Source organism: Vitis riparia, chromosome 7 (assembly GCF_004353265.1).
Source record: "Vitis riparia cultivar Riparia Gloire de Montpellier isolate 1030 chromosome 7, EGFV_Vit.rip_1.0, whole genome shotgun sequence".
Classification (NCBI taxonomy): Eukaryota; Viridiplantae; Streptophyta; class Magnoliopsida; order Vitales; family Vitaceae; genus Vitis; species Vitis riparia.
In genome coordinates, this window is record NC_048437.1 from 22,461,622 (window position 1) to 22,605,800 (window position 144,179).

Sequence of the window (144,179 nt, forward strand, 5' to 3'; positions counted from 1 at the left end):
ATTCAAAACACACTTGGCTACAAACCTCGACCTATAAGCAAAGTCTTAATCTTCAAAGGTCAAGTAGTCCGAAGAAGAATTGGAAAACTGAATTAGGGGACACTTAGGAATTCTGTCCAAAATTGTCAACTTAGCTAAACACTCACAATTTGTAATTCTTTCATCAATTCTAGTAATGACTAGATCATCCTATTCATTAAATAGTTCAACTTAAATTGACTAAAGGATGCTGGTAAGGTCTCAAGTACCATGTCAATATTAGTTTCACCATTATTCTCTACTCTAAGGATCTCCATCTCATTAAAGAGATTGGTCATCTTGATCATATGCTCTTTAACAAGGGTTCCTTTAGACATTTTGGTGTTCATTATGGACCTTAGGGTTGCTTGTCTAGCAAATCACCCCCTGTCACTAAACATCTCCTACATGTTGAAAAGGATATCATATGCAAAAGAAAATGATTGATGTTGTTGTTGTAGCATATTGTCAAGTGACCTAAGGATGCAACACCTTGTTATCTCATCATTCTTTTTCCACTTTGGGTTTGCTTCATTTTCATCATATGATTTTCATTCTATGTGAAGGATTCAAAAGGAGTAATTGATGCAAGTTGTTGAGTCATCCAAAGAAGTTGCTCTACGGTAAGGATTGTGATTAAAATCCTCCCTTAGCTTGATTTAATTAATTTGTTTTGGGGTGAGAATGATTGTAAGTGGCCTAAAAGACATGATTATCTATAGAAAATGTAAATTAAATGTGCATTAAAATAATGAATACTTAAAACGGAAAATGAATTAATATTCATTAGTTTTTCAATAATTTTAAATATTTTATAGTACTCTCTAAAACTATAAAATTAATTACTATGGTATCCCAATTTCATAAGAGTTTTCTATCCTACATTGGGCAAGCCTAGATTCTTACAATTAGCTAGAGCAGTTATCTGATCAATTTCACCAACTATGATCAATCACAAGATAAGACTAACATACCATATATTCGGCCACCCAAAAAGAATGGAAGGGATTACTTTAAGTAGTTGTACCATCCAAATTAAATTAAGTGTATAACCACTACCATTGACATCAATGTTACTGAGTGAAAAAGTTTTATCATAGGATTATCCATTTTTCACTACAAACATATCTAGTTTATCCATAAAGGAAGTTTAATATCTAATATGGCACCATAAGCATGCCCATCTTTACGAGGCTTGTACCTATTGCCAAATTGAACTCAGTAGTGGGAGCTTGTGGATTTGTCAAGACCCTCTCCCACTTGAGTTTTTGAAAAATAATGAGAGTTTCCAACTTCTTATTTATGGAAAATTTATTTTTCATGAAACATTAATTTTCTCCAAAAATTTTCTAATTATAGAAAGCACCAAGTTTTCTTTTATCGAAAACTTGCCAAATTGGACCCATCAGTACTTTAAAAAAAGTCCACTTTCTATTTTTTGCATAAAAAAAAATTAGAAAGTGACTTAGGCCCTTTGACAATTGTTTTTAAGAACAATTTTCTATTTTTTAGAATAAAAAAAAATTGAAAAACACGTTTGACAATAAAAAACTATCTTCTATTTTTTTTTTCTATTTTCTATTATCAAAAAAACAGAAAATAAGGTGTTTTCATAGAATTTCTTTTAGTTATTTTGAGTTATTTTTTTTAGAGTTGTTTTAAAGAATAATTATATAAACATATATAATGATTAAAAATAAAGCTATGAACATAAAAATTATTTTAAAAACATATTTTAAAATATTAAAACCAAATTAAAATTAATTTTAGGTTCCCAAATAGACTTTTATTTTACAAAACATCATAAAATAGTTTTCAAAAACTGTTCTTAAAAACTATTTTTTCAGAACTGTTTTAAAAAACAGTTACCAAACAAGACCTTAGACTTTATCATCTTTACTAATCCAATTTAAAATTTCAAAATAGTTTTCAAAATCAACTTTATTTTTCATAATTATTTCCATAATCTAATAATTAATCAATTAATTTCTAAAATTTTATGCACATCCAAAATTGAATCCAATTTTTTTTCATGCATTAAATTTTAAATAATTAATTTTACTTATTTAATTTATAATTACCCATTAAATTGAATTTCATACTTTTTTAAAAAAAGTTATGAAATTTAAATGTTGGATAATTAACTAATTATGACCTCCAAATTAAAATTTCTTAATTATCCTAATTTTGCATTTAAAAAATTCATGGAATTTTTATGCACAAATATTTGCACAATTAAAATCTTAATTTTACCAATTTAAAATTTCCTCATTAATATCAATTTTGCATTTCCAAAATTATAAAGGATTTTTCTTAATCAGAAAATTAATTGCATTAAACTTGTATTATCTAACATTTTGATGCATCTCTAAAATTATTCAGGCTTCTCAATCCAATAATTTTATGCATCAAAATATTTTTCTAGGATAGATTTTATTATTATTATTCAACTAATACATGCAATCAAAATAATAATAATAATAATAATAATAATAAGCAGTGTAATTTTTAAAATTGTATCCTGGTCCACATAAATTTCCGAATTGAGCTTATGACCCATAAATTTAAAGCTTGTGACAGCTCATTTAACTTCATTAATGTTAGCAATTAGAGTCATTTATTTCAATTGCATAATCAATGCAATTCAGCAACTCCACAATAAATTCTACTGATTCATACTATGGCAATAAAACTTCTAATTGCATGAAAGTGGTTCTTAGGAACCTTACAAACCCAAGAAAACAAAATCAACCCATAAATTAAAAACGTAGGCTTGTTGGGTTGTTGTTTCTAAAAACTGTTCTGGGAAGCAGTTTTTGAGAACAATTTTTGGTGCTTTAAAAAAAAATAAAAATATTTAGTTGAGTTAATAAAAAAAGTTTTTTAAAAATGATTTTTTTCAATTAATGAAGTGTTTTTTTAATTAACATGATGTTATAAATATATAAATAATTTTTATATGTACAATTCATTTAAATTTAAAAAATTATTCAATTTTGAAATTTTTATATCAGTTATAATTTTCTTAAACAAAGAGCATTTTGAACATTGAAAAAATATGGAGAAAAGAATAATCTATTTTTTAAACAATAAAAAATAATAATAAAAACACACCTATACCTAAACATGTTTTTTATTTTTAAGAACAAAAAATAATTCTTAAAAACAGCAATCAAATAGACTCATTCATTCTAGTCGGACTATGGGATATCAAAAGTTGCACAACAAAAATTAACTTCGGTTAAAAATAGTAACCAAACAGACCCATTCATTCCGATTGGACTATGGGATACCAAAAGTTGCACAACAAAAGTTAGCTTGTGTTTGAAATCGGGTATCAAACCAATCACTCTTATACCATTTGTTGGATGTGAACCTCTTGCCCGCTTGCCATACCGAAAGACATATATACTCAAGGTAATAAAGTTTTCTATCCTACCATGCTTTTCCAACAAAGTAATAATAGAATTTGTATGGTCAAAAAGTGAGTATCATTTTTTCCAATTAGAAATTATATTTTATTACTTTAATCAAATATCCCCTTCATGCATCATCCGAAACGAAAAAAAAAAAAAGAGGGGAAAAAAGGAAAAACGGCACCGTTTTATCTTTTTCAAAACTGAAGAAACGACGTCGTTTGAGCGACTTGCACAGTAAAAAACAAAGAAACAACATCGATTGACTACTCAAAAGCAAGGAAAACGACGTCGCATCAAAGAGTTGCCCGTACAGCTCGCGGTTTCCGTGCTTCTTCTTCCGTTCCAATTGAACTCTGATCTCCTCCCGCAGTTCATTTCAAAGCTCCCTTCCCCCACTCACATTAACAATCGATTATTCGATCATCTCAGTCAACATATGCAGCCCCTTGTTTCAGTTAATATTTCCATCGGCTCTTTTTGCTTTTTGCAGGCTTTATATCATCTTATTAGGAATTTAGGTTAGCATTTGCTTTGGTTCCTTTTCTGCCTATTTCAATCTTCATTTTGTAATTTTGAGTAGAGGAACCATACGGGTATGTGAAATTTTTGCGTTTTTGCGTTTGTTTTTTCAAAATTTTATATTCACTGTAGGAAGATGGGTCGATGTGATTTTGCTTTTCTTGTTACGTTTGTTTTTTCTGGTTATTACCATCATTATTTTGACATTTTGGGTATTAGGAAATGTTTGGTTTGTTGGAATTTTGGGTCTCTGGTGCTGAGTTTTGACACCACCTTTTAGGTATCTGGGCAAGTGTTGTTTCGGGTTCTTTGGGGTCCTTTTTTTTTTTACTTTGATAATTTATTTGATTATTTTTTGAGGTTCTGGCTACTTGGAAATTGGCATTATGCAAAGGTTTCGTATCAGTCATTCGATATTTGGATTAGGACTGCTTTTGGTTCTCTTGTGTCCTAATATTTCTGCCTCCTTCTATTAATCATTTTGAGGTTTTTGAGTATTTTAGATTTTGGGAATCTGGCCTAAGTTTTTCCTGGAAAATTAGATTTTGATTTTGGAAAATTTCCTATTTTTGATTACTCCCTTAACATTGGGACTTATGGCCAATGGAAGAGAAGAAATGGGAATTCTCAAATATGAAACAGGAGGAAGTTCACCAAAACATCATAAGAATCAGAGAGATCCCACATCAATGGAGAATGCGACTGCAATGCTTGGCCCAAAGCGCCTAATAAAGAAGCATGAATTTGTGCGGATTATAATTCAATGTCTGCATTCACTAGGCTACAAAAATTCTGCATCCTGTTTGGAGTCTGAATCCGGTATTTCACACAAATCCCCGGAGTCTAAGTTGCTTGAGATGCAAGTTCTTAATGCAAATTGGGAGGACAGCATTGGTATACTTAATGGAATTGAAGATTTGACTGATGAAACACGAGCTTCAGCTTTGTTTCTAGTACTTCAGCAGTGTTTATTGGAGTGTTTGAGTCGTGGGGATGACTCTTCTGCTTTGGCCATTTTACGGAAACGGGTTTCACCATTAAAGGTGGGCAGGGAGAAAGTCCATAACCTTGCAGCAGGTATGCTCTCGTTAAAGGAGATGGGAATGGGTAAGATAGATGATAGCAGTATTTGTGAATTAAGAAGGAAATCGTTGGTAGAGTTGGAAAAATTGCTACCACCACCAATTACATTGCCAGAAGGACGGTTGGAACATTTAGTTGAAACTGCTATTACTGCTCAGATGGATTCTTGTATCTATCACAATTCATTCAGAGAAATTTCACTCTATGAGGATCATTATTGTGGTAGAGATCAGATCCCTACTCAAACAGTTCAGGTGTGCTTTTTACCTTGGTTAAATTTTTATTACCTTGAAAATTCAAAGACTTTAATTAGCAAGTTAATTGATTCTCTAAAGAAAAATTGTTCAAGTTCAGAGAGATATTTCTTCATTTGATTTACTTCACTAGAATTTGAATCTAGGGACCTAAACATCTCATATGCAACTTAGTTCGGGTTGTTGAATGCTGAGACTTTAAGCTATTATTTTGGCATTTTTTCATTTGTTATTATGACTTATTTGAACAAGTCAAGGATTGAATTAAGTGTCACAAGCATGTAGGTCAGCAGTACCACTTCGTGTTGATTCACTAAATTAGTGAAGGCAATGGATTTAGCCCTTTGGTTCTTATAAGATAACATTGTCACTGGTTAATCCTTCAAAAAAAAATTTAGGATAAGATCATGGAAGTGTAAGTTTGTGATATATTTCACCAATACCTGAATTTTATCCTCTACCGAAAGGAAGCAGGAATTGATCTGGATTTACTTTTCGTGATGCTTGTCTGGTGATGAGTAGTCTGATCTCTAGAATCATCTGCACTTAGCATGGAGGAAATCTCCTAAATTCTGGTTGTTCACCCAGTTTGACACAGCTAAATAATGAGCTTTGTTGAACTTTCTTGATAATGTCCTCCAAAATGGTCTATAAGCTTGAAATCTTGATTCAACTCAATAGATTTTGGAACTTGAAGCAGTTGATATACTGTCTATATAGAAAATCCAATTAGCAGAAGAGAAGCATCAACTGTATCCATCTTAGGGTGAAATTTGGTGTCTTTGAAGATTAAACCCCAACTATCACAATTGAATCAATTTTTTTATGCGAAATGGCATACATGTGATTAAAAAATAACAAATATTTGCAGAAGGAAGGTTAAGATGCCCTTTAGAAAGAAATGATTAAGCTCTACGATAGACTATGGGTAGTAAACAGGAGTCAACCAAGGTTAAGGTGCTGATGTAGGACAACCTAGGATGGTTGCCTACAATAAAATAAGTGGACTTTTTACTTTTTAGGGTTTAAGGTGAGGAACAAGTGATAAAGTTTATGGTAGATAAAAAAATAAAATAAAAAAAATATAGAGAAAGAAGATACGATGAGAAGAGATAAAAACCTTAGAGTCTCACTAAGTCCTTCTAGGAGTCTCACCTATAAGAAAATCAATGGAGTCTAACATCGAGGATTGCAACACTTGCAAAGAAAACATAATATTATTAACATCAATCAATCGATTTGATTTACATCGATTAACCTTATTTATAGGCTTTTCTAAGAAATCCAAAATCTACTAGGATTCTAATAACTCATTATGCCTCTAATTCTAATTGTTTTATAACCTAATTAGCTAATCCTAATTTAACTCTAACAAATACTAATCCTAATTTAATTCCAAGTAACACTAATCCTACTTTAATTACAACTAATAGTAATTCCTTTTCTTGATGTATATCTTAGAAATTCATCCTCATTAGGTGCCCTTTAAAAAGAAATGATTAAGCTACACGATAGACTATGGAAACGTGTGGCTTCACTATGGCTATAGTTCAAAGTTAAAAGCTCTTTCAGAACGACCTGAGAGGGTGTTTGTAAATGACCTTTGGAGGCTTCTAAGACTGATCTTCGCCTTTTAGGTAGAAAATCAGATTCTTGATTAGAATACCTCCAATCCCGCTGAACTTCACTTACAGTTTTCTTAAATCATCTGACGTCTGCCTCATAAATAGGCATAGCATATCTCCAAGAGCCGCTCTATCTCTTGCTCATTGAATAAGTACTGTATTGCCCCTCTCAATCAGAAACCACATCATGCCTAATGCTCTACTAGCTCTCAAGTCCTCAGGAACGGCTAGGATCACTAAGTGCCTCCTACATTTAACTAGGATTCCCATATCCATCAAATTTCAACTTGAGAGTTCCTAGGAAAGATACCTTACTCCTAAAATCACATACATGTCAATCAAGCAATATGCTTCTCAATAGTACCCTAGCAAACCCTTTGGTTATTAACATCCACAAAGAAGTAGGAAAATACACCTACCCCATTGATATGGTTAGGAAGTCATCCTTCTCCTTTTGTCTATGGAAAATGTTTGGGATTCCTTCTATTTATAAAAACAAAGAATGATTAGGAAGTTCATGTTTTCAAGAAAATTTCTTGTACATTTTTATGTCCATCTAATCCACACTAGCCAATATTGCACTAGATCACTAGATCCTAGTTCTTTCTTTTGTAGCCAAATCTTCAAAAGAATTTTCAATCATGTTGCAAGTCCTATGAGGAGTCACCCAAGACATGTGACAATTGAAACCATTTCTACCATAAATAGATAATCCACTATCTCTCCAATGGCTGTACACATCACACAATGAGAAAGTCTTACTAAGGACTTTTGGCTTAAGGTTTCTATGGGGATTAACTTTTCAATGAGGTTTTTATTGCCAAAAGATGACACACCAAAGTACATGGGACTTATACAAATAGCGCCTAAAAAGCACATCGAACATGAGAGAACACAAAAACAACTCCCTCTCTTAATAAGAACCCAACCATTCTACAAAATCGAATAAAGACATAAAACCTATATTTATCTATATCTTCACCCATGAAAACAAATTTTTAAGAAAAGAGTTCTTCAAATGTTGATCCGAATGCTCCTCATTATTAAATGACCTTTAATTCATTTCTTTCCATACACTCTAAAAGATATGCAAAGGGGTTACTCTCCAAACCTTCTTGCGTCTTTTACCCATAATGGAACCATGCCACCCTATGAGAGTCTCTTTAACAATAGTAGCTTGCAGCCGATGAATATTGAAAAGAGCAAACAGTAACTGCCTGAGGACCCTGACTTTGACACAGTGGAGAAGGATGTGATTTGTCGATTCTTCCTCGTATTTACAAAAAAAACATTTATTGACCAAAGGCCACTCTCTTTTCTGAAGTTGATCCATTGTCAACACCTTTCCCAAACTAGCCTCCCATGCAAAAAAACTAGCTTTAGAAAGCACCCAAGAGTTCCAAGTTATTCTTGTAACTCGTTGGAAAGGAAATCAATTGCCTCGGTTCCAATTCAGCATTTTCAATGGCTATTGATCACTCCAAATCTTTGAACTAAAAAGGAACTTTGTGGTCTTCCATATCATTTTGGAATGGATAAAGAACAGTTGACCATGGTTTTTAGGCAACAATTGGGAAAGATTTTGAAGAAAACACTGTACTCTTGCAAGGTCACATCCTGAGAAAAATTAAGAAATACAGACTCCATTTAGAAATAAAAAAGGCATAATAAATTCTTCAATTCTGATAAAAAAAAATAATAATAATAAATTCTTCAATCTATAGACATCTGAAATTTCTGAGAAACTGAAATTTGAAGTGAAAGATCCATCAGAATTAACTGGGAGGTTTACAATATCAGCTCAGGTTTGCTTTTGAATGCAAGAAAAGAGATGAACAAAACGAATTTAAATGTTTGGTTCCCCCACCACTAGTCCTCCCAAAATTGAATCTTAGGCACATCCAAAAATAGATCTAACATGAGTGGGGAATTCTGAAAAATTGATTGAAGGTCTGCCTGGTTGTCTTAGTTGGGGAGTTTTTACTTCCCTGGACTCAGTTGTTTTGTGTCTTGAATGCCCTTTCCCTCTGGTGTTTTGGTTGTATTTGGTGATCTTGATTTTCTTAGTTGAAGGACTACTTGTCCTTCATGTTCTATTTGATGATTATTTGAGATAAAAAAAAAGTAAAAAAAAGATTCCATACACAGGAATTTTTGGAAAAATACACTTTTATTTACAATGGATGATGTAAAGAATCTAAGGAGCAAATATGGTCCTGTGTATGAAGTGAGGAATCTAAGGAGGAACAAATATGGCACTGCACATATGTGTGATACATGTATCAAACTGCCAACAAGATTTGAATCATGATTATAGAATAGCACAAGTTGCTTCTTTTGATTATACCATTTGCAAATGATTTATTTGTATTGCTACTCTGTCATTTTAAGATACATGCTACACTTGTTTCTCATTTTCACAGATTTTGACTGAGCATAAGCATGAGGTTTGGTTCGTACAGTTTTCTCATAATGGGGAATACTTAGCCTCATCATCAAGGGACTGTGCAGCCATCATTTGGAAGGTACTGTTTGTGTTATCCTTTAGCATGTTAATTAGGAAGCAGAATTTTGAATTTTGCTTTTGTGTGCATATCTCAGTTGGTGGATAAAGGTATATATCTGCAAGGGTCAACCCTTAGTTCAAGTCACGTTCCCCTAACCTATATGAGCAGTCATTTTTTAATTATCTCACTTTCACAATTAAAGGTTAGTGGGAGTTATCAAACGAGTGGCAGATTGGTCAGAAAAATTTCCCTTAGGAAGTCTTGGAGGACCTTTTGAGTGGAAAAGTTCATTTTTCATAGTTCTTTAGTAGGTTGATTCTGTTTGCTCCTGGATTACTTATCTCTTAAAAGTGTGGTACTACAGTGAAGTCTTTTTGTTTTTTCTCCTCAAGGACTGACTGATGTTCTAATTTCAATCAATTCTCTCCTATACTTTGTTAGCCAAATGGAAAACTAAATATGAACAAAATGATGAAAAAAATGATTGATGGAAGAAAAGGATAAGGCTCCTTCCATGATCCAGGGGTAAAAAAAAAAAGAATGACACATGACATTGAAAAAATGGAGTTGAGAAGCTATAATGCATGATTGCATGTATAATAAACTCTACCAAATTCTCTCATTAAAAAAAAAAAAAAAAAAAAAAAAAACTCCACAAAATTCATAGTTGGGGTGTCCCCTTGAAGAACTTTTTCTCAACTAGTGGATTTGAGAGCACAAAATAGCATGAAGATCACAAGGCAATAGACCAACTATTTCTTTGACAATGTAGTGCACCTTCATGGTTGCTAAGTTACATCTCCACTTGATCAGGGTAGAGGAGAGAAAGAGGATGATAGGTTTATGGAGTTAAACAGAAAATACAGTAGTCCAGGGATTTAGAGAAAAGTAAAAGAAGGATTAGAAGGAAGAAAAAGAAACTACACAACCATGCATTTAAATCAGCTAGAACTTTCAAATTTTCATTAATCAAGCCCTGGCTACTATTTAAGTCTCCTGGGGAAAGGAATGTAGAAACTTTGAGAACAAACAAGATTCGCAACCTGTCCCTCATTAATTTTTGGGACTCCAAAGATTGAGTTGCTCCTCTTTCCCTTGAGGAAGTTAAGGCTAGAAGGTTGGCCTAGGAGGAGTTCAAAAAGTGGGATTTATTGGAAGAAACTTCTTGGAGACAAAAGCCTAGAGAAATCTGGTTAAGGGAAGGAGATAAGAACACCGGGTTCTTTCACAAAATGGCTAATGCTCATAGTAGAAGCAACCTGTTGACCAAAGTGAGAGTTAATGGTGCTCTTTTGGCTGAGGTTGACGACATAAAGGATAGGGTTTGTAGAGCTTTTCATACTCTTCTTGCCAAGTTAAGGGATTGGAGGCTGACCATTAGGGTTTGTGCTTTAAAGTTTTGGGGAGAGAATCCTCCAGCATCCTAGAGGGGCTTTCTTGGAGGAGGAAGTTTTGGATGCTCTCAATAGCCTTTGTGGGGAAAAGGCTCCAAGCTCAGATGGTTTTACTTTGGCATTCTAGCAATTTTGTTGGGATTCTGTTAGGTCCAAGATCATGGATTGTTTTAGGGAGTTCTTCACCCATGGCACTTTTCAAAGAAGCTTAAACACCAGTTTCGTGGTGTTGGTCCCAAAAAAGGGGGTGTTGAAGATTTGAAAGACTTTAAACCCATTAGCCTTGTAGGGGTCATGTTCAAGCTGCTAGCTAAAGTTTTGGTAAATAGACTCAAGAAAGTTGTGGGAGAGGTTATTTCAGATTTTCAACATGCTTTTATAGAAGAAAGATAAATTCTTGATGCAGTGCTCATTGCCTGTGAAGCCATTGACTCTAGGTTAAAGAGCAACACTTTGGGTCTTATCTTAAAGATGGACATTGAAAAGGCTTAGGATCATGTCAATTGAGACTTTTTATTGGCATTCTTGTCTAAAATGGGGTTTGGCCAAAAGTGTATAAGATGGATTGATTGGTGTATTTTTTTTGATAAGTAAAAAGGAAGTATATTAATCGAAAAGAGGAAACACTAAAAACCAGTGCCCTCGAAGTATACAGGGAGTATACACACCACCTTTCTTGACTAGGAGCCTATCCAATCTACAAAACTTACAAGAGAAGAATGACTCTCTACTAGGGAGCCTCTCACCCAAGACCAAAGATTACATACAAAAGAATATTTCAACCTTTGAAGCGAGATATCCTCATTCCCGAACGCTAGTCTATTTCTCTCCTTCCAAACTGACCAAAAAATACATAAAGGGGCCATTTGCCAAGCCCTCTTGCGCCTTTTCCCCACAAACCCTCCATTCCATCCAAGAAGGGTTGCCTTCACTGTACACGAAAGAGTCCAAGATACACCAAAAAGGGAGAAAAAAAGGTTCCACAGGACCCGCGTCTTGACACAATGAAGTAAGAGATGATCTACCGTTTCTTCTTTGGAAAGACAAAGAAAGCACCTATTTGCCAAAAAGAATCCCCTCATTTGAAGTTGCTCCTGAGTTAATACTTTACCCCAAGAAGCCTCCCAAGCAAAGAAAGCTACCTTTGGAGGCACTCTTGCCCTCCAAATTCTTTCGCTAGGGAACATAGAAGAGCCCCCGCTCTCCAACAAAGAATAAAGAGACTTAACTGAGAAAGCACCATCATTTGAAGCTGTCCAGATCACTCTATCTTCCTCCTCCCTTTGAACCCTGAAGGCATGGATCTTCTGCAACAAATGCTCCACCAAATCAATCTCCCAATCATTAAACACCCTTGCAAAAAGGAGAGTCCAACCATTCCCATCTCCAACGGGGTTCCAAACCTCCGAAACACAAGCATTCTTCGACATGGACATGGAGAAAAGAGAGGAGAATGACTCACAAAGTGGCCTATCTCTGCACCACTTGTCTTTCCAAAATCTCACTCTTTGCCCATTACCCACATGGTAAGCTAACCTGCCATCTAACAACCCCCACTTCTTCCTAATTGCTTTCCAAAGCCTAACTCCGTTTCTCCCCATCACATCCCGAGTATGCCATCCCCCCTCCTCTTCGTTATACTTGCGGCTAATTACACGCCTCCACAACGCCTCTCTCTCATTAGCAAACCTCCAATTCCACTTACACAAAAGGGCACTATTCATCAAAGCTAAATTTCTCACCCCTAGCCCACCTTTACTTTTCTCCAAGCAAACTAAGCTCCATCTGACAAGGTGAGGTTTTTGGGCGAGAGCTCCCCCACCCCACAGAAGATCCCTCTGAATTTTCTCCAATCTCAACCTCACTTTTCTTGGCAAATAGAAGATAGACATAAAATAAATAGACATACTGGAGAGAGTACTTCTGATTAGGGTGAGTCTCCTCCCTTTAGATATATACTGCCTCTTCCACATAGCAAGCCTTCTGCGAAAACGCTCTTCAACACCATCCCACACAACCAATGAATTGAAGGCTGCCCCTAAAGGCATTCCCAAATAACAAGAGGGAAGCCCACCCACTTTACAACCCAACTCCAAGGACAATCCCTCTATATTATGCACCCTCCCCATCAGGATCATCTCACTCTTCTCTAAGTTGATCCTCAAACTCGAACACGCCTCAAACCACATGAGGAGCCAACTTAAATAAGTCATCTGATTTGAAGACTCCTCACAAAAAACCAACGTATTGTCCGTAAATAACAAATGCAAGATTTGCAACCCCTCACCCCTCCTACCACTCACCCTCCACCCAGATAAATAACCCCCACTAATAGCCCTTCTCAGCATACTACTGAGCACTTTCATGGCAATCACAAACAAGTAAAGGGAGAGGGGATCTCCTTGTCTCAACTCCCTCGAGCTTAAAAAAAAACCAGACGGAGAACCATTAATTAAAACGGAGAACTTCACTATGGAGATGCACCAATTTATCCACTTTATCCATCTCTCTCCAAAACCCATCTTTTTAAGAACTGCCAATAAAAAGCTCCAACTAATGTGGTCGTAAGCCTTCTCTATGTCCAACTTGCATAACACCCCTCCAACATTGTCTTTCAACCTTGAGTCCATAGCCTCGTTTGCAATCAAAACTACATCCAAAATCTGTCTACTCTCCACAAAGGCATTTTGGGACTCTGAAATCACTTTCTCCATCACCTTTTTAATTCTATTGACCAACACCTTGGCCAACAACTTGTAGAGGTTGCCTACAATGCTGATAGGTCTGAAATCTTTCAAATCTTCTACACCTCCCTTCTTTGGAACTAAGACCAGGAAAGTTGCATTCAGAGATTTAACAAATCTGCCCCTCTCATGAAATTCCTTAAAAAAACCCATTATCTCAACCTTTACTAAATCCCAACAAAACAGCCAAAAAGTCATGGTGAAGCCATCCGGAGTGGGGGCTTTATCCTTGCCTAGATCTGAAAGTGCCGCGAACACCTCTCTTTCCGCAAAAGGAACCTCCAGCCACTCAGCCTCAATGCTAGCTAATCTCATGAAAGGCAACCCCTCAACTCTAGGACGCCACCCCCCTTCTTCGGTATATAGCTTTTTAAATGCCCCCACCACACTATTTTTTAAGTCAATCTCCTTCGTATGCCAACAATCATCCACTTTCAACTTGGACAGCCAGTTCCTTCTGCTATGCACATTCGCCATCCTATGAAAAAATCTGGTATTATTGTCCTCCTCCTTCAACCACAGTTCCCTCGACCTCTGTTTCCAAGAAATTTCTTCCCTTAACACCCATGTCTTATAAGCCTCCTTAGCCTCCTTCCTTGCTTCACAATCCTCCAGACTCAGAGTTGAATGTTTCTCCAATTCATCCCAGTACTCCACCTAACTAAGAGCTTCTCTTTTCTTAGTATCAATAACACCAAAAACTTCTTTATTCCAAGTCTTTAAAAACACTTTTAAGGCTCTTAGTTTTGCATCCAAAACAAAGCTAAAAGACCCAGTAAAAGTTAAACTGCCCCACCACCTCTTCATCTAATCCATGAACCCCTTTTCCTCCAGCCACATGTTCTCAAATCTGAACGGTGAAGGCCCCCTCTTCAAACCTCCACCTTCTAGAAGGATGGGAAGATGATCAGAGACTGGTCTAGCAAGAATCCCGTGCACGGCTCCATCGAACATCCTGTCCCAATCATCTGTCACTAAGAACCTGTTGAGCCTAGACCGTGACTGGTTATTTAACCCTCCTCGCCATGTAAAAGGACTCCCCTGTAAAGGATAGTCCCTTAGCTCCAAATCCTCCACTACTTCTGTAAATCTCCTCATTGATGCAGAAAGCCCACCCCCCCTTCTACGCTCTTCTGGGTATTTGATCATATTGAAGTCTCCCCCCACACACCAGGGATTTCTCCATAACCCTTTTATTGACCCAAGCTCCTCCCAAAAAACCTCTCTATCCCTTCTGCACACCGGCCCATAAACTCCAGTGAACACCCACCTCAACCCATCCACACTGTTCTTGAACTGGCATGACACTGTAAACATCCTTTCTTCCACCTCCAACAACTCAACCACTCTGTTGTCCCAAAACACCAAAACACCTCCAGCTAACCCCCTAGAGTTGATTGCTCTCTAGTCAATATGTCTTCCCACCCCAAGACTGCGCACAATCCCCGTGCTCATATCCTTGATTTTAGTTTCCTACAAGCACACCACATCCACTTTATTGGATTTTATGACAAACTTAATGACTTTTCTCTTATCACTATCATTTGCCCCTCTAACATTCCATGATAAAATCCTTATCTTCATTTATACCCCGATCCAGAAGCCCCTCCAAGCTTGCCTTCATTGGAAGCCACTCTAGCTCTTTTATAGCTTACTGTCCATTCCAACTTCTTTAATTCCCTGCTGGATTTTGAAGCCGAAGACTTTGTTTTTTTATACTCCCTATCCTGGCTCTTTTTTTCAATTCTCCTCCTCATTCTCCTCAAAAGGGATAGAATTTCCTCCTCAAACCCAACTGTCGGCATTCCCAGACAGCGACTGAACTTCGCGAGGCAGCTGGAACTCCATCCTTCCTCTCGTCCCCCTCTTCCACCTGAAGGGCCAACGCCTCCGCTAATGGGCTTTCTAAACCCACTCCAAAAGGAACTATAGCTAGCTCAGACCCACTTGCATCGCCACCCGTCGCCCTCGGAGACAGGTTCCCTCCTTCGTGGGCTGAGAAAACTTCTAGCCTCTCTTCACGCAGAGAATCCCTCCTCCTTGCTCCTTCCATTGCCCCCAACATCCCACTGGAAACCCCCACCTTCCCCATCACAACACCATCGGGCCCCAAGAAAGGAGTAGAAAGAGAAGAAACCCCAAACCCTAAGGAGAAAATAGGGAGTTTGCGGCGAAGGGGATACCTGGACGCTTCGTCCAAAAGAGCTTCATCGGTGGGCTTTAGACGGTCGAGGGACGACACCTTGGGCGTTTCCCACAGCCAGGAGCTCCTGCTCCAGCGCCGTGAAGATCCCGACAGACTCAGAGGGAGCCCTAGAAGGAACGGGCTCCCTTAAAGGACCCAGATGGGCCTCAGTCTTAAAAGGCCCATTAGGCTCCTCTGGTTCCTTGGCCCGGCCCAAAACCTTAGGGCTAAGTGAATAAAGGCCCTTAGCCTAGCCCAATACATCTTTTAAAGACGGCCCACTAGCGCCTTTTAAAAACTCCTAGCTACCAGCCTTAGGCCCAGGCCCACTCATTGAGGAGCCCATTGCATGAATTTCTGCCGTTCTACCCCTTACACCTTCAGTCGTCCTTCTACCACTGCCACACGCAACCTTCACATTTGACCCCCTTTTTTGAATTTCAACTTGAGGCTCCCGTACTCTAGCTTCAGCGCGTGAGACTCCCCCACCTTCATCCCTAACCTCACACTCACTACTCATCTGCAACCAGGAGCAAGACTCAACCTGCAACACCCTCGATAGGGCTTCCCACCACAGGCAAAGCTCCCACCTAGAGTTACTAGCCTCCACCTGCAGCGACCCTGGCCATTTCTTACCCATAACATTGACCAAAATCCGAGCCCACTGCAGCTAGGAGAAAAAGGCAGTTTCCTTATCCACAGCTACAAACCCCCCACAACACTCTCCAATGCTCTTGAAAACCTCCCTACTCCAAAGATGAAGAGGAAGTCCTATAACCCTCACCCAAACTTCCTTAACAAAGCTCTCTTTCCAGGTGCACCCCACTTCCGGTCCCCACCTTTGCAATAGAAAATCTCTATCCTTGAAACGTCTGTTCCCTCTTAAAAGCACCATATCAACTTCCAATTTATTTTGAAACTCAAATAGCACTAGGGCCCTACCCAGCCTGGATATTCTTAACTCCCCCTTTAGCAACCAACTTTCATACGCCTATCTCTTTAAAGAAGGCAGTAGAGGGATGGACTCAGGACTACCACCAAAACAACCCACCAAGCAACGCCCTAGCTGCTCCTCCCTGCACATCATTTCCCTTTCCCCTAGGTGCACCCTCAAAGAATCCCCTGACTCACCTCTCTTCCCTTTCACTACTTCTGCGTACAAACCTGACTCATTCTCTAAAGCATTGACACTACTCTACACCTTGCCAGCAGATGAATCACACTGGAAGCTATTCCTCACAACTGGAAAGGAGACCCCAAGAGCCCTCAATTTCTTAGCCAACAGAAACCAACCCCCCACTAAGCCATTTCCTTTTGGAAAAACTAGACAAAACTTCTTTCCTTCCACATCTCTGACCGAACAGAGTAAAAATCTCCCAGCCACATTAGAACGACATTCTAGCCTAAATTTTCTTCCTCCTTCATCCCAAACTCTTAAACGCCTCAAATTTGACTCTCCTCTACACCAAGCTTCCACACCTTCCAACAGAAGACTTAAACTTTTTTCTCCAAATCTTATACAAGAGGAGAAGCCTTTACTCCTTTCCAAAATAGTTCCTCTCAATTTACCTCGGACCACTTCAATGGAGATTTCGAATGCTTTAGATTCAACGGCAAACCAACACTTACCTCCTTTCGAGACTCCACTAGAGTCCATTCTTTCTAGGAGATTCAAGTTATGTATCAATTCTGCATGATTGGTGTATTTCCACAACTAGTTTTTCTATTCTTATTAATGGAAGTCCTTTGGGCTTCTTTTAAAGTTTTAGGGGTTTGAGGCAAAGTGACCCTTTATCTCCTTATCTTTTCATTATGGCTATGGAAGCTCTTAATCAGATGTTGAGCAAATCTAAGAGTGGTGGTTTAATTTCTGGTTTTAAGGCGAGAAGAAGGGGTGGAAGGGGGATGTTTGTGTCTCACCTCTTGTTCGCTGACAACACCTTGATTTGTTGTGAGGTTAACAGTGATTGGTTGAGATATTTGAGTTGGGTGTTTATGTAGTTCGAGGCAATCTTGGGCTAAAAATTAATTTGGATAAGGTTGACATTATTCCTATAGGGGAGGTTCTTAAAGTGAAGAATTTAGCTTCGCTGTTGGGTTGTAGAATAGGGAAGTTGCCCACTTCCTATTTAGGTCTACCTTTGGGAGTCTTGTTTAAATCATCTAGGGTTTGGGATGCAGTAGAAGAGAGATTCATAAAAAGATTAGCGATGTGGAAGAGACAATACCTTTTCTAGGGGGGAAGACTTACTTTGATCAAAAGCACTTTATCAAGTCTTCCGATTTATTTCATGTCTTTATTCGTTATCTCAAGAAAGGTTAGCTCAAGGCTTGAAAAGATCCAAAGAGATTTCCTATGGGGAGATGGTGCTCTAGAGAAAAAACGTCATCTAGTGAATTAGAATCTAATTCAGTTAGGCAAGAAGGAAGGGGGCTAGGTATTTGTAACCTTGTAATTCTCAACAAAGCTTTTGCTTGGGAAGTGTTGGTATGTCGCTTTTAAGGACAAGAATCATAGAAAGGTTTGGCGGGCAGCTCCTCTCTGTTTATTTTGGACAATTTGGAAGGAAAGAAATAGGATAGTCTTCGATAACGAGGCTTTGTCGACTCAAAGATTGAAAAACTCATTTGTTTGTAATCTCTTATCCTGGGCTAATTCTTCTATAGTTGTAGGCCCTTTATCTTTGTTTAACTTTGTGGATTGGTTGGGTTCGTGTTGAGGGCCGGTGAGTGCTTGTGTTTTTGTTGCTTGTTTTAGGTGTCTCTTGTATACTCCCTGTATGCTCTGGGTTGCCTTTCAAGCTCCCTTTCTCTAATATATCTTTGTGCTTTTGCCTATCAAAAAAAAAAAAAGCTTTGCTTGGGAAGTGTGGTGTTGGAGATTTGCCATAGAAAATGGGCCCTTTTAGAAACAAATCATAATAGGGAAGTACGGAGCAAAGGAAGGGGGGTGGTGTTTGAGAGAAGTGAGGGAAAGTTATGGAGTTAGGGTGTGGAAGACCATTAGAAATGAATGGGAGGGTATAAGAAGTAGATCTCACTTTAGTTGGGAATGAGAGAAGGATTAAATTTGGAAAGACTTGTGGTATGGGCACCAAGCTTTGGAAGAAGCATTCCCAAGTTTATTCTCTTGTGTGGTCAACAAAGATGAATGGGTGGTGGAGGCTTGGGAGTAGGATGGGGACGGGGGCAGTCAGGGCAGTTGAGACCTTCATTTCTTAAGACATTTTAATGATTGGGAGTTGGGTGATGTGGAAACTTTGTTTCAGAAATTACATCCTTTAGTAGTTAAGAGAGATGTGGAGGACACTCCAAGTTGGAACGATTCCAAGAATGACAATTTCTCAGTTAGATCTTTATATTGCTCCTTTTCTAAAGGACCTAGAGATCCTTTTATGTTCAATATCATGTGGAAGAGTTGGGCTCCAATAAAGGTCAGCTTCTTTGCCTCGGAATCGGCATGGGTTCGAATTGTAACTTTAGATCAACTTAAGAGGAGGGGTTGGAATCTCCTGAATAGGTGTTTTTGTGCAAAATTGAGGAGGAAACCATAGATCACTTGCTTCTTTTTTACCCCAAAGCAAGAATGTTGTGGAGTTTGATTTACTCCCTTTTAGGTGTGGAGTGAGTTTTGCATTCCTCAATTAGAAGGAATTTGTTGGGTTGGCATGACTCTTTCATGGGTAACAAACGGAAGAAAGCATGGAGGACCACTCCCTTTGTGCTTGTGGTGGACTATTTGGAAGGAAAGAAACAGAAGGGCTTTCAATGATGTGGAGCAATCTGATCAGGCCATTAAATTTGCATTTTTGTATACTTTTGTGAATTGGGCTAGTTGTATATAGAGGACCACACTCTTTATATGTAGATTTTGTAGATTTGTTGGGTTCCAAGTAAGGAGAAGGTTTCCTTACCTTCTCGTCTTTACTAGGTTTTGTTTATATTCTTCGTGTGTACTTGTTTTGCCTGTTTAAAGTTGCCTTTAATACATGTCCTCTTTTTGCCTATCAAAAAAATAAACAAGATTCACAACATAATTTGTGGGTAGAATTTTGTTTTCTGACTACTTTTTGGATTTCACTTTCTAATGAATGTTCTGATATTGCAGTTAGCATCACTGTTTGCAACCGAGGCTACTAGGTTAGTAAAAGTAAGTCAAGGAGTAAACTTTAGTGGATTCCTCTTGTAGGATTTTTCAAGCTTAATAAGGATGGATCCATATCTAGTTTAACCTCTCCAGATGGGCATTGGAGGGCTATTTGGAACAATAGAGGTCTCTTTGTTTTTGTATCTTGTCCTGAGCCTGCTGGTTTTGCAACCCTGTGGTTGTCATTGGTTGGGATTATTCTCCACATTCAATCAAATCTCTGCTTTTACTTTTGCTTATTGTTTATGAATGAAAAAAAAAAAAAGAATTCTTTAAACCAAAATATTTTACTTGCCCAAGGAAAATGGCCAGCATTGTCTTGGTTATGAGTTGGGTATTTCCTCTCTTTAAGGGATCTTATAGTGGGGTAATGCTAGGAGACTAAGGGTGTTATGATGGCTTTCCATTTGGAATTCCTTTAAGCTTTTTGGAGGGATAGAAATGGGAGAAAATTCCAAAGTATCTCCATGAACTTCTGCATACTTTGGTGTAAACAGCAGGCATTCCTTTGCTATTGATTTTTATTTTTTTTTAATGTGAGAACATTGGTTATTTTTTCCCTTGTTTCTTCGTAGGAATCATTGACTGATAACAAAGACTGAAATGTTTATGTCATGTCATATGTGATATAATATTTCAATATGTTTTAGGAGACAAAACAATCATTTTTATGCCCTAAGAATAGTGTGCTTGTGTAGTTCAGGCCAGTCCTTTATTGTGAAAGGCTAAGTCACTCGAATTGGGGGCTGTTGTTCTAAAACCGATTGACTTGGCTAGAAATTCAGCCTAATTTGACTTGCTGACTCTTTGAGCTGACTAAAAGGAATTCTTAGGATAACGTAAATGAGTTTCTGGTTGCTCAAGTGGTAAGGGGCTGCCTAATATTTTCTGCTTTCTTTCTTCAACTGCAAAATGAGGAAATTGAATGGTTTAAAAATGCTTCAGCTTCTGATTCTATTTTTGAAATTTTTGTTTCAGGTGTTGGAAAATGGGGTACTGATATTGAGACACATGCTACAAAGCCACCAAAACCCTGTATCCTTTGTAGCATGGAGTCCCGATGACACAATGTTGCTCACATGTGGAAATGGGGAAGTTCTCAAGCTATGGGATGTGGAAACAGGTACTTGCAAGCACACATTTGGAGATCATGGGTTCATTGTCAGCTCATGCGCTTGGTTTCCTGACTCGAAGCGAATTGTGTGTGGAAGCTCTGACCCTGAAAAGGGTATCTACATGTGGGACTGTGATGGCAACGAGATAAAGGCATGGAAAGGGATGAGGATGCCCAAGGTTTTAGATCTTGCTGTGACACCTGATGGGGAAAATCTTATCAGCATATTTTCTGAAAAAGAAATCCGGATATTGAATGTAGGAACAAATGCTGAGCATGTCATTTCAGAGGACTATTCAATCACATCCCTTTCAGTTTCCAGGGATAGTAAGTTCCTAATAGTCAACCTAAACAGTGAAGAGATCCATATGTGGGATGTTGCTGGGAAGTGGGAGAAGCCACTGAAGTATACGGGCCACAAGCAAAATAAATATGTGATAAGATCCTGCTTTGGTGGGTTCCATTGCACATTCATCGCTAGTGGAAGTGAAAATTCACTGGTATGTCCTTCTTTTACTAAGTTTATGTGAGCTTTTTCTTTCATTTTTTTTGTTCAGCCTTACATATTTGTTGTTATGGCTGCCAAATTATTTGCTTTAGCTTTTCATTGATATATGTGTAAGAGAAAAAATTATTAGTTATTGTAATACTCATGTATGGTATGTCCTAGTTCAATGAAATTTCTCATGCATTCATTGAAGATGAAAAACAAAGGATAAACTTGTTCTTTAATAATATAAACCAAGTTGTTGCTTGGGGTAAGCTAACTATCTTAGTTAGGAATAGGGCAACATATTTTTTTTATCACAAAATAAACTTTTATTGATAAAGAAAAACTAAAACTTATCAAAAAGGAATAAGAAATGGTATATAGCACAAACTAAAACTTGAGAATAGAAGTGCCCTCTAAATACCTCAATAATTACACTGCTCCTATGGATGAAATTGTCTTTTTCGTTATTATAAAGCAATATCCACTTAAAGTTGATCCATTCTCAAAGCAGTATAATTATGGGATCCATCCTGAAAGCAATACACTAAACCTCTCTCATGAGATGGATGATGTTGAAAATGGATAATCTCCCGTATATTCCATTGCATATATATATGTGTGTGTGTGTGTGTGTGTGTGTGTGTGTTGTGTGTAAAAGATGGGTTGACAAGATCCCTTTAAATTAAGCAACCTGATTTTTAGGCTCCTATTATGGATTTTACTTAGATTGCTTGATATAAAAATCTTAGGTCAACTTCTACAAGAAAGGAGAAAATGTGGCAGTAAAAATAATAGCAATACATATGGATCTTCATACCACAATCCACCCAAAAGAATTTGCAAATATTTAGGCTATTCTTCTAACACTCCTCTCAAGCTGGTTCAAAGATATTTTGCATCCCTAACTTGTCTAGGATTGCATTAAATGTGGAACTTGGTAGACCCTTTGTTAACATGCCTACCAACCATTTAGAAGAGATGACATATGAAGTGCAAATCAGCCCAGTGTCAAGATTTTCTTTGATGAAATGCCAATCTATCTCCACATGCTTGGTTTGATCATGATGAAGGGGTTATAAGCTATATTTATAACAGCTTGGTTATCACAATATAGCTTTATGTGTCTTTTAAACTGATGCCAAGGTCTATAAGAATGATCTTTATCTAAAGTAGTTCACAAATCTCTTCAGTCATGGCTCTAAACTTGCTTTTGCACTAGATCCAACTACTACTAGTTGCTTTTTACTCCTCCGAGTAACTAGATTTCCTCCCAAGAAGGTATAATATCTAGTTGTTGACCTTTTATTGACATTTGATCCAGCCTAATCAGCATCACTATAAACTTCCAATTCCATGTTTCCTTTCTTCTAAAATAAGATTCACTTGCTTGGTGTGAACTTTAGGTAACGTAGGATTTTGTATATTCCCTCCATGTAAATTTTATGTGGTGAATGCATGAATTAGCTTACCACATTTACAGTGTACACAATGTCTGGTGGGGTGTGAGACAAATAAATTAATCTCCACTAATCTTTGATAGAGGCTATGGGCTACCAAGTTATCATCCATTTTTTTCTCCTAGTTTATGATTTTGCTCAATTGGAGTGTTGCTGATTTACATCTTAACATCCCTATCTCCCTTAGCAAATCAAGATATATTTTGTTAGGAAATAAATATTCATCCTTTGAGCATGGCACTTTAATCCTAAAGAAATACCTTACTAGTGGAGAAATTGCTAAAGAACTCAGAACAAGTGTTCATGAAGTGAGTGGTCTTACATGCAGCGCCAGAGTGGCACCAAACCGCTTACTTGCTAAGGTGGGTTCAATTCCCATTCCACAACATATTTGGAGAAGGTATGATTTTCCTTACTTCTCCAGCTTATCTAATGGAGAATGGAGAGCTCTGTAACAGGATCTGGAATTACTGTAATTTCCTGTTCCTATTGCTGTAATTTCTATAGACAATGGTGATGGTTTTGTCTAGAGGAGGTAGAAGACGGTTTACTGTGGAATCCAAAGCTTTTGAACTTGTGATCAATGAAGTAGGAGGAAAGCTGAGAGGTTGTATATGGGAGAGATGCAAAGGGTTATCATCTTGGATCAGATTTGGAGATGCAATTCTCAGTAGTTTGTTGGTAGGAGTGGAGATCTGCTGTAGAGATAGAGATGAGAGTAATTGGTCCCTTGCATGGGTGGAGGAGGGAAGGAAGTATAGATTGGAGCGGCGTACAAATGAGGCAGGTAGATTCATTCTTTGTTCTGTTCGTGATTTGGAGGCTAAAAGGTTTTGCTTAATTTTTCCAGAAGGAAAGAGGCTATCTGGGGGATGGAATACCTTGGCTGAGATGCTGAGAGAGGTTGGGGTAGCTCCATCTAAAGGAGTAAAGGATCCTCTTCCTCTTGAGGTGTTGAAGAAGGAAAAGGAGCCTGATCAAAGGACATATGCGGATGTAGCAAAACTGAGAGTGGGGAGACTTGGGGATAAGGTTTGGCTGGAAGCGGGAAGGAGGGTGAAGCCTGGTAGATTAGAGCAGCTGGGTCGTTGCTTAGTGGGTAGATGGGATAAGGTGGAGAACCATCCCCCTGCGTTGGATGTTCTGAAAAACTGGGTTGTCCACGCTTGGCTCCTCAAAGGCAAGCTGGACTTAGCTGTAATGGGAGGTGGGCTAATACTCTTTGAGTTCGAATTGATTAGTGAGGCCGAGCGGGTTCTTGCTAGAGGGAAGAGAAAGGTTCTAGGCAGTGTATTATTGATGGAAAGATGGCACCCGGAGGTGGGGTGCTTTAGCAATGGAGCTTTTGCTAGCGAGGTATGGGTGAGAGTGGTAGGTCTGCCCCTTCATTTATGGAATTGAGAGGTGTTTAAGTTGATAGGAGATGGTTGTGGTGGGTTCATTGCTGTGGATAACAAGACGGATTCAATGGCAGAGCTGCAATGGGCTAGAATGTTGGTGAAATCGGCGGGCAGGGACTCTCCTTCCTCTGTCCAGATTGTGGATGAGATGGGGTGCTTCTCAGTCCAGTGTGGTGGGAATCACCACCTTGGTTCTCTCAGGTGGTGCCGGCGGGAAGTGGCCTCGGGATAGGGGATGCAGTGGTTGTTGAAGTTACAGGGAGTAGGTCTTGTGATGAGTGTAGAGGAGGCGTGCTGGTGAAGGTTGGACAACCGAAGGAGCAGAGGGGAGCAATTGAGCCGCCTTGTGGTAGTTCTTCAAAAGGGGTTTCAGATTGTCCAGTTGAGCTGGCTGAAAGGGGGCCTGGAGAGGAGGTGACTGATGGAGAAGACAGCTGCGGGATCAGAGCTCGAGGTGGAGGGAAATTAGCAAAAATGGGAGGTTTTAAATCTGGGCCAGCAGATTGCGTGTTTGGGCCTGATTGGGAGGCCCAAGTCAGGAGCGGGCTTGGAGAGGATGGTAATAAGTCAGATTTTGTGGGAACCCAGATTTTTGGGCCAGATTGTGAGCCCAGGCCCATCACGTTAAAAGGATGGGTAATGGGCTGCGAGGAGAGGCCTTTCCTCATAAAGGGGGCGATTGCGGGCTGCGAAGGGAGGGCCGACATGGGTCTTGAGCCTGAGTTGGGAGGGATAAGAGGATTTAGGGCTCCTCCTCGTGCCGAGGCTGGGGGGATGGAACTTAGGGCTTCGATGGAAGAGTCGGGTGACCAAGTTAAGGAGGACGGGGGGATCGCGTGCTTCCTAGGAGAAGATTGGAGGGATTCGGAGTCTCTAACGGCGAAGGCGAGAGCGCGGATGACTGAAGAAGCGTTGTCGGCTGAAGCATCCAGGTACGAGCCCGTTACCGATGTTCTTGGGGAGGATCGGGTTTTCTTCTCTTCTTCTTCTCTTTCTGGGTGCGATCGGGCTATGGTGGTGGGGGGTGTTAGGGGAACGGTAGTCATTGACGAAGGTGATGGGTTTCAAGCTCCGTTGCGTGCCGTGTTGACTGATGGCAGTCCGTGGGAGTCGGGTACAGAGGGGGGAAAGAACAAGGGTTTCGGATCAAAGGAGAGTGAGGATCTGGAGGAAGAAAAGGGGCAGGGTTGCGGATGGGATGACAGTAGCTTGGCTAAGTTCAGTAAGACGTTGGGATTTTCGACAGTTGGCGTTGAAGGGGAAGTCCTTAAATTACTATTAAGGCTGAAATCAAGGAGGGATCAAGGCAAGAAGAAAGGTATTGCGGGGATGACTAGGTTTGATAGGGAAGTGAAAAAATTGGAATGGTCGATTAATTATGAAGGAGAAAGCAGGAAGAAAGGCTCGGATAGAAGAAACGGGGATAGAGCTCTGTGTCTTAAATGAAAATTAAAATCCTATCTTGGAATGTCCGGGGGGTGAATGATAGGAATAAGAGAAGTTCAATTAAGGCCTTAATCAGATCCCATAAAGTGGATTTAGTTGCCTGCAGGAGACTAAAATGTCTCAGATGTCTTTAGGGGTGGTGAGAGTCTTGGTGTGGGGAGATTTTTAGATTGGGGAGTTCTGAATGCGAGGGGGGCAGTGGAGGGGTGTTGGTTTTTTGGGACAAAAGGTTTGGAGCTGGAAGGGATGGAGGTGGGTCTCTTCTCCATCTCCTGCTGGTTCAAGAACTGCGAAGATGGATTTAATTGGGTTTTTTCAGGAGTGTATGGCCCTACCTTAAAGAGATATAGAGAGCTGTTTTGGGAAGAGCTAGGGGCCATACGTGGACTCTGGAGCAATCCTTGGTGTATCGGAGGTGACTTCAATTTAATCAGATTTCCGAATGAGAGTAGAAGAGGGGGAAGATTGTCTTCTTCAATGAGAAGATTTTCGGAAGTGATTGATGACTTGGATTTGAGGGATCTCCCCCTTCAGGGGGGTCCATTCACCTGGAGTGGAGGACTGAACAATCAAGCTATGACCAGGATAGATCGATTTTTGGTGTCGGAGGATTGGGAGGGTCACTTTAAGGGGGCGGTGCAGTGTACTCTTCCTAGGCCTGTGTCCGACCATTTCCCTATTTTATTGGATGGGGGAGGGATTAGAAGAGGTCCTATTCCTTTCCGTTTTGAAATTATGTGGCTTAAGGAGGAGGGATTTAAGGATCTGTTGAAGGGGTGGTGGCAGAGTCTAAGCTTTAATGGCTCGTTTAGTTTCATCCTTGCTGAGAAGTTGAAGGCTTTGAAGGCTATTCTAAAGTCGTGGAATAAGGATGTTTTTGGGCAGGTGGGTGTCAATAAGAAAGTGGCCCTGGACAAGGTGAATTTCTGGGATGGTCAGGAGAAGCTTCCCTCTTATCATTGGAGGAATGGAAGCTAGAAAGGTAGCAAAGGGGGACTTCGAGAAATGGGCTCTAATGGAGGAGATTTCTTGGAGACAAAAATCAAGAGAAGTTTGGCTAAGGGAGGGTGATAGAAACACAGTTTTTTTCATAAAATGGCTAACTCCCATAGAAGGAGAAACTGCTGTCCAAGATTAAAGTGGATGGTGTATGGTTAACAGAGGAGCAGGAGATAAAGAGAGGGGTGGTTAGAGCTTTCAAGGACCAATTGACTGACCCGGGGGGCTGGCATCCTTCTATGGAAGGTCAGGACTTTAATAGAATTGGAGATGAGGATGCAGCTAGACTGGAGGAGGTTTTTTCTGAGGAAGAGGTCTCAAGGCTCTTTCAGACCTGAACGGGGACAAGGCTCCGGGTCCAACGGTTCCCCCTTAGGTTTTGGCAGTTTTGCTGGGATGTTGTCAAAGAAGAGATCATGGGTTTTTTGTTAGAATTTCATGAGCGCGGCAGATTCGTTAGGAGCCTAAATTCGACCTTCCTGGTCCTAATCCCAAAAAAAGCCGGCGCCGAGGACCTTAGAGACTTCAGACCAATCAGTTTGGTGGGTGGTTGTATAAACTGTTGGCAAAAGTGTTAGCCAACAGGCTTAAGAGGTAGTGGGCAAAGTGGTGTCTTCAGCTCAAAACGCTTTTGTTGAAGGAAGACAGATTCTCGATGCTGCCCTTATTGCCAATGAGGTAATAGATTCTTTGTTGAAACGAAATGAGAGTGGGGTGTTATGCAAATTGGACTTAGAGAAGGCATACGATCACATAAACTGGAACTTTTTGCTGTTTGTATTGAAAAGCATGGGATTTGGGGAAAAGTGGAATGGGTGGATCTCCTGGTGCATCTCTACAGCAACGTTTTCAGTATTGATCAATGGCACCCCGGAAGGCTACTTCAACAGTTCAAGGGGGCTGCGTCAAGGGGACCCCCTATCCTCTTACCTTTTTGTGATAGGAATGGAGGCCCTTAGTAGGCTGATCCATAGAGCAGTGGGGGGAGGGTTCCTATCAGGCTGTAGGGTTAATGGAAGGGGTGGGAATGGGGCTTTGGTCTCTCATTTGCTGTTTGCCGACGACACGTTAGTGTTTTGTGAAGCTTCTGAAGATCAGATGGTCCACCTAAGCTGGTTGTTGATGTGGTTTGAAGCCATATCAGGCTTGAGAATCAACTTGGACAAAAGCGAAATTTTGCCGGTTGGTAGAGTGGAGAATTTGGAGAATTTGGCTCTTGAGGCTGGCTGTAAAGTGGGCAGGCTGCCTTCTTCTTATTTGGGGATTCCTTTGAGGGCGAATCACAAGTCTGTGGCTGTTTGGGATGGGGTGGAAGAGAGATTCCGGAAACGGCTGGCCTTGTGGAAGAGACAATTTATCTCCAAAGGAGGGAGAATTACTCTAATTCGGAGTACATTGTCAAGTATGCCCATATACTTGATGTCTTTAATTCGAATGCCTAGAGTGGTTAGTCTAAGGTTGGAGAAAATTCAAAGGGATTTCTTGTGGGGAGGGGGTGCTTTGGAGAGGAAGCCTCACTTAGTTAATTGGGATACTGTTTGCATGGATAAAAGGAAGGGGGGGTTTGGGAGTTAGACTTCTTTCCATCCTTAATAGGGCCCTTCTTTGCAAGTGGAATTGGCGTTTTGCGATTGAAAAGGAGAACTTTTGGAGGCACGTCATTAGTAGGAAGTTTGGGGAGGAAGAAGGGGGTTGGAGTTCTAGAGAAGTTAGGGAGAGTTATGGAGTTGGATTTTGGAAGGAAATAAGGAAGGAAGGTGCCCTTATGCAAAATAAAGTCGTTTTTTTAGTGGGGAATGGTAGAAGGGTAAAATTTTGGAAGGATATATGGTGGGGGAATCTCGCCTTATGCAATTCTTATCCCTCCTTGTATGCTTTTGCCTCCTCGAAGGAGGCTTGGGTTGAGGAGTTTTGGGACACTTCGGGAGGGGAAGGGGCTTGGAGTCCTAGATTTTCTAGGCCCTTCAATGATTGGGAGGTGGAGGAGGTGGAGAGGCTTCTTTTGGCAATCCGAGGTGCAAGGCTTAGTCCTCTTATGGAAGATAGACTGATGTGGAAGGTGAATTCGAATGGGATTTTTTCAGTTAAATCTCTCTATAATGATCTATCTTCAAGAAGAGCTGGTCTTGTCCCTCATGGCGTGATATGGAACCCTAGTGTGCCTTCCAAAGTGAGCTTCTTTGCTTGGGAGGCTTCTTGGGGTAAGGTGCTCACTATGGATCAGCTTAAAAAGAGGGGGTGGGCTGTTGCTAATAGATGTTTTCTGTGCTGTGAGGAAGAGGAGTCAATTGATCACATTCTTATACATTGCTCCAAGGCAAGAGCTTTATGGGATTTATTGCTTGCCCTTTTTGGAGTGTGTTGGGTCTTCCCATCTTCGGCTAGAGAGACCCTTATTGAATGGAGGGGCTTTATGTTGGGCAAGAAGCATAGAAAGGTGTGGAAGGCAGCCCCGTTGTGCCATTTTTGGGCGATTTGGTTGGAAAGAAACAGGATTGCTTTGATAATGAGGACTTTTCGGTTCATAGGTTGAAAAATTCTCTTGTTTGTAATCTTTGGGTGTGGACAAAAACAATTGTAAATGAAGGTTCTCGTACTTTACCTAGTTTTATTGATTGGCTAGGCGCTAGATGAGGGTCGGGTTTGTTTTTCTCTTCTTTTGTGTGTGCCTTAAGGGGCCTTTTGTATACTCCCTGTATGCTATTGGGTTTTCCTCTTGGTGCCCTTTTCTAATATATTGCTACCTTTGCCTATCAAAAAAAAAGAAAAATCCTAAAGAAATACCTTAAGACTCCCTAGATCCTTGATTTCGAATTTATACAAATAAGTCTTTAGTCTTTGAATTCCCCCTCATCATTTCTAGATTTCTAGTAATGATAATGACATCCATAAAAACTATCAAGGCAGTCAACTTACTAGAGAAGTTGTGTTTGATAAGCAGTGTGTGTTCCCCTTGACTTTGATAGATGTTCATTGTTATCATTGATTTTGTAAATCTCCCTAACCATGCTCTTGGAATTTGTTGAAGTCCATAACAATACTTATTAATAGGAAGAAGATTGATTGGTAAAAGCACACTTTCTAGCCTTCCAATTTACTTCATGTCTTTACTTGTCATCCCTTGAAATGTGAGCTTAAGACTAGAAAAGATTCAAAGGGACTTCTTATGTGGGGAAGGGGGGGAGGATTTCAAAGAAGGGCTCATCTAGAGAAATTGGTCGATAGTCTATATGGAAAGAAGGGTGGGGGCATGGGTGTTAGAAATTTGTCTACTCTAAAAAAGCCCCTCCTTAGAAAATGGTGTTGGAGATTCACAACTGAGAATGAGACCCTGTGGAAGTAGGTGATTTAAGGGAAGTATAGGGAGGAAGAAGGGGATTGGCGTTCTAAAACATCAAGGGATAGATATAGAGTAGGGTTGTGGAAGCTATTAGGAGTAAGTGGGAGGAGTTTATTAAAAGGGTTGGGTTTGGGGCGGGAAATGGTAAGAGGGTGACATTTTGGAAGCACATGTGGTGCAGCTATAATTCATTGGAAGAGGTGTTCCTTGGCTTGTTTCTCCATAGCTACTACTAAGGATGCCTTGTTTCTCCATAGTAGGCTGGGCGGTGGGCAGGGCTGCGAGTTAGGAGAGGTGGAGGCTTTTTTTAGGAGGTTGGAAGGACAATTGATTAGAAAGATGTAGAGGACTTCATGGTTTGGCGGGATTCAAAGAGCAGCATTTTTACAATTAAATCCTTGTATTCCTCCGTAACAAATTGCAATATGGAGCAGTTTCCAATAAGCATTTTGTGGAACCCTCAGGTTCTGATGAAGGTTAGTTTCCTTTTCTTTGGAAGCTTCACGGAGAAGAATTTTGTCTTTGAATCAGCTCAAAAGGAGGGGAGATTGTCGAGTAGATGTTATTTGTGTAAAGGAAGAAATAGCGGATCGTATCCTCCATTGCTCCAAAGCAGGCATGCTGTGGTGGTTAGTTTTTGCTCTATTTGGAGTTCAATGGGTGATGTCCTCTTCAATTAAAGATGTCCTTCTTAGTTGGCATAGATCATTTGTAAGGAAGAAGAAAAAGAAACCACGGAGAGCAACTCCTTTGTGTTTATTTAGGACCTTATGGAAGGAGAGAAATAGGAAAGCTTTTGAAAACACCAAGAAGGCGGATCAAACAATTAAACGATCTTTTAGGTACATGTTCCTAGAATGAGTTAAGGTCCACATAGGAGATCATTCTTTAACTTTATTTGATTTTATTGTTTGGCTGAGCGGCAAGTAAGGAAAGGTGTTGTTTTTTGCATTCCCCTCCGCTTTTTTGGCTTTTACCATCTTGCATACACTGTGTACTTTTGTACGCCCTTTTTTGTTGGCATTTTTAATTCATTTGTGATTACCTATCAAAATAATAATAATAATAATAATAATAATAATAGGACTTCGTGAGTAAACTTTGTTCTTTCAAGTTCGTAAGTTAATAGTAATAATAGGACTTCGTAAGTTTGCAAACTTTGTTCTTTCTAGCCTTGTCACCAAACCTCTGTAGGCTATCCATTTATACCCCCTATTCTAAGTCACCATGTAAAAAGGCATTCTTCACATTAAATTGTTGTAAGGGCCAATCAAGATTAGCAGCTGAAGATAACATACGAATCTGTTCATTTTTGCCACAAGTGCAAGGGTCTCTTAGTAGTCAATAAACTTTGTTCTTTCAAGCCTTGTCACCAAACCTATGTGGGGTATCCATTTATACCTCATATTCTAAGTCACCATGTAAAAAGACATGCTTCACATTAAATTGTTGCAAGGGCCAATCAAGATTAGCAGCTGAAGACAACAAAATACGAATGTGTTCATTTTTGCCACGAGTGCAAGGGTCTCTTGGTAGTCAATACCATAAGTTTGCTTGAATCCCTTGGCTGTCAACCTAGCTTTACACCTTTCCATTGCCTCATCAGCCTTCTTTTTAATTGTGACAATCCACTTACAGCCTTCTATTTTCTTCATTTTGGGAAGCTCGACTATATCCCACATCTCATTTTTTTCTAGGGTTTGCATCTCCTCATTAATTGATCTCCTCTAATTTTTTTCTCCAAGTGCCTCTTGGACTTATGTTTGGAATGTCAATAATAGACATTTGGAAAAGCTCAGTATGTAGAAAATAAATGTACTGAGGTAAAATTTGAAATAGGATGTTGGGTGCATTTTCTAGTGCCTTTCCTCAATGCAATAAGCCAATACAAATCATCATAGGCACTAGGATGCTGGGTGCATTTTTGAGTGGCTCTCCTCAATGCAGTAGGCCAATTCATCATAGGCAGTAGCATGGGTATTTTTATTACTGAGCTAACAAGTTTCACAATTGAAGTGTGTAAAGGAAGGTAAAGTAGGAACTAATAGATGGAGCATGGTAAAAGAAAGGTGACCAAGATGACAGTGCCGCTGGTATGGGGAGACAATTGTATGGAGAGCAAAGGACTTGTGTAACAACAATAATTTGAGTCCATTTTTTCACATCTTCCATCAATCGTCTTCTTTATCTTTAGTTCCTGAAAAATGCAATATGACGGATAAAATGTGATTGAACAGTTCAAATGAGAAACTAGTTTACAAACAAACAATATGTTGGAAGGAAAATTAGGGATGTATAAAACAAACGAAAGTATAAAATCAAACATACTAACTATTCCAATCCCATGAATAGGAGATTTGGAACCATTCGCAATAGTAGTTTTGAACATAATGAGTACATTGCTTGGTTCCATGGTCTCAGCCACACCACGGGTTGTGCGGCCTCCACCTCCACCATGACCTTCATGTATAGGACTATAGGAGTTAAGCGGCTAAAAAGAGCAGCAAGAGTTGATGTATTGAATTTGTCAAGTGTAGGTTGATTTAGGCTAACATGCTGAACACAATCAAAGACTTCTCCAATAGTGGGCACTTTTGCACTAGAAAGAATCTGTGAGCATACAGTTTCTAGCTTTGGTTAAAGCTTTAGAGATGAATTTAGCTATGTGAAATTCTTCTCAGTGGCACTTCTGAATCTCTAAATCTAAAGTCAAGGGCTTATAGACGTTCAACTCTTCCTATATAGTAATATTGTTGAAGTGATCTATAGCCTTATCGGCAAGAGAAGAGATTTTGATAGAGTTCATAAATACAAGAAACATTTTTGGCAAGAAAATACATTTCAGCTAATGTATTCCAAATATCCTTAACAAAACTGAGATAGGAGACACTATTGAATACATTTGGGTCCATGTTATTCATTTCATAATTTCTGTATATTTTGAATGAAGTTACAACAAGGATATTTATAAGCCTATAACAGTAAAAGAAAAGAAAATAAATTGAAAATATTCTCATAATTTCTCCTCCAATCTCTCCAACAATATTTCCTATAATATCTTATAATGTTTTCTATAATTGCTTTTCTAATCTTGACAACCTGCATTCCTTAAGGGTGCCTTTGGTTGACTAGCATCTAGACTTGGGAATGGAGATCATATTTCCATACTGAATTTTTGGAATATATGGATGTGGAATTTAAATTCTAATGTTTGCTTCAGAATTTGAAAGTCCTGTCAAATTTATTTCCATCATAGAATTTCAAAAATATTTATGTATTTATTTATAAATGAAGGGGAAAAAAAAAAGTCCAGCCTCCTTTTATCTTCATTCCTTAGAATGAGAATAAAAAAAAATACTAAATCTTTCATTGGAATGAGATTTTCCCAGTCTTAAGGGGTGCTCATCTTCTACTTGGATATGAGATATCCAGTTCCTAACCGAGATATACGTGAACCAAAAGCTTCCTAAAGAGTAACCATCAAAAATAAATTTTACACACAACCTTACTGAGGGAGTTCTAAGTAGAAATGGTAGTTGGGAATCTTCTACCATTTTCATAACTCCTTCATTCCTTTTAAGATGCACCAAAGTGGGATCCCATTGAACTCTTTTGCTATCCAAATCTAAACAGGAGCGAAGAAAGTACTGTTATCGGTTATCCTAAACTAAGTCTTCTGATTGTACCTATCTAAGAAAACTCTTGACTTCCTTTCAAACCTAAATGGTCCAAATCAAGGATAGGAAGACAAGACTACAAACGTTTTGACTCTACTTCCACATTTAAGAGCAGCTCCAGCTTCTAGTTGTAGCTCTTCCTCTATGTATAATGTATGTTACACCTGAAGTGCATACAAGTGCAACCTTCTTACCACATTCAAGATCAACTCCAGTTTCTAGTGTTATTACCCTCCATGTGTAGTAAGGGAATTTGCATGACAACCTTCCTGAACCGGAAAAATAGGTAAAGGATTTAATACAAAAGGACATAACAAAATGTTTTACTAGTCACATGGGCATTGAGACTTAATTTTTATTTCCCTTTCATATGCACATTTTTATTTAAAGGTGTAGAAGATTGAAAAAACAGAAAGATGTATGCAAGGTTTTCCTCGTGTGGCACATCATATATTTGTGAGGAAGTTTTTTTTTTGCGGACTTCAAATAGTGAAACTGATATCTAATAATTCTACCAATTAATAAGTTTTGCCGTCTTCCTTGATCAGTGCTTGTCAGAAAGTCTCCTGTGTAACATATAGATGCTTTTGAATGGGCTTCCTAAGCCCCAGTCCAATCCGAATTCCATTCAAGCATGTGAAAGGATTTAACCCAAAGAAAGCTCGTCATTGTTCATGGCTGCTTTCCTACTGGTAGCATGGTTCCTTCCTTCCTAACAAATGGAGAGCTCATGAATCTATGTTTTGAGCTTGTTCACTGTGTATTTTATCTTGTTCTCTGTCTCTACTAATTTGCTTTTTGAATGTTAGTTCTGGAATGCAAGTTTCACATAATTTTGTCGTGTTTTTGATAGAATAAAATTCCTCTTTTTGTGATGATGAGTTTGATCATGCTCCAACTTGTAGAGGCAGTTGTTTTCTGAAAAATAGGCTTTAGCGGTATTCTATAGTTGTAATCACATTAGTCGGCAAATTGGCTGCATCAAGATCATATTCAATACTTCAATTTCCATTTGAAGCAAACAGAACCCTGAGTTTACCTGCATGTCTTGGCAGGTCTACATCTGGAACCGAGGAAACTCTACACCGCTCGAGGTTTTGTCCGGCCATCTAATGACCGTGAACTGTGTGAGCTGGAACCCTAGAAGGCATCAAATGTTGGCATCAGCTAGCGACGATCATACAATCCGTATATGGGGACCGAGCCAGCCCAGAAACATAACAACCACCTGAAAAGTGAATCAATTTCCACAACCTATGTATATAGCTTGCCCCATTTTCTTATTCATTCATGCATTTGTAAATCTGTGGACTTACCACAATTTGTCTTATAAATTTTGTATACCTTTCTTTCCTCTTCCCTTGTAAATCCCCAATTCTAGCCACCTATTCTCTCCTGCAACTCTTGAGCATTTTCTAAATATTTAGACATGGGTAGCTTTTTCAATGAGGCTGGTTCTATTTTATGAGATGTAGTTGAGCTTAGCCTCAATTCATACTCGAGCATAAGGGAAAGTTATGAATGTAGTGCAGTATTTTTTTCTCCAATTGTTATTTGATGTTATTAAATTCCTTTAGACCATGTTTGGTTCGTCGGATATAACATGGGATGGGATAAGAAAGGGGAACAAGTTTAAATATTTAAATAATGAATATTGTTAAACATAACAAAATTTTCATTTTTTAAATAGAAAATATTTAAATGTGATATAATTTTTATTTTAAACATTGAAAATAATATATATTTTTTATTATTTTTTATTCATTTCAAAAATTAAATATAAATATAATATAATATAACATACCTCATTGAATATGTTACCTTAAAATATCATGTTCGGATATATATATATATATTTAAGGATATCATATCCCATTGGAAATCATATCTTAAGATATGCATATCTTATTCAAGGGGATATGATATCCTATAATATACATATATTATCTTATTATATCTCGTTAATCAAACCTAGTCTTAGAAGCAAAAACAATAAATAGAGCATGGATTCTATTAAAGTATCAAAATGTGCTTTTTGGGTATTATATTAAAAAGGTGTTATCGATCAAGTGTGTCATGTGTTTATCTTTGGTTATGTGGTTTTTTTCTTTTTATTGTTTTACTTTTTTATCTTTCATAAAAATTTATTAAATTTATAATTTTTTAAATAAATATTAGAATCATATTTTTCATTAAAAATAAATAATAATATTTTGTAAAATTTAACCATAAATCCTAATATATTAAAATCTCATGGGAATTTCTATCTACTTTAAAAGGAATATTATATCACAAGAAATGAATATGGATAATAATTTTTTAAATAAATAATGTAATAATTTTTAATAAATCTTTAAAATTGTTTTTTTTAAATATATAATAATAATAATTTGAAAATGAAAAGTATTGATAGTATTTCATTTAAAATTAATTATAAAAATAAATACTACTCGTTTTTTTAAATATGCAAATAAACAATTTTTTTTCATTTACACATTATACCATTACTCCTAGATTACTATCAAGGTTTAGATCAATTTGGTCTAAATTATGGTAATAATTGATATAATATTTTAGTCTCAAATTATTTTTAAAAACTACTACAATTGCTAAAGAACCAAATAAATTAAGTCCCATTAGATTTGGAATCCATTTGTCTAATGAAAAAAACAAAACCATAGAAATATAGTTTATATGTAGAGGAAAATTTGACATAATCATTTTAGACCAATTTTAGTCCAATAAATTCTAGTATGAATTGGTTCAATCCAAATTATTTTTTAAAAATGATCAAATTCCTTAACGATTTTAATGCATCAAGTCTCGTTTGATTTGAAACGTATCTATCTAATGGGAAAATTTAAGAAAACTTAGGCAAATTAATTAAAAATTGGGTACGAGTAAATGCTTGCAAGTGTATAATACTTTTTTGTTTATGCATGCAATAATTCTTACGCAAGTATGTATTATTCCCTAGTTATGCATGTATTACTCTAATTATTAAGCGAAGACTTGTGGCTCCTTCCATGAGTTTGTTAATATTCTTAATTTTTTTTAAATGAAACTTAATATGTTGTATTCGTTAATAAATTTAGTAATTTTAAAAAATATTTTAGAATGTAAAAATTAATAAAATTAACACCTAAAAATATTTTCAAACTTTTTCAATAAGAAAATGGATTTCAAATCAAGCTATACTTAATGCATTGGATACTTTAACGAGTCTAATCATTTTAAAAAATAATTTGAAACTAAAAAAAATGAGTCAATTAATACTATATTGGAACAAGACCAGTTCAAAATAACTATGCTAGTTTCTCATCTAGACCAATTTTATTCTAAGAAATTTTGGTATTAATTAACTTAATTTTAAAATTTTAAACGATTTTTACAAATTACCATATTCATTAACAAATTTAATGCATTAAGTTTTGATTGATTCAAAATTCATTTATTTAATGAGAAAATTCAAAAAAGTTTAGTGAAATTAATTGAAAATTAAGTACAAGTAAATGCATGTAAATCTATACTATTATTGATTTTTGTACGCATTGATCCTTATTCAAGCATATCTACATATTTAAAAAATAAATTATATTTTTTATAACTCATTTTAAATAAAATATTATTAATATTTATCATTTTTCAAATTATTATTATTTAGTCTTTTAAAAAAATGCAATTTATAGATTTATTAAAATTTGATATCAATATTTTATAATTTTTAGTAAAATATTATCATCTCTTAACCAAAAAAACATAATTTGTATATTTTTTTATTATTGTTATTATTTACTTAATCTCTCATGACATTATTTATTTAAACAATTAGTATGTATTTATTTTTAATTTATTACTTATATTTTAATATTTTTTAAAAAGTTGATAAAAATTTGTGTGAATTTTTAACATATTATGATTCATTGTTAAATTTTTAAAATTGTTATTATTTATTTTTAATGAAAAATAGAATTATGTAATTTATCTAAAAATGACAATTTGAGAAATTTTGTATAAATGATTTAAAAAGTTTTTTTTTTTTAAAAAAAAAAATGGTTCATGCATTTAGGAAGGTAGATACCTTTATAAAGAAGGATATATAGTTTTTGTATAAAAGAATTGTTACTTTTTAATTTGTTTGATATTAGGTTTGAAGCGAATTTTATGACTATTTTACATTGTAGGCCACTTTGGAAACAAATGTTGAAAATAATCATTGTTTGTAATGTAATTTTTTTATTTAAATAAAAAATGTTAGAAGTTGTATTTTTAAATTATCTCTTAAACATTTGGTTCATGTTCATAAAACAACAAAGAATTTATTTGGTGCGTCTAAGTTTGTTCAAGATAATAATGTCTTTTTCGAATTCCACTCATATTCTTACTTCAACAAAGATCTAGTTTCCAAAATTGTGCTACTCGAAGGAAAGCTTAAGAATGGTTTATATGTCTTTGATTAATCCTAGTTAGATATCTCCAAACAACAACAACCTTTCTTCTTTGTCAATGCTCTATCTCATGTAAATGCGCCTATTACTTCAAATTCTCAAATCCAAACTTGTAGCTTGTAGTTCTACTGCTTCTTAATGAAAAAGATCATGCACTTACCTACAATCATGAAACAATTATAGGATAATGAAGAAAATCATGCAATCAACATAAATCCTTAGAGCAGTCACAAGAGAGAAATTTTGAATGTAGTTCATGTACAATCAACACATAATATACAACCATCTTATATATGCAATAAGTTTTCTTTATGGTATCAAAGTATTGAAACTCTAATGAGTGGAATTTGAATTTTTTTTTTTCAACCCATCAATGGTTGAAGTTACTACCAAGGGTGTCTAGAGCATTGTTGTTGGCATCTTAACCACTCAAGCCATTCAAGGAGTAAATCTTATCTCCTTTAACATGGTTGCACAACTATCTCTCAAACTAACACCCTCAAACTTCCCTTCATGGCATGCTCAATTTATCTCACTACTATTAGGATAATGATCTAATGATTGATAGAACTGTCACTTCCCCCTTTCAACTGTTAACCAAAATGGACAAGCAATGCCAAATCTTGCCTATACTTCACAGATTCATCAAGATTGATTGATGTTCCACGTAATCTTCGCCTCTCTCTTTACGATGGTTATGTCATTGGTTGCATCAACCTTGACATCGTGCGAGGCATGGCAAAAACTAACTAGATTATATGCTACTTGCTCTATATCTCAAATCATGTATTTGAATGACAAGTTATCATTTCTCACCATGGGTAACAAGTTTGTTTTTAAACACCTTCAAGCCATTAAGTGCAATTCCATGAGCATACATTGATTAATTCTCCAATTTTTTTATGATGATTTCATTATCTATGCCCTTAAGAGCCTTGGGATTGACTACAAAGAGATTGTGGCTAATGTTCGAACACGTGAAAATATGATAATATTTAAGGAACTTCACCACAAACTTGTTGAGCATGAAATGTTCCTTAGACATTTAGATTTCCAAATTACGACACTCTTTATTGCCAAATTCTCTTACAAATTCACCTTAAATCATCATTGCAATAGTAACTAAAACAATAGAAATGGCAAACAAAGTGGCAATAATGCACATGGCCTTACTAGCCCAGCTTCTATCCACAACAAACCCTTAAAATCTTCATCAATTATATGCCAATTATGTGATAAGTCATAACATACTATAAAAAGATGCTCCAAAATCCATCCACCAAAGTCACCTAAACTTACTATTAGCTACACTACTATTGCAAGACTATCCACCACAAATTGGTTAGTAGACTTTGCTATTTCGCATCATATGACTAGTGATCTTAAGAACCTTACTCTTCATTCTAACTAAGATGACATGGCTATAGGTAATGGTTCTCGCCTCACTATCTCTCATATTGGCTCCATCATACTTGTTGCACCCACTCAATCATTCTTTTTAAACAATGTTTTGCGTGTACCTTCCATTCAAAAGAACCTTATTTATGTTTCCCAATTTTGTAAAACTAACGATGGCCCCATTGAATTCCTCTTTCATTTTGTTTGGAAGAATCTATGAACAAGGGTGTCATTATTTAAAGACTTCGATCGAGACAATGTTTATGAATGGAAAATGGGCAAGACTTCTTCCTCTCAACAACCACAAGCTTGTGTCAATGTCAAGGCTTCTCTATAAGAGTGGCATTATCGTCTTAACCATTCATTCTTATGCATCTTACACCATATGGTCTAATATAACTCTCTTATTCTATGAGAAAATAAAGATTAAACTGAAATGAGAAAAACACCCAAGAGGGGGGTGAACTGGGGTTTTCAAAATATTTTTCAACACAACAAATTCAAGTACAATAGAAGCAAAATAAAAAGATAGAGTTAAAGAAAGCAAACTCAGATTTTATAGTGGTTCGACACTTCCTTGCTTACGTATACTCTCCCAATCTCCTAACAGAGTGAAAGTTCCACTAACTTGAAGCTTTAACCAAGCTTCCAATTTCCTTTACACTTGGATTCTGGCTCCAATGGGCTCTTTGATGACACTTTTTTAGTTAGGGATAGGAATGGGGTCAGTTATTTCATATATTTTGATATTGAAAATCAAATTTTTGAGATTGATAACGATCAGTCTTTTTTGAGTGAACTAGAAAGTTTTTTTTATAGTTATCGGAATTCTAGTTATCTGAATAATGTAAATTCTAGTTATCTGAATAATGTATCTAAGAGTAATCATCCCCACTATGATCGTTACATGTATGATACTAAATATAGTTGGAATAAGCACATTAATAGTTGCATTAATACTCAATTTTTACAAGAATGAATCCCTCAACCTAGCTCAATGATAGCTCAAATACAAATCAAAGCTAGGATGAAACACAAAGGTGCATTAAAGGATATGCAAGTGTAGATTTAATACACCAAGAAAGAAATAAGAGTTGTTAAGGCAAGAACAAGTGGGTAGACAATTGAATGCAAGTGATCTCTAAGTCATAAATGAAGTGGAACTCTCAATTTATAGGTTTCTAACCTTAGGAGCTAAGAAAAACAAAAAGCAACCTCAACCGGTCGAGTTGGGGGTCGACCGGTTCACTAGTCATTAGAGCATTTCATGCTTTGGCAGGTTACCGTTGCTTCGATCGGACCTCGACCGGAGGTCGACCGAGAAGAAGGGTGCTTCAACCGGGAAATGAAAGCTACTGGATGAGAGATAGTGTTTTTAACATTCCTCGACCGGACCTCGATCGGACAAGGGCAACCGATCAACTGGTTCCCTGGCTGGTTGTGCCGGTTGGCCAATGCCTCGATCGGTCTAGCCTTTTGGCCCCGAAAACCTATCTTTTTCAGTTCTTTTCTTTTTTAACACTTAAGCAAGGTCTTTAGGTAAATTAATTTGTCAATTTTGAAACGTTTTGCCTAAGGTACATTTGATAAAACTCGGGTTTTAATGAAATTGTAACTTTAAAGAATAAACCGAGTTTTCAAATATGCATGAAATGATATGTAAAACCTAAGTGCACTATGCATTCATCTTACATTTGTTTCCTATGATTAAAAGTCTTCCAAATGTCTCGATCTTGTATCCATTAGATCCTTTGACGAATTTCCAAATTAATACCTGATATTTTTTACAATTCAAACCAGTTAATAACTTAACCATGGTTTGTTATCATCAAAACCTGATTAAGAGAACCCTTGGGCTAACAATCTCCCCATTTTTTATGATGACAAACCTTGGTTATCTAGGAGAAAAAAAATCTCCCTCTCAAACCAATCATGGATCAATCAATGATGTTAAAACAAAGATAATCAAGACATGCTAATTTTGAGTAGGAAACGGTGTAAGTCATGAAACATATAGCATATTATATATATAGTAAAGTCAAATGTACACAAAACATAAACATATAAGCCAATTCTAACAAATGATATGACAATGATATGCATGTGAGTTTCCTAGATCTTAAATATCTCTCCCCCTTTTAACAACATAAAAAATAAATGAAGGGGAATCTCTATGAAATCAAGGTTGAGGAGCATAGGTAAGTCATCATCTCCTCTAACTAACTATCCTGACGATTCTCAATGCGCTCAATCCTCTGTTGGAGAAGCTCAACTACAGTCTACTGCTGATCCATGCGAGCCTCGAGACTCTCAAAACGTGATGTGAAGCCAGTCTAATACTGATCCATGTGATCCTCCATGGAGTAGAATTGAGTATCACTGACTACTGCAAGCTCCTCCATGCAAGTGGCGAAAGAGCTAATATGAGTAGACAGATCCATCCAAGGCGCATGATCAGAAGCGTGAAGTGCCTGATGAGGTAGTGTTTTTGTGTGAGGAGGCTCAGTGAATGACAGCTGAGAATATGGTCCCGCTGTGTAAGTCGACTCAGACATCATCGGCTCAAGAAATGTGGCCTCAAACTAAACACCCTCAGATTGGAGTGGAGAAATGTCAAGCTCGGGCTCTCTCTGCTGAAAGCCTCTCTGAGGGTCTACTCCACTATCTATCTCTTGTACCTCGACCTCCTCCTCTACTCTGGGATGCACTTGTCCCTATCCCCGGGCCTATGTTGGTGGTCTCTCTACTCTCCTAATCCAGGAACCATCAGCGGTCTTCTCAAATTTCATCCACCCAAAAAATTGCTCATCATATGTATCATAAGTGCTGAGGGCCTCAAAATCTATCTTTATGCTCAAATCAACCTCGAAATCCTTGAATACTTTAGTGAGGAAGCGGCCATAGGGTAGTACGCGGGTCATGCTCTTGTAGCATGATATCATGTGCATCATCATCAGATACCCCACTTGAATCTGTCTTCCCGTCAAAATGGAGTCCACGAGGAATGCCTCAAAATAGGATACCTCATCTCGGTGTACGCTTCATGGCAGCATGATGGAGCAAATCATGTGGTGTAGTACTTTGCTGCTCACGGTCAAACTATGGGCCGATGGTTTGTCCATCCCCTAGGCGTCTACAAGTTCGCACGTCCTCTAAATACCCTCTCTAAGCTTGAAACCCGGAATAGTGGACCAAACCTTGGACTCACACACCCTAAGTCCAACTAGAGCAATATCTAAAATACGATAAATGTCATCCGGGTCCAACTGAATCTCAATTCCTCTAACGGTGGAAATAATCGGGCCACCAAGTCTATGTCGCCCTCGAATAGAACGTTCTCACTAATGTCAAAAAAATTGGCTCTGAAATAGTCACTACGGGCAGCCACCCCATCCAACTGAAAAATCCCTCAAACCCGAAATGTTGGAGTTGGGAGAAATTGATACTTCTCCTTGGAACTACTTTCCTCTGAGCAAACTTTTGCTTGTACCTCTAATAATCCTCTACGGAACTGAAGAGGGTTGGGTCAAACCTTGTCTTTCAGCGAGCCTTCATCTGAGCAGGCTGAGACGGCTCGGCTCGGTGTTTGCCTTATGCCCTAGAGGCAGTCGACTCTCTCATAGAAGCCATGAGAAGTACAAAAATAGAATAGATGGGGCTGATGGAGAGATAAACACACACCCGAAACCCTAGGTGCGCGAGAAAGAAAAGAACCTTGATTGTGGTACGCGGGAGGGAGAATGTGCATTCCAAAGTCGAAACCCTAGCTTCCAATCCTCTCAAAAATCCAATCTAAAGCCCTCAATCTACTGCAATGGCCTCAAAAATCACTCATTGGCAACTAAATCGGTAGAACTCTTGAAGAACCATAGGAAACATGTGAGAAAATGAAGTGCGGGAGGGTATTTAAACTGTCGGCCTGACGAACCGATCTACCAGTCCTGGTCCAATCGACCACCTGGTCAACGCGATCAACTTTTCAACTTTTGTGCATTTTCTCGTCTCGTGATCCTCCCCCTGCCCTTTTCAGTTGAAATCCCTAATTTTTTATGCCCAATGCCAAGGGAATTTTGATTTTTGGTCTAAATTTGACCATTTATCTAAGTATATGTCTATATGATGCATATGACATGAAATTCATGCGATTATAAGGCATATTCATCAAGAATTCATTAAGCAATCATTAGATCATAAAGAAATCACCCCTAGTTGTCTACTAATTTCAACAAATTGTTCTTCACTTAGAGGTTTTGTAAAAATATCGGCAAGTTGATCTTTTGTGCTTACAAATTCAAGTGTAATGTCACCCTTTTGTGCATGGTCTCTAAGAAAATGATGTCTAATCTTTATATGTTTAGTCCTAGAGTGTTGCACGGGATTTTTTAAAATATTTATGGCACTGGTATTAGCACATTTAACAGGAACATGCTCAAAAGATAACTCAAAATCATTAAGTGTTTATTTCATTTAAAGAATTTGTGCACAACATAAACCAACTGCTATGTACTTGGCTTCCACTGTTAACAAGGTTACTGAATTTTGCTTCTTATTATGCCATGAAACAAGTGAGTGTCCTAGTAAATGACAAGTGCCACTAGTGTTTTTTCTTTCAACCCTACAACCAGCAAAATTAGCATTCGAAAATCCAATTAATTCAAAGTTATCACTCTTAGGATATCATAAGCCTATGTCAATTGTCCCTTTCAAATATCTAAAATTTGTTTTACGACACTTAAGTGAGATTCTTTGGGATAAGATTGAAATCTAGCACACAAGTATACACTATACATAATGTCGGGTCTACTAGCGGTCAAATATAGCAAAGAACCTATCATGCCTTTATACATAGTCGAGTCAATGGATTTACCTTTTTCATCCTTATCAAGCTTGATGGATGAGCTCATTGGAGTCTTCATTACTTTGGCTTCTTCCATGTTGAACCTTTTGAGAACATCTCTTATATACTTTGCTTGATTGATGAAGGTTCCTTCCTTTAGTTGCTTGATTTGAAGTCTAAGGAAGAAGTTCAGTTCTTCCATCATGCTCATTTCAAACTCACTATGCATGCACTTAGAAAATTCTTCACAAAGAGAAACATTAGTAACACCAAAAATGATATCATCAGCATATATTTGAACTAAGAGCATATCATTTTTTTTGGTCTTTATGAAAAGAGTTGTGTCACTTTTTCCCATTTTAAAACATTTTTTCAAAAGAAATTTACTCAATTTTTCATACCATGCTCTGGGTGCTTGTTTCAAACCATAAAGTGTCTTTTTAAGTTTAAAAACATGGTTAGGAAAGTTAAAACTTTGAAAACTGGGTGGTTGTTCAACATATACTTCTTCATTTATAAAGTCATTCAAAAAAACATTTTTCACATCATTTGATATAAAACAAAGTCTTTAAAGCATGCAAAGACAAGTAGCATCCTAATGGCTTCCAACCTGGCCACGGGGGTAAAGGTCTCTTCATAATCTATCACTTCTTCTTGATTAAAACCTTGGGCTACCAATCTTGCTTTATTTCTAACAATTATGCCATTTTCGTCCATTTTATTTCTAAAGACCCATCTAGTTCTAATAACACTCTGATTTGAAGGTCTTGGCACTAATTCTCATACTTCACTTATTTAAAATTGATTTAACTCTTCTTGCATAGCAATCATCCAATTTTCATCAACTAAAGCATCATTTATATTTTTATACTCAATTTGAGAGATAAAAGCAAGATTATTGCAAATATTTCTAAGAAATAATCTAGTTCTTACCCCATTAGATAGATTACCTATAATTTGATCTTATAGGTGGTTGATGACAAACTTCCAATATTTAGGAAGGTCTCAACTTGATTCACCTTGCACTTGTTGAGGAGAGGATAGTGCTAATGGTGATTCTTCATTCTTGGGATCCTCTCCAATTTCTTTTTGTTGTCTTCTATCTTCAATTTGCAATTTTCCCATGGAGGTCTCCAAACCTAAATCATCATCAAAACTCTCTCTTTCTTGGAGAGAATTATTAGATTCATAAAAAATAACATCGATGGACTCCTCTAAAACCATGGTTCTTTTGTTAAAAATTCTAAAAGTTTTATTTGAAGTTGAGTAACCAAGAAAAATTCCAACATCTGATTTTGCATCAAAATTTTCAAGATTGTCTTTGGTGTTTAATATAAAACATTTGCACCCAAAGACTTTGAAATAACTAATGTTAGGTTTCTTGTTTTTCTAAATCTCATAGGGAGTTTTCTTAAGAATGGGCCTCAATAAAATTCTATTTAAGACATAACAAGAAGTGTTAATCGCTTCGGCCCATAAATATTTTGGTAAATTGTTTTCATTTAGCATGGTTCTAGCCATTTCTTGAAGAGTTCTATTTTTCCTTTCAACTACCCCATTTTGTTGAGGAGTTCTAGGAGCCGAAAAATTGTGGTTAATACCATGCTCATTGCAATATTATTCAAAATCAATATTTTCAAATTCTCTCCTATGATCACTTCTTATATAAGTAATTGTAAAACATTTTTCATTTTCAATCTTATTGCAAAACTTTGAAAACTCATAAAGGCTTCATTCTTTTGACTTAAAAAAAAACCCATGTATGTCTAGAGAAGTCATCCATAATAACATATGCATAAGACTTTCCTCCAAGACTTTGTGTCCTAGAGGGACCAAATAAATCCATATGCAACAACTCAAGTGGCCTAGATGTGGAAATGAAGTTTTTATTTTTGAAAGAGTTCTTGATTCTCTTTTCTACTTGACATGTTTCACAAAATTTGTCTTTTTGAAAATTAATTTTGGGAAGGCCTCTAACAAGTTCATCTTTGTTGAGTTGGGAAATGAGGTTTATGTTAGCATGTCCCAACCTCCTATATCACAACCAACTTTGATCATGCATATTTGAAAAACATCTATCATGACCATCATATTTTGAAATATTTATAACGTAAACATTATCACATGATTCACATCTATGACCCATGAAGATGGTTTTATCATTTTGAATATCCTCGATGATGAGAAGCTTCAAAAATAACTTTAAAACCTTTGTCACAAAGTTGACTAATGCTTAAAAGGTTATGTTTTAAACCATCCACAAATAAAACACTTTCAATAAGAGATGATGTGCAATTACCAATGTAGCCTTGACTAATGATTCTTCTTTTTGCATTGTTTCCAAAAGTAACATATCCTCTTTTTCTCTTTGTAAGGAAAGTAAACTTGGATTCATCTCTAGTCGTGTTTTGAGCATCCACTATCCAAGAACCACTTATCCTTCTTTGAACCCTACAAAATAAAAATCAAGTTGATTTAGGTACCCATATCGTTTTGGGTCATTGAGGGTTAGTGACCTTGGATTTTTCAATCAAAACTTTTTTAGCTTTTGCATTTGAATTATTTTGAGAACCATTTCTTAAAGGACATGTACTACTAATGTGTCCTCCTCTTCCACAAAAGTTTCAAGTAGTGGAAGGACTTATACTTGTGGATTCTTTTACAAAATAATTTTTAAAATACTTTTGATTTTTTTAAGATTTAAATCCTAGCCCTTATTTGTCAAAAACACATTTTTGGCTAGTTAGAATCATTTCAAAATATTTTTGTTCACAAGAAAATATTGAAAGAGAAGAGGTCAACCATTCATTTTTCTTTCTCAAAATCTCATTTTCTTTTTTCAAGACGAGTTTTAGAAATTTCAATAATTGAAAATTTTTCTTTTACTTCTTCAAATTCTTGAATTTTTTTTTTTAAGAGAATTATTTTTCAAACCAAGTTTTTCAAAATCCTCATACAAGTCTTCAAAAACATCATGCATATCTTCATCACTAAAGTTAAAGTTTACCACATCAAGTTCATCTATTGCCATGAAGCACATGCTTGCCATTTCTTTCTCATTTTCTTCTTTGGAGGATTCTTCACTTTCACTCCAAGTGGCTATCATTGCCTTCTTCATTCTCCTCTTGGCTTCACTCTTGTAGAGAAGACAATCATATTTAATGTGTCTCGATTTCTTGCATTTGAAACACACCAAGTCTCTTTTCTCTTCCCATTTCTCCTTGTCACCATGAGATGAAGATTCCTTTTTAGAAATGTCTCTTCTAGAGGTGAACCTTCTTCCTCTAAACCTTTCACCCCTCATGTATTTGTTGAGTTTTCTTGTGATGAGGGCTAAATCATCATCTTCTTCACTGGGTTTTTCTTCTTAAACATCTTTTTCTTCCTTAGTTGTAGTTTTGAGAGCTATGCTCTTTTTTTTTTTTTGTCTTCACCTTTTTGTAGTTTCTTTACCAAATTGATCTCATATGTCATTACTGACCCTATGAGTTCCTCCATAGGTAGCTTGGTCAAGTCTTTTGCTTCTTGAATTGCAGTGACCTTTGTATGCCACTTTAATGAGAGTGACCTCAATATCTTCATCACTTTTTCGGATTCCTTGTAGGTCTTTCCCAAAGCTTTTAAGACCATTGACAATGTCGGTGAACCTAGTGATCATCTCAATAATAGTCTCATTTTCTTTCATAAAAAATAATTCATAGCTATGAACAAGTAAATTTATTTTTGAATCTTTCACTTGATTTGTTTCTTCATGAGTTATTTCAAGCAATCTCTAAATTTCTTTAGCTGATTTGCATTGACATATTCTATTATATTAATTTTTATTCATAGCACATTGCAAAGTAAAAACGACCTTAGCATTTAATTGAAAATTTCTTTTATCAAGTTCATTCCATTCTTGTTTGGGTTTTGGAAGACTATTAAGTCTTTTAACTAGAGGCCTTGCTCTGATACCAATTGAGAAAATAAAGACTAAACTTAAATGAGAAAAACACCTCAGAGATGGGTGAATTAAGTTTTTCAAAAAAAAATTCAACACAACAAATTCAAGTACAATAGAAGCAAAAATAAAGAGGTAGAGTTAAAGAAAGCAAACTTAGATTTTATAGTGGTTCGACACTTCCTTTCCTATGTCCACTCTCCTCAATCTCCTAACGGAGTGAGGGTTCCACTAACTTGAAGTTTCAACTAAGCTTCCAATCTCTATTACACTTGGATTCCAGCTCCAATGGGCTCTTACACAATCTTTTCAAGATTCAACTCACTTGAAGGCTTTAAGACTCAATTTTTACAAGAATGAATCCCTCAACCTAGTTCAATGATAGCTCAAATACAAATCAAAGCTAGGATGAAACACAAAGGTGCACTAAAGGATATGTAAGTGTAGATTTAATGCACCAAAAAAGAAATAAGAGTTTTTAAGGCAAGAACAAGTGGGTAGACAATTGAATGCAAGTGTTCTCTATGTCATAAATGAAGTGGAGCTCTCAATTTATAGGTTTCTAACCTTGGGAGCCAAGAAAAACAAAAAACAGCCTCAACCGGTCGAGCTGGGGGTTGATCGATTCACTAGTCATTAGAGCATTTAATGCTTTGGTAGGTTATCGTTGCTTCAATCGGACCTCGATCGGAAGTCGACAGGGAAGGAGGGTGCTTCAACCAGGAAAGGAAAGCTACTGGATGAGATATAGTGTTTTTAACACTCCTCGACTGGACAAAGGCAACCGGTTGACCAGTTCCCTAGCCGGTTGAGCCGATTGGCTAGTGTCTCGACCGGTCCAGCCTTTTGGCCCCGAAAACCTATCTTTTTCAATTTTTTTCTTTTTTAACACTTAGGCAAGGTCTTTAGGTAAATTAATATGTCAATTTTGAAACGTTTTTCCTAAGGTACATTTGATAAAACTCGGGTCTTAATGAAATTGTAACTTTAAATAATAAACTGAGTTTTCAAAGATGCATGAAATGATATGTAAAACCTAAGTGCACCTATGCATTCATCTTACATTTTTTTCCTATGATTAAAAGTCTTTCAAATGTCTCGATCTTGTATCCATTAGATCCTTTGACAAATTTCCAAATTAATACCTGAGATTCTTTACAATTCAAACCAATTAGTAACTTAACCATGATTTGTTATCATCAAAACTTGATTAGGAGAACCCTTGGGCTAACATTCTAGTTTTTACATCTTCCTCCCTCGATAATTGTAATGCTTGCTGTGAAACCAAGGTTTGATTAATCTTGGTTTTGATGATAATAAAATAAAGTTTGGACTAATGATTAATTTTCAAGTGTGATTAGGCAAAACGATTTCCAAAGTGGCAATCACAAAGACAAAATCAAGCCAAAGAGAAATCAATAAGAAAAAGATGACCTAAAAAAGAAGTGTTTTTCAAGACCTAAGCTTCACAGGATTTCTTTGTAAGGTTGTTGGTGCACTAGGTTTTTCATGTTTTACATTATTAATTTATGCACCAAAATCATCCAAATATAATTTTGTTTTAAATCATTTAAAATTGGATGATTTCATGTTTTCAACTAAAACCTTGTGTCAAATGTTTTCCAAACTTGTTTAAAAGGTTTTACATTGAAAATGATAGTTGTTGAACCAAAAACGGCTCAATCGATTGAATTAGATAAAGAATCAATCGACCTATTCATCTCAACCGGTCGAAAAATGCAAAAACCTTCTCTCTCTTCCAGAACCTTTGTTCAACCGATCAAGGTTGAACCTCAATCAGTTGAAGTTCGGTCAAAGGGCGATCGAGTTCTAACGATCACCTACCAAGTATTAAATACCAATGGTTAGTCAACCAATCAACCCTTATAGAGTAAAAAGGCTTCAAACTTCATTGTTTCAAGAGCTTAATCTTCCTAAACATTTCTTGAATATATTTGAGCCTTGGGAGAGTTTTTTTTAGTGCACCATTCAATCCTAGTTTTTCTTGTACATTTGAGCCTAAAATTTTATACTAAGATTTTGTGAGAATATTCCTTATCTTCATTTGTAAATCTTTGAGAAGAAAAGTCTAAGTGTAAGGTATCACTTAGGGAGTCTCAAGTGTGGAGTACACTTGAGGGGTTGTTCAAGAGTGAGGTATCTCTCGAAGATTGTAAAAGGTGCTTGGAGCCAAATGTCCAAGATAGTTGATTGGATCCATAATCAAATTGTATTACTTGAAGACTTTGGTTGGAAGCCTTGAATTAGTGGAACCTCAAGTTTGGGATTGAAGCTAGGGGAGAGTGGACATAGGCCGGGTTGCGCCATACTACTATAAAAATCTTGTGTTTGCATTCTCTCTTCTCTACTCTCTTATTCTATATGCAATTGTTTTTATATTGTTTTATTATATATTTGCATATAATTGTCTCTTGCATTCACATAATTAAAATTTGAAAAAAGAGACCATCACCTTATTCACCCCCTTTCTAGGGTGATTACCTTAGGTTTAATTAGCCTAATTTTTCTAACACTTACCATTATAATAAAATGTATAAGCTTCCTTTTAGTATGTCATCTCTATCAAGTCATTCTCCTTTGGAATTAGTTTACTCCGATGTTTGAAGTCCTATCTCTATCCTTTTTTTTTTATGGTTTTCACTACTAGCATATCTTTGTTGATCATTTTTCAAAATATGTAGAGTTGTATCCTATGAAGCTCAAATTTAATCTTTCTTCTATTTTTCCAAAATATCATGTTATTGTTGAAAAACATTTCAAAACTTCCTTGGTTACTATTTATTTTGATGGTGAACGTGAATACAAAGACTTAAAATCAAAATTTGAAATATTAAGCATCTGACACCTTACCACTTCCCTATATAGCCTTGAACATAATGACACTATTGAGCATCACAACAAACATTTATAATTGAAACAATCTCACCTTACTACATCATTCCTTTCTTCCCTAGTGTTATTGGACTTTTGCCTTTCAAACTGCTACCTATCTCATTAATCATATTCTTACACTACTCTTACAACCTCAAACTCTCTTTGAAAAATTGTTTTATCATTCTCCGACTTATATAAAGTTCCATGTCTTTGTTTTTTGTGCTACCCTTGACTCAAGTGTTATATACAACATAGGCTTAAACCCAAATCCATGTCTTACATCTTTTTAGGCTACTTCTCTACTCAAATTACCAACTTCAAAAATATTTTAAATAAATACTTCTCATCACATGAAATATAATTAATATGCATAAAAGGAAATAAACAAAAAGAGTTTCCATGGCCAAGGGATATTCTTGCACAATCAGCCTTCCAATTATGCATGAGAGTCATTAGTCTTCAAGTTAACTTGACACCAATTTTTGGCATCATAACTAGCCAAAATAATGCCCTTATATAGTTGTCCATGATGCATCATATTGCATTACCAATCAACATAATTCAACATCAAATTTTTGTCATGAAAACTTGTCAAATAGTGCCCCATGTATTGTTATCCATAATGCATCACATTGAATAAAAAATCAACATGATTCAACATCAAAACCAACCCCAAAGTGCAACTCGTATTTGCACCTAGAATTAACCTATATGGCAGCCATGAGTATGTTATAAATTAACTCACAAAGCAGCATATAAGTGCACTTAAATCTAATTTATGTAGCTGTCCATTATGCACTTACAAATCAGTCCATGAATTGTAGCCACAACTAAAAAATTAGCCTATGAATTACAGATACAAATCTCTAAAATTAAATCGATAGTAGCAACCCATGAATTACAATCACAAATCTCCAAAAACAAGTTAATGGTGGCAGCCTTTGAGTGTGCCAATTTCAACTATAAAAGTTAGTTAATGATCCCAATTTCAGTTATAGTCTCTACTGGATTGTCTAATCCATGAACTGATTGTGAACTACTTATCATCTTGCAAGAAATTAGTATCTTGTGTTTTCTAATGCACCCAAGTCATGTATAATGCAAGTGATATGACCCTAAATACTCAAATCAATATCAATGCATACAATTGATAGATAAGTGAAAGATTAAGTTTAACTTTATTATATCATGTCTTACTTTTAAGGGTTATATCCTAATAATGATTTCCTCATTATGCTTAATCGAGACTTTTGTGTTAATGACAAAATAGGGAAGAAGTATTATGTTGCTATTATACTAAAAAAACAAATTTGTCTTAGCAATCCTAAATATTAATGTTATGTGTTTAATTGGTCATATATGCATGTATCATGTTTTAATGTTAATATTCTGTCATTTTCTTTTTTTCTCATTATGTTATTTTATTGTTTTTAGTACCCTTAATATTCTTTTTAAAGTTTTAAAACTTGAATAATTTCTCAAATCAAAGGAGGATATGTTGAGAGGGAGTATTTTAGTAACCTTGGTTTTCTCATAATAAAAAATGGTGAAATTGTTAAACTAAGGTTTGATTAATTTTCAATTTTTGTGATAACAAAACAATGTTTGGAACTAATATATTTATATTAAGTGTGTTTAAATAAGAAAATTTCCAAAATGACAAATCACAAAGACAAATCAAGAAGAATAAGAGGAACTCAAAGAAAAGATCAATTAAAATCTATTTTATAGGGTATCTTTATAAGGTTGTTGGTGCACTAGGTTCATATTACATTTCCTTTTACATAAGCATATTAAAAAAAAAAAATCATTCAAGTGCTAAATTATTTTAAATTCTTTTGTAATTGGTTGATTTCGTGTTTTAATTAAAACTTTGAGCCAAATTGTTTCTAAACTTGTCTTAAAAGGTTTTAAAAAGTTAAAAATAAGTTGTTTGAGGTTCCATACTTCAAGTTGGACTATTTAAGCACTTTACAGTGCAATCAGTTGAGGGTGTGGTGAATAGGTTGAATTAATTAAACACAATCGATCAAGGTGCAATTTTGCACCCCCACCCCACCTACACACACTTGCAATAGCATATCTCTAGCTGGTTAAGGTAAAACCTTGACTGATTAAGGATCATATGAGATCTTGAACCCTAATAGTCATTTGTCAATATGATCAATTCCCAGTGACTAGTAGCCAGTTTGATTGGTTGGTCAATTAATTGACCTCAAACCATGTCTACTAATTAGTTTAGACTCCAAACTCCTATAAAATGACTCCAAATTTCATTATTTTGTAAGCTTGACATTTTAAAATCTTTCTTGAATATATTTGAGCCTTAGGGGAATGTTGTTAGTATACTTTACTTTAAAATTGCATATCCATTTAGTGCACCTCAATCCTAGTTTATCTTATATTTATTTGAGCTTAAGCTTTTATTAGGATTTTATGAGTTTAGTTCTCAATCATTTTGCATAACCTTTGTGAGGTGAGCTTAATGTCACAGGATGCTTCAAATGACCCTCCCCATGGGCTTATTTAGGAGGAAGGAAGCTTTTGGAGACTCCTGGAGCCATCTACACTAAGCCATTGGTGGGAAGAGTGTGGAAGGTTCTAGAAATGCCTAGAGATGTCCACACATCTCTACACTATGGAGGAAGGCATGGGAGGAGTCCAAGGCTTTCTAGAGACTTCTAGGAATCTCTTGTATATTCTTGTACATAGGGTTGTACATAGAATAGGGTAGGATGTTCTAGAATATTCTTGATTTGTAAGGAACCCTCTAAGGTTCCAGAGAGTTCCCTTGGTGCCTATAAATAGGTGAGGGCCTCATTTGGCCAAGGCACCATCCAAAATCACTTCCTAACCAAGCAAGTGAGCATCCAAGCACTTGTAAAGGTTTTCTTGAGTTAGTGAAAGCTTTCATTCTTTCAAGAGTTGCCTACCAAGCTTCTTAAACTTTCGAGTCGTGAGTGTCTTAGCCGAGCAAGCTAAGCATTGGGGAGCAAGACTGACTTAACAAGATCAAGTGTCTTGGCTTGTCTAAGTGCCGCACGAGCTTAGTGAACGACTAAGTCCGTGACATTAAGTATGTGATATCACTTGAGTGAAAAATCTAAGGTATCACTTTGTGTTTACCAAGTATGGGGTATCACTTGTGGAGTTCAAGAGTAAGGCATCTCTTGTAGAAATTATAAGTGCTAGAGCTGGTCAGTCAATTGTAATGCTTGGAGGCTTGTGTTAGAAGCACTGGTTTAGTGAAACCCTCATTCTATTAGGAACTTAAGAAGAGTATATGTAGATTGAATTGCATCGAACCACTATAAAAATCTTGAGTTTGTATTTGTTCTTCCTTTCCTAATTTTATATGCAATTGGTTTGCTATTGTATCTATGATTTAATTGCATATAATTATTACTTGCGTTCATATGGTTTAAATTTGTAAAAAAACGACCATCATCTTATTACAATGCCTCAAGATAATTACTTTAGGTTGATAAAGTAAAATGGAAAATAATTTTTAGAGAACAAGTAAGAGTTGTTTTCAACAATTTTTAAAAACAAAAGAAAAATACAGGTCTATTTGCCCATGTTTTCTGAAATTTGTTTTTAAAAACTATTTTTTATTTTTTAACTCAACCAATTTTAAAAACAAATTTCAGAAAAACATGACCAAACAGGCCTTAAGAACTTGTTTAGCTTTGTGATTTTAAAAATGAAAAACTATTTTTAAAATTTTTTAATACTATTTATTAGTTGTTCTCTAGAAACAATTTAAAAAAAAAAGTGAAATAAAAAATAATTTTTAAATGATTACGCAAATTTTTTGTAGATTCATAATTTGGGATTATTTCATCCCTTAAACAAAATATTTCTTCATTTTCAAATACTCCCCGGATCGGTCTAGGCTTTGGCTTTCACAACGTGGGGTACACTTTTGGATTATAATTTTCTCGGCAGACAAACAGCCCCCGCTTTCCCCCAATAAAACCGTACCTGTGTTAGAGAGAGAGAGAGAGAGGAGAGAGAGAGAGCCCCATTCCAATCTTAAACAAGCCACCCCTCTCTTCCACCCTCACCCTCTATACTGTTTTCTCGCCATTCAAACGGCAATTAGGTTTTCAACAGTGCGACTCTCTGGTTGATTCTTGGGTTAGATTCTCCATGAAGCACATGATTGAACGACCTTCGCGGCCACACGATCCTACCGTCGTCTCTTCTTCACCGTCCGGTCCCTCCTCCCATCACAGGTTAGAACAATCTGTCAACCTGCCAGTTGGTTTCGGAGAAACCTGAGAAGAAATTTGATATTTGAATCTACGGGAAATGTTTAAGCTATTAGTCCCCCCACCCACCATTTTGTCAGCGACTAAATAGGGTTCTGCGTGATAATTTTGCTTGAAGAGTGGTTTTTGAAGGGTGGTAGGACTTCTCATGGGTCCCCGATTTGCATTTCCTTAATTCTCTCTTTTGTTGCTGACAAACTGAGAAAAATGAATGGAAATAAATTGAATAATATTGTATTATTGGTTTTTGTTTTGAAAGGAAAAAAATTGGAAAAACCCTGACTAGGGTATCAAACAAAGAAAAAACCTATAAGGTAATTTTGAGAAATTCAGGTTTCTCTTTGATATTGGGCAAATCATGAAACTTATGTCTATTGGGACATTATGAATTTTGAAAAAGTCCTTGATACAATTTTTGGTTAATAGTGGCAATGTTACTTGTTTGTCTATTTTTTTTTCACTAATTGGAAGTTTAAATGATTTGAAGCATGATTACCAAGACCATGCTGGAATTTATGACCTTTGAATCTAAGTAGTGTTCCTTTTTGGGTTCTTTAATTTTAAGTGGGAAGAAGTGATTTTTTTTCCTCATTATTTTTTAATTTTGGATTTTCCCTTGTTAGGAGGAATTCCAACATTTCATTTTTTTTTTTCTTTTTGGTTAAAATCATCTTAGTGCATCCACAATTCTTTTATGATTTTTGGTGTCCTGCATAAGATTCCCAATCAATGCATTAGTTAAGTTTCTCGTGGGCAGAACAGCATATCCTGGATCTTGAAAACCTTATAAACCTTAGCAGAGAACTACTGAATTTGACATATTGGAAGGTGGTTTGGCCAAATGATTTGCGGCAGAACTGCTCTGTACTCATTCTGTTATGCTGCATCTTTCACATAATGCTCTCTGTGCTTCTGTTATTAAACCTAGTTCATATTTCATAAAGCTTTCAAGTCCATGAAGTTCTCTTTATTATTAAGTTTCTGAGTCTCTAGTATTTCATTATCTGTAAGTGGCAGGAATGTCCTTCAATTGCTAGCACAAAGAGAGATTTGTCCTCGGTCGAAACAGTTTCCAAAGAGGCTATGGGGAGGATCTTCTGAACAGAATGCTGAGTCCTTCGTTGGGCCCAAAAGTGAAGCAGCTAGAGATGCAAGACGTGGTCTTATCTCATGGTATTAACACTTTTTCATTTTTTGTTGTGGTTTCCATTTTCATAAGAAGGAACATTTTATTTCCGGCACATTATTTGAAAATGAAGGAGCATGCTCTATCTGTCCTAGATGCATGCTGTTTCGTACAAGGTTTTTGCTTCTGTTTTCATACAAGTTTTTTGCTTCTGTTTTCTTTCTTTTTATCTTTCTTTCTTTCTTTTTTGTTCTTTTTCTGTTCTAGGGTAGAGGCAGATTCATTGCAGCATTTATCAGCCAGGTATTGTCCTCTGATGCCTCCTCCGAGGTCTACTATTGCAGCAGCATTCAGTCCAGATGGAAAAACACTTGCTTCCACACAGTAAATTTTAACTTGTCTTTTCTCTATTTTACATTTTTGCACCGTCTTTTTTATCCGTAATTATGTAGCCAGGCTTCTAACTGTACTCCAATCCTATTTCATACTCACAGTGGTGACCACACTGTAAAGATAATTGATTGCCATACTGGAAGCTGCTTAAAGGTGTTAACTGGTCATCGAAGGACACCTTGGGTGGTAAGTCTGAGTTAAGAACATATGCATCAAGCAGTCTTTATTTGCTCCTTATTCTTACATGAAATCGATAATAACTATTGTAGCAGCAACACGTAAAATCCTTGTTGAAGTAGTGACACTCCTATGAAATTAGCTTCTCTAAGGAGTTCATTCATCTCAGCAAGGTTATATCCCAATTATTTAGTTTCAGCTATTTTTAACCTTTTTCATCATTTAGCTCATCTAGGCAATATTTATTTTTGGATAGGCAAAAGAGAAATGAATTACTAAGTGCTAAAAAAAGCCACACAAAGCACACAGGAAGTATACAAGTACACTTCAAAGCAAAAAAATGAGAAGAGAGAACAAAAAATTATCCCTCCTTTGGCTAACAACCTAACCAATCGACAAAATTAAACATGGACACGGACATGGACCCTACCCCTAGTATTGCTTTGGTCCATTCTAAAAAGTTACACATAAAAGAGGATTTAAGTGCTTACATTTGATTATCAATATTTTCAAAAGCTATTCTATTTCTCTTTCCAAATAGTTCAAAACAAACAAAGAGACGCAACATTTCAAACTTTCTCTCTCTTCTTTCCAGTGGAACAACCGTGCCAACTTAGTGGTGTTGCTTTGATTAGGGAATGCAACACCCATACCACTCCAAATAAGGAGAAGACCAATTTCCATAATAATCCTACCTTGGAAGTGAAGGAGGATGTGGTCACTAGATTCCTCCTCGCCTTAAAAAAAAATAAAAAATGTTGACAAACATCCAACCTCTTCTTTTCATGTTATCCATAATTAAAATCCCTTTCCAAGTTGCTTTCTAAACAAAAAAAAAACTCATTTTTATTGGAGCCCATGAATTGGGAAAGACTCTACACTCCTCTGAACCATTCCAGAATAAAAGGTTTATTGGAAAAATTGCCTCCCTTTGCCACCATCCACACTACCTTGTCATCTACTTTTCTACTCATTGATTTTCCTTACAAAGAAAGCTTTAATATAGTCTAACTCCTAGTGATGGAGTTTTTTTTAAGAAACATGGGTTCTAGTCCCCCCATCTTCAGCCTGCTCCCATGCATAAAAATCCCAAGCATCCTTTAAAGTAGCTAGAGCGAACAGAGATGGGAAAGAGGTCCTCATAAGGGTGTCCCTATACCAAATGTCCGTTCAAAATCTGACCCTTCTTCCATTACCCACAACAAAAGAAATTTTACTTTTAAAAGCACCTCACTCTCTCCTTGTGGCATTCCACAACCCTATGCCATACCCTCTTTCATCTCCAAAGAGCACCAACCCCCCTCTTCTTCCCCAAATTTGCCCATGCTTACTTGCATCTGCAAGGGCTCCTTGTTTGACGTGAACCTCCAACACCACTTGCCTAGAGAACCTTGTTCAATTCCAAATGCTTAACCCTTCTTCTTTCTTTAGCTTACAAACTTTGACTCTTCACCAAGTGTGGCTTATTTTCCAGAGACCCTCCTCATAGAAAGTTCTTTTGAATTTTTTCTAGTCTACGATGCACTCCTCTTGAAATAACAAAAAAGGACAAGAAATAAATGGGAAGACTAGACAAAGTATTTTTTATTAGAGTCTATGACAATCGTCCCCCTTAACCCCCCAACCCCTCCCTTCTTTATGATAAGTATTGTCTTTTCCACCTTGCAAGCCTTTTCTGAAACCCCCTCGCTCCCTTCCCTAGTTTTCTTAAAAAGAAAGCTAAGAGCCTCCATTCTCATAACAAATAAATAAGGAGGATTAGGGTCTCTTTGCCTTAACTCTTTAGAGCTATGAAAAAAGCCAGTTAAGGTCCCGTTGACAAGTATTGAATATTGAGTTGTTGAAATACACTAATTAAACCACCCAATCCACTTATAGGCAAAACCCATCTTCTCCTAGATTGCTAACAAAAAGCTCCCATTTACATGGACATAGACCTTCTCTATGTCGAGCTTACATAGAATACCGTTAGACAACCTCAAGTCAATGGTCTCATTTGCAATAAGGATGGTGTCAAGAAGTTGTCTTCCTTGGACAAAGGCATTTTGAGAAGTAAAGACGACCCCCCCCCCAACCCACCCACCACTTTTTTAAGCCTTTGTGCTAGAACTTTCTCCAATAATTTGTACAAGCTCCCCATCAAGCTAATAGGCCTTACTTTTGCTCCACCCTTTTTTGGGATTAAGACCATAAAAGTGGCATTCAAACTTCTCTCACATAACCCTTGTTCATAGAATTCCCCAAAGAGATCCATCACTTCTTTTTTAACAAAGTCCCAAAACAGATGTCAAGAATCAAACCTGGGGCTTTGTTGCTATTGAAAGCTGAAAGAGTTGAATACCTAGCCTCCAAACTTAAAGTCTCACAGGACAGCCCCTTAATACTAGGTCTCCAATCACCTAACAAATTCTAGGCAATCACTTTGTTAAATATTTTTTCCCTAGGGTGGCAGTTCTCGATCATGAAAATCTTTAGCCAATAGTTTGCTGCAAATTTATTTCATTCAAAGGTTATATATATATAAATTCTTATAATGTAAAGTGCTCCATATTGAGAGTAAGTATATATGGGTAAACGAAGTAAACTACAGCTTAATGACCTCAAAATTTATTCTTGGGAGAATCTAAGTAATGTATGACTGTAAATTAGAGAAATGGCAATTGCCTATTGAATTCACCTTCATTGGTAGCAAGGTAAAAAGAGTAGTTTGTGAATGGTGAAACCGAAATTTGGCTTAATGCTCTTGAAATTGTGAGAGTATTATTGGACCTTCCTTCCATTGACCTAAACTTCTCTGATTTACTTATTACTGCGGTGAAGTACTACTTTGAAAATTTCTGCAGATCTCTTCTTTCTAATGTTGTAGCAGTTGCTTCTGTTTCCTTGTTTCTCGATAGATTCTTAAGTTTGAACAGGATTTCTATCTGCAGCTTGTGTGTCCTATGATGCTCTACTTGAGTGTATTTTCCATGTTTCCTGACCACTTATAATAGTTACTATCACATGTCTTAATGTATTAAATATTTAATTTGAACTTCAAATTCCCGATCCATCTCTTGGTGGTCCTCTGTTCGATTCTGGAATATCTTGTTTACCCTACGTCCATGTTCTATTTCTTGATTGGTTTTCTATTTGAGAATATGTCTATCTAAAACTGATTTGTAATTTTAGGGGTCTGGCCTGTTAAATTTTTTGCCTTTTGATATCTGTAGTTTTCCTCAAATGGTCTATGTGCCATCAAACACATCATCCTGGAATCATCTGGGAAAGCTGATGCATGTGCAAAATCTTATAGAGCTTTCTTAACAAATTTTAACTAAAGGGGATCCTGATTGGGCCTTTTATACTGCTTCAGTCTTCGAAAGTTTTGTTTTTGAATGACCAATAAATGTATTGATCTGTCATAGAGATATTTATTAATTATTATTGCCGCATCCTTAACGAGTTCAATGCTTCCAGTATGATAAATTCAGTTTGATGTTTCATTAAATGTGCCAATAGATTAGGGATGGAAGGATTCTATAAATAAAAAGATTATGCAGAAAGGAATGCAATGAAAGTTGGATTTATTATGAGAATGACACTGAGCTCCTACCATCTTCTTCTAGATAAGCTCCTGATACTCTTAATGTATGTGTAATAGAACTTAGTGGCACTGCCATGTGATCAATCTCTAGATCCTGTTGGTTTCTTTTTCTTGGCGATTTTGGCGAACTTAATGGAATTGAATATTTGTGGAAGTACATTTGGGTTGTTTTCCAAGATTTTTGTGGAAGATGTAATTGCTTGAGCCTTTGAGACATAATGTTCATTAGTCTCTCTCAGCTTGGGTAAAACTCCTAACATGAGCATAGATGCTACTGTTAATAGGGCTTGGCCTAGTTAATACCATAAAATGAGTAATCCATGCATCAGATAATCTCGCAATCTTAAGCTACTTTCCTTGATTTGAAGAGTGCAAATGATTGATAGGAAGATTTTTTGGGATCCCTAGTTGACTTTTTTTTTTCTTTCTTTGGTAAGATCTTTTGTGAATTTTCATTTACTCAAAATTTTGTGATCATGAGAAATGGAAGATTATATATCCTTTTGAGGGGATTTTTATGTTGCAGCTTTCTTAATTTTTGTTGAAATTTCAAAATTTAGGTGTCTTATGCATGGAATTTCAACTATTCTTTTATGGTATGTTTGTAATTTCTTTGTAGTGAAACTTTAGAAAAAGGATCAAAGTATCGGCCAAGTTTGATATGACTTGGTCAAGTCGTATCCACTTTGGATCCTTTTTTCGATATTTGATACCATCTTTAACCCAAACTCAAGCAAGAATCAATTAAACTGAGTTGACTCGATTGAGATTTTGAGTTGACTCGGTTGAATCCTTCAATTTATCAGAAATTTCTCCAATTAACCCTGAAATCATTCTCCCCCCCCCCCCCCCCCCCCCCCCCTTCAAATCATAATAAAAGAACATCAAACAACAACTAAAACTGAGAAATCTCTAAAAAAAATAGAGATTCTCTTCAAAAGAAAAGTTTTTCCAGACCTATGACTCTATACCCATGAAGAAGAAGAAAGAAAACATTCTCACAGTGATTGCGGATGGATTGCATCGCCTTTGTGTCAGAGCTTTCATTGTGGTGATTGCCTGATTGGTGAAAAAAAAAAAATCAAATTCTTCCATTGATGACAATCTTTGCATGTTGGTCTTGCCTCTCTTTGCTTCGTCTCCATGGTCTCATTGGTGTGGCATGGGTGTGCTTTGTAGAGGAAGCTAAACTTGGTACACGTCATCGACTACCCTCCTTAGTTTCTCCCTCTCTCTTTGTGTTGTGGTTATTGGTGTTTGGGATAAGGAATTTGAAAAATGTGTTGTGGTTACTAGTGTTGAGGATTGGGAATTTGAGGAAAAAGGGGGTGATGTATTATTTTATATAAGAAGGATCTATCATTTAAATGCTCGTTGTCTTATGAATTGCATCAATTTGCCTTATATGCTAATGGTATGGAATTGGTAAAAGAAAAGGTGAAAATTCAATAATCTATTATTGTGGTATGAATTGCATCAATTTAGGTAATATATTATTTTATATAGTAATGGTACCATATATAGTGTATTAATTTATATACTAATTTATTGTTAATAATAAATTGGATATTATTATATCAATATTTTTTTTAACCTTTTAACTATCTTATTATGTGTGTCGTTGATACTGAGCCAAGATGCCGAGACCGATATGCCTTGGAACCCTCTGAGTCAATGATCGATACCATGACTTTGAGCCATGCTTTAGAATATTAGTGCAAGGGGATTTATTCCTATCACATGTGTGTGAAATGCTTTTAGTACAATGTTACGGATATAATGGGGAAGAAAGTTCTTATTATAAAAAAAATTATAATTAGGAAGGAGGTTTACCAATTTAGGATTTAATTGTCATCTCCAGGCATTTTGGAACATTTACCCAAGCTGCTGTACCTTGCTCTATATCCTCTTGCATTTGCTTCTAGTTTCATCTATAAATTTATCATTGTTAATAAATGCTGCCTTTGGGTGTGCAGCATCTTGTTAACTCTGGTAGTTGCAGATTAGACTCTTACCTTCAGTGACATGCCTCTGTTCCCCTTCTAACCGTGTAGTTTTGATGGCAGAGTGCATGCCTATGTACCTAATTTATTATATATTCTTTTATGCTTTTCAATTTTTAGCTTGGTTTGTTTTGTTGGAGTGTTGGATATACATTATGGGCCCAAATTCTAATAATTTAAATTTTTAGAAAAAATGATTGTTTGGCATAGTATCTTAGCTACAAGTGGCAGGAAGTCACGAGTTCAAACCTCACTATATATTTATTTCCCTGACTTATTGACCCCAAAGGAGACTGTCTGTTATTTGTTTGCCCACAGGTATGTTTGTCACTTCACGTGTGGGTATGGGGCCACACATGATTGAATGTAGTATAGAGCATGATATACATTGTATCTCAACATTTTAAGCTGTTAGGAAAATGGTTGTCCAACACATCTGTTTTTCCTGGTAATCTACTAAGCTGAATTGGTGTGTAAGCCTTCCAATTAGTGATTTCTTGAGATTAAAAGCTCTTAATTCTCATATTTTGGGTGGTTTTGCCGACCACCCACTGGAGTTGATACCTGAGCCTTCTGGTTAGTGATTTCCAGAGGCTACCTTCTCCTAATTCTTCTTGTTGTTTTGGGTGGGGGTAGGGTGTTGGTGTTCAGTTTTGGGAGTTTTTGATAATTGAATTCCATTCCTTTAGCTTGTCAACATGTAATTCTTTAATCTGTTAGTTATTCATGTGGATGAACTATTTTTAATTTTTTTAAAGTCATCAATACTATCTTAAATGCTAATGGAGCTTCTACAGGTTAGGTTCCACCCAGTGCATCCTGAAATACTTGCAAGCGGGAGTTTAGATCATGAAGTTCGTATATGGGATGCAAATACTGCGGAGTGTATAGGATCTCGTGATTTCTGTAATTTCTGTTTTCATTCTTGTTCTGGTTGCTTTGTTGATGCAATCCAGACACACACAAACACAAACACACACTAAGCATTTAGTTATGCCTCATGTGGTGAATTTGATCTCTGTCTGTTTTCACCAGATCGCCCTATTGCTTCTATTGCTTTCCATGCCAAAGGAGAACTGCTTGCTGTTGCTTCAGGGCACAAGGTATGATATGTGATTTCAAACTTTATTATATCCTAGTTCATGGGTTTTGGTTTTGTAGATTTCATGGCACTGACATTTGAAGTCCTGTTTCAGCTATTCGTATGGCACTACAGCAGGAGAGGGGAGACTTCATCACCAACCATTATATTGAAGACAAGACGTTCACTTCGTGCTGTGCATTTTCATCCTCATGGTGCTCCAGTTCTCTTGACTGCAGAGGTGATTATTGTTATTATTTTTTTTTTTTGAAGTGTTGGATTTGATTCTTTACTTGTACTGTTGAATGCGTTACATTAATGGACTGATATGCAGGTCAATGATCTTGATTCTTCAGATTCTTCAATGACAAGAGCAACATCTCCGGGTTACTTGCACTATCCTCCTCCTGCAGTATTTTTGGCGAATATTCATTCTAGTGACCGTCTTAAGTTGGCTTCCGAACTCCACCTTGCATCCTTACCTTTCTCATTCATTCCTTCATTTGCAAGGGATGATTCAAGAATAGATTTGTATCACACTGATAGGCCTACTGGTTCAACCAGGGTACAAATGGGTTCTTCTGGTTCAGTGCAATTTCAAGCAGATGCAAATGCAGCTGGCCAATATGATTATATGGTGTTTCCCATGGAAACTTCTCCTGTTTTGCCTTCTTGCTCAAATCCTAGTACAGAAGGTACACAAATTAATTGTGTCCCTAATGGAATGGAAAATGGAATTCCGGACCCCAAAATGGATGCCATGGATTCCACTGAAATGCAACCTGTGGAACAAAACCAGCACAGAAGCTCTGCAAACCTAGATACTTTCAGTGGTGCCAATAGTGCATCACGTGGAGTTCCTGGGCACATATCTAGTCTGCCAGAGTCCATCGAGTTTGGGCATCTGCATCAGTTTTTACCTTGTAGAGGCCCAAAATATTGGGAATTACCTTTTCTGCAAGGATGGTTAATGGGTCAAAGCCAAGCTGGTATATCTCCAATGCTCTCTCTTAATGGTGCCTCTCATGAACATTCATCTCAAAATCTTGGAATGGGTTCTGCCATCTTGAATCCTGATTTGTCTACTTCTAACATTGAGGTTCCAGTAATTTCTCCAGCAATGGCAGGCAGCATCAACTTACCTGGGGTAGCTGGAAGATCTGGCCAGCAACAACGTTTTTCGCGCTCCCACTTGATTTCAGTATCTGAATCTGTGGAACAAGCTGCATCTATTAATATCGCACATGAAGGAAGTGATACTCCACCCATCATGAGTAGAATCCAGTCTGAACTTGCTGCATCATTGGCTGCAGCAGCTGCTGCAGAGTTGCCTTGCACCGTAAAGCTAAGAATATGGTCACATGATTTAAAAAATCCTTCTGCTGTGCTCAATGCTGAGAAGTGCCTCTTAACCATACCACATGCTGTCCTTTGTAGGTATGCCTAAAATTTATGGTATTTTGCCTTTCGTTTTTTAAGCTTTCTCCGGTGCTTTTAACTTATCTTGGCATTTTGAAGATCATCATCTTGTTTATACAAATGAAACCATTTGACATGCTTTAGCATGTGCACATGTGATATTAGTTGTTGTGGGTTATATATATTCTTAATGGTAGTTCCCTGGTCATAAAATGCTTATCTTGGTCAAATGAAATATCAAGTATTTGCATTTCATAAAATTTCTGCCTAGCCTGTCATCCTTGATCCTTGTTACTTATGGTTTAGCATATTTATGACACAACTGTGATTCCAGTGAAATGGGTGCACATTTATCACCTTGTGGGAGATTTTTAGCTGCCTGTGTTGCATGTGTGCTTCCTCATTTGGAAGCTGATCCTGGATTGCAAACACAGGTTCAAGATGTCATAGGGGCCTCAACATCACCCACTCGACATCCAGTCTCAGCACACCATGTCATGTATGAGCTTCGGATCTATTCACTAGAGGAGGCAACGTATGCTTCAGATCCCTTGCCAAATTTTCTTTTGCATTCAAGTCTTTTATAATTCATTCTATGCAATGCTCATTTTGTCCATCCAATGCTTATTCTACTTGTACAGTTTTGGTACAGTACTTGTTTCCCGAGCGATTAGAGCTGCTCATTGTTTGACTTCAATTCAGGTTTGTTGTTTTTAATATATTATAGGGACTCCTATATTATTTATCTGTTGACTGGTTTTAGGTGCCATGTTTTGGCTTATTTTGACCTATTTTTTGTTATGATATAGAATCTTGTCTTCTTATTTGCCATGGCTGATGTATTAAAGAAGGCTAAATTCCACAATGGTTTTTTGGTTGAAGTTAAACATTTAACTGAAATCATTCAAAACAACAAGAAGAATAATGACTATTATTACTGTATACATTTTATTTCTCTGTGAGTGTGAGAGTGTGTAAACCAAGACACTAGTTGGTGTGCCAAGCAATTCATATCAACGCATTTCTTTGTTTCTGATTAAGAAAAAAAATAGTTTCCAAAACGATTATGAACATGTCAAATTAAGGAAAAATATAAGACATTATTTTCAAGACATTTAAACTATGATGAAGTTGAAATTAGTAAAACAAACAGTTCTTTTTGCCTTTTGGTTTCCTTTGTGCACGCTTTGTGTACTTATGTGCACTTTCTTGCTAGGTGCATTTAATAATATTTTTTCTTGCCTATTAGGAAAGGAAAAAATAAGTAAAACAAACAGTCAACTTAGTGAGCTAATATATATTTGAAAAACCTTCCATTTTCTAAATATCCTCCACATAACCCAAACCATGCATGACTTATCAAGCAACTGCTCAGTCTTTTTCCTCTCCCTCTCCCTGAACTTTCCTAACCTAGTATGCTATTTACCTTCATTATCCTTTTGCAAATTGCTTATCTGTTTTTTTGTAAAGTCAATTCTTTTGGGCAATCTTCTATAAGTAGTAAGGTTGTTCATTCTCTAACTTCTTTGACACTTATATTTATCCATATTTTTTTCAAATTCTATTTATATTCTTGTTAGACAACCAATTTTCTTAAAAGCTTAAACTTATAGGATTTGGGCCCACAATTTATATCATGCATTCTAACATCCTCCCTGTTATGTGTGGCCTCATTCCCACACAAGGAGAGGCACAGAGGTTTGTAGGTATATAACCATAATCAATCTCTTTTGATCTTATACGTAGGCTTAATAAAATTGAGAAAATAAATATTACGTAATGAGGCTTGAACACATGACCTCTCTCCAAACAAGGCTTTGATACCATGTTAGACAATCAATTTTCCTGAAAGCTTAAACTTATAGGATTTGAGCCTACAATTTATTATGCACTTTAACAATTCGAATTTAAAATATTGACTAAGAATAGAGCTAATAAGCATATTCCATTTTTTTTTTTTTTTTCAAACATCATAAATATTGGGATTATTGCTTCTGAAAAAGTAAATTGCTAGAGTAAGACATTTTTTCTTAAACAAGAGAAGCAACATTCTTTACTCTTTCCATTAGAGATAATAATTAGTTTCTTATATTTTGTCTTGCGCATGCAAATGTGTGTGCTTGATGACTAGTATATGCATATTGGCGGTCTTCTATTAAAATATTAAAGTTATATTTAGCCTATCAAAATATCTGTCTCCCTCTCCCTCTCTCTCAATTTAAACATAGACCATTATGTCTAGGATGTCTCTGATTAAAAAAGATGATTTTAAAATTATACTAATGTAAATGTTTTTGGCCATGTCTGCCATATGCTGCAAACTGCCATGGTTCCTTTACAAAGATGTACATGTTTTCTGGACAATTTATAGAGGAATTTGAAATATTTTGACACAAGCAGTGGTGATGTTAACTTTAGTGGATTTGGTTGAACCAGAGGCCTGAAAAGGACTTGATTGAAATCTGTGGAAATTTCAAGATGTTCCAACCCAGTGCCTTTTCTGAAATTGTTTCCATAGAATCTGGATAACTTGTTGAGTATGCTGGGTTTGTTCTGATAGTTAATGCATGTATTATGACGGAATTTGGAAGTAGTGTTGCTTTAAGATTTTTGTTGTTGATTGATATTTTGAAACCTGATCCACTTCATGTTTTATGTCTATTTCTTTAGTTCTTTTTACTAGGTCGATGCCAAACTTATACTGGGGTTGCAGCCCTTTTTTCTGAGCATGTTTTAAATTTTTATTACTTGCCTACCTGAAAAAATGTCAAAACTTATAATAAACTGTTCAGGCAAAAGCCAATATTCATATCACTTTTATTTGGTAACTATATTGTGGAGACTTCTTATTTTGATTTTCTTACATGCAGTTTTCTCCGACATCTGAACACATATTACTTGCCTACGGTCGGCGTCATAGTTCTCTCCTTAAAAGCCTTGTTATCGATGGGGAAACGACATTACCTATTTACACAATTTTGGAGGTAACACTTCAAAATTTTAATAGCATTAGGCAGTAAATATGGTACTGAAGATCTCCAATTGAAGTGCTGGTCAAGTACTTTATTATCTGTTCAAATCTTACTGTTCTGATCTTTCAGGTCTCACAGGCTCTTTTTGTCACTCAGGTTTACCGAGTCTCAGATATGGAACTTGTTAGAGTGCTTCCCAGTGCTGAAGATGAGGTCAATGTAGCTTGCTTTCATCCTTTACCTGGAGGAGGTCTTGTGTATGGAACCAAGGTGTACATCTGATACCGTTTGGAAATATTTTTATTTTTATTTGTTCTCTTCTTCAATAAAATAGAATATTATTAATTTTTTCAGCTTATATCCTTACTTCTGTGTAATTCTTTTGCTGAAAATTGCAGGAAGGGAAGCTGAGGGTGCTCCAATATGATGTTTCTCATGGAATGAACAGTAATGGACCAAATTCCTTCCTTGGAGAAAACTTGGCTGAGTTAGAGCAATATCCAAGGTGTGGTTATATTATTTCTTTCTTCCTTCCTCTATTTTTTTTTTTTTTTTTTTAAAAAAATTATTTGGATTTTTTTTTTATTCACAAACTATTGGGGACAAAATCCAGTTTTTTTAATTGTTGGTCTTTTCCAGACAATCATTCTTTTTACAAATTGACAATTTTTTTTTTTTTATAGGAAACAACAATGAATTATATTGAAAAAAGATTTAAGAAGTACAAAAGAAGGATGAGGAATCCTTTTTCACAAATTGACATTAATGACATAATTTAGAATTATGCCATTATATTTGTTGCTCTTTGATGGATAAAAGATATATCTTTCAATATACTACTAATAATAAGAGAAGGAAAGAAAAAGAAATCTAGAGTAGAACTGATATGAGAGGGAAGAAAAAAAAAGGAGGGAAAAAAGGGAGATCTAGAACCCAATCATTTAACAAATGGAAAATGACACTAACCACTCCTGAGGTTTGAAATTATTACATGGACTTTCCTTCTATTTTCTGATATTACATTGATCTCCTTAATCAGACTTTGTCCCTTAACAGAAAAAGACAAATTTGCCTTAATTACCTTGTTGAAGAGTCATCAACTCCAGTTTAATAGAGGTAGGCTGGAGTAGCTAGTAACTTGGATATTAGAATTTTCTGATTACTGTAATGAGCATGAGGGGCTTTGGACAAAAATGGATTGGTTGGATGACATTTTGTATCTTCAGTTTGGGCTTCTTTGTGCTGGTTAATTGCGCACTCATACTGGTTTTTTTCCCCAAGTTTGAGAGGTTTGAAACCAAGGGATCCACTCTTCCCATACCATTCATTCTTGTTCCATAATTGTTTAGTTGCTTCATTTCTAGAGCAGCAGAGGGTTTTTTTTTTTGTTTTCGTCAAAGGTTTCTAGGTAGAGGGTCCTTGAGGAGGAATTGAAGTTTGGCTTATTCTATTTGTGATGATTCTTTTTTGTTTTTGTTTTTTTTTATTAGGAACAAGAGATGTTTTTTTTTTTTTTTTTTTGATAAGTAAAGCAAGATATATTAATGGAGAGGCGGAAAGTTACAAGTATACAGGGGGTATACAAAGCAACAACCCCCTCTCAGAACCAAAAAAAAAAACAAGAAGGGCTCACCACCCCTTAGTTTGATGCCAACCATTCCAAAAACCCTATAAGGGACACACTCTCCTCACCAATATACAATCTAGCCCAGCTCCACAAGCTACAAACAAAAGAATTCTTAAGCTTTTGGATATCTAACACTCCCCCCCTAAAAGCTAGCCTATTTCTTTCTTTCCAAACCGTCCAAAAAATACATAACGGAATGAATTTCCATATCTTTTTCCTTTTCTTTCCCACAAAAGGGCCCCTCCAGCTAGTTAAGACCTCCTTTATAGTTTCTGGAAAGACCCACTGCACACCTAATAACCCAAGAACAATATCCCACAGAACTCTGACCACTATACAATGAATAAACATATGATTTACAGTTTCTTCTTCACAACCACATAGAAAACAACGATTAGGAAGCTGCCATCCTCTTTTCTGAAGTCTATCAAGAGTGAGCACCCTCCCCCATGTAGCCTCCCAAGCATAGAATGCAACCTTGGTTGGAACTGAATCCACCCAAATGCATCTAGAAGGAAAATCAAACTCATTGGGTCTGGCCACCAATTTATAGGCTTCTTTGACCCTAAATTTGCCATTCCTTCCTCCCTTCCAATAGACTGCATCTTCCTCCATAGAAGGCTTGTAATCCCTCAGAATATGCAACAAGTTCCCTATCATATCCATCTCCCAATCATTAAAGTCCCTCAAAAATCTTAGATTCCACTCCCCTTGACCAAAATTCTGATCCCACATCTCCTCCACCGTCGCATTCCTCTGAGCAGCCATAGCAAATAAATGGGGGAAGTTTTGGGACAGCCTTGTACCCTTACACCGCACATCAGTCCAAAAATTGATTTTGCTTCCTTTGCCAACTATGAACCCCATGTTATCCCAGCACCAATCATTTTCCTTCCATATTTCCTTCCACACCCCCACGCCGAAAGCCCCATAAGCCCTCTTTGCTCTCCAACCATGACCCTCTTGCTCATATTTCGCTGCGATAACTTGCTTCCAAAGATCATCTTTATCATAAGCAAATCTCCAGATCCACTTCCCAAGCAAAGCTTTGTTCAAGAGCACTAGCTTCCTTAAGCCTAGTCCTCCCTTGCTCTTATCCTTACAAATCGCCTCTCACTTAATTAGATGAGCTTTCCTTTCCGCACTTCCCCCTCCCCAAAGGAACTCTCTTTGAACTTTATCTAATCTCCTAGCCACTGACTTTGGCATTCGGAACAAAGACATGTGATAGATTGGCATGCTAGCCAAAACACTTCTTATGAGAGTGATTCTCCCCCCTTTTGAGATATATTGCCGTTTCCACCGCGCTAGTCTCCTTCTCACTTTCTCTTCCACCCCATCCCAAACTGAGGTGGCTTTATTAGGAGCCCCTAATGGCAAGCCCAAGTAATGAGAAGGTAAAGAGCCCACCCTACATCCTAATTCCACTGCCATCTCCTCAATCTCCTCCACCCCACCAACTGGGATAATTTCACTTTTGTCCAAGTTAATCCTTAACCCTGAAGCTGCTTCAAACCACAAAAAAATCCAGCTCAAATGTGTTAGGTGCTCTTTGTTAGCCTCACAGAACACGATTGTATCATCAGCAAAGAAGAGATGGGAAATTTTAAGATTGTGTCTCCTATCACCCTGAATACTGCAACCTGAGAGGTAGCCCTCTGCAACCGCCCTCCTAATTAGGGCATCTAGCACTTCCATTCCCAGAACGAAGAGGTAAGGAGATAATGGATTCCCTTGACGAAGCCCTTTAGAACTCGGGAAAAATCCAGTTGGCACCCCATTAACTAGGAACAAGAGATGTAAATACTAATATTAATGAAAACATGAGAAGGATGATGAGTTATCCCCACGATTACAAAAAAACTTGATCCTAATATGGATGACCTCCTCTACTATACAAGGAGTCTATGCAGAAGGCTTAGGCTAAAAACATCATTCCTCTCAAGGATCTCCACACCCTTTTTATTTACGCATCGCAAGCTAGTTTAGTTGGATAACTCTTAAAGGAATGCCTTTAAAAGCCTTGGTGCATAAAGCCTAGAAAGAGAAATAGAAGTGAAGTAAATCCCACAATCCCTATGTTGTCCTTCCCCTATCATAAATTTTTTTTGTCATTCTCTCTCACCACATAATCCAAAGCAATGTGTGACAAGCTATTTGCCAAAAAATCTTGCTTTTACTGGAACTCCCCAAACCCCTATATGAAATTATCATCATATCACATATACTCTTGGGTGGAACCCAATCGATCCTGACTTGTTTGAATAGATGGTGCCAAAGCTCTAAAGTCATCAAATAGTATAGAAAGAGATGATCAATAGACTCTCCACTTTGCTTACTTAGAACACACCAATCAGGCCTAAGGAATTTGAAATATCTTCTCAATTGTAGTATATTGTTGGTATTTGCCTTCTTGTACATCTCTAACCATGCAAAGACCTTAACCTTAGATAAGACTTTAGATTTGGAGACAAAGAACAAAATATGAAGTATTAGACAATACCATAAAGAAAGATTTGATTGTGAATAATCGTGAAGAAGTCAATGACCATGCTCTCACATCTGGGGTGGATGAATACAAGTGCACACAAGTAAGGAATAATATGAGTCTTTCAAGATCCTCAATCTTTGAATTCGTAAGGTTGCAACGAAAATTAAAATCCTAAGAATATGAAGAAGAACGACCAAAGATAGTTGAAATGGTAAGATTTTTTATTGTGACAAGACCAGATGACTTATTTGAGCTGGCTTCTTATGTGGTTTGAGGCTTGTTCGGGTTTGAGAATCTATTTGGAGAAAAGTGAGCTAATTCCGGAGGGGAGCGTGCATAATATAGATGACTTGGCCTTGGAGTTAGGTTGTAAAGTGGGCAGTCTCCCTTCTCGCTATTTGGGTCTTCCTTTGGAGGCTCCCTTCAAATCTGTGACGGTTTGGGATGGTGTTGAAGAGAGATTTCAAAAAAGGCTAGTCATGTGGAAAAAACAGTATATCTCAAAAGGGGGGAGACTCGCTTTAATTCGAAGCACTCTGTCTAGCATGCCAATCTATTTCATGTCTCTCTTTTGCATGCCAAGACAAGTGAGGTTGAGATTGGAGAAGATTCAGAGGGATTTTCTTTGGGGTGGTGAGACTCTTGTGCAAAAATTGCATCTAGTAAGGTGGAAATTGGTTTTGCTTGGAGAAAAGGAAAGGTAGTTTGGGTGTGAGAAATCTCTCTTTGATGAATATAGCCCTCTTGTGCAAGTGGAGTTGGCGGAATGTCAATGAAAGAGAGGCCCTTTGGAGGCAAGTCATCAGTCAAAAGTGTGGTGAAGATGATGGGGGGTGGCATTCCCACGAGGTGAGTGAGAGGTTTGGTGTGGGGTTGTGGAAATCTATTAGGAAGGAGTGGGATATTCTAAGTAGCAGGTTGGCATTCCAAGTGGGTAATGGGCAGAGAGTGAGATTTTGGAGGGACAAGTGGTGCGGAGATGAGCCACCATATGTGTCCTTCCCTTCCTTATTTACCCTTTCTTTGACTAAGGAAGCTTGGGTGGCGGATGTTTGGAACCCTGAAGGTGAAGGGGGTGGATGGACCCCTCTTTTCTCTAGGGCATTTAATAATTGGGAGTTAGATTTGGTGGAGTGTTTTCTACAAAAGATTCAAGCAATTAAGGTTCAGAGAGATGTGGATGATAGAGTGATTTGGACAACTGCGAGATGTGGGACCTTTTCTTTCAATTCTCTCTACTCTATTTTGGAGCCTAGAGATTCTCTTTTGTTTCCTTGTGGGAGCATTTGGAGATCAAGCACGCCACCTAAGGTGGCTTTCTTTGCTTGCAAGGCATCTTGGGGGAAAGTCTTAACTCTAAATCAACTTTAAAGGAGGAGGCACTATTTGACAAATAGGTGTTTTCTTTGCCTCTCTGAAGTAGAGATGGTTGATCACCTTCTTCTTCACTGTGCAAAGGCTCGGGTTCTTTGGAATCTTCTTTTCTGTTCAGTGAAGGAAACCCTTCTTGGGTGGCATGGGTCATTTGTGGGTAAAGCTCGTAAAAAGGTTTGACAAACAACCCCTTTATGTGTATTTTGGACAATGTGGAAGGAAAGGAACATGTTAGCATTTGACAATGAGAAGTTATCGATTCAAAGATTGAAAATTTCTTTTGTATGTAATATGTGATCTTGGTCTAGGGTGTTTGTAGATACGAGCCCTATTTATCTTGTTAGCTTCATTGATTGGTTAAGTTCTAAGTAAGGGCATGTGATTTTTTTCGCTCTTTTCCCTTCCCCTTTAGGCTGAGCCATTAGGCTTTTACTGTATACTTTGACGACACTATTTTTGGTGCTTCCTCTTTTCTTTATATATGGTTTTTCTTTACCTATAAAAAACAATAATAAAAAATAAAAAATAAAGATTTTTTACTGTGACAACTTTATAAAGACATGAAAATTGTGAACACAAAGGGTGATCCTGTCCCCACAAATCCTCAAAGCGAGTTCTCACTCCGCCACCCACCATAAAATGAGTGTAACTTGAAAAAACCCTAGAACACCTGTGCAATGTGACCATCTAACTATAATGTTAACATTTCATCCATTAGGACATGTCCCATAAATTCTTAAAATAACCTAATCCTAAAGGCCAAAACTTTGCCTATGGAACCTCCAAAGTCATTTCCCTAAGCGAGCACAATTCCTCAAAGAGATCAACCTAAGTCCTAGACCTCCTTACTCCTTAAGCTTACACACTAAGTCCCAACTAATGAGATGATCTTTTCTACCCTCCTTAGCTCTTGACCAGGGAAAATTTCTTTGCAATTTCTCAATTTTAGACACTACTGACGTTGAAATCTTAAAGAGAGATAAGAAATAGTTAGGGATATGGAACAAATATGTCTGAATTAGAGTGATTCTACCTCCTAGAGGCAAAAAAAAAAGTCTTTTTTCATCCATCCGATCTCCTTTAAGCTTTGTCATTCATTAGGTCCCAAAATGCAACTGCCTTTAGATTTCCCCCTAATGGAAGACTTAAGTAAGTGAAAGGCCAATTTGAGACTTTGCATTCAAGCATTGAACCGAAGCCAACCTGATAATCAAATCTTGGCTTATGTTAATTCCATATAGAGCACTCTTGTCTAAATTGATCTTTAGTCTTGATAAATTCCTAAAAAGCAATAGGATTAGTTTAAGGTTTTGCAGATCTTCCATAAAAGGTCTAGAGAAAAAGATGGTATCATCTCCAAAAAGATGATTCTTTTTTGTTTTGTGAGGTTGATAGGGGGTAGTTGCTTCATATTTGATGGAATCGTTTGTGCTTCAAGGCAATCTAGGGCCTCAAAGTTAATCTTTACAAAGCTGAGATCACACAAGTGTGCAAGGTGGAGAAGGTGCATTAGTTAGTTTCATGGTTTGGTTGGAAAGTAGGCTGGTTACTAATTATTTGGGTTTGCCTTTCAAAGCCTCCTTCCTAGGACCTGGTTGAGGAAGGATGATAGAAAAGATTGACCTCTTAGAAGAGGTATTATTTGTCTAAGGATAGTAGGATGACACTCATAAAAAGTACCCTCACTAGTCTCCTATCTACTTCATGTCTTCTTTTGTGGTGCCAAGGAGGATCCGTTGTAGACTCAAAAAGATTCAAAGACATTTCCTGTGGGAAGGGGAGATTACTTGAAATACATTCCTTCAGAAAAGGATGGAGGAATTTCCTTTCCCAAACTAGCATTTTAGTGGGACATGGTTGTAGGGCCAAGTTGGGAGGTAGTATAAAAGAATATCTTGACATTAAATCGACTTATTAGATAAGAGTAGACTCTTACTACTTGGTGTTGCTTTTGGAAGAAAAGGGAGGAGATGGCTAACCATTTTTAATTCATTGTTATTGGACCTTTCACTTGTGGTCTTTACTGTTCTCTCTTTTTAGGGTGTTTGGGATCTCCCTTGAGTTTCTAGGGATGCCTTACTAGGTTGGTGCAGTAGCTTCAAGGGAAAGAGTTGCAAAGCCAGTTTGGAAAATGGCTTCATATGTTTGTTCTGGCTAGTGTGAAAAGTGAGGAATAGATGAACTGTTGGAGGTATGGAGAATTTGATTCTGGTTGTTAAAAATCAGTTAATCAACTCTTTGCTTTTATGATCTAAAGGTTCTTTATGTGATGTCAACTTCTTCCTTATAGGTTTTGTTGACAGCTTGGGTTGCTATAGACTGGCATTGTATACATGTGTGTGTTTTTTTTTTTTGGTTGGTGTGGTGCCTCTTGTATTCCCCAGCATCCATGGGTTGCACCCCCTTCTGTTTGCCACCTATTTGCTATTAATTTGACCATCAAAAAGAAAAATAATTTTTTTTCTTCCCCAATAACCTTTTTCGTATGCTACCCAAAGCCATATCCCTTTCCCTCATTTTAAAATTCAAATTTCTTTTTTTGAAAAAAGGATGCAACAGCACACACTAGCTGCTGTGCAGCAGCCATAGCACAGCAAAGGGAAAATTTTTTCCTTTAGGAAAAAAAAAAAATGGGAAGGATATTAAAGACCCCAATCCTGTTGGTTGTTGCCTTATTTATCCCAAAATCATAAATCCAACCCCATCATCCTAATTACCAACCCTTAAAGAAAACATGACAGAGAACAATTGGATGGGGATTGGGACTTTCTTTTTTATTTTGAAGATAATGATAAGGAAGATGAGGAAGATTTTTGTCCTTGACTCATTGTGAATTAGAGCTTTAGAGTTTGATTTCGAGTTGAATTGGATTAATTTGGTGAATATTTTGAAATTAATTAGGATCAATTTGATGTTGATTAGGATTTTTTTGTGGGTTAATTTAAAATTAATTTGGTTAAAGGGTAAATTGGGAATAACCTCAATGCATTCCATTGTCAACTTAACTATAAGTTGTTGCCTGGGGTTGATCCAGTCATTTGACTAGAGCCTCAAGGAAGGGGATCATTATTCTAGGAAATAGAGGGTAGGCTAGTTTAATTGACCTTTATAAAACATCAGAGGGTGACTCCACTTTCAAAGTCCTTAGTTGTAAAAACTACTCTCTCATCTCTTTTCCCTCTTTGTATGCTTTAGTGGATTCAAAAGAGGTGTGGGTAGCGGACTGTTGGGACTCGTTGGGGGAAGAGGGGGGCTGGAATCCGCGGTTCTCTAGACCTTTCAATGATCGAGAGGTGGAGGCGGTGGAGAGGTTCCATTTGACCATACAAGGAAAGAGGTTAGTCATTGATTTGGAGGATAGGGTGCTTTGGAAAGAGAATAAGGACAGGAAATTTTATGTTAAATCTCTTTATAGTGCTCTTGAACCTAGAAGTGCAGTTCCATTTCCGAGGAGCATCATTTGGAGCCCTTGTGTCCCCACTAAGGTGGTTTTTTTTGCTTGGGAAGCTTCGTGGGGGAAGGTTCTAACCTTGGATCAACTCAAAAAGAGAGGGTGACCCATAGCTAACAGATATTTCCTTTGTTGTGCTGAAGAGGAGTCTATTAATCACGTTCTAATCCATTGTTCCAAGGCAAGGGTTTTGTGAGAGCTACTATTTGCGATGTTTGGTGTGATGTGGGTCCTTCCACTTTCGGCTAGAGATACCCTCCTAAGTTGGCATGGTTCCTTTATGGGCAAGAAGCATAGAGAGGCTTGGATGGCAGCTCCACTTTGTTTATTTGGGTCGGTTTGGAAGGAAAGAAACAAGATAGCTTTTGAAAATGAGGAACTTTTGATTCAAATCATGAAATATTCTTTTTTTGTAATCTATGGTCTTGGTCTAAGTTGTGTATAGATGCAGGACCTTTACCTTCAATCAACTTTTTTGATTGGTTGGGTTCTAGATGAGGGTTGGTGAGTTTTTTTGTATCCCCACTTCTTTTTTGTTCTTACCTTTAGGCACCTCTTGTATACTCCCTGCATGCTTTGGGTTGCCCTTTAGGTGCCCTTTTCTCTTAATATATATTTTTTTCTGTGTTTACCTATCAAAAAAAAAAAAAACTACTCTCTCATCATCATTGTGGATTCCTTGCTTAGAAAATTTTGCTTGTTGTCCTTCCAAATAGGCTGAAGCAGAGAACTCTTGATCATCCTCTAAATAATTTTTTTGATTCCAGATTTGGAACCCTCATCCCCAAGAATAAAAATTTTCCTTCATCAAATACATTTCATGCATAACAGAAAAAGAAAAATGGATTATCCACTTCCTATTTGATAAGATGATTTAGAACAATATTCATTTCTGGCTGCCTAGTACCATAGTTGTACTCGTAAAATGTATCAATATATATGTGATACATGATGCAATGATATATACACCTTCAACTATTTTCATACTTTTAAGAAAAATCAAGTTCAATTCCTTTTGAAAGAAAAGAATTATTATATTAATTGTTTAAAATGTACAGGAAAGTTAGGAAGTAATCATAAAAGAGAAAGGTAAAATAATCTTACATTGAAAACTATATTTGTTGACATTAAAAATTATATGATGAATAAAATTTTTATGTTCTAAATTTTTTTTTCTTTTTTGGATTTTTTTTTTTTTTTTTTTTTTTGACAAACATGAAAAATTACACATACAAGTGTATATGCCTAGTCAGACTTTAGAACTAAAAATATAGCAAAAATTCCAAAAAGCTTATTTTTGTGAATTCATTAGTAAGCCAATGCAATAAACTCATTCTGTTAAATTGAATGTTTTAAAATTCTAGCATTCAATGTTTTCATATGGTCTAGCATAGTTCACCATTTAAATTCGACTATCTTTCAAGTAATTGGTTATATACCACTCTAGATGCTTCCAATATACATGTACGCATATATTTTTGAGATTTATTTATTTATTTTGATGAGAAACAAACATTTTATTATCATGGGTTAAGCTAGTACAAAGAAGGATGATAAATCCTTCCCCCAAGTACAATGATTACATAGCTATGGTCAAAAGTAGAAAAAAACCATCTACTCTAGATGTTGTTAGAGGTGCACATCTAAAATGGTTAAAAATATGAACTCAAGAACTAAGGGGGTAGAAAATCCACCCATAAAAGGAATCAACTGCTTAGCTTCCCATTTTGTTTTCTACTTATTTTTCACTACATAAAAAATAAAAAAATAAATAAAAAACCTTAACAGTACATGAGACGAAAATATAGAAACAATATATGAATTGCAATATGTATCAATTTTCATTAAATTGTATTATATCATGTGTTGTAAGTTCTTAACAACCATACCCAGTACATTAAACAAACCTGTTGAAAAAGATTTTCAACCAGAAATGCTAGAAGAAAATGGGTCATGGACCCTTGCCTTCCATATTTACTCTTGTAGGAGTCTCATATTAGAAAGCCAAAGATGCTTACAGCACCTGCTTCTCAATTTTGGACAGTTCTCCTAAATATGGCAGCCAAACCGCCCTGCCAGCTATATAGATTCCTCTCCCTGCAGCTCCTAAGTTGTACATGTTTGTAATTTCCCCCTGTCGGGGAGCTCCTCCCTTACTAGAGATTCAGTACCCGGCATGGGTGGTTAAATTTGTGATACAGATTGTAGAATCCTATGGCATGCATTTAGATCCAACTTCCTCCCAAAACCCCTAGTCTGTTGAATCCTATATCACTTACTTCATTAGCATTGGCACGACAATCAGATTCTGAAGTTTGGGTTCTACTCTCATGATGACTCCCTCATTCTACATTTTTACTTGTTCTGTATTTGAAATCAACCAAAGTTGATTCTTATATGTTTTAATATCTATTGAGAAAATACAACACTGTTTACCTTTAGAATAGTTCATTTTATTTGTTGTCTTGATTCTATCAGAATGATTTTGCTCTTGGCGCGTTTAGGCATGCACATATTACTGTTATTTGAAGTGAATGGTTTTAAGATTTATCTGATGGTTGCTTCTCACTAAATGCAGGTTCAGACAAATGCTTTCGAATGGAAGAAATCTGTAGTAAAATTTCACATGTGAAGTGTGCAACTCAGCTTCAATGGTACCCTCTCCCAACACTGTTTCTTTGTATCTACACTTACCATAGTCTAAGATATTTTGACTGATTAATTCATATGCCTATCGTCTTGTTAAGTAAAATTTTGAATACAGAAATGGCCTGTTTGCTGTCCAAGAATTCAGTGTGAAGTCATGATTGTGGACAATGGCATTGATTTAGCTTTATGTCGTTGGGGATAGTTTTTTTGATAGGTTGTCACTGGGGATGTTGATAATGTATTTACCATAAGGATCTAATTCAAAGGTGTATGCTTCTGAACCTGTTCTGTCTGTTACCAATCCACTCTTTCCAGAATCCTGGGAAGAGTACCTGCACTGGTTAATGTTTCAAGATTGTCATGGATCCAAATATCACATTTTACCTAGATTCCTATGTTCATGAAGTTTGGCTAAGAAAGTGTGATTGGCATTGTTAGAGAGGGAGTTGTAGTTGATTGCTATTGAAGTTTTAAGAGATGAACAGCAGAAATGAAATCTATTGCATTGGACCACAATCTTTAGTTTTATAGGGCTTGTGAAAAAGAAAATACCCATCTGTAGCTTCTATTTGTTGGATTTTTCACCCTTCTATGACATATTTTTGCTCTTTGCTGCTTAGTATTTACTTTATGTAAATTTGGGTTGCCAGGAACTTGTGGATACCTGATTTTGGACATTGCTGCTGTGGGATATCAGTAAACTGGAAGGCCAGATTGAAGCGTGATATGCCAAAATGTACAATATGATGATGCTCCCAGTTGCATTTCTATTTTCCTTCCTTTTTTTTTCGGGTTTTGTTGTTTGAGTAGTGAGAAACCATCCGTTTACTCCCATGAGGAAATTCTCCAGCAATTGGGGCTCTCAAATCCAACATTCTAACAGATGCATCCATGTAACTTTACAAAATATATGAGCTGTATATCTGCAGTGATGGCAGTAAATATTTTTAGTTTTTGTTTGAGCCACTGAAAGCACAGAACAAAAAGTAAAGATGAAACAGAAGATCACCCTGATTTTTGGTGATTGCTGGGTCTGTCTTAGATGCCCACCCTTCACTCAGCAGTAGAGGAAGCCCCTACAGCAGGGACTGGGGTTTATTAGGTGGGGCTCTAACCACTTTTATATCAACTTGATCATTTAAAATACTTTGTGGATTCATGATACCAAAAGCATTACAATATGGAAGGAATATGAATACCAACAAAATCAATAGATATGTATAAGTATTTTATTTCATTTATTGGAATAGGGTTATAAGTAAATATATATTTATGTTAGAAATTTATTCATTTTAGTGGATTAATGGTAAGCATTTATAATATTTTATTGCACCATTTTAAAATAAAAAATAGCAAAAAAATAAAAAAGAATAATGAAAAATTCAATGCAAATTTTCTACAAGACAAGTACAAAATTTTGTGCAAATCTCCAAGGTTTCACTTCTACCCCCTTGCCCCACACACCTAAAAAGTAAACCCAGAAATTAAAAACATCTGTTTGGAAAGTTGGAAACCAACAAAATGGAAAGTCATCACATTCACACACCCAGCTAAGCAGACTCCAAGAAGTGCGAGCCCACCCCTTACCAAAAGTACAAACCCTAGCCTTTCAGGCTAGGACACTTGGTATATTCCTCCCCCCTCCTCCCTCACATTTTTAATGTTTTACAACTCACCTACCTAATCCAAACCAAACACACCCTCCATCTTCCCTTGATTTGTGGGCTTGCCCTACGGAGAGAAAGGTATCCTATCCTCTTTCCTCAATACAAAAATATCAGGGTTGACCAGTCAAAGTAGCATTAAAAAGCTTATTTAAAAAAAAAAGGACAAAGAGAAGATGAGTTTGAACAGGACACATGCATTGACCAATCGTTTGCTCTATCTTTGACCATCCATCATCCAACAATACTACAATCAAATTTACAAAAAAAAAAGAAAAAAGAAAAGAAAAGAAAAGAAAATCCTAGAAGGATGATGAGGACGATGGTGATGATGAAGTTGACTCAAATTTGTAGTGTTTATCAACGGCCACAGATACATCCCAAGTGCAACTGAGCCCCCTGGGCAAGATCACAAGATCTCCAGCCCCAAACTCCACACAACACCCCTCATCTTCATTCGCTGAATACCCTTTTGGATAAGCCTTCACCTTCCCTTTCAGCAGATAACACGTCTCTTCTGCATCAAATTTCAGTTGATACTTCCCAGGAGAACAACCCCATCTTCCATTTCAACCAGAAAAACATCAGAAAATACCATAAAACTAACCAGAAACAAGAGAAAAGACACAGTGAGATAGAGAGAGACTCTTACTTGGGCCAAGACTTGATACCCAGCTCAGACAGCCTCGATTCTGAAGGGTTCTTCTCCACTATAATTCTCTGGTTGGAGTCTGCAGCCATGGTAAATGTGTTTGAGAGAGAAAGAATGTTGAAGATGATGATAACTCTAGTGCAACAAGGTTTTTAATTACAATAGTAGAACTCTAGACTTTGTCTATATTGTGGGCTTATTCTCTATTTTTCAATGAAAGATGGAAGTAGAGAGAGGGAAAAAAAAAATGCTAATGGTAAAGGATGAATGAAGGGTTTGGATATATAGCTTGCCTCTCCTCATTTATTTTCATTTGACTCATGGCCCTCAACCCATGTCATCTGCACTAAAGTATGATTAATAAAAATGCATGATAAATGCCCCCACCCTCTATATGTTCATCTTAATGGAAGATATTGAGTCAGTATCCATTGAACTCCCATCTCGATTATTGAATGTGTTTCGATGATCGTTAAATGACGGTACAAACAAACGAATGAATTTCTATTGAACTTCTCATATAGACAGTTGAATATATAAGATGAAATTAAAATAATTAGATAAAAATGTAAATAATGAGACTTGAGTTCAAATAAAAGGAGTCGGGGATATATACAAGATTTGAGTTCAAACAAACGAAATTGATGGTACATACAAGGCTTGAATTTAAAGGAAGAAGACAGAAAAAAAATATATATGATATCATCATTTTAAGGATATACACGTAACACCATCTAACTAGTGATGTTTTTTTTTTTTTATATACCTATTGAAATGAGATCGAAGACATACACCAAACTTGAGTTTAAAGTAACAAAATATGAAAATATACATATGACATCATCATTTCAATGGATGACGTCTTTTTGGTATCTTAAGAGGATTTCATATAAAATTTTATTATAAATATAACTATTTAAAATGTTTTATCCTTCGTATTAAAACAAAATATTTAGAATTTTTTTTTTAAAAGAGCCATATTATTAAGGTTTCTTAAAGAAGAACACAAACATGGATAGCTTCAATGCACTAAAATGGATATGATTGAGTTAACTTTTGAGTTACATAATTCTTAATTAAAAATTCTAAATGCAAAAAATGTTTGGAAATGGTTGATTGGTGGAGAGCAAAGAACAAAGTGGAGAGATGAGGGAAAAGCAATTATCATAAAAAGTTAAAACATGTTTGAAGTTAAAGATGGTCAAAGAGTTGATTGGAGACGTGGCATCAAATGATTGGATGTTACGTATCATTGGCCTTTGACCATGGCTTTGATGAAAGTGAAGATACCGACACGATTTATGGGCAGGGTCACTGTCCTAATCAAAGAGGCTGATACGACGCCGTTTCAATGGCACTGTACACCCATGTATTTATGGTGGTGGATAGTGGGTTTGGATTAAATGCACTTTCCTTTCATACTACGGCTTTCTAGAAAGGGAATTGCAAATGGAAATTTAGTGGAAAATGTGCATCATGGGCATTGAGGATTTTTTCCATTTTTTTTTTAAATCTTTCATGCTTTTAATTTAAAACTAATGGTATAATAAAATATTGACTTAGTGCCAAAACTATAGTCAATATGAGTCAAAAAACCATTAATCATATCATAAATGTGATAATTAAAAAAATAGTGAGGGTTACAAGGGGAAGATTCATTTTTCGGGTCTAGTCCTACTTAGGATTTTCCTATACTTTTTGGGTCTAGTATCAATCATTATTACAACTACCAACTACTAGGGATGGTAACAGGGTGGGTTTTTTCGGGTACCTGTCCCGCCCCACTCCTAATAAGACGGGGTTTAAATTTAATAAACGGGTTTGGGACGGGTATGAAATTTTTTTTTAAACCCGGGGCGGGTTCGGGTATTGCCCCATCCCACCCTACCCCGATTATATATAAAATTAATTTTAAAATTTAAAATCACATATTATTCATTTTAATTTATAGATAATAATAAATTTTTTTTAATAAAATAAGTTATAAAAAATATAATAATTTTATTATTTATAAAATATATTTATTTTAATGTAATTAAAAAATTTAAAAGTAATTTTTTACATACCCGCCCCGTTTAATTTTTTAAACGGGACGAGTATGGGAATTGTTTTTTAATAAACGGGGCGGGGTTAGGATCGGGGGCGACCCGTCCCGAACCCACCCTTTGCCATTCCTACCAACTACCAATTACAAAGGAGTAACCTAATGCAAGTTGATTTATTACTATAAAAAAAAAATCACATATTATTCATTTTAATTGGAAACTTTAGTGACATGTTTTGGATAGAAAAATATAGTGATTGTTCTTAAATTATTCAATTAACATATTGTGTTGTAGTGTCTACTAACATCTTGTGTGAGGTGTGGAAGTGTTTTTAAGGTGGGTTTGGTAAGTAATTGAGCACATAGATGTGTGCAAGGATATATGGAAAAGGTGAAGGAAGAAGAGAGATCAAATGCTTGAATTGAGATGGTGGGAGGTGAGAAATGGATGCAAGGCAGTAAATTGGTGGATGGATAATGGGGAGCATGGAAAAATGGAGTTAATACATGGGATGGAAGGAATGATTTTAGGGTTGTTTGGATTATATGGTGGTCAATTTAAGGTAATCATTCCGGAGAGAGGGAAAGGTTTGAATTAGATGATGGTCATTTTTTGTAAATTTAAATAATTGAAAATACAAGTGAAAATTATATGCAATAATATAACAAATATAATGGAAGAGCAATTACGCATAAAATAATGGGAGAATGATGGAGAAAGGCAAACATAAGTTTTATATTAGTTTGGCATAATCCGACCTACATTCATTCTCTTTAAACTTTGGTCAAATAAAGGTTCCACTGTCAAGGTTTTCAACTAAAACTTTCAAGTTCTATAATTGGATTATGGTTTTAAAAGACTCTATATAATGACAAGACTTTTAAAGATAAAATTTCTTAACTTTCTCTCTTGAATTATGATTCTAATGGACTCTCTTAAGAAGTGTCTTACTCTTGAGCTCCTAATGTAATCCCACACTTAGCAATACCTCACAAGGTTATGAACAAAAGAAAATTGATTGTAGTACACAATTTTGGTTCAATTGGATACAAAGAAACTTGGATTAAGGTACACTAACATGAAATGCAAGTTTTTGGTTCAAACTGTACTCAAAATTTTCTTTAAGGTTCAATTAATGATTGAAATGTAGTTTGAAAAAAAAAATCCCTCTACAATAAATGAAGTACAAAAGGAAGTTGAATAAGTAAACCAATTGTTAGATGCAATATACGCCGATCAGTTGATCTGGGTGATTGACTAGTTGCATAGTCATTGGTGGCAAGCTAGTACATTAGGTGATCATTGGGTCATTGCATCTTGACCAATTGACCTTGGCAATTAATCAATGGAAAGAAGCACAAATTGCCCCATAAGCCACCTCAATTGGTTGATTGCCCCTTGTATTTTGTCCAAAATGTGAATTTTGTTAAGTTTTAACTAAAAAACAAGGGATACTTCAACTATATGAACTCCTTAATATTTTGAAAAACCTTTATTTTATTTTTGACTGATTCAAACTTAGATTTTTCCTCAAATTAATTTTGATCCAAATTTTGAAAATATAAAACTAATATAATTTATGAATAAAATTAGGTGCTCTAAAATGGATGCAATGCAATGTGAACCTAGTGCGCCAACCTCACCATTTAATTTTGTTGAGAAATAACCCTCTTTGGATACTTTTACCTCTTTATTTTTTGTTTGCCTCCAAAAACATATCTTGTCACTTCTTTTATTCATTTCATCCTATAACATATTTATATCTTTAGTTTACATTTTTTTTCTCTCTTTTGCAACTATTTTATCTTTGAAACAACTCATTATTGTTTTCATTGGAGATATTTATCTAGATTAAATTTTATTTATTACAAATTTAACAAAGTTTAATTTCTTATTAAGGACATTAATTTGAACTGTACTTGAGTTAGTTCACAAAAATAAAATAAAATAAAGTAACTAGGATTAGGTTCTTAATCATAATGGTAACTTAAACTATGCTATGGTTAAGTTTCTATTTCATCTACAAAGAACTTAATTATAATGATTTGAATTATATTGTTGTTAAGTTTTAATATAAAAAAATTAACTCAAGGTTGGTTTTCATTATATTTATAAACAAACTTGATGAACTTTGCGATCTCATCTTCACATTTTAGAAATTTTAAATGAAACTATATAAAAAAAAAAACCCCCCTAATAAAAACTAACTACGAAAAAACCAAACTAAAATTCAATCACAAAAAACCTTAACCAAAATCTATCGTAAAAAAAAAAACAAAAAAAAACAAAACTTAAATCCCAATAGAAAATATCAACCAAAATCCCATTACAAAAAACCTCAACCAAAATCTCAACAAAAAATATATGCAAAAAACCCTAATAAAAAGTGATTATAAAAAAATCAACTAAAAACAACCATTAAAAACCTAACCAACAACATTATTGAAGTTTAAATAAAATTGGAAAAAAAAAAAACCAACAAATCCAATTCAAAAAACCATAATAAAAAGCCCTAACAAAAAACAACTTCAAAAAATTTGAACAAAAAACAACTCAAAAAATCCCAACAAAAAAACTACAGCAAAAACAATACAAAAGCCCTAACCAAAAATAAAGGAAAAAAATGAAGGATCTTGAAAAAGAAAAAAAAAATGAGAGAGTTATTTTTTATCTTTGTCTATGGATCTTTGTTATGAGTCTGAACTTTACGGGAAAATTCATTGGAAAATGGGAGAAAACATGGAGAGAAAACTAGTTATGAAATAAGAGAATAATGAATTGGGAATAAGTGAAAGATACCATTTTTGATGGAAAAAGAAAGGTAATAATATCCAAAATTGGTCATTTTTTTTAAAGAATATATAAAGAAGGTCATTCTTCCAAATTCAAAAGTATTATATTAACTCCAAACATTTTTTGTTCTAATCCCTTTAGTAATAAAGGGTCTCCTAATCATTTTACCTTCTATACAAGATTTGCAAATTAGAAAGTCTTTTGGAACTAAGAAGTGCAATGCTTCAAACTTAACCAACCTTTGGATTCTATTTAGGTTAATATGACCTAGACATAGATGCCATAAGTATGTTTGATTAGTGCTAGGCATCTTCCTATTTAATGAGATATCATGATTTTCAACAATAGATAAAATAGAAATAAGAGTGATATGAAAGAGATTGTCACCAATGGAAAAAAAATAAATGAATCATTCTTTCTAATAAAGGTGATGGGGTTATAAGACATGATTCATGTAACAAATAAAATAATTCCATACATTAATAAAAAAAAATCTAGCATTCAAGGCTATGTGCTAAAATTTAACAAAAATGAAATGCTCTCAAACTTACATGTGTTTGTGCTAGATATCCTAGTATCATAAGGATCAAATCTACTTTAGGTAAGTCATGATTCTTATAATTAGACAAAGACCTCTAATTAATCAACCTAGCTTAAATTTTAAAAGTCATATGACATTAATCAACATACCCTTATGTTTAGCCCCTAGCTCATGTAAGTGGGATGACTTTAGGTGATTCTAGTATTTCATATGTAAGTTAAGTGTGTAACCAAGATCTTTGACATTAATGTTACTAAGTGGAGAGTTTTATCTTTAGAATTGCACACTCTCATTATAAATATATATAGTCTTGTCCACAAAAGATAGTCCATGTCCCTTGATTTCATAGGTAACCCTATCTTAAGGATGGTAATGGACCCAAAATCAAGATGGGCTTGATCTTAGAGATTGCAGGCTTATCTATGACCCTTTTCTACTTAATATTTTGGTGAAAAAGACTTCAGTAATTTTGGTAACCTTTCTTAGAGCAAATTCTTTATCTTGAGATTTTCCAAATCATTTATTTATTTCCTAAATTAAAAAACTTGTGCTAAATAGGAATTGTTTTCTTAATTCTTATCCTTGAACTTTCCTTATCCAATATAGTATTTTTCTTTTAGGGAGAAGAGCTTGGAAAATCATCTATCCAAACTATAAGGAATGTTCAAAAGAAATGAGAATCTAAAAATAGCAACTTCCAATTTTATAATATTGGAAAATTATTTCTCATGAAAATTTATTTTCTATAAGAAAATCCAAAATCACCCTTTAATTATTTTAGTTTAAAGTATCATGCAAAAATAAGGAAATAAAATTATATATATATATATATATATTCATGCCTTAAGGATCCTATTGCATATTTGGTAAGCCCAAATATTTAGATTTCCAAAATCTAAAATTACTAAATTAATCATTCAACAAAAATTAGGGTTAGTAAAATTACAAAGACTCTAAAGACACCCTAAAACCCTAAAAGTGTTGTTAGAGCAACTAGGAGCATTGGAAACAACTTTAGAGGCACCAGATGCAGCATTAGAAGGGTGTTTGAGCGGTTGAAGACTGCTTAAGCGCCAATTTGGTTGCTCAAGCGCTATCACTACAACTATAGATTCCAAGATTAGTTTTTTGTATCTCTGGGCACCTTTTCTTTTGAAAACTCACATTTTCACGATTGGGGAACCTCCATGGATGATTTAGGATCAATTTGATAACTTCCATGCTCTTTATGACTTACATAGATGAATGAAAATTGAATTTTTACAAGGAAAACGAAAAATCTTAGTACTCGTTTCAAATCAAAGTTTACGACCAATCTATGAAACATAAAAACAAGATTTTTACATTGAAAGGAAAAATCCTATACCCCTTATAGGGTTTATAACCCATCTAGAGAATCATTAAGAAAATACCAACCAACCAATCACAATAATAAACATCATCCATGGGATGAAAAACAAACCCCACAAAATAGAGGCAAGTTTATCCTAGAAATGTTCTAATATGCTTAAACTTAACCTAGGCTCTAATACTAGTTGTAGGGAATCCAAGATCACTCCATTCCTTGGTCATGGATGTTGTTAGGTGCTTGCAAAATCCCTTAGGCTTTTAAATCTATGGACAACAGATATAATTAATGTCAAAAACAATTTTAGATCTAGATTATGGGCATTAGGTGTGCTTACCAAAGATCTAGATGTTCCTAGATCAAACCTTACTACCCTTATAGTAAGGAAAACCTCAAAGCCATAGTAGATCTCCTAGATGCAATAGTCTTCCATCCGATGACTCTTTCTTGAAACTTTGCACTTAGATAGTGGATATCTAGAGAGTAAAGGCTAAGGTTCACTCTAGAATGTAAGGGAGAATAGTAAAAGTATAAGAGTCTAAAGCTCTAACCCTTAAGGAGGTACTTATAGGTTTCCCATTAGATTTAAGTGACTTGAACCCACCTTGGGCTTAGGTCACTTTATTAAGCCCAAAGTGGGGTTTTAATTAATTAATTAATCCAATTAGGCTCCAATTAATCAAAGTCCAATCTATAGATATTGTTTACTAACCCCTTACGCAATGTTGTGTGGTTACCAAAACACCATTATACATATAAATAAACTATGAACCTATCCAACCCTCATAAACCATGTCATTAAAGTATATGAGCTAGAGTGGGGACCATTGAGACCCATAGGACAATACCAACTCCCTCAAAATCCAATTTTTAAGTTAACTCAACATCCCACTACAGAGAGTCAACTGCACTCTAGTACCCTATGTTTATTATAAAAAGATAGACTTCGAGTTCGTAACTTACCAACCACTATATTCAATCTCCTTATAAACTAGTGTTTGTAATCTAATAAGTTAAAAAGTTATCAGCCTTTCTAAATTGCCTCTACTATCCTTGAGTTTCAGATTTTTTTTAGTATATGATCAACTGACATACCATTAACTTATAAGAGTATATATCAAATTCCACTTAAAAAATTACTACGGCCATAGGTTTCATGATTACATGTCCTAAAAACCACCTAAGAGGAAACACTATCTCAAAGTCCATGAGATATCATCATAGCGTTTCTATTGAGAATTCTTGTTACTAACGACTTCTATTAACAATGACCTAATCCATAAACAATGCATAATCGCTTTAGGATCTCACCCGTAGGTCAAATCCATTGCTAACTTTGGCACAAGCTTAATAATTTCTCAAAGTTGAGAAATGATACAATATAACAGCTTGGTAAAGTTATAACTACTCGATAGTCTTATGTCATGACTTAGCATATGTCACGTCCAATGTGTAACCGTAAATACTAGTACACTCACCATGGGAACCCCATTCGAATGACTAATACCATTAGTCCCTCCATTTAAGAGGTAGTGCACTACAACCTCAAATAAATTGCCTAAGCTTATAAACCGATTGTAAATAAATCATTTATCTTGCAAGGAACTCATGACTTGGATCTTCTGTGCAACTCCTAATACACTCAAGTCATATACAATGCAAAATACCAAATTGCTCATAAGGTATAATACATGAAATAAGAATAAATAAAAATGTATAATTGGAATAAATTCTACATTTGTTACACATGTCATGATTTTTAAGAGCTCTATACTAACAATGTGTAACTACTTTGATTTGATACTTAAATAAGAAAAAATAAAAAAACAAATGACACTTTTGAAATTTTAATATTTTGTCATTGTTTATAGGAGAATCCAGAAAACAAAATGATTTACTATGATCTTGTTGAAACATAAAATGGGGGAAGGAGTATGCTTCTCAAGCTAAGAGCCTATATTGCAATAATTACAATGTGATAGTAAGGAATCGAGGGCATAAATGTTGGGATACCATTTGCTTAGTCACTGCACTAAGGCCACACCTTCACCATACTTCTAGTTCTAACAACTTGACTCACCTCCTTTCATAAAGGAAGACAAATTGGTTACAAATAACACAAATGTGATCTTTTAGAGAATATTATGCCTTAGAGCTACAATTGAAGATGTTAAAAAGCTCATGTCAATTCTATGAAAGGTGAAACTCTTCAACAAATAGTTAGTAGGATTAATTATTTAGGACTAATCAATACCTTATTCATCCCACACATTCTTGAGGCTAATATACCTATATTTTCATAAAATTCTAGACCTATGAGTACATGTGACCCAATAGATCACTTGATTCATTTCATTCAATTGATGACCTTAATGCAGGGAAATGATGCCTTAATGTGAAAGGCTTTTCAGTGAAGCTTATAAGGCCCCACACTTGTCTCATTTTTTAACTTACCTAGTAGTCTATCAATTCTTTCTCTAACCTTTATACAATTTTTGTTTCATAATGCCTGTATTCCTTGAAACAAAGATGAGATACCTCATTTTAATGGATCCTTGGCTTAAATTGAATGTTACGACAATGCCACTACCTATATAGCCTTTAAGAGAGGATTGTCTATTAACTAACATATGTAAGTCCTTACATAAGAAAATTATAAAAAACATGGAAGAAAATTTTGAAATAGCCCATAAGTATGCTAGTTTAGAAGATGTTATTGTAGTAACTCCAAGTATTATGCATATCATAGAGTGCATGATCATTATACAAAAGAATATAGGGGTCTAAAAAAAATTGTGGAGATGTATTTGAAGATGAGAAAGCTACAACAATTCATTTTTAAAAAAAGCAGTGAAAGGCTAATAGTGGCACCTAAGTTATCAGATAGGACATTGAATGCAAAAACACGAAAGATAATTACTACAATCCATAAGGAAAGTTAAGGAACTTGGATGACAAATATAGAGGAGATTAACCAAGTTGGCATCAAACTCCAATTTGTAGCAGTTTGCCACTTAGACATGGACACTTGGTCTTCACACTACCCATTGAGAAAAGACTAGTCATCCACAAAATGACACCTTGGTGGCAACCTTTATGGTAGCCAATTGCAAAGTCCAGAAGATTTTGATTAAGCCAAGTAGCATATTCTTTGCACTTGTATAAAGGACGAGAATACATCTCTCTCAAATTGTGTCCAATAGTAGCTTATTAGGCAAGTTCAACTAAGATTTTGTCGTAGCCAAAAAAGAGGTGACTTTGCCAATAGGTGGTAGCCCTACAATGACTAGTCAAATTTTTAGTAGTAGATGTTTCTTTACCTTATAATATGCTTCTTAGCATAACTTGGATCCATCATATGTGAACTATGCTATCAACCTTCCATTAGAAAATTTCTTTTCTAACCCCCTAAGGTCCTAATGGTCCTTACTTAACTTTGATGACATGGTTTATGAGGGTTGGATTGGTTCAAGTTCATTTTTATGCATAAAGGTCATTTTGGTAATTATGCAAGGTTGCACAAGGAATAGTAAACAAGGTTTCTGGATCAAACTAATTGATTAATTAGATGACTTTATGTAGTTAATTAATAAATTATGACTCAATTTGAGCTGGATAAAGTGACTCAAGCTCTTGGTGGACCTAAGTCACTTAAACCCAATTAAGGAATCCTATAAATAACTTTTTAGATGTTAAGGTTTTCTAATGACTTTTTAGTGAGTTGTCTTCCACCTCCAAAGAAAAAAAAGAGTCATAACCTCCTCATTTTTCCAAAGACCCATATTTTGAGTGCCAAGATCAAGTTACAGCCATTGGGCGGAAGAACTTGGGTGTATGAGACCTTCAAATTTTTGCAAGTATCTTTTTCACCGCACGAATTTGATCTGGGAACATTTAGATCTAGGTATGAATTGTTTTTACTCTAGTTTTGTTGATCTTAATGGTTTTTGAAGTCATGTTTCCACTTAGATTAAGCCTAAGGTAGATTACATGTACCTATACGATCCAAGGCTTAAGAACAGAGAAATCTAAGGTTCCCATCAAACTCTACAAACTAAGTTAGCATAATCTAATAGAAATAATAAAGAAATCGCTAACACTTTAACTTTATGGAAGAAAAACAAGAGGAAGCTTTGATAAAGGTAGTTGCTTATCACCATGCCATAATGCATAAATACAATAAAAAGGTATAGGAAAGAGAATTTAAAATTAGTAGCTTTGTATTAGGCTCAATGTTTGATAACACTCGAAATCCTAAGGATGGAAAGTTGGGCCTTAATTGGGAAGGGTCTTATCAAGGGTGTGATGAAATTAGCCTAAGTGTATATCGCTCATAGACTTCATAAAGGTAATAAATCAAGCAAGGCTTTAAAAGTCCACTTAGAATGAAAAAATAATAACAAATATTGTTTCAGTATATTCCCAATTTGGTTTAGAAAATATTTTTTAATTACGTATAAATATATTTGATAATTTAAACTATTTATTTGGTGTAGGTATTGGTCCACATCTAATATTGAATCCATCCAAACCCGTTTCTTTCACACGTGTTCCCATTCTATTAGTCCATTCATTACATATCCGAATAAACCCGAACCCGGTTCCGACGGGTCCGGGTCATATAAGATTATCCACAACCACAAATATCTCAATCTGACATAAATGTGTAGGCTATATAGCCTGGGTTCGCCCGTCGATTTTGCATTATTGTACGATTCCAATCTCTATCATTCTTCTTCTGATCCATCTCACCTTCAATGGCTACCACAGGCCAGGTCATCACCTGCAAAGGTTCAATCTCTTTCACAATATCTTTTTTCTTACTCTATGTGTTCAGTTACGTGTGATGGTGAATTTTTTATGTGAAAAACCCTAATTTGGATGTGAATTTGGTGGGTTTGGATGTGCGGTGGAAATGCGAAGCTGCGGTGGCATGGGAAGCGAATAAGCCGCTGGTGATCGAGGATGTGCAGGTGGCACCGCCGCAGGCCGGCGAGGTTCGGATCAAGATACTCTTCACTGCTCTCTGCCACACTGATGCTTATACTTGGAGTGGCAAGGTATATACATATATTTGTGTAGATTTTGATTGATACCATTTTTTTTTTCTTTTTTCCTGTGATGATGGTTTGTTTGGGTTGTTGTGATGAATAGGAACTAGGGATTTTTGTTTTTTTTATTTCGTGAATTTGTGGAGTAATTTTTGGTGTTTTTGATTAGGTGAGATTGAGTTTGTCGATGAATTTTGGTGGAAGGCTTGGATTTTAGGGCATTCTGGGGAAATGCATTTTGGATCAGGGGTTTGTATGGAAAGGTGCTTATCTAGAATCAAATACCTGAAGCCATTGGAGGGCATTTGTTTTTCACTGTGAAGATCTGCAGATTTCTTGCGTTCTTAAGGTTGAAATTGTTGGAACTAGGATGTTATCCTAGTGGCCCATTTTTGAAACATGCTTTCTGTTTTTAAAAGTATAAAGAAAGAAACAATGTGGGAGAATGCAGGTTGCTTTATGCTTGTTTTGGATAACAGAATCTGAGTAAAGAACCAAAAAGGAAATCATTGAAAACCTAAATTTGGAAATCTAACCCTCGATCCTTTTTTGGCCTCTTTTTGATAAAAATGCTTCTTGTTATTCTTTTAAAACCTACATGTAAATAATTGAAACGGTAAAGGACATTTATGTCAAAAATGGGTTACTTTTCAAATAAAAACATGAGAGATGCTTGATTTACAAATTATGAGATTATTTCATTCCTTTTAATCAATTAATTCTATTTATAATGTGGTAAATTATGTTGGGCCAATTTCATGGGACCTGTGTTGCAATATCTGTTCCACATGAAAAGAGGCTTCATTAAGTGGAGTGGGTAAATAGTCTCTGATGGTGCTGTAAGAAATTGGCAATATTGTGCATGACATGTGTCTTTCTATCTGCATTTGCCTGCAGCACTGATATCCATATTCTATCTAATCTGGTTTTGTATTTTCTGTTCTTCTTTTGTGATGTCTTAGCTTCTGTACAGTGATATAAGATTGACTTCCTTTGCTTTGCAGGATCCTGAGGGTCTCTTTCCGTGTATTCTTGGGCATGAGGCTGCTGGGTAATTACCTGTATATATCACTTTGGATGATCACATGTTGTGGTGCTGGTGTCTGTGATGATGAAAAAGGAGTATTTTTTTTTTTTTTTTTTGGACACAGGATTGTAGAGAGTGTTGGTGAAGGTGTAACTGAAGTTCAACCAGGGGATCATGTTATACCCTGTTACCAGGCAGAATGTAGAGAATGCAAATTCTGCAGATCAGGGAAGACAAACCTCTGTGGCAAAGTTCGGGCAGCTACTGGAGTTGGAGTTATGATGAGTGATCGCAAGAGTCGTTTCTCAATAAATGGAACTCCCATATATCATTTCATGGGTACTTCAACATTTAGTCAGTACACAGTTGTACATGATGTTAGTGTTGCAAAGATTGATCCAGTAGCTCCTTTGGAGAAAGTTTGTCTTCTTGGCTGTGGTGTTCCCACTGGTAAGGAATTTTTAGATGTCCTTCAAATATCTTGGATTTACTATCAGATAGTGAATGTTGTGAATGGGTACTATACTGAATTTGAGGTCATTAGATCCACTGATCAATCTAATGCATTCTAGTCTGATGCCTCTGGCAGAATGAGTTTGAAGTATTTGGCTTATATTATTGTTCTAAAATATGCAATACAAATCTAAACTGCAAAAGTCTTCTAAGACTTGAGCACAATCCTAGGTGTATGCTTGAGCAAAGTGAGATGCAACCTTCAGTGCATGTCAATTTAATGAAATATGATCCGGAAGTTAATCCAAGAAACAAAATAAAAAATTAAAGATTTTAAGCATTTAAAAGAAACATTTAACAAAAAAAAAAAAATTAATGCAATGATATAAAATTTCAATATGTGATAAAAAAAAAAAAAAATTCAGGAATAAAAGTGTTAATAAGGAAAAAAGGAAAATTGATGAGGCACACCTCTTTAATATGGTGTGTGCCTTGGCAGCAAGGCGCTAGTGCTAGGGAGTCATTGTGTCTTGGGCATACATGGCTTATATAGCTTCTGTTTGCATAAGCTTAGTTGTAGAGTATACATCATCATTTTGGAGGTGGCAATGAAGAATTTATAAAATTTAAATCAACCTAAAATAAGTATCTTTTTCACTTCAGTTTTCATTAATTTGTTGCAATATAAATGTTCAAGCCTCCTTTTAGAAAGCCTTGGTTTGAGATAGAAATTTTATACAACAATCCAGAAGGATAAGTTTATATGTTTGTAAATGATGCAACTACTTTCTGAAATTACCAGGTTGGATAAACGTCTGAAGGATTTATGTATCAAGTAATGGAGCATACTCATGATACAAGCTCCAGACTTGATTTTGCAGGTTATGACCAAATTACATCTAGGGTATCAAGTTTATGATGTGATCATTGGTTGATGTATTTGTTTTATGCTTTTGTGAGGAAATATTCAATTTTTTGAAAGATTAGTACAATCCGATGATTTTGTCTATTTGAATTCATAGGAATGATAGCAACTGGGGTGGAGGGGTTGTGAAATTGCAAACTGAGAGATTGGTTTTCAGTTCTAGACGCATTCACATCATTGCTACAATGATATTAATTACTTCATTATTCCATAATTGGAATATCATTGCATGGGTTAGGATATTTACATTTATGGGGGAATTGGAATGGATGCACATTTCTCAACTATATGTTCCATATCTTTTATCTAAAATGTTCTCTGCTGTAAAAGTAGAAGTGACCTAGATACCCTAATAGATTTTGCTCAAATACATATGCTTATCATCACTTAGAGGTGAAATTTAGCGATTTAGCTCTTGGAATAAAGACTGTCCATTTTTTTAACACACAAGAGGGTAAAAGAGTTTTTTGTTAATTAGTTCTCTTTGTAAAACAACTAATTAGTGAAAAAAAAAAAACCCTTTCATCCACTTGTAAAAAAGAGAAGACTCTAAAATTAACAGTTCCCTTTTAAGTTTCCTTTTGGAAGTGTCAGATCATTACCATTTGTAAGATAGTTGTTAAATACATTGAATTATTGAAAAAAAGAAAAAGAAAAAAAAAACCTATACATTATTCAAGATACACATACAAAAACACACTTTTTTTTTCTTCTTTTTTTCTTTTTTTTTTTTAACCAAGGAACCTTCTATGGGGATCCAAACCTTGGGATGTTGACGACCCTGTAACAACCATCACCAGATAAATTCAAGGTATCATCAATGACAAGATTCGAACCCAAAACCATGTGTCACTTGCTGGGTCCACACTTCTCAATGTTTGTCCTGACCAACTGGGCTATCTTAGCAAGTACACATACAAAAACACACCTTGTCCAAGATAATTTATAACTCCAAAAGACAGTGTTGCAATAAATAATTTTTAATTCTCTATGTTATAATCCAAACCATATTATTGCATCGATAGGTGTCTTAACTATCTCAGGTTCTTTGCATTGAGATTCTCACAGTCTTTCTGTTTTCAAAACTAGGGCTTAGGATTTCTTATTGTGCTTTGTGTTTGCTAAGCTATGATTTCTTTTTATTTGCGTATCTTATGCTTATTTTGGTGGCACAAGAGTGGCAAAACTTTTAATAATGTGTATTCTGTTATATTGATAGTCAAGTTTCTAATTCCTACTTCTGTGTGTTGGAAACTTTAGCTTGTCAGTGGTGGATATTCTGTGTTCTTTGAATGCTAAACTAGCACTTTTCATTGGATCAAGAGAAGTGAAGAGAGGAGAAAAGGATGGAGCAGAAGGAAGTGGGAAGAGAAAAGAGAGAATCTCAAAGACTATTTTTCTATTTGGTTGTGTAAAATGAAAGTATAAAATTAGGTCCAACTGAGAAACTTTCCAGATAATGTACACTTTTTGGTTTTTTATTTATAAAAAATGAAAAATTTTCCCATATCTTTTCCTTATTTTATTTTTTTGATAGGTATATTTTTTCCTTCTTATTGTTCTCTCTATGAATAAATCAATTGGAAAAGGGAAAGATTTTACAGGAGTTTACACCCCTTAAGATGATAGGGGAAGGGTAGGGTCGTCTTGTGGATTAGAGGGTGAAGAAACAAGGTTCTCCATGTTCTAATGACTGATTTCCATGTGGTTCATTTTCTGGATGAAAGGAGGGGATGCAGTAGAGTTTCTTATCTAGTCCATAAATTTGATGGAACATTCCATTAGAAGTGCCTTTGAATTAGAGAAGCAAAATAAAATAAAAAAGAACCTGCAGGACAAGTAGTTTGGTGGGAATCTGATAAAAAAAAGTAGTTTGGTGGGATGAACACTCACCTGATTTGTGAAAAGGGAAAAAAAATATTGTTCTCCTCTTTCCATCCTTTTATATCATGGAGGATTGTATGGGGTTAAGGGTCCTTTTTAGATTCTAAAAAAATGTGACTGGAGGAGATACTTCTGGAGAAAGTGAGTGAGCATGGGAGTAGTGTTCTCTTTTTGGATGTTCAGTTTGTTTTATTCGAAGAGTTCAAAATCCTAAAAGAGGAATTGAAAAGGTGAAACAGTGCTAAATTCTCAGAAATCTTAAGTTGATGGAGCATACTAGGAACTCAGAGGGAAAGGAAGAAGTTGGTGGCTTATCATCATAGGAGATACTCTTGGATGTGGGAATGGAGGTAGTCTATCTCTGGTGTAAATGGATGAAACTAGTGGGAGGCAGAAGTTGAGAGTGATTTGGTTAAAGATGGTGGTAGAACATATTTTTTTATCATCATCTAGCCAATGCTAGCACAAGAGATAAGCTCATTATTTATTTATCATAGAAGGGTAGATGAAGGCCATGACTATTAAAGCATAAATTGTTTGTTTGATGAGAAGCTATATTTGGAATCTCTTTCTAGAAAGGCAACTTTAGATGTCTTGGAACTTGAGGGAGCTGAACAGTTGTATCAGGGGTGTTGTGAGAGAGATCATCGAATTTGATGCAAAATGTGAATGCAAAAGAAGTTCTGATGCAACATGTATTCCTTTGAGTCTTATGATGTTGTGAAATGGATATGAAAGATTTTCCTCGGGGGTTTTGGGGGATTTTGTGGGAGAGATCATACAAATTCATAGGAAATGTGAATACTCGAGCTTCTTTTTATTTATTTATTTATTTATTTGATCAGTAAATGAGATTTATATTAATAAGCGCCAAAAAGGACACACCAAAGTACACAAATACACAAGAGCTTCTTATGCCACGTGTATTTCTTTGAGTCCAGAAGTGTTGCAAGGTGGATATTATGGATTTTCATCGAATTGGTTTTGTTGGGAGTTATATATATCTATTCACTTCTATTCTTGGTTTTCATAAGGAATGGGGTACGATGATGTCAACTTGCTGCTTCTTCTTCCCTTTTTTCTCTTGATGAGCTCAACCTTGCTTCTTTTTTCAGTCTAGTTAAGTTTTTTGTTGAGTTTTCTACATTTCCTACTGTATCTAGGATCACAGGATGCATCTGTTACCTTATCTTTTGGGTATTGAGGCCATTGCTAATCTTTATCGTCTAGATATTATGAAGAATGATTCATTTGATTCCCTAAAGACTGAGGATCCTGTGATTAAGAAAGATTCATTTGAATCTCTGAATGATCGTGGATCCCATGATTAAGACTGATTTGTTTGATTATCTGTACTTATTTCATATTGTTTTTCTATCATCATGCTTTACAGCATCTCTCTCCCTCTCTCACACGTGCGCGCGCGCACACATATGCAAACATGCTCATTTTTTTTATTTATTTTTTTCTATAGAGGTTCTTAAGAGTTTCTATTAGGCCTTCAGTTTCCCAGATTGTGGTGGGATATCAGGCTATGTTGTATTTCAAAACAAGAATTTCCAATCCTGTATTCTGCTAGACTACTAGTGGGCATGGATTATAGGTTTGGGTCTAGTAGTGTCTTTGTATTTTATTCTTTCTTATCTATTTCCGTTTCTTCTTGTACTACTTATCCAACTATATATTTTAATCTCTTTGGCATGGTTTGCAAGTTCCATAATTTGTTGTAGTGCATGTCAATCCATGATGATTGCTCATCTTGTTGAACCCTGGAAGTTGAAGCCCTGGATGTATCAAATTTGTTTTCCACTAGGATTTTATAGTCGAAGATTAAGTACAACAAAAATGTGCGTGCATCATTTTCACTGTAATTGCTCTTTTGTTGTCTAGTGAAAAAGAGATAATTGACATATGGGGACATTATCTGCTTCTTAATGTCTTTATGATAATGGTTTCTTGTGTCCTTAGATAAATTTCCTAATCCAATTCTCACTTAATATGTATTCTCCACATCTTGTTTGTTATAATATATCTGTTGTTTTTTAGGTCTTGGAGCGGTTTGGAACACAGCAAAAGTGGAATCAGGGTCCATTGTTGCTGTTTTTGGCCTTGGGACTGTTGGCCTTGCGGTAAGCATTTGATACAACCTTCTAGTCATTTCCTTGTGCTGTTTTTATGATAGGTGAATTTTTTTTTTTTATGATAAATGATTGATTATGATTTGATAGGTTGCAGAGGGTGCAAAATCAGCTGGTGCTTCACGAATAATTGGTGTAGATATTGATAGCAAGAAGTTTGATGTAGGTATGTTAAGCTTTCCCATCTTCACATGGTTCTCAATGATAGCGCACGGTTAATATTCTGGAGTGATTTTGTGTGAACTTGTTAATAATAACATTTTTATGCTTTCTGACAACTGCAGTACCTCATGCCCGAGAGGGAACGGGCCAAAGAATTGAAAAAAACACACTCACACACCCCAATTTTAGACCCTGAAAATGAAGGCACTGAACTCTGTCAAAGAGGGGAATTTCTAGGAAAATTCTTTTCAATAACATGCCTAGAAAATCTCCTTGCTACCTGAACATGTAGAAGCATCTCTTATAATTGCTGGCAAAGAAGAGCCTTGCCCTGAAATGTGAGACATGCCTCAGCAATCTAGTGCTCAACTTTCTAGAATGGAAACTGTCACCAACACCTAAAAAACTATTAGATGAAGCTGTGGGATAAAAAGGCAAGAAACCATATTCTTACCTTTACCTCTTGTTACTGGGGAATTTGAGTGAACCGGAAGCATGTAATGACCTTTGATAACAGCAGGCAAGCTATACTTGAAGACCCCTAAAGAAAGTTCCGGTACTCTTTTTAAGCTAGCTTTGCCAAATGGAAAATGATTGAATGAGAGTACTCTCAAATTGTAACAACCCTTGTCCTTGATTTGTTTGATCAGTTTGTTCATTTATTTATTTTGAGAATTTTGATTTGCAGCCAAGAATTTTGGAGTGACTGAATTTGTGAACCCCAAGGACCATGAAAAACCGATACAGCAGGTACTTGTTGATCTTACAGATGGTGGTGTTGACTATAGTTTTGAGTGCATTGGGAATGTCTCTGTAATGAGGGCAGCATTGGAGTGCTGTCACAAGGGCTGGGTAACTTTGTCCTGAGCTGGTGTTACGAACTATGAGTTTCAATGCTAGGGTCTAGTATTAAGCTCATTCAATTGGCCAAAAAAATCCTTGCAGGGCTGGGGAACATCTGTTATTGTGGGTGTTGCAGCATCAGGTCAAGAGATATCTACTCGTCCTTTCCAGCTGGTGACTGGTCGTGTTTGGAAAGGAACTGCCTTTGGTGGTTTCAAGAGTCGTTCACAAGTACCATGGCTTGTGGAGAAGTACATGAAGAAGGTAAATACACCCTCCATAAGAAAATGCTTTGCAACTTCAGTGGGTTTATGATTATTGTATCCCCTTTTGCTTATATTACAGGAAATTAAGGTTGATGAGTACATAACCCACAATTTGACTCTGGGGGAGATCAACGAGGCATTTGATCTGATGCATGAGGGAGGCTGCCTCCGGTGTGTGCTTGCAATGCATGTATGAGGCGATCTGTTAAAGCCATAATAAGCAGACCCTGTTTCCTCTGCAGATATCTTTTGCCTTTGTTTGAATGAAAATTAAGAAAATGAAAAATGCGCTATCTACGAACAAAACTACTTTTAAAACCCTGTACCATCTCATCGTGTGTAAGGTTCTTGCCGTTTGTTTTCTATTCTCTCCTGCTGTGTTTTGAGACTCGTTGGAAAGATAAGTTAGCATGGTTTGGTTTCTAGTTCCATGATGTTGATGTTAAATTTCAATGCTGAAGGATTAACCCCCATTTTGGCATTGAATTGATAATGGATAATTGCTTATAGAGAAAAGGTTCGAGTTGAAGAGCGAATTATTAGTGGGTTTGATTATTGATTTGGGAAAGGAAAATTTACAAAACCCTTAGCAATTAAGGCCCTATCTATCATCAGGCATGTCTCCTATCACACCTTGCTCTTCAACCTTTTTCCCCCAATAGCCCCATCATGCCTCCATGGCTGTGCTGCTCCCACATCTATGTAGGTTCGATTGTTATCTTTTTCAATTTTTCTGAATGTATTGTACTTTTATTTTCTATTTCAATCCTTTTGAATTTCTTTTCCTACTATTTAACATCAAAAAGGGTAAAGGCTGTGCACCCAATAGCTTGCAAGAATTAAGGTATGATTGGAATTTGAGCACGCTAGTCGAAAGTTGGGCCAAGCTCAAGTCATCCAAGTAGAGAGGCTGCTCAAGCCAGGAGGTTGGTGGGCTATGGCAACCCTGGTACTTGGGAGGGACTTTGACAACTGAAAGTTTGATCTATTAATTTAATTTAATTTTTATTTTAAATAAAAGTTCTTAAAGGGGCATCAAGTTCCTCGATCCTATATTTAAGCACACACTGTAACAATCAAAATTGTGGTCGCCCACCACCTTAAGATTGCTTTGCATTCTTCACTCATCTTCAACGCTTCATCACTTCATCCTGCCACCAGCTGCTCATGATGGAAGAGACCACTTTCCATCTCTGAACTCTTTATAGAAGCTGGATCTTTTTGAAACCACATAGAAAACTGCATTCCCAGGTACAACCAAATTAAGTTAAAAATAAGACAACAAAAAAACAACCCTAATAACAATCATAACAGCAGAAATGATATCAAATTATAGCAAGGGGATTATATATATATATATATATATATATAAGGGTTGCCCCTTTGAGAAAGTAGAGACAGCACCTGGAATTCCAGGAATCATAAGGTTGGGTTCTTTCAGCACATCATTAAGCGTTCTCTTTTCATTCACTTTGACCCATTTAGAAGACCCTTTGCCTGTTCAACATTAAAAATTTTGAGATACATAAGCTCATGTAGCAAAAGAAAAGAAAAGAAAAAAAAATCGCGCAACTTCACTTGTAAAATAAAACATGCAGTCAACTTGTGTGTTGTAATGAACAAAGATGAATGGGAAGTAATAGAATGTTAATAAGTATCACAGTTAACTATCTCAACAATTTTTCCACCGCACTCCTGAGGCCACTCTCCTGATTGTACTCGTTTAAGATCATTGTGTCATATAGACGCCGCAGAAAAGCTGAGGTTTTAAAATTTTGAATCCAACATATAATTCAGTGACATCCTAAGTGAAATTAGTTCTCGGAAGCCAGTGGAGATCTAGATATTCTGCAATAATTGTGGAAGTTGTTTACAGTATGAGAAACCAATAACAGATAATAATGCCTAACAAAAAATAAGGAAAAAAATGAAATGCTAGAAGAGAATGTCTGAACATGTTTGAAGAAGATAAATGACAGCATCACTGAGAAGATATGAGAAGGGAAGGCAAACTTTTGTCCTGTCTACACAAATGAACCAATAGGACCTCACTTAAACTAGGTTTAAATAAATACTAGATGTATGGTCATGAACCAATTCTCTGTACATGGCTGCCATTCAAACAAATCGATGATGTCAGAACAATATATGAAAAAATATCACCTTTGAATTACACATAACAATATTATATAAATAATTAACCGTAAGATTATTAATATAATGGAGAGTTTAAACAAAAATGATTTTAGCCAAGAAATTGTGGAGATAGGTCTTAAAAGGTGTGCCAGAAGAGAAGAAGAAAACAAAAAGTGATATGGCAATTACTAGAAGCAAGCAGCTAGGAGATATAAATATGATGCTTCAATCAGAGTAGTGGCCATTAATAGAATTCAAAGAGAGTTATTCATGTGGTGGCTGAGATAATTAGCATGAGGCACATATAACACAGTCTAATGACTCAGAAATAAGAAACACTTAATGTGGGGGATGCTCACACACAAGGATGCATGCTTGTTGGGGTATTCACTTAGCACTGTTTCCTATGAGGGGTTCCTCTCCATTAATGAATAGGACCTCTTCATTAAATTGTAGAGGTAATGTCTTTGTTCTCACAATTGCCAATGCAAGGGAGGGGTTCCATTCTTTGTGTGAGGTAGAGGGTTGCCCTCTCAATTGTAAAGTTAGGGTCCTTTCTTCCCAACAGAAATAGGTATACTCCTCTTTCCAAAGTAAGGATGGCTCTTAAACTCACCTTGCTCAAAAGTTGACTGTGATCATCTCCCCCTAGCCTACAGGCCCCCTCCCGCTTGTGAGGATGTAGTACCCCGATGTTATTGCACTTAGTCGAGCGGGGAGCAGGAATGCAGGACCCTGACATCGACCTAATGCTCCTCACTGACCAAGTAGGATTGGTTTTAGGGTCTTGATTCGATGGATACATTTGAAGGCTCATCAAAGCTAGATAAACTGAACATGAGTTACAACTGTTTCAGCCAGACTGCACAGGAGGAAGATCCATCATGTTCAAGTCAAACATTGATACACATCATGATGTGTCATGTCAGAACCTAACCCCACCTTCCTCTTTCACTAAGTTTTTGGATTGGGTTCGTTTTCACATTGTGTTGTTCCTCTTGGGCTCCTAAATGAGTAGCCCAAAGGGGCTTAGTTTGAGAGGATAGAAAAGTCTCATCTCCAAGAGCTACTGTAGCCATCTTAATTTTCCATGACCATTCTGGACATCTCCTCTAAACTTCAAATCTTTGAGGGCTGCTGTCAACTCTCTCCTCTCTTCTCAGATCTTGACCAATCACCATTTAAATGACTAGTCTTTTCACCTATTAAGGGCCTGCTTGGCAGGATTCATCTTTCAGTGAAAAGAAAATTCCTCTAAGCTCAATGTAAAGAAGAGGTTGTTGTTTCATATGTAAGAAAACTTTCAACTCTCAGGCCTCTTCCTAGAAGCTCTTTTAGAGAAGTTTCTAGACCTCAAAGCTCTTCCACTTTAGAGTAACTTAATCTGTAGCATGATACAGTTTACAGCTTTTAAAGATCTAAAGGACTTAGACAAAAATCTGTGCCAAGCAGGACCTAAGAATCTCATGTAGACATGGTCCAAAATAGACCATATAAAATGAATAGAATCATCCTAACCATTTTACTGGATCAATACACCATTGTGAGCCACTACATGATGTTAAGGACCCTACAAATGAAAAAAACTTAATATGATCTTTCTAGCAATTATATTGGCTGACAGGCTTGGTTTTCGCCCATTACATGTGTCTCTTGGCGAGTTAGAAATAATAAGTGTCTGCACTAATGGAGGTGAAGCCCTGAGGAGCCAACTCAAATTTGTCCTATAATCCAAGTAGATAAATGCATAGGGACCATAGCTTTCTCATATTTTCACTAGTTCAGCAGAAAAGCTTTACAAGACTCTGACATGTCTAAATGCATCTATGACTAAAAAATTACATATAATGAGGATACACACACACATAGATGCAAACAATATTTGACACCAAAAATGACAAGGTAGATTAAGAAACATACCTGCAGAAGTAACATCATGAGAACACTCAATCACATCCTTCTCTTCATCACCAATGCTTTCCACATGAGAACCAACAGTTCCCTCTAACAGATAAGAAAGGAATTTTGCTTTCGGTAAACAAACTCCAGAACCGGCCTGATAATAAATGAAAGAGAAGTTAGAAAATAGGAAGTATAGAAGATGATATTATTGGATTACAGATATGTCATTTACTAGAGGATTTTTATTGTAAAAATATTTTTGTACGGAAGGATGTCTATAGAGGGATGCCTCTAGTAAAGTTTGCACAAATTATCTTTTGTGCATATCTTTATTCTTTTAGGGGACTACTTTAGCATAATGATATACACAGCAGTAAGGTTCAAATAGTCATAGAAGCATGCTGATACTGCATATCACCTTTTAAGATTAGGTTAGGACCATAGACATAATATGCTGCAAATAGGCAATTTCTTAATTGTTTTGATCAATATTATCCCCTTGCCAACAAAAGGATAAAACTAAATGACTAATCAGGCAAGTAGTAACCTTAACTGATCTAGATGTATATCATTTTCTTTCCTTTTTCAGGCTTTTATGAAATCCAATACATTAACACAAATCCCTCCCAGGCACACATATTTCTAAGAGAAATTTCAGCAACATGCATTAGTAGCATGTAATGGTCATAAAGTTCCTTGCAAACTCAACTTTCATTGCTCACCAGTGCAACCTACAGAGGGAATAGAATTCTGTGTATGTATATAATGAATGAATCATGTATACTATGCGTAACTAACAATGAGAAAATATCATAAGTGCCCTAGTGATAGATATATTTGATGAAATTTCATTACAGATGCCTTTTATTTCCCTAAGATAGCACATAGAAGCACAAAATTGATCAACTTGGATGGATCAACCCAATGCTAAAACGTTAAATAATTTTACACCATGTACATGCCTAAATTTGGAGTAGTGAATTTTTGTGCCATTTTCATCATCTTATAGAACTGCACTGTTGATATAAGTCTAGCTTATCTGGATCTGTTCATCATCTTGATTGTAGAGTTTCAAAGTGGCCTCTATTTTATCTAGGTCTACCTTTAGGAGGGAATCCAAAGACAATAGGATTATAGGATCCAATGATTAATATAATCTCAAAGAGGTTGGATGGATGAAAAAAGGTTTTCTTGTCTTTAGGGGAGAGGATAACCTTAATTCAATCTTGTTTGACTCACATTCCTAGCTATTTTCTCTCTCTCTTTAGGATCCCAACATCTATAGCCTCAAAGATTGAGAAATTGCAAAGGGACTTACTTTGGTCTGGGATTAGGGATAGCAAGAGATCTCATCTTATCAATTGGGAAGTAGTGTGCAGGCCAAAGGAGATGGTAGGTTTGGGTTGAGGGAAGACTTCCTTGAGAAATAGTGCACTCTTAGAGAAGTGGCTTTGAAGGTTTACTAAGGAAAGTTGTGGTCATCGGCATCAGGTTATTGCAAGCATTTATGGGACACATCCTAATGGATGAGATGCCAACGTTATGATTAGATGGCCACACAAATGTCCATGGAAGGCTATTACACAAGTCTTTCAGGGTTTTGACCCACACACTCACTATTTCGTGGTGGGGAATAGGGAGAAAATCCGATTCTAAGAAGATTTTTGGTAGGGAAGTGAACCTCTCTATTCCCAATATCTAGAACTCTAAAAGAGTTATCTCAGTGAAAAACCCCACCATCTTAGCCATCCTTGATAATTCCTACTTGCGTTCTTGGAATTTTAACTTTCATTGCAATCTCACCGATATTGAAATTGATTCTCTTCAAAGACTCATGTCATCGCTCACCTCGGTGCGCTTGTCTCCCACTATTGCAGATTCAAGGCATGGTCTTTATCCTCCAACTTATTTTCAATAAAATCTTTCTTTTTAGTTTTGTCCAAGTCCCCAAATCCAATTCCTTTCTTTTCAGCCAATTTTGTTCGGAAATCAAAAGCCCCTTCAAAGTTCAAGGCATTTGCTTGGTTAGTAGCGCACAAGATGGTAAATACCAATGACTTGCTACAGGTGAGAAGACCCTACAAATCCCTTAGTCCACATTGGTGCATTTTATGCAAAGGAAGAAACAGTCAACCAACTTTTTCTACAATGTTCATTACCTTGGGGCTTTGGCATAAACTCTTCCGTTTAGCCCAGATGGATTGGATGCCACCCAAGAGTATCAAAGATATGATGAATCTCTTTTAAAGGATTGGGGAATTCATTGAGCGACAAGAATCTTTGGCAAATCATTTGCCTCACTATTCTTTGGATTGTATGGCAAGAGAGAAATGCTAAGATTTTTTAGAAAATCCCTTTGGGCCTCTTGTTCTGTCACTTTTAAGGGAGTTCCACTTACTGTTATTCAACTAAGTTAGCTTTCGATTTGTAATTCATATGGGGTGGATAACATTGTGAGGAGTAGTTATCACTTTTGTGTTATTTTGTGTTTTTCTCCTTGTATAGTGGACAAGGTTCAAAATCTCGGTCGGGACCGGCACGTCTTGGTTGAGTTGTATCCACCTCATCCATGTTTAATACGATACCAACAATCGAGTTCGGTATTGTGAGGAGTAGTTATCACTTTTGTGTTATTTTGTGTTTTTCTCCTTGTATAGTGGACAAGGTTCAAAATCTCAGTCGGGACCGGTACGTCTTGGTTGAGTTGTATCCACCTCATCCATGTTTAATACGATACCAACAATTGAGTTCGGTATTTTGTTGAATCACCAAACAAATTAGCCAACTGGGAAATGAATTTATGGTTTTGGGATGATTCATGGCTTCGAGATGTTGCAGAGATCAATATTGAAGCTGGCGATGGCAGTGATGCCTGCAAACCCTCTCCTTGCCTTTGGGGATTTGTGCTAAGAATGAAAGAAAAGAAATGGAGATCGAAGAGGAGACGAAAGAGTATGAAGATGGAGAAGATTGGAAGGAGAGAAAGGAGTAGCATGTCAAATCTTCTTTGCTACTACAACTTCATCCATGGCATCTCATGAAGTGGGAAGTGGGTATTTATGGGTAATGACTAATTGCACTTTGAAGGGATGGTTGCTTAATGGGTAGTTTGTGTAACCATGGGAATTTGGGTCATTGGGTATTAGGGTTAAATTGGTCGTGCGTATGGGTATTTCATATTTGATAGAAATTTGTGTATGTGGAAATTTTTGTTTTCAAGAATATTTGGTTTTTTATGAAATAAATAAACCATGGATATTGATATTAAAAAAATATAAAATTAGATATAGGTTAAAGAATTGGATACCGGAGTAATATAAAAATTTAACAATTAGTTAATAGTAATGTTAAAATCACAAGTTATAATTAATTTAAAAATTATAATTAATTAAATTTAGTATAGATTGATTAAATAAAAAAATAAATCTAAATATGATTATAAACTAATCTAAATGCCTATTTTTATACTTAAATAATACTACATTAGAAAATGTTATTTTATTATTTTTGTAATGTATTTAATTGTATTTATTTTTGTGATAATTTTTATAATTATTTTAAAATTTTTTGAGTTTTAAATTAGTATATTTTCCATATTGCCCGATACCAATCCGAGATGTAGAGACGATACGCCTCAAGACCTCTCGAGTCAATGACCGATACTATAACTTTGAACCATGATAGTGGAGTATACTCTACTTTGATCAGGTATTGTATGTTTGTGAGAAGGACCCCTCATCCTTCTCTCTTTCTTATATCAATAAAATTTATCTTCGTTTCTGATCAAATATATGAATACATATATATATATATATATACAAGTCATTAGAAAAATATGTCTCAGCTTGGGAATCACAAAGACTGGTAAGTAATTAACGGAACTTCTTTATTATGGAGCTTAGAGCAATTATGCAGAATGCTCTTGAAAGAGCAAGTTCTTTTGACATAAAATCAATGTCTAGAAAAGCATCAAAAGTAAAAAATAAATAAATATAACAAGGGCATACCTCATAATAAAGTTCAACAGCTTCACGGGTGTAATTGTTTTCTTTATCCCAAGGCAGTGGTGGACAACTTTCTGAAAACATCTTTGAAACATAAGGAGATTACAAAGATTTCAGAAATCCAAGGATATTACATGCCATGCCCAAAATCCACATCTACATCAGCATTAAGGTAAAAGAACTCAGGAAAAATGGATACCATGTCTAGATGAGCTGAAAAAATGTCAGTCTCACAAAAGTCTTCAATAAAGTCACTGGACATAACCTCCGGATATAGAAGAAGAACCGGCCAGTGAAAAATATTATTAGTGTCTAATATAGGCTTTCTTAAGCCAGTAAGTTCTTGAAACACTGCCTTCCCAATCTTCAGTCCTCTATTTTCAATTGCAGAAACAAGGTGCTGCATGTTTCATCAGGAGAAGAATGTAAGCCTTCAAGAAATTGAACGAGATTTGACAATATACAAAAAAATCTCAAACCTTTGCTGTGGCCACAGCCTTGGAAACTTGAGCTTCATGGTGCTCACGTTCCGAATTTTGTGCATCAATTTGCCTTGCTAGCTTCTTTAGTTCTTCATTATTTGGATCCCGCTCAAGTCCATTTTCACAATATGATTTCGCTTCACCCAACAGATCCAAAGACAGTGATGCTTTGACTGCACGATAAAATGCCTAATCCACATACATATTGCTTCAAAGCATTAACCCAAAGAAAGTACAGAATCCTGGCTTTAGAATAAAGATCAAGTGCCTAAGACACAGAACAACACACAATACATACCTTGACATTTGTTGGACACAGCTTTATTGCTTCCTGTGCATCCATGAGAGCCCGTCTGTAGTTTCCAAGCAACAGATTCACATGGGCTCTATTTGCATAGATTACTGAGTTCTCAGGGTCACTCAAAGCTTTCTGGTTTATAGCCTTTGTGTAACAATCTATAGCATCGGCATAATGTTTTTTACCCAACTTGACATACTGGTTACCTTTTTCCTGCATGAAAGAGTAACCATGATACCCTAATAATGCAACACCGTAACAATACAAACCCAAAAAGGATGATGACAATATTGTTCTAAAATACAACCAAAGCCACATTCACAATATTTCTTGACTGAAATAGTAGCACATGAATCCCCATTTATAAACAAAGAGTTTCACAAGCAACCTATTACTAAGGTATCTCCATTGTCCATTGAGGAGTAACCCTACAAATAGTAAAGAAGCTTAGATTTGGTAATACCCAGAGCAAACCTAAAGAAATTCTTCAGTCCAAATACTAATCAACCATTAAAAGGATAGATAAAAAATAATTAAAAAAAAAGGAATATAAAATATTCCCTATAAAAGAAAGGAACTATTTCCTTAACTACATAAAGTTTTATCTTTAGAAAACCTACTCTTATGCATTGGAGAATACTCATATCGCATAGACACTTAGCAAGTAATGTAGTCTGCTCGTTTTATTGATTGAGGTGGATGGCAAAACCAATTTAAAAGATCTACCAACATAAGTAACATGAATAACAAATCTTGCCCTCTAAACTTCACTTAATCTTTTCAGTAAAAAATTCTTTTAAGAGTGATTTGAAAATAAAAAGTATCCAAAATAGTTTCCTTTTGTTTTTTGGGTGGTGGAATGAGCTCCCCCAAAGATTACCAACTTTTCCTCCACTCTTACAAGAATGCGTTGCAAGATTGGACTACAGTAGAATAAGAATCGCGAAGGATACGGTCTTAGAGACCTTTAATCGAATGGACAACCCACAATCTACCCTTTTTCCTTACAAAAGTTTTGGGACAAGTCCAAAGCACAAAACCCAAAAAGTACAAACCAAGATGATAAAATTACTTCCCATGACCCTCCCTAACCATGGAAATACTTCCCTCTTATCACCTTACCTCAAACAATATCTCAAGCCTAACTTCTAAATCCACAGTTTGTTCTAGCTACAAATAATCATGCTAGTATTTCATAACTTCATACCTAGCTTTACATCGCTTTCTTCCTCTTTTTTTTTTTCCAATTTACCCTGTTTCAACTCCAAACAGAGTTTCATTATCTCAAAACCTTTATCAACAACCTGATTATGCACATAAATTGCTTGTGTTGTTGCCTAATTTTTCCCAGTCTGCAACAATAATTTGACCAGTACCATGTACCACACATTTTCTACCACAACTGCTGCGACACCCATTTCAAAAATTCATTATGAAATTGCATTCTGTTTTCAAAAAACAAAAACATTTTCATTCTCAATAAATACACAAAAATACATATGCATAGAGAAGGAGAAGACCTTGAGTTCAAGAGCAGCTGACTCCTTGAGTGCTGTGATGGCGTCAAGGTCTGCAATCTCGCTCTGGGTATTTGGTTCAGAACCTGTTTCCATCCACAGAGCCATTGATCTTGAGAGAGAAAATAGTGGGTTCTAGAGCGAGAAAATAATGTGTTCCAGAAAAGATAAAAAAAAAAAAGAAGATGAACCCTTTCGGTTATGGCGGCAGTCCTTGTGTTTTTATACCTAAATTCTTGGGTTTTTTAGGAAACTAATCATTTTTTTTTTAAAGAAATATTTCTCCAATTAATTTTTAGATTTCTCTGAAAAAAATTTAAATTTTTGGGTCAGTAAAATTAAAAAATTTATTAAATTTACATCAATTGTTTTTCATTTTTAATATTTTGTAGAGTCAAAGAAAAAATAATTTAAATTTGATAAATTATATTTTATATATAAGTTTAAATTTTATTTATTTATTTTAACTTTTCTATATAAAAATTAAATTATATTTGATTTTTAAGAAGAAAAATATTTTTAAAAAATGATTTTTTTTATATTTGATATTATTATAAAAAAAAAAGTGAAATATAATTAAAAATTAGTTACAAATTTATAAAAATTTTAAATTATTTAATATTTATATAAAAGAATTGAAATAAATTTAAAGTAACATATCAAAATAATTTATTAACTTTAAATCTATTTTTTATTTTTATATTTCTTTTCTCCTAATTTTCTTTATTTCTCTTATTTATCTCGCTTTTCAATTTTTGTAAACCAAACATTACCCAAACAATTTAAAAATATATAATCAACTCAATAGAATAAAATTAATAATTTTTTTAGACTTATGATTGACTTAACAACTTTCAAAGTTCATTAAACAAAACTATGGAGTAAATTAAACACCCATCTCTTTCCCAAAACTTCACTTTCCATTGACATCTTCTGTTGGGAACATTTCTTCTCAAATAGGATTACCACATTCCAAAACAAAGTGATGGTTTCAAGGCCTCATGGCTCCTTCCTTATTCATACTGTTAAACCTAGGTGAAGATCCTCTGAAGGGTTTAATTGGATGTGAAGTTGAAGTTGGAGCATGTGGTTTGGCTGAAGAGGAGAGAGGAGCTGAACCCAAGCCTTGATGCAGCCAGATCAAACTGGAGAAGGTTGTCCTCCAACTGGTACCCTCCAATAACAATTGAAGTTCTGGGGTTTGCTCCTCCATCAACAAATCCAAGGCACAGCACATCACCATTGACAAACACCATTGAATTCGCTCCAAAAATTCTCCAGACCACGCTGTTGTTTTGCAGAACAAGACCGATGGTAGGAACAGCTGCCCCGCCCCGTGTGCTATACACATTCTTTGAGCTGAAGCAGACGCTGAATGGTGCTACTGCTGCCACTCTAGTGATGTTCATGGAGGCGGCCGCGCTGATGAAGGCCTTAGTGAAGGCACTGTATATGGAAGTCTCCATGACAGTGTAGGGGTTGACTGTGCTGATCTTTGTCCCTCCAACGCCTTTACTGTTAATGGACAGCAGGGATGTGTTCAATGGAACAGCCTTTTCATTGATCTGAATGGACTTTACTCCAATGAAATATTCTGCAGAAGGCTCGCCTTGAGAGTGAGCGGAAGCTGTGCTCACAGGATTGAGAATCAGTGGGGTGTAGATGAGTAGCTGAGAGGCGTCCACATTAGGGAGCAGCCCATAAGAGCCATCACCCAAGAGTATGACGCCATCAGCTGTGGTTGAAGAAGACAGACATATGGCAAATTTTCTATGGAAGCTGAAGGCAGAAGCGAACTGTGAAGGAAGTGCAATACGCGTCCGGCCTAGTCCGGCCATGCCCTTTGCCCCACTAGCAAGGCCTTCCAGGAGGGAGGTTGGAGCACAGGAGAAGAGGAACTTGGACACAGAGACTGATCTACCTGGGTTCGACCCATCAGTGGATTGGACTGATACAGCATCTTCAGCAAGCTCATCGCTGGAGGCAGTGCGGGTCACCGTGTTATCCGGCTGGACGCTGCATGTGTTGTTGTTGCACCCTGGCTTAGGGGCTGAGAAGCAATTCCCACAGCCACTGCCCCTGGCTAGTGAGCATTGGGCTGACCTGCACCGCGCCGGGCGGTATGAGGAAGACACGTAATTTTGCTCACAATCAACCCACAAGAACTGGCCCCCAAGATCAACCACAAGTTGGAGAGGCACAAGGGGGGTCCTTTGGTTGATACTGGTCACATATTGGAGAGTAGAGCTATCTTTTGAGACGGGAATAACAAGGGCATGAGGCCTGAACGATGACTGGGCATTAGAGGATGAAATGAAGAGTAGGGAGGAAAAGAAGAGAAAGTAGGAAATAGAGGAAGCCATGATAGAGTTTAGCAGCTATAAGAGAAGGAGATGGGCATGGAAGCAGAAGTGGAAGGGCAGCTGTTTTTACAGGTTGTGCTGGGTGGATGGAGACTTAAGGTCAAGCAAGGCGAGGTCAAGCAACGCTAGCTGTCTGGCTTTGGTTAATGGCATGAATCGTGGCAAACAAAAACAGTCTAGAAAGGTCGCTGTGGAGACTTTTCAAACTTGGTTTGGACATATATTTTATTTGAACAAAAAGGAATTGAATGTGGATAGGATCCGGTGGGTGGTGGGTAGTGGGTGGAGAAGACGTCCAAAGACACGGCCGGGACAGTCAAGGGAAGCAAAGCCCAAAGCCCACGGTGAGAATCATTCAGGGCAGCAACGTAGTCACCCTATAAAACCTACACAACTATGACTTGACTTGACTTGACTTTCTTGTAGTGGAGTTATGCCAGATTGCAACATCTGATTTCATTTTCAGTATACCATAATTTCATGACTTACTGATTCAATGTCAAATTACAAATCTTCCATGTCTGCATCAAATCTTAAATTAATTCTAACTTACAAGTAATCAATAAATGGTTTTAAAATTCAATTCTTGAATATACCAATATAATGAAAAATTAGAAAAATAGAAGCACCATTTCTCAATCAAGTCAAAGATCCAAAAAGATTTTTAAGTGACAAAAAATGAAGTCCACATACATTGCTTTTCGAAATATGAATTGCTATCATCATATGAATATGAAAGACTTCATTGTTTGATGAAAGTCGCTCAAAATGATTAAACACTTCACATTAGGTAACTCTGGTTATCATATGAGAGCCTCTCAAATGAACACCTCATCGTGATAAGAAAGTTAACTGAGGAGAGATAGAGGGCCCGATCAAAATCTGATTAACCCTATAAAATGTACGTAAATTAAATTACATGCTCGGATATAATTGGTAGAATACTTCTTCGTAGAGGGAGTTGTTCCATCAATATTTTTCCTGTGTTAGAAGAGTTATCAAATTTTAAAATGCAAAAATGGAAATATTTAGCATCCTCTTAAGAAGAGTTATCAAAATATTTAGGTTTTAAAACAAAACATGCCCCAACGCCCCCGACCGGTGAGTGGAAGCATCTGTAACAATAATTGGGTCATGAACCTGTGGAGACTTGATGTATCCTATCCCAGCCCATGGAGTTCTAACAGCTGAAAACGAAGAGGGTTATCACACACAAAAAGCCCAAGATCAGCAGATTGAAAATTCATCCTGGGCACCTTAAGAAGCAACCATTAGAAAGTAACAAGGAAACATAGCTGTGTTCAAAGTAGGGTTGGGTTCCATTCCTCCAGTGAAAAACTGAACCACCCACATGCAGGTAGTACTATCAAAGAGAGGATGAAAAAAAATGTAGGAAAACATGCACCATCATATGGGGTTTGCACAGTCTAGGATGATGAGATAAATTTTTATTTTTTTTTTTTTCTATAACCAAAGAACCTTTCATGGCCAAGCTCTTAAAACTCTCCATAAGGATCTAAACCTTGGGTTGCTGACCGTCTCGCAACAACCAACACTTAGTAAATTCAAGGTTATCAGTGACAGGATTTGAACTTAGAACCATATGTCACTTACTGGAACCACAGGTTCCAGTGCCCTGAACATAAGAGATAAATTTGAAAGAGGAAAAGGGCAGGAATCATATAAAACGAAATGATGATTCAACATCTGAGGTTCATACATACATATATATAATATATATAATCATTTGAAAAAACCACCTGCATCTGTACAGCATTGTTCAACAAACAGGCAGATTGTCTGTTTACCTAGGTTATGGAACTGTACATTCCATTCTCTTCTGATTAAGTCTAAAACCAACCCACAAAACAGGGATCATGTTTTACCCTTTTTGGCAGATTCTAATCAACTAAGCATGCAGACTTTTCCAAGAGGTTTCGAAATCAAAAAAAAGCATTCCTGCATCTACTGGGGCCGGGGCATGATCCTGAGAAGTTAAATTCAATCCATTGGGCACAGAACCTTCAGGAGCCCCCTGAACAGACTGGTTTTCCAGAATCCAGCTGTCAAATAGGTCCAATGGATCAGGATTCGTACTAACAGGAAACTGCGGATTGAATTCCATGACAGATGGTATAAATGTTGGCTCTGCACTTTGAAGTTGGGAGTTTTCTATTGGAGGTGGTTGGTCGCTATGGCTGGTACCTCCTGGCCAACTTCCACTGATATCGGCAAAACTTGGATTCACAACATTTTGAGCTTGATTCCCATGCAGATATGTACCTTGGCAATCATTTGACTGAAGAATAGGCTGACCGTATGCTTGTGGTTGTGAAGGCACTGTATTTGAAAAGATGCTGCCCATGTTTGGCTGGGTGGTCTGATGTTTAGCAGAATCCAAAGCCACTCCAGGAAGGTGGTCGTGCCACCTACTAGAAGTTCCGTCATTTGGCGTCGCTCTTTGGGGGACATTTCTAGAAAATGTTGTATAAGCATGATTAATGTTGTTAGGCAAACCATAACCTGACCGATTAGCAGTCAAGGCACCTCTGCCAGAACCTGTCCTTTTAAACATTGGTTGGGAAGAGGAAAATTGGGGGCCTAAAGGTCCAAAACCATGACCTCTGTCCTTCCGGTTAATAATATTACTCTGTGTACCATGCGGCTTTTGTGAGACCAAATGCGGTTGGAATCTAGTTCTGCCAAAATCAACTTCTGACCTCTGGTTTCTAGTTAGGCTTGCCGTGTTTGGGACACCAACATTGGTTCGGGAAGAGCAAGCATGGATTGAGGTTGGCCTAGAAACCTGATTCTGCCATATGGGGTTGGGTTGCAATAGAGGAAATGATGAATTTTGGCTAACTTGGGGCAATGCTGTGGCGTGTTTTTGAATAGGTACTTGCTGACTTTTCCCTAGCCTGAAACTTTTCCTCTGATTTACCCAAAACTCATCTTTATTAGTGGCATGACAATGGTCAACAATGTTCATACCAGTCCCCCAATGGCCACAAGGGGCAAGTGAATCGCAGACGTAACAATGGCACTGCATTGTAGCACCAGCAGAGATTAGCAAAATTCTCCCATAGGAGTAACATAGAGAATGCTAATATTTATGGAGGCCAAAGTCTAAGAGAGTAATCTTACCTGGTCACAGTGCCTATCATGTGTGGTAGAATTAAAAGGAAATTTAGCACATTGGTCCCGTGAGTGAGGGTAATCTCTGCATGCAATCTGCAACCAAAACAGAAAATAATGAATCAAAGTTGATACCAGAGAAAATTTGACAGCATCTTCCCAACTACACAGAAACTAAGAAATTGATAATAAAGGTGGGAAAAACTTAAGGAAAGGTTTTGTGTGAGATAGTAAAGCAAACGATACTGCAATGATGCAGCACAGCTGATCAATGCCACCTGCAACATCTGAGCCCAAATAAATCCAAAATTCAAGAATGCTTCAAAGGTTCTTTCAATTCTGATATTGGTGAAATTCAGGATCAGCATTAGGTTTTCAAATTTGTATCCTTGGCACTTCAGTCATTTTTTTTGTTGTTTATTTTTTATTTTCAATGGGAACTTAAATCTATGGCATTACATTAATTTTACTGTTGTTTTAATTAGTATCACAGTTGTGTTACTCCTGAGACAATATTTCTTCAAATAACAACATATCTAACTTTGTACTTCCAAGCTGCCTAAAAAGTGTTTAGCACATGAGAGATAAGTAGATCACAGTCAAGAGAGAATTCAGGAGGAAGCCTTAGTAACAGAAATGGCCCTTTTGCAGGGATTTCGTTTGCATGGTCCTATTCAGGTTGTTTGTTATAGGGACCTCCTTGATCTTACAAGCAGGATCAGCCCCTCCCAGCTTTGTCACATGCAGCAGCCAGGAACCAAAACAGGCCCATGTTTTCACCACCCAACCTCTCTCCATGTGGTAATTCAAACATGCCAGTCTCTGCCATATGGGAAAACAAGGCATGTCCACATCTCTTTCCATTTAAAAGCTAGAGATCTAACTTCTCTCACATGCAGGAAACATGCCCTTTTTAGCTACAAGACCACATGTTCCAGAGTCAAAAGGTTAATAGCCTAATTGGCTGCCACCCCAGCTGCCACATGTTAAAGTGGCACATTTATACATATTTGTTTGGCTGAGTAATCACTTCAAAAAAAACCTGACCGTGTAATAGAAACACCAATTCTAAAGCAGTATGATGCACCACCTAACTCAGTGCCTTGCAGATAACCGGATAGAACTGCCCAAGTCATAACAATGCACCCACATGATGGAGAAACAGTCTCCAAACAATCAGCATGTTCCTGAGAGCTGAAAGGGCCCAGCATGCCAGAAAGCATTATTAATTTGCCCAAATACTATTGATATCTGAATGCAGCATATAAGATAACAATATTGATGCTGCAAGTAAGATATTCAAGTTATAGAGATATTCTAAAAGAAATGCCAATTCTCCATGGAACAGGATAATAGCAAATAAAAATGTAAGGAAACACACTAATCGGGCATTGATACCATATAAAATCTCCATTAAAATGTAAAATCATATTATAAAAGTAAATTTAATTCAATTCCTGATTCAAAGAGAATGCAGGACTAATTATATTTTCACATACACCATGACATAATGACAAAGTGGAAACCGACAGGCAAAATAGAATACCAAATTAAACTCTGTAGTCCTCTCTATAAAAACAAATTGATTCTTTTTTTTTTTTTTTGATAGGCATTGTTTTCCTTTATATGAAATGAAAATTTTTATAGAGAGTTGAAAAGACTGTACAAAGAAGGAAAATAGACTCTTCAAATAGAAACAGGAAACAAATTAAGGAATGGCTAAAAAATAGATTTCCAATCTAGCAAAAGAATGGTAGAAAGGAATTCCTAAGAACTCCTTGGTGACACATACAAACTACCGAAAGAGAGGACAAGATTCCTCCAGCATCTTTTATTGTTCTTCATATGTCCTAAAAAATTTAAGTGCTTCTCTCAAACCAAATAACCCACAACATTCACGGGACAATGCTCTCCATAAGGCTAATCCTTTAGGGCTCTTCCCAAACCCAAAGAAAGAGGAAACTGACGAATTTGCAATGCCTCTCAGAGCAACCAAGGTAATACCAGCCTGGGAGGACAAACTCTGCCATAACTCTCATGTGAAAGGGTAATGGAGGAAGAGATGGTTGACCAAATCTTGATTCCTCATAAAAGAGAATGGGGCAATCAGTCCCAAAGGCAAATGTATTCCCAAAAGCCTCCACATTTGTTGAGATAAAAATTTAAGAAAATGGGAAAGGGGAAATATAATTTGCTGTGTCACTTTGTTAAAATTTAAGGTAGTTAAGAGCAAAGCTTAAAAGTTTCTTCAAGTCTCAAGTAATGGAAAGTGTGGTGTCATACATCACAGAAAGGCTCTCCTAAATGCTTGTCCAAATAGATGCATGGTAAAAATGCCCTCAATTTGGCAAAAATTCATAGGTGATGCCCATGTGCGTATTCGGAAAAGCATTTGCGCATGGACACACCAAATATCAGGCATCTTTTGAACTTAAATCCGAGTTCAAAATCATGATTTTTTTTTTCCCCTTTTTTCCTTCCATTTCTCGACAACCAAACAGAGATTAAAGTCAAAATTACTTTCTTAGCAACCAAACATGGATTAACTTCAAAAATAGCATTAAAAAAAAAGGAAAAAAACGTTTGAGCAAAATTACATAATCTTATTCATTAACATTGAAAAGAATGATCAAACCAGCAACGAATTTACCTGACCCTTCTCTCCAACGACAAGCAAATCGTCGGACCCATTCTCGGAGTCGTCCACAGTCGGGACAGGATTGTCTGGGTCTCCATCTAAAACCACGCAGTCATCATCATCGTCTTTTGCCGTTGATTTCGAAGACTTCGATTTCTGCTTAGGGTTGACCTCACGCACCACCACGACATCATCGGAATCATCCGTCGGCTTGTCCACCACCTCTCGGAGAAGTTCCGATAGCCAATCATAATCATCACCCTTGTAGTCGTCCAAACCCACTTCTTCATCAGAGCTGATCTCCAACACCACATACCTCGGATCCATGAAAAGTTCACAAACTAGGGTTCTCCCAAAATTTCCCCAAAAAGCTCGAATTTTCTTATGCACAATAAGATTTTTCCGGAAAGCAAAACTGGGGTTTGATCTGGTAGAATTATAATTAGGGATTCCAACTTGAAAGTTCAAATGCTTCAAACTTCTCTTGCCCGTATAAGGCGATTCACATATATGGACAGTTTAGGGCTTCGATTTCCCATAAAGTTTCCAAAACAGAAAAATACAAAAGTATGAAAAATTAGGCCTTTCCGATGAATTTTGGGATGGACTTGGATGATTCCTGAGAAGGGGGCAGTTCATGAGTAGAAAAGCTAGGGTTGTGAAGGGATAAAACGAAGAGCCTGTGTGAAAAGTGAGAAAAAGCAGGGAAATTTCGTGAGAAATTTTGCATATTAAATTTGGGGGAAAATCTGGTGAGAAAAAAAAAATTAAATTTAAAAAATCCCTAACTGGGAGGATTTGGGATGGGCTAAAAAATCAAAATCGGGGGTGTTGGAATCCCTAACACAGGAACAGGGTGAGGGCTAAAGGCTTCACTGCTGATGCAGTTGTGTGAGTTTTTGTCTGTCATGCAGGTGACGTGTTCATCAGAATTGGTGGTGAATGCGCTGGGCCTTGGGGGCCCATTTGATGCTTTGGGTCCATTAGGGTTTTGGAATAGAATGTAGTTTAACGCCAAAATAATGATTTTGAAGAAAAAAATAATGATGAAAATAAAAGGTCAAAGTTCATGATAGGCACATTTTATCCACAACCCAAATTGAGGAAAATAAAAATCTTCTTTCCCATATTTTAGGTATTTGGAATATCAAATTTTACTAAGTTTGTTTTATCACTACTATGATTTATAACTAATTATGAGTCAAAGATGAAGATGATTTCAACTAGGGGTATTTAGTATATTTTATTTTTATATATAAAAATAAAATAAAATTAATTTCGTTTTTTATTTTTCTAAGCATATAAATTCTAGTAATAGAATTTAAAAAATTATTTAGTTATTTTTAGATGTATTTATTTTAATATAATTCAAATTTTAAGGAATAATAGAATTTTAAGAAGTTTGATTTTTTACTTTCAAAACTCATATTTTTTAAGAAAGTAATCAGACAAACATACACTCCAATCATGAAATCTTTCACAATTTTTTTTATATATATTTATTGATTTTAACTATTTATGAATACTTTAAAATAATTAACCATAACAAATTTAATATAAAAATAAATATGTAATGAATAAATTTAAAGATTTATAATATAATTTTTTTTTGTATTTCTACTAAATAAAATTTTTATTTATCTTACAAATATTATTTTATTGTTTATGTTTTTAAATTTTTAAATTTTTTATATAAAAATGGGAGTATTATGATTTTAGCCTTTTACTTGATCTATCACTCCTAAGAGGCATTGTGTTTACCACCCTGGATGGTTCAACTATTTCCATGGCAATTCATGTTAACTCTCTAATGCTCAACAGTAAATATGCACATGAAACAGAGGAAAACAAAAATCAACCTTACTAGTGAACATGTCAATTTTGGCCTTAAAGTAGATGGGTCAAGGGTTTGAACTTTGAAACAATGTATAAATTATTCCCAGATTTCAGTGGCAGTTGCTCCTCAGGAATGATTTCTGATTAGAAGTTCTATCTTTTGGCCAACTGCAACAGTGTTCAAGTTCAAACATGTCTCAGAAAGACCCTGAAATTTCTAGTTTTTTAAGGTTTAGAACCCAGAGAATCAGAAAATAGAAAATCCACATATCAGGCAGACAAATCCAAGGAGGGTTTTTTCAGATGATAAACTCATATTTCAATTAGAACCTGGTTTACAGTCATCGTTCTCTTCATCCCAGTCACTTGGGTGTTTTAGTAAGGTTTTTCCATCAACAAAAACAAAGACACAGAGAGAACCAGAGAGGGAGAGGAATTTACTCAAGTATTTAGTTTCTGAACACATTATCAATATTTAACTTCTCAACACAAAATCGCATTATCCAAAAGGCATGATCCAAAAATAATACCCAAAAGCATGATTCAAAACTATTCTCTTTCTTGCTCGGCTTGAGTTGTTAAGTTTGCGACTATGATTACTCTGTTAAAAAGAAAAACAATGGATAAGGCAACTTCCTATTCCTTCCACATATCTGCAAACTCATCAGCTTCTAATGGATTTTCCAACTCATGCATCTTCCTCCTTGTCTTGGCTTTCACTTTCTTTGCATACTTGCCAGCCGCCTTCCTCTTCTTTAGTGCTCGAATCTGGAAGCATAAATAGCATAAGAACAATGCACCAGTAAGACTATTGTAACAGAGAAAAGGAACTGCAGTAACCTCTACCATCAATGCACACATCAGGATCCCCAGAACATCAAACAAAATTTAAGAAATGGAAACATTCTACAGGAACATGAAGGAGTTTATAACCTCATTTGGTGATATGTAAAATGGATTCTCATATAATGTTGGGCCTCCAAAGCTGCCACCAAATATCTTGATGGGATTCAAACAAAATCTTGGACCAACCTATCAACAACCAGTTCCAAGATTAAGCTAGAATTATTTACAAAAACTAGATAAGTTCTATAATCAGAAAGGTGAATCATTTCAAACCTCAACCAGGGTAATTTTATCTAGGCCTCCTCGATCCACTTTGTCAGATTCGTTATGAGGAACAGAAATCTGTTTCAAATATTTGTAGAAGAAACACTAAGATCAGCACAAGTACCAGCTCCAAAGTAAGAAAACAGGGTCACATGCAAAATTTGGCAACAGGGAAAACTAGTTCTAATAATTATTCCAGAAACTACGCTACCATTTTATTGCAAAATAAGGACATTGATGCTTTGTTGAGAAAAAACCATAAGACATTTTGAATTTCCATCTCAATTGGTCACTTCCTTGGAAATAACATGAACATGAACATTCAGATCTTATTGATCTCCTATTACAGAATTACATCAACAAGTTATTATGAAAGCATATTTTCCCACCTTTTCCATGATTTCATTTTTCATCTAAACAACTGGAAAAGATTTAACCACGCTGTATTCAACTAGACAAATCTATTCTTCATGGTATGCATTGTTACACACCCAAAGAGTAAACCACATAAGCTGATAGTCATGGCTAGAGATTGAGAATCAAACTTGACTCGACAATGTAATCTAAGCACCTTATACAAGAAAATAAAATTTTCATCCAGAAAATTGCATAAATGTGCAAGGACAAAATGGCAGTGGTATTAAGACTGGTTTTGTTAACTAGGGCATTTCTGGGGTTATTTATGGGAATCGATACCAATAAAAACTATAGGTAACTAGTTCAAATCACAAGAACTTAATGCCTAGAGATGGCTGTATCAATGGCTGTCTATGTCAATCTAAAACCCTACATCCAACGTAGCACAACCCTATTACGTAGAATGAGGTCACTTAAATAACACTCAAGACAAAGAAAAAATCACTTGTTCATCATTTGCATATTCAAAACTTTAGGTCAATACCATACAATTCTGTCCAACATTCAGGTCTAAGTTTTGGTTAGACATGCATTCTTGTGATTAAATATAAAGAACGCAGGCAGCACAAACGTTTAAATTTATTTCAATGCCTCCTTATTTTACCTAAAATATAAGACATGCAATTAGAATTACACTGAATCTAAATCAGAAAGATGAAGATTTGAACTACACGAACCTGGTAGTTCCGGAACCATATATGATCATCAGCAAGTGAGAAAGCAAAGACATGATCATGATAAGGTTTAGCTTTCCTGTGCTCCTTCGGAGTTCCAAATATCTAACCAAAAAAAACCCCTGTCAACTTATCAAGAGGATAAAACTTATATATAGGCAAATAGATGAGCAAGATAATCTTAGAAGGTGACTAGCAAATAAAACTTCTATAAATAAATTCCATAGCATCACACGATTGACAAGAATAATCTTGGACTGAAACAAAAAAAGCCAAAAATCACTTTCTAGGGAATGGAAATCAAAGATAGTATACGGGTAGAATCATCAGTTTTTTTTTTTTTTTTTTTTTGTTAGGCAATATCATCGAGTTCTTCATTTTAGAGTAAGAAGTCAAGACTATTTTTCTGGCACACATTGCAGAGAGCATGCAAAAGGCATGCCATTGGGCGTGAATACTTGCTCAATGTTCTCAAAGACAATTGAGTGTATTCTTAAGATACATGAAGATTTCAAAATGAGGTAAGTTTCCATGAAAAACATGGCATTGCACATAGACCTATCATTTCATCCCAGGTATAAAAGATGTTTGGAAAACTTGATAGATTATTTGTGTTCCTCTGTCCTATAATTAGGTCATACAAATTTGGCAACAAGACACACTTCTTGAACCGTGCATCAGCACCCAAGCCAAAAGATTATAATCTATATATAAATTCAATATTTACTCTTCCATCTGTGAACGATAACAGCTAAAAAGAATTAGTGCTTGACCAGAGAATTGAAATAGATATACCTGTGTGATCATCTCCTTGAGAAGTTTCCAGTGGGGGTCCTTATTAAAATTAGTTGAGAAAGTCAAAAGAGGACGTGATCCTTTTAGATGATTCCCAGTAAGCTTCAACTCTTCCATTGTGTGCACTAAAATAAACAAAACATGTCTCATTAATTAGCTGTTCTTCCTTAAAATCTTAAGAAAAAGGATAGCAGAAAATTACCAGCATCAACCATAAATTTTACAGATGGACCATTGGGGCATTTGGCCATCCATAAATATAGATCTTTCTGTTTCCTGCACTGAAGTAGAGAAAAGAAAATGTATTAATTATCACAGAAAACGGCTAGAACAAAGTTCCATTTCTCTGCTCTTAATAACCCAATGTGTTTTAATCACCAAACAGCCATTTAGAAATCATGTGGTTACCTGGTAAAATCACAAAATCAGCCATATGCTTCATATGAAGAAAAGAAAATTCATAAGAAAGCACAGAATCTAATGATTCAGCAATAAAGAACTATTAACTCATTTGATTTCTTGAATCACTACTCGCCAGTTATAGAAAGGCCCCCACAATCCACCAGAATGGCATCTTACAAATTCAAACTAGAGATAATGTATCCAAGTGAAATAACCAAACTAACAAAAAGAACCCCACATCACAACTCAGCCAAATGATCATGGCAAACAAAAATGCACCTTCAAAAAACATAATTCTAGAGGGAAGCCCATTTTGCTTCCCATTTTTCCTTTTCTCCCTGATTTATTTATTTATTGCACTTTGTGTAAAAGAAGTATCATCCTACTTAGGCTTATTTTATTCTGGTTCCTATAGAAAACAGTCAAATCCAATGTTTATCAATAGGGAATTAGATTCTCATAGGAATGAACTTGTTCTTAGTATAAATGGACAAGAAAACACAAACCCTTCACAATAGTCTATACAAATTCAAACACAAAACGCAAAGTCAGAGACCACAACATGGAATTCATCAAAATCAACACAAGAAACAAAAGAAAACTAAAAACTGACCTCAAAAAACAAACAGGAAGAACAATTCTTGAGCTCAACGAGCTCATTCAAAGTGGCGCCTTTACTCTCCTTGGACTCCACCTTGTTGTCCTTCTTGGCATGAGGGAGAAGCGAAACTATACTCAGCATCAAATGGCGATACCTATGAAGAACAGAGCCACAACAAGCCCAGTAAATTGAATGAAAGTTATTTAAAAAAAGGGGGGGTGGAAAGCTGAGAAGAGAGGAAATACTGAAGACCTGTAGCTGATGCGGCGAGAGCAAGTGACCAACACCTTCTCTTTGTTGCGGAAAATGGGAGAAGAAGATTCAGCTTCTTTAGTTTCGGTTAGGGTGGGGTCTTTCCAGCCGAGAAGCGTCCGTTTCGGCCTCTCCGGGGCGTCGGAATCCTTCTTCGGCGGCTCTGCAACATTGGCTTCGCTGTGCTTTCGCTTCTTCCCCATCTTTCCCTTCTCTTCGACTAGGGCAAAACTCTCTTCCCTTATACGGCTACACAGTTGCGCCTCCATGTTCCCTCTTCTACTCAACCGGGCCTTCTGGCCCGCCATTCAACTGGGCCGCTCGTGCCCTCCTCACAACATGGCCCAACACAGTTTTTTTTTTTGTTTTTAAAAACAATTTTTTGTTGTTAAAAACACAAAACTATTCTCCAAACACTTTTGATAATTTTTTAATATAAAAACAGTTTCTTTACAACTTATTCTATAATTAGGGCATTTTCTAAGAATATTTTTTTTTTCTCACCTATTTTCATTTGTTTTCTAAGTATTATTTTAAAAAATAATTATATAAATACGAAGAAAAATTGAAAATAAAATAAATTTATTTTTAATAAATATTTAAAACAATGAAAATATTTTTTTTTCAATATCAAATAATTATTTTTAAAATTTATTCTCAAAAACTATTTTTAAAAACGTTTTCAAAAGTTTCCCAAGTGAAAACTCAAACTCTTTTATAAAAATTTTATTTATTTTAAAAATAAAAATAGTTGTAGAATATGATTTTGTAAAATATTTTTAAAATTTTAATGGATTATATTTTTCAGTTTGGTCGAAATTAATCTACTGAAAATTAATTTGATAAATAATAAAGATAATGACATAATTTGTTACAAAATAAGAATTGAAACTCTTATATGGTACATTAATTATGTTGAATGATATTTAATAAAGATTAATGAGAATTAGATATGAATGAAAATAAATTATAATAAAAATAATTATTTGAAACTTAAATTGATCGATATATTTGAAAAGCATGCTTGAAATTAACTTTTTATAAAAGATAAAAATAGTGACCTAATTACAATTACTAAATTACAATTATATATTTTAATTTTAAGCATAAATATCTATTTAAATATTTTATTAAAAAGGTATTATTATAATATTTAAATAAGTACTTTTCTCAACTCAAATTGATTTAAAAAATGAAATCAAATTCCATTACATGAGAATGGAAACTCGTTATTTCTGTTAGTCAAAGGGTTCTCTTAATTAAGTTTTAATGGTTACAAAATAAAATTAAGTTCATTAATATTTGAAATTAAGTAAAATTTTCAGGTTTCAATGAAAATTTCCAAAGAAAGCTCAAACAACCATAAAAGAAAATCAGTGGCATGAAAATTTAGATCTCTAAAAGATTTGAAGTGTCTAAGGAAATCCATAAGATGGTACTTTATGGTGCACTTAGGTGTAAAACTCTTTTTCATGCACTTTAAAGCTAATTTCTTCATCCTTACTATTAAAAACAAGGTTGTTAACCCAAGGGTTCTCCTGATCAAGTTTTGATAATAACAAACTATAGTTTAGTTACTAATTAGTTTGAATTCTAAAGAATTTCATGTATTAATTTGAAATTCCATCAAAGGACCTAATGGATGCAAGATCAAGACTTTTGGAAGACTGTTAATCATAGGAAACAAATGTAAGATGAATGAATGGGTGCACTTAGGATTTACATATCATTTCATGTATCTTTGAAAAACTCGGTTTATTCTTTAAAGTTACAATTTCATCAAAACCCGAGTTTTATCAAATGAACCTTAGGCAAATCACTTCAAAATTGACATATTAATTTACCTAAAGACCTTACCTAAGTGTTAGAAGAGAAAAAAAAAAAAAAAAAGATAGGTTTTCGGGTCAAAAATTGTGAACCAGTTGAGGCACTGACCAACCAGCTCAACCGACTAGGGGTTCCGGTCAACCGGCTCCCTTTTCCCAATCGAGGTCCGATCGATGAGTGAAAAAAGCACTTTCTCTCTTCTAGTAGCCTTCCCTTCCCAATCGAGGTATTTGTCTTCCCGGTCGAGGTCCAGTTGAAGGTAACGGTCACCTACCAAGCATTAAATGCTTTAATGGCTAGTGAATCGGTCAACCCCCAACTCGACCGGTTAAGGCTGCTTTTTGGTTTTCTTGGCTCCTGAAGTTAGAAGCCTATAAATACAGAGCTCTACTTCATTTATGAGTAAGAGAACACCTGCATTTATTTGTCTACCCACTTGTTTTTGCCTTAAAAGCTCTCATTCCTTTTTTGGTGCATTAAATCTTTATTTGCATATCATTTAGTGCACCTTTGTGATTCATCCTAACCTTGAGTTGTATTTGAGTCTTTGTTGAGCTAGGTTGAGAGATTCTTATTTGTTAATTGAGTGTTAAAGTTTTCAAGTGAGTTGAAACTTAAAGAGATTGTGTAAGAGCCCATTGGAGCCGGAATCCAAGTGTAAAGGTGATTGGAAGCTTGGTTGAAGCTTCAAGTTAGTGGAACCCTCACTCGGTTAGGAGCTTAAGGAGAGTGGACGTCGGTAAGGAAGTGTTGAACCATTATAAAATCTAAGTTTGATTTCTCTAACTTTATCTCATTTTATTTGCTCATCTTGTGCTTAAACTTGTTATGTTTAATTTTTTTTTTTTTAGTCCTAATTCACCTTCCCCCCCCCCCCCCCCCCCCCCCTCTCCCCCCTCTTGGGTGTTTTCTCTTTTAAAGGTTAGCATTTATTTTCTCAATTGGTATCAGAGTTAGGCCTCTTGTTTAAGACTTAATCGGGGTAAGCGAATTTGACATGCAAAGAATCCCAGTTAATCTGGGCAATTCAATTAATCTCTTACAAATGTCGGTCTATAAGCAAATGAGATACTTGTCATATACCTTAGAGAATCTAGGACGTCTGTTGTCCAGATTTAATGGAACTACAACAATCTACCTGGGCGATGTTGTGTTACCTTTCCAAGTCGGTTTGGTCACATTAAGCGTGCAATTCTCGGTGACCAACGATCTATCTCCCTATAATGTCATTATGGGACATACATGGATTCACAAAATGAAAGTCATTCCTTCTACGTACCATCAAATGGTGAGTTACCTCACGGAAGCAGGGCAAGTCAACCTTCTTGGTAGCCAGCTAGCCGTGCGATAATGCTATCAAGTGGCGCTAGAGTCTAGACATCCGACCAAAGAGGAAGCCCATGCGAAGCCATCAAATACAAGAAAACAATAACAGGTACTGAGTCCAATGGAGAAAGATTCATCTACGGTTGATCCGCTCAAACCACTACTCCTTTCACGCGACACAGATCAAATCACCTACACCAGTTCCTTGCTTGCACATGCTGAACTTGAACTAATAAGGAATATGCTTCAATGCAATAAGGACATCTTTGTCTAGACTCACTCGGACATGTTGGGAATCCATCTAGTCGTGGCCCCCCACAAGCTCAAGGTCTCATATCTGACAAAAGATCCAACATTTTCATTCGAACAGATAAAAAATCATCCAAATTAAAATTGACAAACTATTGGCAATTGGATTCATCAAAAAAGTCAAATATCCGGATTGGTTAGCGAACGTGATGGTAGTCCCAAAGAAAGATGGAAGGTGGTGAGTCTACGTTGATTACACCAACCTGAATGACACTTGTCTAAAAGATAGTTTTCTCTTATCTTGGATAGATCAGATAGTCGACGTCACTGCCAGGCATGAGATGCTCTCCTTTTTAGACGCCCTTTTTGGATACCACCAGATCCCTATTTCTAGCCAGGCGAGAAGAAAACAACCTTTGTCACACCACAAGGGTTGTACTGTTATAGAGTTATGTCATTTAGACTCAAGAATATTGGTGTTACCTACCAGAGACTAATGACAAAAATCTTCATGCCCCTGATCAACTGAACTGTGGAAGTCTACATTGACACCATATTTGTAAAGAGCAAAACCTGAGCTAAGCACATCCAATACCTGGAATAAGCATTCCATATAATACGTGCATACAACATGAAGCTCAATTTGGCTAAGTATGCCTTCGACGTCAATGGAAGGAAGTTTCTAGGGTTTTTGGTAACTCAAAGAGGAATTGAAATCAATTCAGCTCAAGTGAAAGTCGTCCTCGAAACACTCACTCCAAACAGCAAAAAGGAATTGTAACGCCTCACAAGCTGTCTCACAGCTTTGAGTCATTTCAAAGCTCGTTACAACAATAAGCTACGACATTTTTTCCTCAACCTTAAAGGGGAAAACATGTTAGGCTAGACAAATGAGTGTAAGCAGGTATTTGAAGTAGTCAAACGCTACCTCACTAAACCACTCATTCTAAGCAGCCCCAAGTCCGGTGAAAAACTCTACATGTATCTGGTCGTATCTGACTGAGTTGTCAGCACCATCCTATTCGGTATATACAAGACAAGGAGCGAAAACACATTTATTATGTGAGCAAAGTAATGGTGGATGCTGAGACTCAGTATTCCCAAGTATAGCATACTACTTTGGCACTAACGAGTCCTGCTTGAAAGCTCCGCCCATACTTCCAAGCTCATTAAGTGATTGTACTTATAAACCAGCCGCTCTGAATCACCTTACATAAGTCGGACCTATCCGGATGAATGTTGAAATTTCAAAAAAGCACGTACAGTACTTTTTTGTTTACGAGCCAAAGTTCGAGCACAAGAAAGTCGAAGTTCAAGTTGAGTGAGTATGGGATCAAGTATCAGTCGCGGTTATCCTTAAAGGGACAGGGTATGGCTGACTTTAAAGCTAAACTCCCTAAAAAACAAACACATCCAGTCAACCACCCTAGAGAGCAATGGTGGACACTTCATGTAGATGAAGCGTCCAAGGTATTTGGATCTGGAGTAAGTCTGGTCCCGTAGTCATCAACCGAGGAACTAATAGAGCAAGCTATCCATATCAACTTCTTGTCCTCCAACAACGAGGTAAAATATGAAGTTGTGCTAGCTAGGCTAGATCTCACTCTAATGTTAGTCGTAACCAAGCTGGAAATCAGGAGCGACTCTCAACTAATTGTCGGGTAGATTCAACAAGAGTACGAAGCAAATGATGAACGTATGACTCAATACCTCACCATGGTGGAAGAATGCTTAAAATAGCAAGACGAGTGGATCATCAGACGAGTGTCATAAGAGAAGAATGGAAAGGTTGACGCACTAACTGGAATAACTGTCACTCTCCCCATAAATGAGACGATAATGCTACCCATCTACCTCAAAGTTGCGCCTTCAATCACTCCCGAGCTAGTATGCAATACCAGTCAAACAGACTTAGGATGGATGCTCAACATCATAAAATACCTCTAGACAGGGAATGTACTAAAAGACGAGAAGCAAGCACACAAACTCCACATACAAGCAACACACTTCACTTTAATTAATGATCAACTTTATAAACGATCATTCAAAGGCCTATACCTAAAGTTTTTGAGCGAGCCAGAGGCCAAGTATGTCCTAGCCAAACTCCATGAGGGTGTATGCATCAATTACCTAGGTGAACGAACTTTGGCACACCATATCTACACGCAAAGATACTATTGGCCCACCATGAAGCGGGACATTGAAAGCTATGTCAAAATATGTGATTAGTGTCAATGACACGCTCCCATTCCTCGTGTACCTTTAGAAACCCTCAACTTGGTCGCAAGTCCTTGGTCGTTTATGCAGTAGGGGGTGGGCATAGTCAAGCCCTTGTCCACTGGAGCAACATAAAATAAGTTTTTGCTCGTTGCAAACAACTAATTCAGCAAATGGGTTGAAGCAGAAGCCTATGCCAGTATCAAAGACAAAGATGTCTCCAAGTTCGTCTAGAAAAGCATCATATGTCGATTCAAAATTCCACGAGCAATTATTACCGATAATGAGTCTCAATTTGACAGCGCCATCTTTCGAACATTTTTCTCAAAGCTAAACATCAAGAATTTGTACTTAACACCCCGTTATCCATAAAGTAACAGACAAACAAAGGTGACAAACAAAACCCTGTTGAATGTATTGAAGAAAATATTGGAATGAGCAAAAGGAAAATGGGTAGACGAGTTGCCTAGAGTGTTATGGGCCTACCGGATAACATCCAGACAACCAAGGGAAGCCACTCCCTTCACCCTTGCTTATGGGATGGAAGTTATCATTCCAACCGAAATTGGCATCTCTACTGCCAAAATAGTCATGCAATATCAAAGGGACAACAATGAAGAACTCATAAAGCAACTGGATTGGGCTGACGAAAAGCAAGAAGCTACAACTATTCAGATAGTTTTTTACCATCAAAAGGCAATCGTTGAGTACAACAAAAGGGTACGACCATGATTTTTCCGGCTAGGATCTTTGGTACTCAAAAGAGTCTTCAAAAACATTGTTGAAGTGGGAGTTGGAAAGCTACAAGCTAATTGGGAGGGACCTTATGTTGTAATTAAGGTAGGAAACTCAGGGGCATACCATCTCCAGACACTAGACGACATGCCTTTGTTTCGTCCATGGAACGTAACCAACTTAAAGCAATATTATTAATAAAAGTTACTTATGAAAATACTGTAGCAAGAACAAGTAACTAAAGAAAGCATACTTGAAGAAAAATTATTAAGTACAATCATATTGAAGAAAAAAAACTCAAAAGAGCATGCATTGTATGTACAAGTATGAAAGCCTAGGCCACAACCGACCAAAGTAAATAAATGAAAAAAAAGTCAAGTCCACTCATCATGGGAATCATCTTCAATGGAAGGTCTGCCTCTTAAAGCATGTCTGTCTCTTGGCACAGGTCTGTCTCCTCGGGCAGGGCCACCCAAAAACTCATCATCTTCATCATCAGAAGGGAAGTTGGGAGTATCGTTGGCAATGCCATGCTTCTTCATACAACACTAATAGTCATAGAAGAACATGTCATCTACCTACTTTTGATAGTTCGCTTCCAAATCCTCATTTTGAGCAGCAAACCCTGCCTGGAGATCTTATAGTTCCCACATCAATCAGACAGACTCTTTTTCAGCCTTTTCCTTCTCAGCTGCCATAGTTGTCTTTTCCTCATCCAGTCGGCAAGCCTTGGCCTAGAACGCTTCTTTCTCCTCCTCAACCATCCTCAACAGACAAACATCTTCCTCAGCCAACTTCCGGAGAGCAACAGTTCATTCCTTGTCGTCTCTAAGCTAGTTAGGAGCTCCTCATTTTCATCCATGTTATGGGCAATGTATGTCCTCATTGTTTTGATTGCTTCTAGTTGTTGGAAGAAATGCGCTCCTTGTCATATGAGGTTACGAACTCCAGCTATCACCTAGGGGTAACAAAGATTGTTATGAAACAATAGACTAAAGGAAAAATGAGAAAAGTCACAAGTGCAAAGGAGGAGGAGGACCTACCACTTCTGTTGTCTAAAAAACAGAGTAGTCATTCATATGAATGATGCAAGCAATGACAGTGTCCGGAGTACAGTAAAGAAGTCATGCCATGAAAAATTGGCTAGGGTCTTCGTCTACTTCAACCAAAATTCGCTACGTAGCTGAAAAGAACACCCCCATGTCTTGCATTGGAGGTTTCTTTTTGGTGAAGGAGGGGATATGTCTTAGAAGCTCAAACACTTCCTCCCAACTGGAGACATAGGCTGGCTTCAGGCGGAGAGGAGAAGAGTTCGAACGCTCGAATGAATCCTCACTAATGTTTCCTAAGACGACAAAGGGCTTTCTCATCTCGTGATAGAAAATGTCATCAACAGATGAAGGTTTTTCATCTAGGCTCGAAGCTACGACTGTAGTAGAGTCGGCGGTGTTGGCTTGGATGGAGAGTCTGGACCAGGTGTTGAACGAGTTTTCTTTGAAGAAGAAAGGTCAATAACAATAGATTCAAACATGTCCTTACGCTATCTCTTGTAGAATCCGACTCTTAAGTTGGAGGCCATCTCCCATTATTCCTCTTCCTCACAAATAATAGGGAGCACCAGCCGATTCACCCCTACTTCTATTTTGTTGTTGAAAGATGAAGAGCATAGAGAATATGAAGGAGATGAAGTAGATGATGAAGACAGGGTAGTAGGAGGCAAAGTTCTCGCCTTCTAGATGAGACGAGCCGCAAGTTTCTTCTTTTAGGCAGGAGGAGGGACAACGGAATTGGAAGTCGAACGGCTAGCTACTGAAGCTTACCTTAATGTTTCCTCATGGTGGTTCTTCTTCCGTTCCTCTAGATGAGCCTAACATGCTTTAGAATCCTCCAAATGAGCAACCTCATAGAAAGATAAATCATTCAGCATGAAAAGTTTGTCGGGTTCCAAAGATGGAGGAGCTTGTTGGGGAAACACAGGGATGATAAACGACTTAGGATTTTTTATTAGCACCTGTAGGTTCTTGTCCAACAGGAGAACGTTGTGAGCCCATTCAACAACATCTATTTCGAACAACTTGTTAAGATGGGTGAATGAAGTCTTCTCTACCCACTCTACAAGGCGTTCTCACCTCTCCTTACCTGCATTAGACGAACATAAAGATCATGATTAGATTGGCAACAAGGAGGATATAACAACAAGACAAAATGAAAGTGATAAAAGCATAGTTTACTTGGAATCTCCAACGAGATTCCATTCGAACCCTTAGACGAACTGCTCCAAGGGTTGGACACCAAAACATGCCCTTTGGCCCAACTTTTGCTCGAGTCCGGAAGATTGGTCACAAACTAGAAAGAAGGAATGTGAGCAAACAAGTTGAACCTCTCTTTTTGGCTCATCTTGATATTGTAAATGAACAAGACTTCCAGTAGGAAGATATCTAACTGGAAGAGCATGTCCAACATACTGCACCTCATCAGTATCCAGACAACGTTCAGATGAAGGAAAACAGGTGGAATTTGGGTGAAATGAAGAAATTGCTTGAGAATGGACAAAAGGGAGAGACGCAGCTCTGCAACAAACTGCTCTTTAGTAAAGTATATCATGTTATTTGGAAGGTCGACTGACGATAAAGCTTCATCATCTGTTAACTAAATCAAGATGGTGTCCGAAATACGAAAACAAGCCCAGAACTACCGCTCAGACAAGTCCACAACTGGGCGATTCAGCCTCGAGCACCCGACTCTATCATTTTTCCGTCCACCTTGCTGAGGCCTTTCGCTAGAAAAAAGTAACTCATTTTCTGTCCATTAGATCAAACAAGGTCTGGGCTGTGTGGAAACTTGCACATATCAATGCAGTTCTCATAACCAATCACCCGGTCCGTCCGTTGTTCGATGTTGCCCTAATGACGGACACCTAAACCTAAATGAACTATAATCCGAATCTAAACGAATTTGGCTACGGAAACTTATAGAAAAAGCTTATTCACCAATGACAAATGAAGAATTGCACACATCGCACCGTCGTAGTGGCAATAAAAGCGTAAGATGATAACACAAATACAATGACAACATAGAAGCAAACAAGAAGTCTAAAACGCCCTAGATCTGGATACCAATACGTACACTCCAAACAAGTAGAAGGAGCGAGCAGGGAAACCAAAGGACCCCAAATCTGGACATTGATGTGTTCATTTTCTCTCCAAACAAACAGCACCAACACAATTGGAAAAGCAAAAACAAACACAACAAAGGAACGAATCGACGACAAAAAACTTACCAAAGTCAAGACAGAAATGCTCTCTGGCGAGAAAGAGATCCTCCAGTAGCAAACCAGGTGTTGACGATAATGAAGTCAAAAGGGAACAACTGATGGTAAACATAGTGACAGTGAAGGAGCAACGTAGACAAGAGAGTATTAAACAGGAGAAAGCTAAAAGGTGAACCAAATGGGTGGAACCTTACTAATTACATGGAACGAAAACCTAAGTGGCCTAAGAGACACGCCGCCTGACAGCCAACCTTGGTCGATGTGACCCATCATTAAAGCATCAAATGACACACATCCCTTGGCACCCAAAAACTTGAAAAAGCATACAATTCGTCCTATCCTAGCCCATCAACAACCCTACCGAACAGAGGTAGATAGATTAAGGGGTATTGTGTGAAGCTTCCCTCCACGTGTCTTTCCTAAGCTCAAGACCCTTTCGTCGTCCAAGGTAAGCTGATAATCCGTTTGGAAGCAATCCATTTGGACTAAGACAAACTCCGTTTGGCGTAAAAGGAAAGATAGATTTCTTTCTTCTTAATGCCATACAGAATAGATATACTAAGTCGACTGGGACTTTCAGATGGATAAACCAACCCAACTAGAAACTCCAGACATCAGATAGATGATTAATCACACCCAACGGTTGAGCTACAATCTAGATGGCATTTACACCTAAAAATCAATGGCAATCAGTCATTACACGCAATCAACGACATTGAAAAATGTAAATGTACAATCAATGATGTGGTTTGAGATTCTTGCATGACAACCAACAAATGACACCAATCAACAACTCTTGTTTGATATTGTGAAACCAAGGTTTGGTTAATCTCGATTTTGATGATAACAAAACAAGGTTTAGAATTAATGATTATATTTCAAGTGTGATTAGGAAAGACGATTTCCAAAGTGGCAATCACAAAGATAAATCAAGCCAAAGAGAAATCATTGAAAAAAAAAAGACCTCAAAGAGAAGTGTTTTTCAAGACCCAAGCTTCATAAGATCTCTTTGTTTAATTAACTAGGATTTTCATGCATTACATTCTTTACTTATGCACCAAAATCATTCAAGAGTTTTTTCATTTTAAATCATTTAAAATTGGATGATTTCATGTTTTCAACTAAAACCTTATGTCAAATATTTTCCAAACTTGTTTAAAAAGTTTTAAATTGAAAAAATTGGTTATTGAGCCAAAAATGGCTCAACTAGTTGAACTGGATGAGGAACCGGTTGACCCCCAACTCAACCGATTGAGGAGTGTAGAAAAACCTTTTTTTTTTCTAGAACAGTTGTTCAATCGGTTAAGGTTGAACCTCAACTTGTCGATCCCCACCTCAACTAGTCGATGTCCAATAAAGGGACAGTCAAGGTCCAACAGTCATCTTCCAAGCATTAAATGTTAATGGCTAGTCAACCGATCGACCCCTAACTCGACAGGTGGAACCCCTAATAGCTAGTTTGACATTTTTCCTCTATAAAAAGCTTCAATCTTCATTGTTTCTAAAGCTTAACCTTCTTAAATTTTTCTTGAATATATTTGAGCCTTGAGAAAGTATATTTTAGCGCACCATTATTCCAAAGCTTGCATATCATTAGTGCACCATTCAATCCTAGTTTTCTTGTATTATTTGAGCCTTAGGATTTTGTGAGATCCTTTATTATCTTTATTTGTAAATCTTTAAGAGGAAGAATCTAAGTGTGAGATATCACTTAGGGATTCTCAAGTGTGGGGTATCACTTAAGGGGTTATTCAAGAGTGAGGTATCTCTTGAGGTTTGTAAAGGGTGCTTGGAGCCAAAAGTTTAAGAGGGTGGATTGGAACCATAATCCAATTGTATTGCTTGAAGGCTTGGTTTGGAAGCCTTAAATTAGTGAAACCTCAAGCTTAGGATGCAAGTTAGAGGAGAGTGGATGTGGGTCAGGTTGCATCGAACCACTATAAAAATATTGTGTTTGCATTCTCACTTCCTTACTATTTTACTTTATATGCAATTATTTTTATATTATTTTATTATATATTGTATATAATTGTCTCTTGCATTTATACAATTTAAATTTGCAAAAAGAGACCATTACCCTATTCACCCCCCTCTTAAGGTGATTACCTTAGATTGGACTATCCTATTTTTTCTAACAGGTATGATTGCCTAATCCATGCTAAGATGATGGTAGTTGACTACCTTATTAAGGCATAGTATCCACTACAATGGTGATCATTAGAGCAAGAAAGGCATGAATGCACAATCAACGTTGTGACAATGACGCCATATGTTCTATAAAAACCCCTCCAAAAGCATGAAAACAGTACGCATGCACATAGCCATTCAAAAAAATTGAATTCACTCTTGCTAAATTCTAACTTAAGCTTTGGAAGGGCATGCTTGGACCACTTGTCTGGATATCCTTTTGTGTAGAGAAGAAGTCCATATGACTCCAGTGAAGCTAGATGGACCTATATCCAGTTGGCACAACACCAACAATTCCCGCATGGTTATAGCTAATAAGGATCGTGGTATAACAATTTCAACTTTTTTTATTAAATAAATAAGAAAAACAAAATTGAAATAGTAGCCATCATCTTTTATTTATTTTTATTATTGATTTCACATCTCATATGCTCATCAATGTGATATATAATGCAAAGAAACACTTGAGTTAGTTTCCCTACTGTCCAATGATGGCTTCAAGTGTGAGCTTCTTAATCTCACAGTCGCACACATGATGGATGCATTTACAGGGAGGGCAAGTTGGACAAAGAAATTTGCAGTCGTCAGGAACACTACAACGCCATGAGACTACTCTTCTTGCTTCACCTCCCATTGGAAAGCCTGGCACCATATGCTTAATTTCATCACATACACTATACCCAAATGTAATGTAAAACAATTAACCAAATATTAATATACGAAGAGGAAAAAAACTAACATGAAGCAATGATTAAGAGAGCAACCAAGAAAACAAACTTAGTTGAAGCTTTCTCTATATCTATATATTGATTTGTGAGTATAGTGTTGGCCTTGTTTGTAGTAGAATAAGATGGGTTTTTCAATCACACATATTTATAGGTGAAACTATAAGATTATTTATTGTAAAAAAATCTCTCGTACATTATTTCTTGCACTATTCTCTTCTAGATGCATTTTTCATTTGCTTGACAAGACTGACTTGAATGCCCAAGAAAGATGTTTCCTAAGCCTCTGAACCTGAGTGAATTTATTGGACGTAAGTCTCATGGTACCAACAATCTCCCCATTTCTAGTCGTACACCAACAGGTAGATGTATTAGAAATCGAGATTGGGATTGAGTGGGAACTACTCTTTTTCATTTTTTAAAATTCTCCACATTTAATGCTTGTCATGATGCTCATTCCATGTGGCGACTTTGCATAATTAGTTGCCTCTTCACCACTGCTTCCTCGCGCTAGTTGTCCTATTAGTTTCATCAAGCAAGGTGAGTTACTAGAGTGGTTAGTGTCTACCTTTATCTTTCATCACCTTACTATTGCATCTCTTTGTTCCACGTGAGTCTTTCCTTACTTGTGATTTCTCCTAGCGAAACTTTGGCTTTGGTTTTGGTATCTTCTTCGACAATAGGAAATCGACTGCGCACTTCACTCTAAAGGCCAAATGTTGGACTTTTCTACACTCAACAAGGTCAATATTTCATTATTCCTCCATTGTATACTTTTTCCTTGTGCTTTTGATAGTGACCTAAGGTTTATTTGTGTCTAGATGGGACATAACCTAGTTTCCTTGATTCCTATATTTTCTCTTATGGAGTATTCTCCATCCCCAACTTTTTTGCAACTTATTTATGTCACTAGGGCTTAATTAACATGGATTGATAAGCCCTAATTTTGCTATTCTTGATTTTTACCTTATGCTTTTGGCTCTTTACCCAAGATCCCATTTCATTATATTAGAACCTAACTAGCTTTAACTTCTAAGTTAATGGAGAAATGAAAGGATCCCTCAGCAAAAAGAAAACCTAGAGTGACCTCGAGTGCTATTATACGACCTCGTGTTGGCATAGTGGATGATTTTTCTATTGATGAATTTTGATCTTCATTTCTAATGTTGGACGATGTCTATGTTGTTCTAACTCAGAATAAGGTCACGAGTGATTGCTTTTTGCACTCGATGTGTTTCTCTCGAGAGTAGTTTAATGTCAGGCTTAGGCTTTTACTTTAGTGAGACAATTCCTTGATTTTTTCCTAAATTCCTCTTGCTCACAACCACTCAAACACTATTCACATTCTAATGAGGTTTATTGTTCTAAACCATATATCTTTTCAATTTGGAGCTTTCATTGTTGGAGATTTTGTTTATCTATATATGAAACAAAACAAATGAAGAAAATTTCTACTCTTAGCTCATAGACGATTTTCTAAATGGTGACAAGTTTGTCGAACTCCAACAAAGGTTGGGTTCTCGAGCATGTCATTGTGTCCAAAAATTGGGAGTCCTCAACAAATGACTCTCAACAACATTATGCTTTGAACCATACTATGGATCTTCTGAGTACGTTATCGCTATAGTGATTTTTTCTTTTAATTTCTTTTTCAATTGCTTACACGGGTGCTTTTTTTCACCTAATTGAGTAGAGTTAGGCCATCAAGTTGAGTGGATAGAGAAAGCCTCGGCTCAACTACTTATACACTATTAGCATAATTAAATAGTTATACACTTTCTTACTTTTTGAATCGAATTTGAGAGTTGTTCTCACTTGAGCTGACCCATTTATACCGCAAGTTCTCCCTTGCATCACTTCAAACCCATTAGTATCCATTGTGCATTTCTTTATGAAATATCTTCATTAATATGAGGTTGCCCACATAGTGGATCTCGAGGCAAGGGTTGTTTTGCGCGTCGAGAGAGAAAAAAAAGTGTAAAGGTACTTTGCATTAGACTTGAGCCAACAAAGCAATTGGAGAAATTTCTTAGGCATCGAAATCGAGATCTTGCTGTCAACCTACCCTTTCTAAGTCTAAGATAGATTCATCCCTTCATTCTTTTGAGCGTATTCAAGGAGCTCACATTAGCTAGTTTTTTTGTTCCAATCGTCCTGCCCCTATAATTTTTTAATATCTAGAATAGATGGAAGATGAGACTCCCAATTTGGTTGCTACCTACAAAATTTGGGCAGGTAAGGGAAAGGAGACTAAGACTTCATCCTCCTTTGCTAACCAAACCCCAATTGGTACTCTCTCTGCCATCTCGGCTTCTCTTACTCCATAGGGGACTGGTGCACCTTCTCTTCTTCAAGCAACCTAAGGCAAAGTTATGGTGTCTAACCTTCACCCCTATGCACCTCCGAAGCTCCCACCTAGTAGGGATTTATCTTCAAATGATATGAACAAGATTCTAAATCAATTCCCCTCTTTTACTGCCCCAGATGTTCCACTTTCTAATGTTAAGGTGTTATTCCTTCCGACGGAGTGAGTTAAGGTGGAAGCCCTCGAGCATCCAGAATTGAATATATCCTCTAATGTCCCCGTGGGCACTCTGGTGCGCATGGTTCAATTAATCGCAGTGATTGAGGGTCTAGATGGTGACCAGATCACTGAGATGGTAATTATCTACTTTGAGTTTCTAAGTGGCCTTTTTACTAACATCGTTATATCATTTTATCAAAAAAAAAAAAAAAAATTGTTAGATGTAGGAAATTGTTATGATACATGATTTAAATTGGTTTCGATTGCTCCTTATTGACAAATTGAAAGCGACAAATAAGTTAAGAATTTACACACCTCAAGTAAGGGAAAAATAACAAGCATTGGACGTTGCATTAGAGTCGATGCGCCAGAAGAATATCAAAACTGACAAGGAAATAAGGCTCTTCAAGCATTTGTATGCACCTTCGTGTTGAGTGTGAAAATCTGAAAACAAAACGTGAAAAACTTCTCACTACCTAACAAAAAAGCCTTGAAGAGTTGGCTTAAGCTTGGATTGAGTTGGAGTAGACGAAAGTTGCCACACTAAACCAAAAAATGAATCTGACCATAGATTTCACTAAGCGGGTGGATGAGATGTACAAATATGTTTATTGACATTGTAAGAAAAAGCATAAAATCCTTATAGACTTCGACACCAATGAAGACTTCATAATAATAAGTAAGGAATTTGATCAAGAAGAAGTTTCCTCAGACCCGCTTGCTTTTGAGACGATCATCATAGTTAGGACAGATGTTCTCGATGCCTAGACAATCACTCCAAATACAAAGGTGGAAAATGAACTGATGCTTGGACACCAAGAAGTTGTCCTGACTTTGGGGGTGACAAGTAAGACAAAGGGCATACTAGATCCTACTGATGGTGGGGTTGAGAAGACCCCGATTGATGAAATTGATGTTTGGCTACTCATCTATTTTTTTTTCAAACAATTTTTATGTTTTTCTTATCGTGCTTTATATTCACCTTTATTTTTTGTTTTTCAATGCGACGTTACATTTTTTTTTTAATGTCATTTTATTGAAAATATGGTTGGCCCTTGGTTTTTTTATCCAAGACTTTAGCTTTCCTCAACCAGATTTAATGTTGGGGTTTTTAATGCATTTAGCCTGAAACTCTTTGGCAACTTTTTCATTTTGGCAATTTTCATCTTTCTGGGCTTCCTCAATGCCTTTGGCCAATGGCTTTGTTACTGCTATAAATCTAAGATATGTACACATTGCTATCATTATTCACTTCTCAAATTTCGATAAATCACCTTTTATTTACTAATAGTATTTTTTTTATATTAGAAATATTCCAAGGTCGAGGAATGAGTTCCCTACTCAAACTTCTTAAATAATATGACCCATTCTGACCAACTTCTCTCACCACATGTGGACCTTCCTAGTGGGCTTAGAGCTCTCTTGTCCTTGGATTGGTTGTGTTTTCGAATACCCACCACAGGACCATGTCACTGGGTCTTAAGATCCATGGTCTTGCTTTCTTATTGTAATAGGCAGCCAACCACTTGCTACTTGTATGCCTCTGCTTTGATCAAGGCGTCCTCTCGTAATCATTAACCTAATCTAGGTTAGCTTTCAAAGATTCCCTATTTGAATCTTGCACAACCATGGAGGTTCATATAGTTTGCAATCCTATCTCAATTGGGATCACAACTTTCATCCTGAATACCAAGTTGAAAGGTGTTTCCCTAATCGAGCTTTTTTGCATTGTTCGATGTGCCCACATCACTCTAGGCAATTTCTCGACCCATTTTCCTATCGCTCCAGATAACCATTGCTTTAGGGCATATATTAGTGACTCATTGGTTGCCTCTATTTGACCATTGGATTGAGGGTACCTTGGACTAGAATAAATACTTTTTATTTTCATTTCTTTGCAAAAATCCTTATAAACTAGACTATCAAATTGAGGTCCGTTATCGGACACTATCATTTGTGTAATCTCGAATCGACACACAATGTTCTTTCAAATGAATTTTATGACATCTCCATCTTTTATGGTAGAATACACTTCAACTTCAACCCACTTGCTAAATAATTTGTTACAACGAGAAGCAACTTTCTTTATGCGGGTGTCATCAGGAGTGGCCTTACAATGTTAATGTCGCACTAGGCAAATGACCAAGGGCTGCTTAGAGGAGTCAAGTTCTCTAATAGGAGACGGGGTATCCAAGCATGTCTTTGGCATCTATCACATTCTCACACCATTATTAGTTAGTAGTACCCTTGGGAACAAGCTTGATGGGCTAACGTTCGTTCCTTGGATGGGTTTCGCACACACTTTCATGCAGTTTTGACAAAACATATTGGTTTTGCTAGGTCTTAACACTTCAGATAAATGCCTCAAAATGACCATCAATACAACTCTCCTTGTATGATGTTATACAAAGTTATGATGATGCACATCTGATAAACGAGATGTCCATCTTTGAGCAGCTTGTCACGTAATAAATAACAATTCTACTATTAGGTCCATCCAACATAGGCTACAACTTCCAACCTGACTAATTTGCTTCCTAAATGGAATAAGGGAGAAAGAGACAAGATGAATTGGCCTAGTAATACATAGGGAGAAATATCATTTAGAGAATGCGTATTGCTACTGCGATTCTAACAAATGTGTTTACCCAAGAGTTATCTTCTTTGGGCACTCAAATGATGCACCACTCCTTGATTTTGGCATGTACCCACTTTACCTTTTTGAGGTAGTGCATCATCTGCTCATCTCTTGCCTTGTATTCCTTCTATACTTTATTCACAATGAGCTATGAGTTATTGTTT

The 144,179-nt window shown here is 36.4% G+C and overlaps 8 protein-coding genes across 12 annotated transcripts; 3 read left to right on the top strand and 5 right to left on the bottom strand.

Moving 5' to 3' along the window:
- The first annotated feature begins 3,729 nt into the window (after positions 1 to 3,729).
- On the top strand, positions 3,730 to 35,374 carry LOC117918411 (WD repeat-containing protein WDS homolog). 2 transcript variants are annotated; one of them, XM_034835043.1, is made up of 4 exons: positions 3,731 to 5,293; positions 9,342 to 9,443; positions 20,874 to 21,509; positions 34,877 to 35,374. In XM_034835043.1, exons 1-4 carry the CDS (start codon positions 4,553 to 4,555, stop codon positions 35,051 to 35,053), a joined length of 1,656 nt encoding a protein of 551 aa, XP_034690934.1. In that variant the 5' UTR covers positions 3,731 to 4,552; the 3' UTR covers positions 35,054 to 35,374. The 2 variants fall into 2 exon arrangements, with proteins under 2 accessions (XP_034690935.1, XP_034690934.1); XM_034835044.1 differs by lacking the exon at positions 9,342 to 9,443 and having other exon boundaries at positions 3,730 to 5,293.
- A 19,896-nt stretch (positions 35,375 to 55,270) lies between these two features.
- Positions 55,271 to 80,990, top strand: LOC117918348. Of its 3 annotated transcripts, XM_034834926.1 has the most exons (16): positions 55,271 to 55,577; positions 56,625 to 56,786; positions 57,007 to 57,123; positions 57,234 to 57,318; positions 63,696 to 63,804; positions 63,934 to 64,001; positions 64,095 to 64,220; positions 64,314 to 64,968; positions 65,086 to 65,416; positions 65,733 to 65,933; positions 66,040 to 66,100; positions 68,269 to 68,382; positions 68,527 to 68,640; positions 68,769 to 68,875; positions 79,892 to 79,967; positions 80,613 to 80,990. In XM_034834926.1, the coding sequence occupies exons 1-15, from the start codon at positions 55,492 to 55,494 to the stop codon at positions 79,926 to 79,928; spliced, it is 2,373 nt and encodes a 790-aa protein (XP_034690817.1). In that variant the 5' UTR covers positions 55,271 to 55,491; the 3' UTR covers positions 79,929 to 79,967; positions 80,613 to 80,990. The 3 variants fall into 3 exon arrangements, with proteins under 3 accessions (XP_034690817.1, XP_034690815.1, XP_034690816.1); XM_034834924.1 differs by having other exon boundaries at positions 64,314 to 65,416; XM_034834925.1 differs by having other exon boundaries at positions 56,631 to 56,786; positions 64,314 to 65,416.
- A 769-nt stretch (positions 80,991 to 81,759) lies between these two features.
- Positions 81,760 to 82,664, bottom strand: LOC117918820. Its single transcript, XM_034835728.1, has 2 exons — positions 82,279 to 82,664; positions 81,760 to 82,187 (listed from the first exon to the last, which is right to left on the bottom strand). The coding sequence occupies exons 1-2, from the start codon at positions 82,365 to 82,367 to the stop codon at positions 81,929 to 81,931; spliced, it is 348 nt and encodes a 115-aa protein (XP_034691619.1). The 5' UTR covers positions 82,368 to 82,664; the 3' UTR covers positions 81,760 to 81,928.
- An 11,021-nt stretch (positions 82,665 to 93,685) lies between these two features.
- Positions 93,686 to 102,283, top strand: LOC117917546 (alcohol dehydrogenase class-3). Its single transcript, XM_034833858.1, has 9 exons — positions 93,686 to 93,796; positions 93,929 to 94,065; positions 95,061 to 95,107; positions 95,208 to 95,533; positions 100,392 to 100,474; positions 100,574 to 100,649; positions 101,334 to 101,497; positions 101,597 to 101,752; positions 101,834 to 102,283. Exons 1-9 carry the CDS (start codon positions 93,763 to 93,765, stop codon positions 101,948 to 101,950), a joined length of 1,140 nt encoding a protein of 379 aa, XP_034689749.1. The 5' UTR covers positions 93,686 to 93,762; the 3' UTR covers positions 101,951 to 102,283.
- A 435-nt stretch (positions 102,284 to 102,718) lies between these two features.
- LOC117917547 (tetratricopeptide repeat protein 4 homolog) lies at positions 102,719 to 112,279 on the bottom strand. The gene is made up of 8 exons (XM_034833859.1): positions 112,097 to 112,279; positions 110,577 to 110,789; positions 110,276 to 110,467; positions 109,996 to 110,196; positions 109,800 to 109,880; positions 105,811 to 105,946; positions 103,159 to 103,251; positions 102,719 to 102,993 (listed from the first exon to the last, which is right to left on the bottom strand). The coding sequence occupies exons 1-8, from the start codon at positions 112,199 to 112,201 to the stop codon at positions 102,920 to 102,922; spliced, it is 1,095 nt and encodes a 364-aa protein (XP_034689750.1). The 5' UTR covers positions 112,202 to 112,279; the 3' UTR covers positions 102,719 to 102,919.
- Positions 112,280 to 112,905: 626 nt separating this feature from the next.
- On the bottom strand, positions 112,906 to 116,041 carry LOC117918452 (probable aspartic proteinase GIP2). The gene has a single exon (XM_034835133.1). The coding sequence runs from the start codon at positions 114,454 to 114,456 to the stop codon at positions 113,149 to 113,151; it is 1,308 nt and encodes a 435-aa protein (XP_034691024.1). The 5' UTR covers positions 114,457 to 116,041; the 3' UTR covers positions 112,906 to 113,148.
- Positions 116,042 to 116,137: 96 nt separating this feature from the next.
- Positions 116,138 to 121,116, bottom strand: LOC117918451. Of its 2 annotated transcripts, XM_034835132.1 has the most exons (4): positions 120,242 to 120,324; positions 118,686 to 118,785; positions 117,601 to 117,687; positions 116,138 to 117,499 (listed from the first exon to the last, which is right to left on the bottom strand). In XM_034835132.1, exons 1-4 carry the CDS (start codon positions 120,280 to 120,282, stop codon positions 116,366 to 116,368), a joined length of 1,362 nt encoding a protein of 453 aa, XP_034691023.1. In that variant the 5' UTR covers positions 120,283 to 120,324; the 3' UTR covers positions 116,138 to 116,365. The 2 variants fall into 2 exon arrangements, with proteins under 2 accessions (XP_034691023.1, XP_034691022.1); XM_034835131.1 differs by lacking the exon at positions 118,686 to 118,785 and having other exon boundaries at positions 120,242 to 121,116.
- Positions 121,117 to 122,481: 1,365 nt separating this feature from the next.
- LOC117919443 (ribosome biogenesis protein BRX1 homolog 2-like) lies at positions 122,482 to 126,544 on the bottom strand. Its single transcript, XM_034836648.1, has 8 exons — positions 126,317 to 126,544; positions 126,077 to 126,218; positions 125,264 to 125,342; positions 125,062 to 125,186; positions 124,270 to 124,371; positions 123,185 to 123,253; positions 122,999 to 123,097; positions 122,482 to 122,833 (listed from the first exon to the last, which is right to left on the bottom strand). Exons 1-8 carry the CDS (start codon positions 126,517 to 126,519, stop codon positions 122,702 to 122,704), a joined length of 951 nt encoding a protein of 316 aa, XP_034692539.1. The 5' UTR covers positions 126,520 to 126,544; the 3' UTR covers positions 122,482 to 122,701.
- Positions 126,545 to 144,179: the final 17,635 nt, after the last annotated feature.

Coding starts and splice junctions, on each gene's coding strand:
- LOC117918411 (XM_034835043.1), top strand. CDS start 4,553: ATGGCCAATGGAAGAGAAGAAATGGGAATTCTCAAATATGAAACAGGA. Junction 5,294..9,341: donor TCCCTACTCAAACAGTTCAG/GTGTGCTTTTTA, acceptor TCATTTTCACAG/ATTTTGACTGAGCATAAGCA. Junction 9,444..20,873: donor GTGCAGCCATCATTTGGAAG/GTACTGTTTGTG, acceptor TTTTTGTTTCAG/GTGTTGGAAAATGGGGTACT.
- LOC117918348 (XM_034834924.1), top strand. CDS start 55,492: ATGAAGCACATGATTGAACGACCTTCGCGGCCACACGATCCTACCGTC. Junction 65,417..65,732: donor CCACATGCTGTCCTTTGTAG/GTATGCCTAAAA, acceptor CTGTGATTCCAG/TGAAATGGGTGCACATTTAT. Junction 66,101..68,268: donor ATTGTTTGACTTCAATTCAG/GTTTGTTGTTTT, acceptor TCTTACATGCAG/TTTTCTCCGACATCTGAACA.
- LOC117918820 (XM_034835728.1), bottom strand. CDS start 82,367: ATGGCTGCAGACTCCAACCAGAGAATTATAGTGGAGAAGAACCCTTCA. Junction 82,188..82,278: donor GGTATCAAGTCTTGGCCCAA/GTAAGAGTCTCT, acceptor TTGAAATGGAAG/ATGGGGTTGTTCTCCTGGGA.
- LOC117917546 (XM_034833858.1), top strand. CDS start 93,763: ATGGCTACCACAGGCCAGGTCATCACCTGCAAAG. Junction 94,066..95,060: donor CTTATACTTGGAGTGGCAAG/GTATATACATAT, acceptor TTTGCTTTGCAG/GATCCTGAGGGTCTCTTTCC. Junction 101,753..101,833: donor TGGAGAAGTACATGAAGAAG/GTAAATACACCC, acceptor CTTATATTACAG/GAAATTAAGGTTGATGAGTA.
- LOC117917547 (XM_034833859.1), bottom strand. CDS start 112,201: ATGGCTCTGTGGATGGAAACAGGTTCTGAACCAAATACCCAGAGCGAG. Junction 103,252..105,810: donor TCATGATGTTACTTCTGCAG/GTATGTTTCTTA, acceptor AATGTTGAACAG/GCAAAGGGTCTTCTAAATGG. Junction 102,994..103,158: donor TATGATTCCTGGAATTCCAG/GTGCTGTCTCTA, acceptor CTGGGAATGCAG/TTTTCTATGTGGTTTCAAAA.
- LOC117918452 (XM_034835133.1), bottom strand. CDS start 114,456: ATGGCTTCCTCTATTTCCTACTTTCTCTTCTTTTCCTCCCTACTCTTC.
- LOC117918451 (XM_034835131.1), bottom strand. CDS start 120,556: ATGGATCCGAGGTATGTGGTGTTGGAGATCAGCTCTGATGAAGAAGTG. Junction 117,688..120,241: donor TCGTTGGAGAGAAGGGTCAG/GTAAATTCGTTG, acceptor TTTTGGTTGCAG/ATTGCATGCAGAGATTACCC. Junction 117,500..117,600: donor ATGATAGGCACTGTGACCAG/GTAAGATTACTC, acceptor GCTACAATGCAG/TGCCATTGTTACGTCTGCGA.
- LOC117919443 (XM_034836648.1), bottom strand. CDS start 126,519: ATGGGGAAGAAGCGAAAGCACAGCGAAGCCAATGTTGCAGAGCCGCCG. Junction 124,372..125,061: donor TCAAGGAGATGATCACACAG/GTATATCTATTT, acceptor TTTTTTGGTTAG/ATATTTGGAACTCCGAAGGA. Junction 122,834..122,998: donor TTTACATATCACCAAATGAG/GTTATAAACTCC, acceptor TTATGCTTCCAG/ATTCGAGCACTAAAGAAGAG.